We start from the raw sequence: 144179 nt of genomic DNA, 5'->3' as shown, positions 1-144179 counted from the left end.
GTTAACACTTGAACCAGTGGATTGCAAAGCAGACGGCCCTCCCCATTGTGGGTGGCCCCTACAATCCATCAAAGACCTGAGCAGAACACAAAAGCCAGGTAGGAGAGAAATCATTCTGGGTTTGGTGATAGGGTGCTCGCATGTGGCCGTTGTGAAGGATGCTCCAGGGGACACAAAGGCTCTGGTGTCTGGGAAGAGCTCATGGATGGATGATAGAGACCCAAAGGACCCTACGGAGGTCTTCGGGACTGATGATGGCATGGAGGCCAGAGGAGCCGGGGGAGCCCGTGGGGACACATGGAAGCTGGTGGGAGAAGCTTTCCCACGTCCCCCACGTGGCCAGTGGTTCCTGGCAGGTGCTCGTTTGTAAACTGGCCCCGGGCGGTCTTCGCGTGGAAGGTGATGGGAGCTGCCCTCCCTAGAGAGCTTCCTCAGGAGCCTGCAGGAGACAGGAGCACAGGCTGCTGCCAGGAGCACTGGGCACCTGTGGTCCAGGCCCCTCCACGGCTCCCCACGCTGACTTCACAAAGCTCTGCCTACCCCTGCCCCACAGCTTTAGCGACATCACAGCTGTGATCTCCCCTCTCAGATCAGCCCCAGGCCCTGGGGTGGCATCCTAGGTCCTGGTAGGAAGGATGACATGGGAGAGAAGGGGAAAGAGCTTCACTTTTCCAGCAGGAGAGTGTGGTCCTTAGCGTTCTCCAGTTCTTTCAAGAGACTTCTACAAGCTGGAAAGCAGGAGATGGGTTATGGTGGTGAGGGAGGGATTAACACTTGAATTAGTGGACTGCAAAGCAAAGGCACTCAATCTGGCCAGGAGGGCGTGACTACCTCCCACAGGCCCTCAAGTGGTGGGTGCATAACAGGCCAGCCTCTCCTGGCTGGGCTTTCCCCTGGGTAAAATGAGGTGGGAGCACTGGCCAGCAGATGAGGGCAGAATCCCACCCTCCTGGCTCCACAAAAGGACAGAGCCCTGTACAGCAAAGACTTCAGGAGGTGGCCAGATGCAGTGGCTCACACCTGTAATCCCAGCACTTTGGGAGGCCAGGGCAGGCAGATCACCTGAGGTCAGGAGTTCAAGGGCAGCCTGGCCAACATGGTGAAACCCCATCTCTACTAAAAATATGAAAAATTAGCTGGGTGTGGTGGTGGGCACTTATAATCCCAGCTACTCCAGAAGCTGATGAAGGAGAATCGCTTGAATCAGGGAGGTGGAGGTTGCAGTGAGCCAAGATTGCGCCGCTGCACTCCAGCCTGGGCGACAGAGCAAGACTCCATCTCCAAAAAAAAAAAAAAGACTCCAGGAGGCGTTGACCCTGGGAGTTTTTCTCCAGCCTCATAGCCCATCTTGCGTGCAAGTGACAACATGTAGCTTTCCTTTTGTGAGGGGACCCTGTGGGATTCACTCCCTTTTCCTATTTCCTCCTGGGTGAAGCCTTGTGTGTCAGGACAATGTGGGGTCAGGGACTGTCTGGGTGACCCTGGCGAGCCTCTCCTTATGGAGTTCTAGGAGCCATCAGGGCAAGGGGAGCACACCCAGGACGGCCGCCCCCAGGGGTGTTTGGATACAGACCAGGAGCAGGCTGCTTTGTGATGGTGAGGGGAGGTGATGAGACTCCCCCGAGAGGCTCCCTTGGGCGCTGGAAAGATGGGACATGGGGAACTGCCTCCTGCCTGGACCAGCTGATGCCCAGAGCCACTCCTTTGGGTCCTCATCCCTCCTTCCAGGCAGTGGGGACGTGGGTTTCCAGGGGAATCCAGGCCTTTAGGGAGAGTGGGAATCTGACTTTGATCTTGCCGCTCTGCATTTTTCCTGCACATTTGCTGATTAGTTTATGTCTGCCAGGGGCTCAGGGCCAGGGCTAAGTCCCAGGGTCTTAGGGTAGGAAAGATGATTCCTCAGATTTCCTGCAGGCATTTGAGCATGGTAGAAAGATCAGTGGAGCCTCCAGTGAAACTTGGCAGATTGAGCACTTCATTTATTTTCACTCTCCCAGGATCCTTCCCAAATTATCATAAATAAATAGAGAATTCTGAAACCTACAAGGAAAAATACAGCAAAAGAACAATGAATCGGCCGAGCACGATGGCTCAAGCCTGTAATCCCAACACTTTGGGAGGCTGAGACGGGCGGATCATGAGGTCAGGAGATCGAGACCATCCTGGCTAACACGGTGAAACCCCGTCTCTACTAAAAAATACAAAAAACTAGCCAGGCGAGGTGGCGGGCGCCTGTAGTCCCAGCTACTCGGGAGGCTGAGGCAGGAGAATGGCGTAAACCTGGGAGATGGAGCTTGCAGTGAGCTGAGATCCGGCCACTGCACTCCAGCCTGGGCGACAGAGCGAGACTCCGTCTCAAAACAAAACAAAACAAAACGAAAAAAAAAAAACAAAAAAAAACAATGAATCAGTTTCAAAGCCTAGGAGGAGAGGCCATAGGATAACTGAAAGCAACACCCTATGGGACTGGAGAGCAGACGGTTTGGTAGAAACAGCACCCAGTCCCACAGAAGGAACTTGAGGAGAAACGAGGTGACCGAGCCAGCAGAGCCGGGACCCAGACCCCAACCCCAGCCTGTGGGAGCTGCAGGTGTGTTCTGGGAACACACTGTTCTGTCCCTTCTATTTTTCTCATTTTATAAACTCTGGTTCTAGAAACAACTCACCTGCAGCCAGCTGGCTGGACCAGCATGTGGTAATGGGGCTGGACTATTTACAGCCCTACTTACAGGCTGTACCACGGCCACCTCCCAGCACGGTGCTCAGCTATGAGGTCAAAATAAGGTAGAGCCAGCTGGGTGAGGTGGGGCAGGGGGACGGAAGCTGTACACACAAGTGCTGGGGGCTCAGGGGCTCAATACTGTCCAGGGTCGGGGCTATAAAGATGGCCAGTGTGGCGCCTGTGTCACGGGGAGGAAGCCTGCAGGGAAAATGTCATTCTCATCACATCACACCAAGGGTATCTGCTATTAACATGGCTTATTGCTTTTTAAAAAAATTTTTTTTTTTTTTTGAGACAGAGTCTCGCTCTGTTGCCCAGGCTGGAGTGCAGTGGCGCGATCTGGGCTCACTGCAAGCTCCGCCTCCCGGGTTCACGCCATTCTCCTGCCTCAGCCTCCCGAGTAGCTGGGTCTACAGGTACCCGCCACCTTGCCCGGCTAGTTTTTTTGTATTTTTTTTAGTAGAGACAGGGTTTCACCGTATTAGCCAGGATGGTCTCTATCTGCTGACCTCGTGATCCACCCATCTCGGCCTCCCAAAGTGCTGGGATTACAGGCTTGAGCCACCGCACCCGGCCTTAAAAAAATTTTAGATTCAGTAGGTACACGTGCAGGGTTGTTACATGGATAAACTGTGTGGTACTGAGGTTTGGGCTTCTAGTGAACCTGTCACTTAAATAGTGAACACAGTATCTAACAGGTAGTTTTTCAGCCCTTCCCCTGCTCCCGCTCTCCCCACTTTTTGAGTTCTCAGTCACTTTTTTTTTTTTTTGAGACAGAGTCTCTCACCCAGGCTGGAGTGTAGTGGCGTAATCTCGGTGCCCTGCAACCTCGGCCTCCCGGGTTCAAGTGATTCTCTTGCCTCAGCCTCCTGAGTAGCTGGGATTACAGGTGCATGCCACCACACTCAGCTAATTTTTGTATTTTTAGAAGAGACGGGGTTTCACCATGTTGGCCAGGCTGGTATTGAACTCCAGACCTCAAGTGATCTGCCCGACTCGGCCTCCCAAAGAGCTAGGATTACAGGTGTGAGCCACCACACCCGGTCCGTGGTCCATGGTTTTAAATATATCAGTGACACCTATAAACTGATGATTCCCACATTTAAATTTCTAGCCAAAGCTCTTGGCCAATTTCTAGATTGTTCCCATGCTTCCGCAGCTTCTAGTGCCACTGGTATGTCTAAGGCCGTCTTACATTAAAGGTCAAAAGATTTCTGAAGCCCCCACACGACTCACACCCAACTCCTCCCCCAGTGTTTCCATCTCAGTCAAAGTAGCATCCTTCCCCCTCTTCCCCACCCACCCTGCAATTTACCCAGTTCCCTGGCCCCAGTTTCTCTCAGTGTCCACATGAGCAAGACCAGCTGGCTTTTATCTTCAAAATGTATCCCGAACCTGTGCAGTATTACCACCCGAGTCCAAGCAACCTGCAACCATACCTATCTGGATTCTTGTAACTGCTTCCTACCTGGCATCTCTGCTTCTACTCTTGCCCCTGCTCTCCCCCATAATCTTTACATGGGTTTTTAAAAATAGGTAAATCAGACCATGCCACTTCCCTTCCCAGAGCCCTGTGGTGGTTTCTCATCATTAGAATAAAGAGCTCTCCTGATCCAGGCCTTGCTTAGCTTTCTGACTTCCTCGTTTTATTTTATTTTTATTTATTTATTTGTTTTTCTGAGACAGAGTCTAGCTCTGTCATCGCCCAGGTTGGAGTGCAGTGGCGCAATATTGGCTCACTGCAAGCTCTGCCTCCCGGGTTCACGCCATTCTCCTGCTTCAGCCTCCAGAGTAGCTGGGACTACAGGCGCCTGCCACCATGCCCAGCTAATATTTTTGTATTTTTTAGTAGAGACCGGGATTCACCGGGTTAGCCAGGATGGTCTCGATCTCCTGACCTCGTGATCCTCCTGCCTTGGCTTCCCAAAGTGCTGGGATTACAGGCGTGAGCCCCTGCACCTGGCCCTGACTTCCTTTTCTAATGCTGGCGACAGTTAGAGGTGAGCACCCTGTGAAGACGTGGGCCCTCTATTAGGTGGAGGGGAGGGGAGGAAAGGGAGGCAGGGAGGGAGGGAAGAAAGGGAGAAAACACCAACTCAAAGAAGAATCACCATATAAACAACCTGTGCCCGTCAGGAACGTGCATCTTGCCTGCTATTATCTTATAGTTGAGACATGAAGTGGACTGACAAATTTGTGGGTTCTTGTTATGAGGAATTGACCTAGGTTGATATTCATTCTGCCAGAGCCACTGGAATTTGTAGCCGCTGAAAAGAGTCGTGCTATTTGGCAAAACCTGAATTGGGCATCACTTATCTTCATATGCTTAGCCAAAGCCCTAGAAAAACATTTTTGAGGCCAGGCACAGAAGGCTCACGCCTGTAATCCCAAGCACCCTGGGAGGGTGAGGCGGGTAGATCACGAGGTCAGGAGTTCGAGACCAGCCTGGCCAAGATGGTGAAACCCCATCTCCACTAAAAATAAAAAAAAATTAGCCAGGTGTGGTGGCAGGTGCTTATAATTCCAGCTACTCGGGAGGCTGAGGTAGAGAATTGCTTGAACCTGGGAGGCAGAGGTTGCAGTGAGCAGGTAGAGGAGACGCTAGAGCAATAATCCCTGGAAATAACAGGAATTTCAGGGACAAATCCAGATCCTCAAAAACTGTGAAATTGAGGGAGCCTGAGCAGATCTCCAAGGAACCAGGTACCATCTGTGTGCCAGGGTGACAGGATGGAAAACAGACCAGGTCTGTCTCTGACAGGTTGAGCAGGTGGAATGGGAAGGAGGAATGTAGAAGACCAGGAGGGTGAAGGGAACTGCAGGGGTGGGTGGTGGTGGGTGGGGCTGGACCTCAGTCTCCTCCTCCCACTGCCCACCCCACCCTTAGGAGCCCTTTGTGACGGGGAGGCCCCAGCTCTGTGATGTGGGCCTGGGCCCCAATAAATAGTCCCAGAGGGGACGCCCGGGGCTCAGTAGACTGAGGGCAGCTGTGCAGTTGACATGGCTATTCTCTTTCCTCTGAACAGTGTTCTTGACACAGAGCTGTGCTGGAGCCCCATTCCTGAGATGATCCATTTCATCCTCTTCGTTGCGTTTAGCCTGATGTTCCTGATCATCTTACGCCCCTACTTTACCCCCAGGGAGCCGTCCTCAGGGCCTCCCAGAGAGGAGAACAGCAAGAATGTAAGGAGCCCTCAGCCCACACCCAGCAGAGAATGATTCTGTTTTTCCTGCTCTCTTTTCCACTTTTCCAAATCAACCAGAGGCGCTCCTGTGATGGGAAATCTCATCATCCCTCTAGGGACGGCAGGGCAGGCAGGGGTTGGAGTGGGCATAGGATTTCCATCCCCAGCTCCCAGACCATCTGTGGGGGTGCACGGGAGGCATCACAGCAAAAACAAACCCCGGGACTCAGCGGCGAGGACCCGGTCGTGAGAGGGGTGAGGTCTTTGTGGGAGGACAGGCCCTGAGCCCGGGCTCATCAGCCGCCTTCCCGGGCAGGTGCCTCGGGTCCCAGCCTCTGTGTGTGGTGCTCTGGGGCTGTGCTGAGCCCCTGAGAGCTCCTGCCTGAGACTGGAGTCGCCTCTGGCCTCCTCGGAAGCAGAATCCTCCCTGCCAGCTCAGAGGCACCTGCAGACCCAAGTGTGTGTGTTTCACAAGCAGCGGAACAGGGACTGAGGACGCCCAGGGTGGGCCTCACATAGAAAACCCCTCCGTGCTTTTCAAAGAAAGAAACCAGAAAAGGTTATTATGCACTTCAGAAACGAGTGAAAGGAAAGAGAAGCACACAGGGCTCCGTGAGCTGAGTGGAGAAAGTGTGTCATTCACGAGCACTGTGGGTCCGCAGCTGTGGGGACAGGAGACTGAGACCTGGCCTGCACCCTCACTCTTTCTTGTCTCTCAGAATCGAGCTGAAGTGGGGGAATGGATAAGGATCAGAAATAGGTATATCACTTCGAAAGGTAAGGCTCTGAGGGTCCCCGAAGCCCCAGAGATCACAGCTTCCCCTGTTCCTAGGAACAAGCACCAAGTCTCCTAGGAAGTCATTTGCAGAGGCCTGATGGGGAAGCTCCTGCTAGGGCAATTGGAACCCGGGATCCATCTCCGATTCCCTGCCGGGATGAAGTCATGGGGTCCAGGGAGTGGGTATTGCCCAGGAGGGGACTGTGTGGCGAAGGGGACCAGTGACTGTGTGGACCTGCAGGAGGGGCTCCAGGTCCATATGGGCAGCTGTTTAACATGGCTGAGTCCTCTTTGAGACTCAAGAAGTACTTTGTAAATGACAAAGTGCTGCCCCTGGGCACCTGGCTATCACTTTGGGGTCACGTGGCCTTGGACAGGGATGCTGGGACTCCAGAGTCTAATCCCTGATCCTGGCATCTCTCCTACGGGTACACGAACTCAGCCTCCTATAAATCCCAGTTCCCTCCCTCACCACCATAACCCATCTCCTGCTTTCCAGATTACAGAATTCTCTTGAAAGAAGTGGAGAACCTTGAGGTCTACGCTTTCCTGCTGAAAAAGTGAGGCTCTTTCCCCTTCTCTCCCATGTCCTTCTTCCTACCAGGGCCTAGGATGCTGCCCCAGGGCCTGGGGCTGATCTGGGAGGGGAGATCACAGCCGTGATGTCACTAAAGCCCTGGGGCAGGGGTAGGCAGAGCTTTGTGAAATCAGCATGGGGAGCCCTGGAGGGGCCTGGACCATAGGTGTCCAGTGCTCCCAGCTGCAGTCTGTGCTCCTGTCTCCTGCAGGTGCCTGAAGGAGCTCCCTAGGGAGGGCAGCTCCCATCACCTTCCATGCCAAGACCACCTGGGGCCAGCGTACAAACAAGCACCTGCTAGGAACCACCGGCCATGTGGGGGGCATGGGAAAGCTTCTCCCACCAGCTTCCATGTGTCCCCACGGGCTCCCCCGGCTCCTCTGGCCTCCATGCCCTCATCAGTCCCAAAGACCTCCGTAGGATCCTTTGAGTCTCTGTCATCCCTGAGCTCCTCCAAGCCACCAGAGCCTTTGCATCCCCTGAAGCACCCTTCACACCGGCCATCTGCCAGCACCCTATCACCAAACCCGACCACCTCCGTAGAATCCTTGGGGTCTCTGTCATCCCTGAGCTCCTCCCAGCGACCACAGCCCTTGCGTCCCCTGGAGTGTCCTTCATACAAGCCACGTGGGCATTCCCCTCCCCGACGACGGAATCCTGGCTGGGTGTCCTGGACTGACTCCATGCAGGCTGATTCCAAAACTGATGTGACAATATGCCCAATGTGCAACACCCCTGAGTGCTCCTGTCTACACAGTTGGTGGGTGCCTTCTAGCCCTCGAGTGATCCAAGGCATTGGTCGCTGCAGTGATCCTGACCTGGGCCTCTCCGGGAGGCAGGAGTGTGCTAGAGCCTGGTGCCTCTGCACCTCCACACAGTACCCATTCGAGCACCCTAATCTTCCCACCCAGCCACTAAACGCTTCCTTCTAGGGAGACCCCACATGCAGGCAGCTGGAGGCAGGGGTCCCACTTTCCTCAGCTTGGATGTGTCAATGCTGCTGGACGCACAAGACACCAAAATCCATGGACACAGCACATCCAACATCCACAAACAATTGGGAATCTCTTGAGGACAACTTGGAGGCACATCCCCTCATCCAGGCACCCCACAGATGCTGGAAACGCGTGTTCTAATGGATTGGGAGAGGCGGAGATGGAGCCCGTAAATCTCCTTGGGAGGCTTGGCCCCCTCAGAGACCTCCCACTGCAAAGATCTCCCACAGAGACCTCATGTCTATTCTTCCTTCCTAGAAGATCTGAACTCACTTAGAAAACTGCCAGCACAGGAGGGATAACATCAGCTGTGCCCCTCACCGGACAACCCAGAAACTTTGGGTCATTGTCAACGTTGCAGGGAAGATGCTCAGGAATTGTTGCTCTTTTGCACTGCCATTCTCTCCTAACAGAACTGCAGATTCCATGTGTAGACCTGCAAACTTCTGTTCTCTACGGTTCCCTGACCCACAGTTCAGATAATCATAATTTTTTTTTTTTTTTTTTTAATGGATTCTCTGTTGCTCAGGCTGGAGTGCAGTGGCACCATCTCGGTTCACTTCCACCTCCCAGATTCAAGTCATTCTCCTGCCTCAGCTTCCCAAGTAGCTGGGATTACAGGCATGTGCCACCACACCCAGCTAATTTTTATAATTTTAGTCGAGAGAGGGTTTCACCATGTTGGTAGGCTTGTCTTGAACTCCTGACCTTAAGATATCCGCCTGCTTTAGCCTCTCAAAAGTGCTGGGATTATAGGCCTGAGCCACCGCACCCGGCTGAATCATAAATTTTAAACCTGAATAAAATGCTGCCAACCTCCAATGAGAGTAAAATATCTCCTTTGTCCAATTTTAGTTATTGTCTAGTCAAATGCTATCAATATCGTATTTTAAAATTTCATTGGCAACAAGGCCTGAACTAGAGATGGGTGACTTCCTTATTTTGGAAACATGATAAAGACCCATAGCAAATGGACTCTAGAAATAAACCACCAGAGGCATGTGGACTCACACTGGCCTCCAGGGGCTGTGTAACTGGCACATTATTTTGCACATAACTTGTGTCAGATTTGTGAGGTCTGGTTTTTAAAATGAAGCAACAATCTGAAAATATATGATTTTCAGTCATATAAATGAGTCAAATGTATGGCAGTATTTCTATTTTATACTATGGCAAAATAATCCTAATTTTAGTATTACTTTATTCCTTAAAATGTAATACCTTCAAATGATATTATCCATGTTTCCAAGATTTGACAAAGTCTTCATGTTTAGCCAACATGGCTTAAGCTGATGAACCACCTAGAAGGATTCTTTTTTTTTTTTTTTGGAGACAGAGTCTCACTCTGTCACCCAAACTGGAGTGCAGTGGCACGATCTCGGCTCACTGCAAACTCCGCCTCCTGGGTTCAAGCGATTCTCCTGCCTCAGCCTCCCAAGTACCTGGGATTACTGACCTTGTGATCCGCCTGCCTTGGCCTCCCAAAGTGCTGGGATTACAGGCATGAGCCACCATGCCCGGCCAAAGGATTCATTTTTTAAATAATCCTAAGAAATGCACATTTTTCCAAGACTCTTGGAGGTCAGGCTTCATTTTATATTCAGTAAAGGGTTAAAGGATGTGATACTTCAGATATTTGGAATCTTAGTAAATTTCTCACTGAATGTACGCTTGACATAGATACACAGCCCATTCAAACTACTGGGAAGAGGCGTCTTAATATCTGAGTTGAAGAAAGTGTCCATTTAGTCAACATGTGTATTAGAATAATGAAAGGCCTCACTACTTACATGCCCAGCACTTTCTGAGTGAGACTGTATATTTCTTGCTGCTCATAAGTAACACATTGTCTTTGGCTTGTTAAAGTCTGCTTTAATATCATCTGTTAAGCATATGTCACTAGTGAAGTCTCTTAGATTATCCCTCAGGGTGAAAGCATCACACTCCTTTCTTCAAAAGGAGCAAAGTCAACACGAGGGCCCTTGAAGCCAATTTGTTCCAAGAAGAACTTCCCTCCTATTCCTTACAATTACACACTTATACCTATTATATTTTCTACTTTACTCCCTTTAATGTCATTGAATCACAAAATGATGAAATAGTGAGTATCCTCTAGTACACTATTGGCTTGTATTCTTTTTACAGTGCAACAGATGTTTAATCATCGAACAATGGACCAACTAGGAAAGATTTCCATACAGAAAATGCATTACAGAGTAGTGTACCCTTTTTAAACTGACTTTTAAAACAGGGTTAAACTAAATGATCATGTCTTTTGACTTAAAGTTGTTTGGGGTAGCCACAATGTCTGAAAACAGACAACTGTCCATAATAGTTTATTGTTATGACATGTTTAATGTGCTGTCCCTCACTAGGTTGTGCAAAACTGCAATGCACAGTGTGCATTAAAGCAACGTTCCCATCATCCGCTGCACCTGCGTCCACCATATATTGCTGCAGATAATTTATGTGTCCAACTTCCAGGGTGTAAACTTATGCCTTTACCCCAGAAGAACTAAACAAGTGGGTTCAATCTATTACAAAAATACTGTCAATGTTTCCAGACTTCTTTTTTTTTTGGAGACAGGGCCTCATACCCAGGCTGGAGTGCAGTGGTGCGTCACAGCTCATTGTAGCCTTGACCTCTTGGGCTCAAACGATCCTCCTGCCTCAGTCTCCCAAGTAGCTGGGACCAACAGGTATGTGCCACCAGGTCTGACTAATTGCTAAATTTTTTTTTTTGGTGGAGATTGTGTTGCCCAGGTTAGTCTTGAACTCCTGGCCTCAAGAGATCCTTCCACCTCAGCCTCCCAGAGTGTGGGATTATAGGCATGAGCCACCATGTCTGGCCTTGGTTTTGAAACAGATTTTTATTTAAAACAGGTTTCACACTTCAATAAATTAGGCACTCCAGAACACAGTGTATAGGGTGGCAATTATATGTTGACTTCTTAATATCCCAAGAGATAAAGATCTTTTCCAAATAGGCAAAAAAAAAAGTAGTCATCGTGCAATATTAGCCTCTAAGAGTAATTTCCCTTTATAGATGACAATATTACTGACAGTTTCATGCACTTTTGCTTTATAAAGAACTCCACAGGAAGAAATTTCCCCAGTCTTTCCCAGTAGACACAGCTACATTTTCTGTCACACTCAAACCACTGGCACAGTACAGCATGTCCAGATTCAGACAATCAAGGGGTTTCACAATTGCTTCCCCAATGTATGCCATGAGGTTGGTCAGATTTGAAACCATTCTTGTAACAGGATCAATCTTTATAATTTGCCCCTGCCATATGGATGGTTTGCATTCCCCAAACAGGAGTGTCCTGGGTTACTCAGAGGTGTGCCATGGTGCCCTCCCTTGGCCATTTTATAATAACCAGAACAGCCCATTTCCTCATGGACACGCATCCCAAGCTCTCTACAGCCCAGTACCACAGCTATGCAAACGATATGGATGGAACTCACATTCAGAAAGCTGGAAAATAAGGCTGTGCCGGCTGGGCGTGGTGGCTCACGCCTGTAATCCCAGCACTTTGGGAGGCCGAGACGAGTGGATCACGAGGTCAGGAGATCGAGACCATCCTGGCTAACACGGTGAAACCCCGTCTCTACTAAAAATACAAAACACTAGCCGGGTGTAGTGGCAGGCGCCTGTAGTCCCAGCTACTTGGGAGGCTGAGGCAGGAGAATGGCGAGAACCCGGGAGGCGGAGCTTGCAGTGAGCCGAGATCGCGCCACCGCACTCCAGCCTGGGCAACTGAGCAAGACTCCATCTCAAAAAAAAAAAAAAAAAAGAAAAGAAGGCTGTGCCAGGCACAGTAGATGAGCAATGAGAAGATGCTAATGTCTTTTCCAGAAGCGTGAGTGATCCAGCTCTTTGGTTCTGAGCATTTCTGTGCTTTAGCGTTTCTCTCCCTCATTCACAGTAAAGACATCTGCAGCTCTTCCCTCTTCCTGAGATCAGAAACTGGAACGGCCACCACCTGCTCCCTGATGTTTTCATGATCTCTGCCATTTGTTACAATGACCACTTAGCCAGACATCTCAGTGCAGGGATCCCCATTAAACCGCAGAAGCAAGACCAGCCCACCACCCCTTCTTCTTATTCCTGCCATAATCTGATGCTAGTAACAGTTTGCCTACCTACTTCAATGGTAACAAATATTTGTACAAGTTTAACAAATGGTTAAACTTGGTTAAACAAATGGTTAACAATGGTAACAAATATTTGTACAAGAATGTACAAGTTTATTCTGTAGATTGTGGTCCCTGGAGTGAGAAATTCTCTCCACCTACCAGATCTGTGACTTAAGTCAGTCACTCAGTGTCTCCAAACTTAATTTCCTTGATGTAGAAAATGGGGATAGAAGTTAATAACATTGCAGGGAAAGGGGACATGAGTTATAATATAAAATTCTTTGCACGGTTCCTATTGGATAATTTTTCTATTATTATTGCTTGTATTTTTGTCACATTATAACCAACTTAGTTTTACTTATTAAAGTACACACAGGTTTTTTTTTTACAGAATTAATAATTTAATTTTATAGCACAAAAGTTAGTGTTAAAAGTATGTGTTAAAAATTGAGTCCCAGTGGGATGCAGTGGCTCCCGCCTTTGATCCCAGCACTTCGGGAGGCCGAGGCAGGCCTCACTTCACTTGAGATCACGAGGTCAGGAGTTTGAGACTAGCCTGGTCGACATGGTGAAACCCCATTTCTACTAAAAACACAAAAAATAGCTGGGCGTGGTGTCTCCCGCCTGTAGTCCCAGCTACTCAAGAGGCTGAAACAGGAAAATTGCTTGAACAGGGAGGCAGAGGTTGCAGTGAGCCGAGATGGCTCCACTGCACTCTAGCTGGGGCAACAGGGTGAGACTCTGTCTCAGGAAAAAAAAAAAAAATTGAGTCCCATCTGAGAAAATAAACTGAATATTTAAGTAAATTTCAAATCTTTTTTTGCCACATGATATTTAGGGGTTTCTACTAATTGACTTTGATGTTAAAGGGCTGTTTTTGTGATCCCAAAGCCATTGCCACTTTTACTTTGAACAAGCTGGACTCGTGGGGTACTTCAGAGCCACCTCTGTTTTCTCCACGCAGCCTGCTCCTTGCTGCTGGTTCCGAGTCCCTGAATGAAATCTGGGATCTTCATGGCTCACCTACTTACTTTCAGGGGAAAAAAAAAATCCTCCAGTCATCTCCAATAACAAGAAGAGGTCTGATTTCAGTCATTAAACTGTGCAGTGTGATGTCATAGCCAAATGGCCACACTGCATTAGACAGCCAAGCTTCCTCTCCCAGAACAGCCTGCCTGGGCGCAGGCCACCATGCCCGGCTAATTTTTGTATTTTTAGCAGAAACGGGGTTTCACCATGCTGGCCAGGCTGGTCTCGAACTCCTGACCTCGTGATCCGCCCACCTTGGCCTCCCAAAGTGCTGGGATTACAGGTGTGAGCCATTGTGCCCGGCTGTTTTTCTTTTTTAAAGACGGTTTTCTTTATTTTTGCAATATCATTACGCTATTGACAAGTACCAATTGCACACTGTATAACTACATCAAACCCATCCACCTAACAGCTCAATTCAATGTCTTCGACTGTTCAGAGCACTGAATGACATCTTAATAAAAAGCCAAAAGTTGTTTCCATAAAGATCCTCAAGGTGTTTGACTCTGAGCACATCTTGTCAGATGCCCATAAAGGAAGCTGACTCTCAATGGGTTCCAGGAATTAGGTGGTTACATCCAGAACAGCCCATCTGACAAGCCCATCTGACAAAACCAATTAACTATGCTCCTCAGTTTACCCTGGAGGATGGTGGGGGATGGCGCAATTAAGTTTGCTTCCAGGCTGCTTCAAGTTTCAACTTCCTTGGAGTCCCATTTACAATTTAAAACACGCAAAATTCACGCTTGTGCATGAAATTTGTGTTTCTTCAGAACATGCAGCTGAGATAACATTGATACTACGGCATGATGGGCTGTTCACAGAGAAATCCCCGCCCGGGGCACACTCAGGCCTGGCGCCTGGCCTGCGGCTCACCTGGCGGGGGAAAGGGTTTCTCTGGGTGGTCCAAGGTGGCACAGGTGACCCATGGCGAGGAGCCTCTGGGGGGCTCAGCGAACCCAGCGTCCACTCAATTGTCGTGCGCCTGGCAATTCACGCGGTGCCCGGTGGGTGCGCGGGAGCCACATCAAAGTTCCCCCCACCCCCAAGTTCCTGGGGCTTCCTGCTGATTTCGAGGTCTACAGGGTGGGTTTCGTGCAAATCACATCCTTCTTCAGCTGGAGGACCCCAGAAAGGCAGAGCTCCCTTACAGAGTGTGCTGGGCCCTGACGCAGACCTGCTCCCAAATGCCCTGGGGTCGGGGCTTAAGGCCTGGGGGTCGCAGGAGCCTGGTTTTCTCACTGTGATGCTCACAGCCGCTGCCTTTTCCCCGGACTCTTTAAGTCTGAGGCCGCCGTGTCTGTGGACACGGATGAGAATCCGAGCTTCCCGAGGGTGATCTCAGCTCCAAAGTCACTCCTGAGGAGTCTTCTGCATCCTACCCTTTGTCAGCGCTGGTCCTCATTTCACCTGCCCAGGGCCTTCAGGAGGGGCGACACTCTGGCTGCAGACAGCCCGGCGCTCGCCCACCTGCGCCCCCCCGTCCTCACTCGCCCCTCCTCACCGCCATTGCCTTCCTGGGCCCCCTCGCCCTCCTCTTGCTTCCCGCGCCTCCTGGGGGGCTCTGCGTTTTCGTCTGAAGCGCCCTCCCCTGGGACAACCGGCGGGTGCTTCGCAGGCTGCAGTCAGGGCTGACTTCACGGGGGCGAGGCGCTGGGCTGAGAGGTCCTCCTGGAAAACTTTTAAGTATGTTTGAAACGATTCGCGTATGTGAATCTAGTTTTTGAATTGTAAATTTTATGAAACTTAAATACAAATCACGTATTTCTTATGAAAATTTCGTGTCTGAATTAAGAAGTGCTATCAATATAAAATATCAGATTTCAAAAACTTAGTGCAAAAACAGAAGGTGAAATATTTCATTCATGTTTATGTTGATAACATGTTGAAATGACACTACTTTGGACATATTGAATTAAATATATTATTAAAATGTATTTCGCATATTTTTTACTTTTTTAAGTGGCTACTACAAACATTAAGTCACATGTGTTCTTGTATTACATTTCTACTGGACAGTGTGCTGCACAAGAAAATTTAAAAAGTAGGCCGGGTGCAGTGGCTCACGCCTATAATCCCAGCACTTCGGGAGGCCGAGGCAGGCGGATCTTGAGGTCAGGAGATCCAGACCATCCTAACACAGTGAAGCCCCGTCTCTACTAAAAATACAAAAGAATTGGCTGGGCGTGGTGGCAGGCGCCTGTAGTCCCAGCTACTAGGGAGGCTGAGGCAGGAGAACGGTGTGAACCTGGGAGGGGGAGCTTGCAGTGAGCAGACATCGAGCCACCGCACTCCAGCCTGGGCGTCAGAGGGAGACTCCATCTCAAAAAAAAAAAAAAAAAGAAAAAGAAAAAGAAAATTAAAAAGTATAAAAATTATCCAGTTCATTTTAAGAAACTAAAATTTTTAATTCTCAAGTTAGATAAGGTTAACAAAAATAAAATTATAAAACTATTTTTTTACTTAGGATCACATATAAAACAAAATATAGCTAACAGAATCAAATAGTATATATATTAATTTATCATTTTGTATTTAGGATCTTTATTTCTCTAACATTCTTGGTCTTATCAAAACACCTCAGTATACAAAATCAGAGAAAAATCATCATAATCTATATGCCAGTCATCACAATCAACATGGTATAATTTTAAAAAATAAACTATCTTGCCCTGTAGATGTATATATACAGCAGTCCCTCCATATCCACAAGGGATTAGTTCCAGGACCCTCCCCCCAAAATCCACAATGCTCAAGTCCCTTATATAAAATAGCACTGTACAGTCAGTCCCCAATTTATGATGGCTTCAATTGAGAATTTTTGACTTGCCAATGGTGTGAAAGCAATGGGCATTCAGAACGCTTCTCATCTTACAATGGGGTTACATCTGGATAAACCCATTGTAAATTCAACTCACCATATTGTCAATCTATATGATGGATGTATTTGGTTGTAACCCCATCATAAGTCAAGGAGCATCTGTATTTGTGTATAACCTATGCACATCCTCTGTATAATTTAAATCACCTCTAAATTACTTACACTACTATTTAATACAATGTAAATGCTGTGTACATAGTTGTTGGGGCCGAGCACGGTGGTTCACTCCTGTAATCCCAACACTTTGGGAGGCTGAGGCAGGAGGATCACTTGAGCCCAGGCGTTCTGGTCCCAGTTACTCAGGAGGCTGAAGTGGGAGGATCACTTGAGCTCAGGAGGTTGTGGCTGCAGTGAGCTATGATGGTGCCACTGCACTCAAACCTAGGCAACAAAGCAAGACTGTTTCAAAAAAAAAGTTGTTGTATTGATTTTTTATTTGTATTATTTTTTCTTGTTATTTGTTATTGCTTTTGTTTTTCAAATATTTTTGATCCACAGTTGGTTGAAACCACAGATGTAAAGCCCCAGGATACAAGGGGCCAACTGTATATAAAATCAAGTAAAACTTAGCTTAGGAATGTAATAATTTTTTTTATATTATGTGTATATATATACATGTGTATATTTATATCTATATATGTATATATTTGTGTGTGTATATGTATATATACACATATATTTTTTCTTTTTTTCAATAGGGATGAGGTCTCACTATGTTGCCCAGGCTGATACTGAACTCCTGAGCTCAAGCGATCCTCCTGCTTCAGACTCCCAAAATCCTGTGAAGAATTTTTCAACATTGAAAAACCTATTAACATGAGCTACCACATTAAAAAGAAAAAAAAATCATATAATTATCTCAGTCTATTCAGAAATTTGATAAGATTCAAAGCCTACTTATGATTTTTTCCCTCTTAGCTAATTAAGACTGGAAGAAACTTTTTCAACTAGTAAATTTCACATACCAAAACCTTACATCAAAATTTTACTTGATAAAGAAAATTGCAAAGATCCTTAATTAATTAATCCTTTAAGGTCAGGATTAATTAACACAAAAATACTCAGTAATCTCCTATGGTTTAACATAGAACTGCATTGTCCTGGTCAATGCCCCAAGGAAAGAAAAAGAAAGAAAACATGTAAGGATTGGAAGATGAGAAAAAATTGTCATAATTTTAAGATGATATCACCATCTACCCAGAAAGAAACTGCCGGCTGGGCACAATGGCTCATGCCTCTAATCCCAGCACTTCGGGAGGCAGAGGCGGGCGGATCACTCAAGGTCAGAAGTTTGAGATCAGCCTGGCCAACACAGTGAAACTCAAGTCTCTCACTACTAAAAATACAAAAATTAGCTGGGCATGGTTGCAGATGCCTGTAATCTCAGCTACTCAGGAGGCGAGGCAGGAGAATCGCTTGAACCTGGGAGGTGGAGTTTGCAGTGAGCTGAGATAATGCCACTGCAGTCCAGCCTGGGGGACAAAGTGAGACTCCCTCACAAAAAAAAAAAAAGGAAAAAAAGAAACCAGTTGGGCGTGGTGGCTCACACCTGTAACCCCAGCACTTTGGGAGGCCGAGGCGGGCAGATCACTTGATGTCAGAAGTTCAAAACCAGCCTGGCCAACATGGTGAAATCCTGTGTCTACTAAAAATATTGTAAAAATTAGCCGGGCATGGCGGCAGGCACCTGTAATCCCAGCTACTCTGGAGGCTGAGGCAGGGGAATCGCTTGAACCAGGAGGCGGAGGTTGCAGTGAGCCGAGATCACGCCATTGCATTTCAGCCTGGGCGACGAAGTGAGACTCTGTCTAAAAAAATTAATTAATTAAAATAGTCAAACTCACAGAAGCAGAGAGTACAATGGTGGTTTCCAGGGGCTGAGGGGAGGAGGAAGTGGGGAGTTGCTCTTCAATGGGTTGAAAGTTTCAGCTGTGCAAGATGAATGTGTTCTAGAGATCTGCTGCACAACATCATGCCTAGAGTTCATAATACTGCATTGTACACTTAATTTGTGAAGCGGGTAGATCCCATGTTAAATATTCTTACCACGAATTAAAAACAAAAAGAAACAGCCAATTAGAAATTCTTAATTTTAGTAATTTTTTATTTGAGATAAGTTATCTTCTGACGTTTTAAAGTAAAGAAATAGGCCGGGTCCAATGGCTCACACCTGTAATCCCAGCACTGTGGGAGGCCTGGGTGGGCAGACAGATTTGAGTTCAGGAGTTCAAGACCAGCCTGCGCAACATGGCAAAACCCCATCTCTACAAAAAATACAAAAATTAGCTGAGCGTGGTGGTGTGCGCCTGTGGTCCTAGCTACTTAGAAGGCTGAAGCAGGGCCGGGCGCGGTGGCTCAAGCCTGTAATCCCAGCACTTTGGGAGGCCGAGACGGGCGGATCACGAGGTCAGGAGATCGAGACCATCCTGGCTAACCCGGTGAAACCCCCTCTCTACTAAAAAATACAAAAAACTAGCCGGGCGAGGTGTCGGGCGCCTGTAGTCCCAGCTACTCGGGAGGCTGAGGCAGGAGAATGGCGTGAACCCAGGAGGCGGAGCTTGCAGTGAGCCGAGATCTGGCCACTGCACTCCAGCCTGGGCGACAGAGTGAGACTCCGTCTCAAAAAAAAAAAAGAAGGCTGAAGCAGGAGGATAACTTGAGCCCGGAAGGCAGGGGTTGCAGTGAGCCAAGATCATGCATGTCACTGCACTCCAGCCTGGGAGACAGAGCAAGACCCTATCTCAAACAACAAAAACAAAACAAAAAAACCCGTACACAATGTTGACTCTAGATTGGTGCAACTCACTGTATGCTGAAGTGAAAGTGTAAGAGGACGGATGGAGAAAAGGAAGCGTGGGTAAATGAGGAGGTGTGTGATAACGCAGTACAGCAAAGTGTTTACTCTAAAACCTAGGTGGTTATAAGGATGCTCATTCTGTAATTCTTTCAACTTTTCTGTTTTTCTGGACAAAATGTTAGAGGGAAACACCAAAAACAAAACTATTTGTTATATAAGTCTATGTCTGTAAGTAAATGCGAAGGAAACTGTCTATATGGATACCCAGAAAGGGAAGGGAAGGAATTAGGCAGGTAGGGGCTGGGGCGGGGGGTGGTAAGGAAGTTTGGAGAACAGCAACTTGGACTTTTGCTTTTCCGTGTTTCGTTTTTTTGCATTAAGAATATACTCATATAGTCATGTGATTTTTTTTTAAGTAAAAAGTTCAGCATGTGAGGGTCCCTACAAGCTCATGAGGCAGCATCACTCTTGTGCAGAAGAGGAAGCCTAGAATCAGACAGTTACAGGGGTCCACCAAGGTTACAGAGAGTCAGGAACGACAGGGAGGACAGGAACGAGAGCCCGGCCTGTGCTCCTCCAGGTAAGGAACTCATGATATTCTTCACTGAGAAGTAGATGAACTTTCAACTCTCTGCAGAGCAGAGGAGAGCTTCTGGACTAGTGTGGCCATTGGGCTTTTAGCTATGCAGAAATATTATGCCCTTGGCCCAGAGATGAGCAGGTAAAATTTGGGGCGCTAGACTTCCCAAGTGTTACCTCTGCAGCAAGCAGGCTCTGTCCATTTACAATGCTGTGTTATACAACAAATAGTATCATGTACCAGTTGGGTCATAATGTGAAAAAGAATGAGGCACAGCCTTAGAGAGTGAGAATTTCTGGTCCTAATAAAGGAGTAAAAAGACCATAAAGTTTGAGAATATTGGTTCAAGAAATGACTACGAAGAGCCACTTACCCTAGAAAAGTGAAGATTCATCCTGGACTCTCCAGTGGAAAAACAGCTTGCATACGGAATAAAATCATATCACTCATTCCTTCAAAACAGACTTAATGAGTGCTATGGTTTGAATATGGTTCCCTCCAAAGTTCATGTTGACACTTAATCCCCAATGTGATGGTACTGAGAGGTGGGGCCTTTAAGAGGTGATTGGATCATGAAGGCTCTATTCCCATGAATGAATGGATTCATGGATTCATCCTGGAAAACTAGCTGCTTTTTTTTTTTTTTTTTTTTTTTTTTTGAGACAGCCTTGTTCTGTTACCCAGGCTGGAGTGGGGTGGCACAATCTTGGGTCACTGCAACCTCCACAATTCTCGTGCCTCAGCCTCCCAGGTGGCTGGGATTACAAGCATGCATCAAGCCCAGCTAATTTTTGTATTTTTAGTAGAGACAGGGTTTCGCCATGTTGGCCAGGTTGGTGTTGAACTCCTGACCTCAAGTGATCCACCCACCTCAGCCTCCCAAAGTGTTGGGATGACAGGGGTGAGCCACTGAGCCCGGCCAGAACTGGTGGTTTTATAAGAAGAGGAAGAGAGACCTGAGCTAGCATGTGAGCATGCTCAGCTTCCCCACCATGTGATGCCCTGCATTGCCCTCAGAACTCTGCAGAGTCCCCACCAGCAAGAAGGTCCTCATCAGATGTGGCCTCTTAACCTTGGACTTCCTAATTGAAAGAAATAAATTCCTTTTCTTTATAAATTAGGTATATTTAGTTTCAGTTTCAGGTATTCTCTCATAAGCAATAGAAACCAGACTAAGGTCATGAGCACTCACTCTGTATCCATTCTGCAACACAGAAGTGGGAGTAATTGTCAGGTGGTTCCTTGTCTCAAGGAGCTCCCCCTATAGAGAGGAGCCAGACAGACAAACCAAGGACTATCATACAGCAAACTGATGTTCAGCCCCCTGGGTACGTCATTTAGGAGTACTTTCAGCGGCAAGTAGGAGAGTTACTGTGGCTAAAATAGGGTCATTTACCTTGACCATTCTCTCATGCTTGTCATCTGATGATGGCAGAAAGGCTGCCCTAACTCCAGGTATCACATGTACAGTCAAAGCACAAAGAAAGGAAAAAGGACATGGAGCATTAGCTTTATTTTCCTAACTATTGAGGAAAGCAAAAGACTTCCCAGAAGCTCCAACACATTTGGTTACAGCTCATTGGTTAGAACTATGTCACATGGCACCCCAGGCTGCCAGGGAAGTTGCAAACATGAATATCTCACCCAAGGCTAAACCGACTAACAAAATCAAGGTTCCATTAGCACAAAAGGTACTGGATATTGAGTATGCAGTTAACAGTGCATGGAAGAAATGCAAATTAGTCAGGTGCACTGACTCATGCCTGTAATCCCAGTGCTTTGGGGGCTGAGGTGGGAGAATCACTTGAGGTCAGGAGTTCAAGACCAACATGGTGAGACCCCATCTCTACTAAAAAAGTAGCCGGGTGTGGTGGCGGGTGCCTGTAATCCCAGCTACTCGGGAAGCTGAGTCAAGAGAATCACTGAAACCTGGGAGGTGGAGGTTGCAGTGAGCCGAGATAGTGCCACTGCACTCCAGCCTGGGCGACAGAGCAAGATTCCGTCTCTCTCTCTTTCTCTCTCTATATAATTTTTTTCTAATGTTCCGTCACCCACCCACCAGCCTGGGTGACAGAGCAAGACCCTGTTTCTAAAAAAGGAAATAAAAAGGTATCAATGGCCTCACTAAGATGGTGGCAATGACCACCTATTACTCCACAAATATATAATGACCTACAACATGTTGGGCACTAGGGATAAAAAGGTGAACAAAAATAAGACTGCTTCTGTCCTCATAGTCTTTATACCCTGGTCAGAAAGATAGACATTAATCAAATGATTAGGCACGCAAATAAATTTAGACAATGAATGTAATGGATGATGCACGGGTCTAAGAGGCAATGAGGCTTTATAAAAGGACAACTTGACCTAGCTTGGGGCAAGAAAGGATTCCCTAAAAAGTGATGCTTTGGACTGAGATCTGAAGGATGAGTAGGAGTTGCTAGGCAAGGTAGACTACAAATTCAAGAGCTGACCAGCATGGTGGCTCATGCCTGTAATCCCAGCACTTTGGAAGGCCAAGGCAGGGACTGCTGGAACCAAAGAGTTCAAGACCAGCCTAGGCTACGTAAGGATATACCATCTCTATAAAAAATAAAATGTTAGCCAGGTGTAGGGGCACACACGTGTCGTCCCAGCTACTTAGGAGGCTGAGGTGGGAGGATCACTTGGTCCCAAGCAGTTGAGGTTCCAATAAGCCATTGTGCCTCTGTACTCCAGGCTGGGGAACAAAGTGAGATCCTGTCTCTCCCCTGCCCCCCAAAAAGAGCATGGCATGCATGGAGTGTGCACAAAATGAAAAAATGAGAGGGAAGTATAAGATGAGGCTGGAAAGGTAAGTAGGGACTAGACCACAACTGAATTCAAGAACCTAATTGCAAGGACATATTCAAGGTAGTAGAAACGATGTATAAAGGAAAGAGATATACATGATTCTCAGATTTTTAGCTTCTGCAACTGGTATAAGAAATAAATGGAGGCTGGGCATGGTGGTTCACGCCTGTAATCCCAGCACTTTGGAGGACAAGGTGGGTGGATCACCTAAGGTCAGCAGTTTGAGACCAGCCTGGCCAATGTGGTGAAACCCCGTCTCTACTAAAAATACAAAAATTAGCTGGGCATGGTGGTGGGCGCTTGTAATACCAGCTACTCAGGAGGCTGAGGGAGGAGAATCACTTGAACCCAGGAGGCAGAGGTTGCAGTGAGCCAGGATCACATCATTATACTCCAGCCTGGGTGACAAGAGCAAAACTTCATTTCAAAAAAAAAAAAAGAACGAACGAACGAACGAACGAAAGAAAGAAAGAAAGAAATGGACCAGGCTGGGCACAGTGGCTCACACCTGTAATCCCAGTACTTTAGGAGGCTCAGGTGGGCGGATCACTTGAGGTCAGGAGTTCCAAACCAGCCTGGCCAACATGGTGAAACCCTGTCTCCACTAAAAATACAAAAATTAGCTGGGCGTGGTGGTGCACACCTGTAATCCCAGCTACTTGGGAGGCTGAGGCAGGAGAACCACTTGAACCCGGGAGCGGAGGACAGGGGTTTCAGTGAGTCGAGATCACACCACTGCACTCCAGCCTGGGTGACACAGTGAGACTTCATCTCAAAAAAAAAAAAAAAAAGGGCCAGATGTAGTGGCTCACACCTGTAATCCCAGCACTTTGGGAGGCTAAGGCGGGTAGATCATGAGGTCAGGAGATCAAGACCATCTTGGCTAACATGGTGAAACCCCGTCTCTACTAAAAAACCACAAAAAATTAGCCGAGGATGGTGGCAGGCGCCTAGTACCAGCTACTGGGGAAGCTGAGGCAGGAGAATGGCGTGAACCCGGGAGGTGGAGCTTGCAGTGAGCGGAGATCGTGACACTACACCTCTAGCCTGGGCGGCAGAGCTGAGACTCCATCTCAAAAAAAAAAAAAAAAAAAAAAAAAAGGGCCAGGCGCAGTGGCTCACACCTGTAATCCCAGCACTTTGGGAGGGCAAGGTGGGCAGATCATGAGGTCAAGGGATTTAGACCATCCTGGCCAAAATGGTGAAACCTTGTCTCTACTAAAAAAAACAAAAATTAACTGGGTGTGGTGGTGTGCACCTGTAGTCCCAGTTACTCAGGAGGCTGAGGCAGGAGAATCGCTTGAACCCGGGGGTTGCAATGAGCTGAGATCACACAACTGCACTCCAGCCTGGCTGACAAGAGGGAAACAGGAAGGAAGGGAAGGAGGGAAAGAGGGAGGGAGAGAGGGAGGGAGAGAGGGAGGGAGAGAGGGAGGGAGGGAGAGAGGGAGAAAGAAAGGAAAGAACCACTGGGCACAGTGGCTCACACCTGTAATCCCAGTACTTTGGAAGGGTGGACTGCTTGAGGCCGGAGTTCCAGACCAGCCTGGCCAACATGGTGAAATCCCATCTCCACTAACAATACAAAAATGAGCGGGGTGTGGTGGCACACGCCTGTAATACCAGCTATTTGGGAGGCTAGGCAGGAGAATCGCTTGAACCTGGGAGGCGGAGGTTGCAATGAGCTGAGATCGCGCCACTGCACTCCAGCTGGCGAAAAACAAGACTCATCTCAAAAAAAAAAAAAAAAAAGAAAGAAAGAAATGGAAAAACTTTAAACTATAGGAGACAGAATCCAAAAATACTATGTAGCTGGCTGGATGGCCAAGGGTAAGGAATAAATTTAAGAGTGATACATAAATTTCTGGTTTAAGCAATGAGTAGATGTATTATTTAGCCCTAGGGAATGCTGGAGACAGAGTGGGTATAGGAGTGTAGAAAGTTAATTAATTTAGGTTTAGGAACATAAACGTTGGTGTGTCTGTAGCCAGTACGTCTAGTATTCTTGAGGCAGATCCCAGTGAGAAAAAGATTTGGGTATCATTAGGATATACTCAATGACTGGAGCCATAGGAGTGATTAGATCTATCTATACATATCTATACTTCTATATTCCCATACTAATTGACTCCTTGCTTTGAGAAAAGAAATTAAACAATTTTTTTTTTAAGTAAAATAGAGACAAAGTCTCACTATGTTGCCCGGGCTTGTTTTAAACTCCTGAGCTCAAGTGATCTTCCTGCCTTGGCCTCCCAAAGTGCTGGGATTACAGACATAAGCCATTGTGCCTGGCCCATCTAAATTTTTTTTTTTTTTTTTTTGACACAAACCCACTTTATTCAGCATTGAGCCAGCCCACACGCTGGGGAGGTCAAACTCACAGACATCGCACCAAAGGCCGGGGACTCGGAAGGGCTGAAAGGCTTCATCTGGAAACAGGCACTGCTCACAAGCCCAGCTATACCCAAATCTCAACATCTGCCTGCATCTATGTCCCCGACTTTGCAATCCTGTCCCCGGTGCTGAGTTTCTGTCGACTAATTTATCTACACACAAGGATGCTGCAGGCAACTGAGCTACTGCTACGAGCTTTGCAAAATTCAACTACTAAAGGAAATGGGAAGAGAGAAAGAGCCAGAGAGAACAGCAAGATGAGACACCATGGAGGACCTGGAAAGGCTAAATAGGGTTAGGCACCTGCCAGCCCCCTCACCCAGGGAAACGGAGAAAGAGTTCCTTCTGCGGAGGCAGGTAGAGCACAGGGAGGGCTCCTGGGAGACACAGAAGCAGGGTGGGGGCCAGAAAGAGGGAGGTTGACAGAGCGACACTGATAAGGCTGGGCGGCACTGATAAGGCAGAGCGACACTGATAAGGCCCACCTCAAGAGGAGGGCCGCCTCCTAGGAGGCATCAAGGTGCAATCGTCTTCCTTTCTCTCTTCCCTGAAGACCTGAGTTCCAGCCTTCACAGAGCCTCATGTGCGTTCTTCTTTCTGGATGCTAACCCCAAATTCGACACTCAATGGTGCACCTCAGGTACCTGCCAAGGATCTGTGGGCCCGCATGGAAGGTGCAGGGTCTGGGTCCCTGGATGACAAGGTGAGGGGCAGATGGGTGACCAAGGAAGGGCATGGCCCAGAGCTGCCGGGACTCATGGAGGATGGGCTGTGGCCAGGACTTCAGGAAGGGTCGGGCACAGGTCGGAAGGGTCCTCAGGTCCAGCCTTTACCAGGAGGTGTTTGCAGCCCCCAAAACACTCACACCTCAGGGTGAAGGATAAAGGCACACTGTTGAAACACACAACTATATAGATGGACCCAAGGCCGGGTGCCTTCCACACTTCCCTGACAGCCACATGCTGACACTTCCTAGGGAGATGAGGATCCATCCTCCTGCCTCCAGCTCTGGGACTGCCGTGGGTTGGCGCCATCACTGCAGCAGCATGCTGAGGCCCAGGTTCCGGTGCTTCGTCTCCAGCTCCGACACCGCCTGCAGCAGTGACCTGAGCAGTGACCTGAGTGAGAAGGAGGGGCTTCTCAGCCTCCTGCAGGAAGTGCTCCTCCTCCTCCACAAAGAAGGCCCTCAGCTTCTTCTTGTTGGTCAGTGCCTTCTTCCTACGGTCCATCACCTGTCCCTTCCACACTACAGCTGCTGACTCCGCCTGGCCATGCAGATCCCAGGCGTCATTCAAGTCCTTTCTCATGATTTCCACAGACCCCTTGTTCTCCTTGCCACGCAGCACCTTCCTCCAGCGCGGCTCCCACTCGGGTGGCTAGGGGCCCACAGCCACGCGGCAGGCGGCACAGAGCGGGCCGGCGTCAGCGCGGCTGCAGCTCGGCCTCACTGGCCCGGCATCGCGCGCGGGCGCCGCGGCCGCCTCCTCTAGCGCCAGAAGGCGGCGGCTGAGCGGGAGCCGGCCGGGCTCCACGGCGCGCTGCCAGCAGTCGTCGGCGCACTCTGGGCACGCGAAGGGCCCATCCTCCTCAGCCCAGAAGCGCACCACGCACGCCCAACAGAAGCGGTGGCCGCAGTCGGCGCCCACCGGCTCCTGGTGCGCGCGCTGACACAGGGCCACAAGCGGCCTCAGCAGGGCCCGCAGGGAGCGCCAGGGCTGCGGGCGGCGGGGTCGGCAAGGGTGCCGGAGCGCCTGGGGAGGGCCGGAGACCAAGGCGACCGGACGGAGACCAGCACCAGGACGACGACGCCGACGCCAACGCCAACGCTGGGGACACTCATCTAAATCTTAAAATGGTAAAAAAAAAAAAAAAAAAAAAAGTGATTTTTAATACCACCTTTTTAATTTTATTTATTTTGGAGACACGGTCTCACTCTGTCGCCCAGGGTGGAGTGCAGTGGCATGATCATTGCTCACTGTAGCCTCGACCTCCCGGACGCAAGAAATGCTTCCCACCTCAGCCTCCTCAGTAGCTTGGACCACAGGTGTGTCCCACCACACCTAGGCAATTTTTTAATTTGTTGTAGAGACAGATTCTCGCTATGCTTCCCAGGCTGCTTTTGAATGCCTGGCCTCAATAAATTTTCCTGTCTTGGCTTCCCAAGACAGGAAACATCCTTTTATTATTCATTTATATTTAAGAGATGGGATCTTGCTCTGTTGCCCAAACTACAGTGCAATGGCAAAATCATAGCTCATTACAACCTCAAAATACTGGGCTAAGAGATCCTCCCACCTCAGCCTTCTAAGTAGCTAGAATTACAGGCATGAACCATGGCGGCCGGCTCAAAAGTATCCCTTTAAATAGGAAGCTTAATTAATACAATTTCCATAATACATTTTAAAATGTTTAATTCATGCCTAAGACTCCCTTTAAAAATATATCTACTATATAAATGAAATGCCCACGCTAGTCTCAAATTCCTGGGCTCAAGTGATCTTTCTGCCCTGGCCTCCCAAAGTGCTGGGATAACAGGCATGGGCCACCACACCTGGCTAATACTTTTTTTTTTTTTTAATTTACTTTTTCTTCACCAAAAGCAGGTACTTGAAATACCACTTCTTAAAAGCAGGACAATATATATATGTAAGTATTGTGTGCATATGTACATAGGTACAAAATTATGCTAGTAAGTAGCACAACTGAGATTTAAACCCCAATCTGACTCCCAAGTTTGTGCTATTAATCACTATTTTTTTCCTCCATGAAAAATATGTAGAGTAAGAATCAGATCTGTAAGGAATACTAATATTTAAAGTACAGACAAGAATACAAAAAGACCTCAGCAGAAACTGGGAAAGGTTAGCCAAATAAGAAAATAAATTTGCGTGGTTATCATATAACGCAAGTTAAGAAAAATATTTCCAGAGAAGAAATATCTAATTTTTGGAAAAAAGTTATAAACAAATACACTTTAAATAAGTTGGACTGTTTTTCATAGTGAATTTTTCAATTGCAACACAGGATTTTTTCTCATGCCTGTAATCCCAGCACTTTGGGAGGCTGAGGTGGGAGGACTGCTTGAGGCAAAGAGTTTGAGACCAGCCTCGGTAACACAAGGAGATCCTATCTCTACAAAAAATAAAAAATTAGCCAGGTGTGGTGGCGCGTGCCTGTAGTCCCAAGCTGTGGTTGGGAGGCTGAGGTGGGAGAACAACTTGAGCCTGGGAGATTGAGGCTGCAGTGAGCCGTAATCACACTATTGCACTTCAGCCTGGGTGACAGAGTAAGATCCTGTCTCAAAAAAAAAAGAACACAGGGTTTTTTTTTTTACTTGATAATTTGTCCTAAGAGGAACATACTACATTCATGGTATCAGTGATGGTTTTCAGTCTCCAACTTTTGAATATTTTTTTTCCAAACGTGTGTGTGTGTGTGTTTGTGTGTGTTTCTCTCTTTGTGAGAGACAGAGACTGTTTAATGATTCATTCATTCATTCATTTAGAGAGGGGGTTCTTGCTGTGTTGCCTGTGGCTTAATCGATCCTCCGGCTGCAACCTCCTGAGTAGCTGGGATTACAGGTGCACCACCAAAACCAGCTTTTTAGAATTTAGAAGGCATTTGTTTCCGGGGGAAGCCAAGTAAAACTTGACTTTTTACAAGTAAATGACAATTTAAAAATTAAAAAAAGAAACTATTCAGGTTCTCTGGTTAATCCATAAAAAACCATATAACTCATAATGAGATACTACTAGTACTTTCTACCTAAATAGCAGTCACCCAGCAGAACGGAGAATTCCATTCTCCAAATCACAGAAACAGATTACTATTATTATTATTATTACTACTATTATTATTTTTGAGACAGAGTCTTGCTTTGTTGCCCAGGTAGGCTGGAGTGCAGTGGAGTGATCTTTGATCACTGCAAGCTCTGCCTCCCAGGTTCACACCATTCTCTTGCCTCAGCCTCCTGAGTACCTGGGACTACAGATGCCCGCCACTATGCCTGGCTAATGTTTTGTATTTTTTGGTACAGACGGGGTTTCACTGTATTAGCCAGGATGCTCTCGATCTCCTGAGCTGGTGATCCGCCCGCCTCGGCCTCCCAGAGTGCTAGGATTACAGGCATGAGCCACCGCCCCCAGCCTGATTATTGTCCACTGAAAGGGGAATTCTCCTCTAGCCTTTGTAGCAAGGCAATTTCTTCCAAGATTAAAAAATAGCTTCTGCAAGACAACTGCTACTGAATGTTTTAAAGCAACAAAAAGAAAGGTAAATCAATTATCTCTACCGCTCTTTCACTATTTAGCATCTATCTGTTTATAGAGAACTTTATTTTATTTTATTTTATTTATTTTTTTTGAGACGGAGTCTTGCTCTGTCTCCCAGGCGGGAGTTCAGTGGCACGATCTTGGCTTACTGCAACCTCCGCCTCCCGGGTTCACGCCATTCTCCTGCCTCAGCCTCCCAGGTAGCTGGGACTACAGGTGCCCACCACCACGCCTGGCTAATTTTTGTATTTTTTAGTAGAGACGGGGTTTCACCGTGTTAGCCAGGATGGTCTTGATCTCCTGACCTCATGATCTGCCCGCCTCGGCCTCTCAAAGTGCTGGGATTACAGGTGTGAGCCACCGCCCTCAGCCTTTATTTTTTTAAGAGATAGGTTCGCTGGGAGCGGTGGCTCACACCTATAATCCCAGCCCTTTGGGAGGCTGAGGCGGGCGGATCACGAGGTCAGGAGATCGAGACCATCCTGGCTAACACGGTGAAACCCCGTCTCTACTAAAAATACAAAAAATTACCCGGGCGTGGTGGTGGGCGCCTGTAGTCCCAGCTACACAGGAAGCTGAGGCAGGAGAATGGCGTGAACCTGGGAGGCGGAGCTTGCAGTGAGCAGAGAAGGCGCCACTGCACTACAGCCTGGGCGACAGTGAAACTGTCTCAAAAAAAAAAAAAGGCAGGGTCTCACTTTGCACCCAGGCTGGAATGCAGTGTCATGTTCATAGCTCACTGCAACCTCTAACTCCTGGGCTCGAGCAATCCTCTTGCCTCAGCCTCCCAAGTAGACAGGAATACAGGAACATGCCACCACACCTGGCTAATTTTTTTTTTTTTGGAGACAGAGTCTTGCTCTGTTGCCCAGGATGGAGTACAATGGCGCCATCTTGGCTCACCGCAACCTCCATCTCCCAGGTTCAAGTGATTCTTGTGCCTCAGCCTCCCAAATAGCTGGGACTACAGGTGTGCACCACCACACCTGGCTAATTTTTTGTATTTTAGTGGACACCAGGTTTCACCACGTTGCACAGGGTGGTCTTGAACTCCTGAGCTCAGGCAATTCACCTGCCTTGGCCTCCCAAAATGCTAGGATTACAGGTGTGAGTCATTGCAGCCGGCCCTGGCTAATTTTTAACTTTTTATAGAGACGGTGTCTCATTATGCTGCCTCAAGTGATCCTCCCACATCAGCCTCCCAAAATGCTAGAATTATAGGCATGCCTGGCCTATACTGGACATTTAAACATCAAAGCTAATGCTATACAATTATTAAAATGTCACTGGGGAACACAGTAACTTTGAGTCTCTAGTTCCCACATAACAAATATCAACTACGATAACAAAACTAAAAATCCACAGACAACACATGTAACAAATAAGTGACAAAATGGTCTCATGATTTCTAAAACATGAGCAGAGGCCGGGCGCAGTGGGTCACGCCCGTAATCCCAGCACTGTGGGAGGGTGGATCACCTGAGGTTAAGAGTTCGAGACCAGCCTGACGAACATGGAGAAACCCTGTCTTTACTAAAAATACAAAAAAAAATTAGTTGGGCATGGTGGTGGTGCATGCCTGTCATCCCAGCTACTTGGAAGACTGAGGCAGGAGAATCACTTGAACCCAGGAGGCAGAGGTTGTGGTGAGCCAAGATCCTGCCATTGCACTCTAGTCTGGGCAACAAGAGCAAAACTCCTTCTCAAAAAAAAAAAAAAACAAACAAAAAAAGAAAACATGAGCAGGGAAGGATAAATTCTTTTTTTTTTTTTTTTTTGAGACGGAGTCTTGCTCTGTGGCCCAGGCTGGGGTGCAGTGGCCGGATCTCAGCTCACTGCAAGCTCCGCCTCCCGGGTTTACGCCATTCTCCTGCCTCAGCCTCCCGAGTAGCTGGGACTACAGGCGCCCGCCACCTTGCCTGGCTAGTTTTTTGTATTTTTTAGTAGAGACAGGGTTTCACCGTGTTAGCCAGGATGGTCTCGATCTCCTGACCTCGTGATCCGCCTGTCTCGGCCTCCCAAAGTGCTGGGATTACAGGCTTGAGCCACCGCGCCCGGCCGGAAGGATAAATTCTTGTATCTACGTGGGGGAATTTGCTAGTCCTAAGAACAGGCGATTCAGGGACCTAGTGTTTCAGGTCTGCCATCTTGAAAGCTTAATGAAAAGCTACCTGGAAGGCGTATTCTCAAACAAATTGTTGACAACAGCAGCTGAACCTGGGAGGATTTTTATATACTTGAGGGTGATTGTGAGGAGCCAGAGTTAAGGTCTGCGGGGACTGGAGCAAGCTGGGCCCTATATAAACTTTCTAAACTAACAGCCAATGCTCACTTTCTGGGACAAAGCCCCATACTGAGGAGAAACTGCTGGACAGAGGATCTAAACTAAGGATGCCAAGAATAACAGGATCAAAGGGAAAAAAAATACAGAGAAAAGTGAGGAAAGACACAGCTAGAGCTCAGAAAGTAGACCTTGTTTTAAAAACAGCTTTACTCAGATATAATTTACAGACTATACTTGTAAGCACTAACAAAAATAACAGAAGCAGCAGCTCTAGAGCTGTGATGCCAGAAGTATTCTCACCAATGCCTTCCCATCTACAGTTCAAAAAGTTTAACTTAATCTAAAAATGAGCAACAGAAAAGATCACACTCAAATCTTACAGAAAGTAATTAGGAAGGAAAAAAAGAGGAAACAGAATAAGCTGGGAGCAGTGGCACATGCCTGTAATCCCAGTTACTCAGGAGGCTGATGAGAGAGGATCCCTTAAGGCCAGGAGTTAGAGGCTGCAGTGTGCAATTACCGTGTCTGTGAATAGCCAAGGCACTCCAACACTGGCAACATAGCGGGACCCTGTCTCTTAAAAAAAAAAAATTTTGGCAGACACGGTGGTTCACGCCTGTAATGCCAGCACTTTGGGAGGCCAAGGCGGGTGGATCATTTGAGGTCAAGAGTTCTAGACCAGCCTGGCCAACATGGTGAAACCCCATCTCTACTAAAAATACAAAAATTAGCTGGGCGTGGTGCCGGTGCCTGTAATCCCAGCTACTCTGGAGGCTGAGGCAGGAGAATTGCTTGAACCTGGGAGGCAGAGGTCGCAGTGAGCTGACATCACACTACTGCACTCCAGCATGGGCCACAGAGATTGACTCCGTCTCACAAAAAAAAAAAAAAAAAAAAGCAGACTATCTCCACCAATAAAGTGATCTAGAAAAGCTCATCCACGAAACAAATAAAAGCATATCATTTTGAATGAACTCAAACAAACATATATGGCCGGGCACGGTGGCTCATGCCTATAATCCCAGTCCTTAGGGAAGCTGAGGCAGACGGATCACTTGAGGTCAGCAGTTCGAGACCAACCTGGCCAACATGGTGAAACCCCATCTCTACTAAATATACAAAAATTAGCCAGGTATGGTGGTGCATACCTGTAATCCCAGCTACTCTGGAGGCTGAGGCATAAGAATCACTTGAACCTAAGAGGAGGAGGCTGCAGTGAGCCGAGATCTTGCCAGTGCACTCCAGCCTGGGTGATAGAGTGAAACAGTGTCTCAAAAAAAAAAAAAAGAAAGAAAGAAAATAAAATATACATATATATCATATATTGGCTGGGCACAGTGGCTCTCGCCTGTAATCCCAGCACTTTGGGAGGCAGAGGCAAGTGGATCGCTTGAGCTCAGGATTGAGAGCAGCCTGGGCAACTTAGAGAGATCCCATCTCAACAAAAATAAAAACTTAGCCAGGCATGGTAGCACGTACCTGTGGTCTCAGGTACTCAGGAGGCTGAGGTGGAAGGATCACTTGAACCTGGGAGGTGAAGGCTGCAGTGAGCCAAGATCATGCCACTGCACTCCAGCCTGGGTGACAGAGACACCATCTCAGAAAAAATTATATATATAAAATATATATATTAAATATATAAATAATACAAAAAAGTTTTTAAAATTATTTATAATATAAAAAAAACAAAAACCATATTTTTTTTTTTTTTTTTTTTTTTTTTTTTAGAGAAAGGGTCATACTCAGCTGGGTGCGGTGGCTCACACCTGTAATCCCAGCACTTTGGGAGGCCGAGGCGGTTGGATCACGAGGTCAGGAGTTTGAGACCAGCCTGACCAATATGGTGAAACCCTGTTTCTACTAAAAATACAAAAAATAGCAGGGTGTAGTGGCACACGCCTGTATCCCAGCTACTCAGGAGGCTGAGGCAGGAGAATCGCTTGAACCCAGGAGGCAAAGGTTGCAGTGAGCCGAGATTGTACCACTACACTCAAGCCTGGGCAATAGAGGGAGACTCTCAAAAAAAAAAAAAGTCCTGGGTGACTCTATCTGTCACCCAGGATAGAGTACAGCGTCATGATCATAGCTCATTGTAACCTCTAGCTCCTGGACTCATGAAGTTCTCCCACCTCAGCCTCCCAAGTAGCTGGGACTACAGGCACACACCACCACCTCTGGCTAATTTTCAGTGCGGCAGGGCAGGAGTCTTGCTCATTGCTTGAGGCGTGAGGCTCTGGAAACCAACTCGGCTCTCTACGACCAGCCTCCTAGAGTCAGGGTTTGGGAGAGCCACCATACTGAAAGAAAGGTAGAAATAGCATGGTGAAGAGCCAAAATCAATTCGAAAGAAAAACAGTTGAGATAAAATAACAAAGCAAGAAATTAAAACCAAAGAGAGACCGCTTTGCAGGTAGAAGCTATCACAGAAGGGCCGAGGCTGGTGAACAAACCCTCGTCCCAGCACTTTGGGGGAGGCGAGTGGGTGGATCCATAGAGGTCAGAGTCCGGGACCATCCCCTGGCTAGCACATGGTGAAACCCGTCCTAAAAAGATAAAACTAGCTTGGTGAGGTGGGCAGGCCGATCCCAGCTACTCGGGGAGGCTGAGGAGCAGAAGAATGGTAAACCGGGGGGCTGAGGCCTGATGGCTTCAATCAGCCATTACCCACTCATGGGGCGTTGAAGCCCGAGACTCAAATCAAAAGAAACTATACAGAGAAAGAGTAAAATAGTAAGCACTATAGATTTCTCTAAATGGGAAGAGAATTACAGAACATGTAGAAATGATGCAATACCTGATCCAACTACAGACTCCTTATGGACCTTGTGAATAGCCACTGCACTCCCATGTGGGCAACACAGCACGATCCTGTCTCTTAAAAAAAAAAAAAAAAGAGAGAAATTTTGAAAACTGAATAAGGAAAAAGATGAAAAAGATTTGATGTGACAAAGGAGATTCGAAAAAGAGAGCCAACATATGCACAACAAGAGTCCTTGAAGAAAACCAAAGCAACTGGAAAACCAAACGCTAAAAATTGTAATTCAAGAAAATTTTGATAAAACTTTAAAAAAATACATATGAACTACAAATTGAAAGCGCACACTGAGTACCCAGAAAAACTGACAAAAAACACCACCAAAATATATTCTAGTAAAACTACTGATTTTTAAAGGAAATCACTTAGAAAAAAGATTTTAAGAAAATCACATATAAGGAAAAAAGATTAGACTGGCATCTCACTTTTTATAGCGATGCTTTGTTCCAAAAACAGTAAAGTAACATACCTAAGACAATGAAGAAAAGAAAATGTGAACCAAGAATTTTATATACAGCCAAAATAATTTTCAGGTATAAAGTCACATATAAGATATTATCAATAGGCAGTACTGTTTCCATAAGCCCTTTCTCAGGAATCTACCCAATAACAAGTCACAAACAACAAAAATGACTGGAGACACTGACATAAGGACTGACGGCACTGATTATTGGTGGATGTTAGCATCACAAAAAGAACTAGACATACATATCTCCTGCCAGAAGTACACCACCTATGAAGTAGTTCTGCCCTAAACAAACAAACAAACCTGAATATTCAGAAAATATAGAAGACAGAGGAACATGTTAAATTACATCATGGGGAAGCAATACTCTAGATTTATGACAATGTAGTTTCTTAAACAAAAAAAGCTATAAAAAATACACAAAGGAGTAATCCATATATTAAAAGCAACTTAATAATCACACAATGTAAAAATCTTATTTGGACCCAGATTCAAGAAAACAAACAATAAAAGAAAATAAATATTTCTAAGACAATTGATAATGTAAAATTAATATTTTGAAATATTAATTTTTTAGAAGTGATAACAGTATTGTTGGGTTTTTTTAAAAAAGCCTTTTCTTTTAGAGATACATATCCAAACATTTATGGATATAATAATATGGTACCTAGGGTTTGCATCAAAATAATTCTGAAAGAAGTGGTAGGTTAGCATATAGATAAAATAATTATTGAAGCTGGAGGATGAATACATAGGGGTTCCTTTCCTTACGTGATTCTATCAACTTTTGTACATGTTTGACATTTTCTATAAAAGGTTATTTCTTTTTTTTTTTTTTTTTTTTTGAGACAGAGTCTCACTCTGTCATCCAGGCTGGAGTGTAGTGGCATGATCTTAGCTCACCACAACCTCCAACCTGGATTCAAGCGATTCTCCTGCCTCAGCCCCCTGAGCAGCTGGGATTACAGGCACCCACCACCACACCGGCTAATTTTTATATTTTTAGTAAAGATGGGGTTTCACCATGCTGACCAGGCTGGTCTTGAATTCCTGACCTCAGGCGATCCACCTGCCTTGGTCTTCCAAAGTGCTGGATTACAGCCGTGAGCCACCGCACCCAGCCAAAAGATATTTTTTGAGAAAGAAAAAGACACATGGATTTAGTATTCTGATTTAGTAATTTAATAAAAATTTGCAGTTTTATAACACAACTCTAAAATATTACCCTCTCTTACCCACAGAAATTCATTTTGTTTCAACTTTTATATTTTCCAGATCACATTTTCAGTCTTAAAAAAAAAATGATAAAATCTGATCAAGGTCGGGTGTGATGGCTCACACCTGTAATCCCAGCACTCTGGCAGGCCACAAGGCAGGGGCGGGGTCGGGGGGAATTGCTTGAGCCCAGGAGTTCAAGACCAGCCTGGGCTACATGGTGAAATCTCATCTCTACAAAATACGCAAAAAATTAGCTGGGCATTGTAGCACGCGCCTGTAGTCCCAGCTACTCAAGAGGCTGGGGTGGGAGAATCACCTGAGCCCAGGAAGTCAAGAATGCAGTGAGCTATGACTGTCCCACTGCACTCCAGCCTGGGCATAACAGGGAGACCCTGTCTCAAGACAAACAAACAAAACTGATAAAATCTATCCTGACTTAATTACAGGTGTGAGCCACCACACCCAGCCTTACAACTGAATTTTGAGAATGACTATGAAATCTGGTCCACAAAGGACAATATAATTTTCGTTCAGTAATTCATCCCCATAATTTCAATTAGAGAAAGCATGAAAAAAAGACTTACCTGTTTTATGTGTGGATTCATGGCCATTTCAGTTACATTCTTTTTGGTCTCACAGAAAATAATAGCCCTCCCTTCAGACCCACTGTAGACTTGAAGGACATCTCCAATAACTGCTGGCCTCTGAGACCAATGACACTGGATGGCCAAATGCTTTGAAGAAAGAAAATATCACAGTATTTGTTTCATTAAAATTATTTTAAAATATTTCTCTTGTGTAGTTTTTCTATCCGGTCAAGAATTAGCCTCTCTGGGAGACTATAAGACGAAGGAGCCTCTCCTCAACAGCACTTAAAAACAAAAATATGAGAATAAATGGCCATCAATAAACTTGTTGAAGAATAAACAAACTGCAATATATTCAAACAGAATACCATTTCAGCAATTAAAAAAAGGAAACCAACTATTGATATGCATTTGGAACAAATATGAACCTTGTAAAAAATGCCAAAACCAAAGTCTTTTGAGGCAGAACGCTGTCACCAGGCTGGAGTGCGTGAAGTGGCGATCTCGACTCACTGCAAGCTCGCTTACTCAGGTTCATGTTTCTCCTGCCTCAAACCTCCGAGTATGGCTGGGACTACAGAGCGCACCGCGCCGACCGAATTTTTTTGTATTTTTGGCAGAAACGGGGTTTCGTGTTAGCCAGGATGGTCTCGATCTCTCCTGACCTGTGGTCACCGCTGAGCCTCCCCAAAGTTCTGGGATTACAGGCTTGAGCCTGGCGGCGACTTTCAGCCAGAAGTCTTAACAGAAAATGAGCATTACATAAATTCCATTTATATGAAGTTCTACACAAGGCAGGCAAAATCAATCAATTCTTGGAAGAAAAAAATCAATGCTGCTGTACCTTTTTTATGATTTAAAGGCTACAAGAATAAACACTGTTGGCCAGGCATGGTGGCTCATGCCTGTAATTCCAGCACTTCGGGAGGCCAAAGTGGTACGATCACTTAAGCCCAGGAGTTCAAGACTAGCCTGGGCAACACAGTGAGACCCCGTCTCTACAAAACACAAACAAACAAAAAATACGGCCGGGCACGGTGGCTCAAGCCTGTAATCCCAGCACTCTGAGAGGCCGAGATGGGTGGATCACGAGGTCAGGAGATCGAGACCATCCTGGCTAACACGGTTTACGGTGAAACCCCGTCTCTACTAAAAAAAATACAAAAAACTAGGCGGGCGCCTGTAGTCCCAGCTACTCAGGAGGCTGAGGCAGCGTAAACCTGGGAGGCGGAGCTTGCAGTGAGCTGAGATCCGGCCACTGCACTCCAGCCCGGGCGACAGAGCGAGTCTCCGTCTCAAAACAAACAAACAAACAAACAAACAAAAAATACACTATCACTGTAGAAACTATTGAAACCGGTAAGGCCCAGTGGTTTATGTCTGTAATCCCAGCACTTCAGGAGGCCAAGGATCAAGCAATCCTCCCATCTCAGCATTCCAAAGTGCTAGGATTACAGGCATGAGCCACTGGGGCTAGCCACCAGACCAGTATTCTAATAATGTTCCATTTCTTTTAGCTGGTATTCCAATCCATTTCGAAATCTCTGGTTATCTTTCATAGTTTAAGGGCCGTAAAACATAAGGATGGACAAAGATTTGGTCATTTTCCTCAAGAACTTTTCGGAAATATGTGGCATAATATAGGAAAAATGAACTAATTTTACATAGAAATGCATAATAAATGTCAATCAAATGATAAAGATAGCCACCGAAACTAGGTAACTGTACACTAGGGTTGTTAGGAAAGACATAAACTAGGCCTTGACGGGTGGACAGGATTTGGATGCAAAAGACAAGAATTTCAAAAGAAGCCTTTTTAAAAAATACCTGCTTGGTTTTCTGCTTACACTCTAGGTACCTTCAGTAGTCAAATTCACAGAGCGAAAGTAGAATGGTGGTTGCCGGGAGTGGAAGGAGAGAGGAATGAGAAGTGAGTGTTTAATGGGCACAGAGTTTCAGTCTGGGACAATGAAAAGTTCTGGAGATGGATGGCGGTGACAGCTGCAAAACGATGTAAATATACTTAATGTCACAGAGCTATATACTTAAAAATGGTTAAAATGATAAATGTTATGTATACTTTAGCACAATAAAAGAAAAGTGTTAGCTGGAATGGCAAGTTTACCTTAGTGATAAGGTCAGAGAGGTAGATTCTGCTTTCTAAGGCTATACAAAATAAGTCTCATTCTTTGAATGTCAGCCCCCGAATACTGCCACCTTAGCCTCTTCAGCTGATTTCTTTTTTCCAGGTCAAGTGTCTCCAGTAATAATTTTACCTGGGCATTTTTCAGCACCTTGTGATCCTCTGAGTGTTTCAGGATGTTTTTTTCTTTTCCTTTTTTTTTTTTTTTTTGGAGGGCATGCGGGTGGGAGGAGGAAAGACTACAACTCCTCTATAGGCTCCTTGAGAGCAGGGACTATTTCTTTACTTATTTAGTTTAACCTCCTTGGTGCTCAGCAAAGAGTATGGTACAAATTAGGTTCAATAAACACCTGCGGATTGAATGAAAATACTGACCGTAAAAGCTATTAATAATGCAACCCACACGATCTCCATCACTGACAAATCCTGGCAAGGCTCACTGTCACACTTTTCCTTAAGCCTCTATAGTTATTGACGTTTGTAAACCTAAGATCGCTTTCCCCAGGATTCTTGCACAGGGGACAGGGTGACAGAAGCAACACATATTCAAAGCAATCATTTTTTCTTAATCATCTTCTAAGAGGGCCAGTGAGAACGAAATGACAGGCGTCACTGCTTAAGGAGAGAAAGAACAGATTCCACGGTGATGCGAGCTTGAGTCTGCCCATCTCTGAGATTCAGGCGCCAATGGGAAGGGCTTAGGGGCCACGCCGGGGGGAGGCCCAAAGCCCAGGGCCATCTTTCTCCAGGTCGGGAGTGTGGAGGTGGAAACGGTCCCTGAGCGACCTCAGAGAGCCGAGGGTGGCGCGAAGGGAGGCCCTCGGATGCTCCGGCCCGGTTCTGACAGGCCATCATCCGGGACAGACAGTTCCCCTCCCCGCCCAAGCCGGCGCAGCCCAAAAGGAGGCGCGGCCCATGCTCAGCGCAACTTCTGCCTCTCCTTCTGGCTCTCGGGCTCCTCCAAGGGTGCTTCCAGCTCCATAATGTCCCCCCAGAGGAGTTTCCCAGGCATTACTGGCCACCACCGCCTCCCTCCGGGCACAGTGGCCACAACCACCTAAGGGCAGCGACAGCGCGAAAGGAAGCGGGGGCAGCACGGCCGCCCGGCCTTGGACGTGCGCCACTTCCGGGACACCCACCGCACGGGGGGAAAAAATAATCCCGGATACTCTCGATTTAAATCCTTCCATTGCGCCGCAACCTCTCAACCAATGTGTGTGAGAGATCTCAACTGTCCCACCCTTGTTATGAAGTGATTGGTTACTAGAGTAAAGCCCTGGCCAATCTTCACAAAGGAAGCACGCACGATTAGTATAAATAGTTCGGTTTAGCTTCCCCTCCCCCACTCTGAACTGGTCTCCTCGGCCGCGCAGAGCCTCTTGGGGGTTCCCAGTGTTCACTGCTAGGGCACTGCTGGGGCTGGGAAGCCCTTCGACGTGGGTAGACACGGTCCAGCGCGCGGTGGGCGGGTGCGGGGGCAGGCCCTCGCTGACGCCAGTGGGCACCGCCACGCGCCGCCTCGCTATTTGCCTCCGGAAGCTGAACCCCTCCGCCCCGCCCATTGCGGGGGAGATGTTAACGACCAGCGGCTTCGCGCGAGGCCACGGGCCTGGCGACGGTGGAGAGGGTGTTTGCGCAGTTAGCGGTGGGCCAGATGGGCCGGAGGTGTAGCCGGGAACGGACAGATGTCCGTCCCTGAAGTCTTAAGTTTTAATCGTGAAGTTGGTCCCTGGTTCATTGTGATCCTTTTCTCGCTGTCCGTTTGACATAAGAAGAAACCCGAGAAAGGAATGTATTTGTCTGAAGTCCCACAGGCTGTTAGTGGCACAGTCAGGACTAGAAAATTTAGCTCCTGAAGCCGAGATCAGTGCTTTCTCTGCCACATCAACCTGAAAACTTCTGAGTTTTGCAATGTTTTGGGGAAGATGCTCCCATGAAACAATGAACAGGAAAAACCTGAGGAAGCCTCACATTTTCTGCTAGCGAGAAAAGCCAAAATGTCTTCCACAGAATATCTATTTGCAGCGAATGAAAAAGGATTCAATTTTAGTGATGGGGATTAACTCCCCGTGAATCACAACCTTACACAAAACTGAAACCTTTGACAATACAAATGGTAACTTCCTTAGTGTGTTTGTATACCTTTGCTTACTATCACCGAGGCTAGCTAGTTGCCTTTTCACAGTCATTTCCTCATCTCTTCATGATCCTTGCGACCCAGCTACTCTACCCAATGGAGACATAGGGCTACTCATAAACCTCTTGATAACGTCTGGCACACCAGCCTTAAAACCTAAGCATCAAACTGTGTCCTAGCAAAATTACAAATTGTTACATGTCGTGGAGTTTGGGAATTGGTTCTGAACAGCTGGAACCAGAAATGTTAAATCTGTGATTTTTTCAAGCCTTCTGCATAACTACGACTTGGCCTGAAGGCAAGGGCTATATGTTTGCCTGTAACTTTGTGTATTCAATACTTACAAGCAGAAGGAGTGTTCAGCTATTGATGATGGAGAAACGTACCTCTCTTCCTAGGTTATTATGAGAATAGCTATGCATCTCTAGATCTGCGGTTTTCTACATCCTTTTGTCCTAATCCCTCAACCTACTGCCAATTCTACCATAGTAGGATCTTTATAGCCCTACAACAGGGTATAATGATGTGCATAAAAACACAGTGTAGGCCGGGCACCGTGGCTCACGCCTGTAATCCCAGCACTTTGGGAGGCCAAGGTGGGTGGATTAACTGAGGTCAGGAGTTCGAGACCAGCCTGACCAACATGGAGAAACCCCGTCTCTACTAAAAATACAAAATTAGCCGGCCATAGTGGCGCATGCCTGTAATCCCAGCTTGCCTGTAATCCCAAGAGTTTGTGTCTAATGAGATTTGGGGTTGGGGGAGGCATACTGTGCATGAATAATTAAAATGCACAATAATTCAAGATACAGTCTTATTAGAACATCTTTATTTTCCAAACATCTTACCAGAGTACTAATATACTTTCTTTTACAACACTTAAGAGTGGGTGCTTCAATTGCTACTACTGTTACAAGGTCCTATAAAGATTTCCGCCGGGCGCGGTGGCTCAAGCCTGTAATCCCAGCACTTTGGGAGGCCGAGACGGGCGGATCACGAGGTCAGGAGATCGAGACCATCCTGGCTAACACGGTGAAACCCCGTCTCTACTAAAAAATACAAAAAACTAGCCGGGCGAGGTGGCGGGCGCCTGTAGTCCCAGCTACTCGGGAGGCTGAGGCAGGAGAATGGCGTAAACCCGGGAGGCGGAGCTTGCAGTGAGCTGAGATCCGGCCACGGCACTCCAGCCTGGGCGACAGAGCGAGACTTCGTCTCAAAAAAAAAAAAAAAAAAAGATTTCCGTTGCCCTTTGCCTCAGCTTGTTTAAACTGACCATTAAGATATAAAAAAAAAAGGGCCGGGCGCGGTGGCTCACGCCTGTAATCCAGCACTTTGGGAGGCCAGGGCAGGCGGATCACCTGAGGTCGGGAGTTCCAAGACTAGCCTGACCAACATGGAGAAACCCCGTCTCTACTAAAAATAGAAAATTAGCCAGGCATGGTGGCACATGCCTGTAATCCCAGCTACTCTGGAGGCTGAGGCAGGAGAATCGCTTGAACCTTGGAGGTAGAGATTGCGGTAAGCCGAGATCAAGCCATTTGCACTCCAGCCTGGGCAACAAGAAATTCCGTGTCAAAAAAAAAAAAAAAACATACATACACACACACACACATATATGATGACTATTTCCAAACTTGCCTCTCTCTAATCTTTTTAGAACTACAGGGCTAGATTAGTTTTACTCTGTAGAGTTGAAGGTAAAATTCATCAAATAACCATTTTGCATCTGCACATCAATCTTATGTGACAAAAGGAATTGAACCTTTTACTTTATCCCCAGCAGCTTTGTCATGAACCATCATTTTAAAATGCTGTGACATGGAAATAGTTTAAGGGGCAGTTAAAAACTGATTTAAGACACACTGGGGTCACAAAATAAGTGTAGAGTGTGGAAAAGCAGAAAGAAAGTAAAGGCAAAGAGAATAAGAGGGAAGGAGGAGGGTATTTTTCCCATTGCCATGGGACCTAAACCAAGTCAGTTCTAAAATCTTGCTAGTAAAGTGAGGAGAGTAATGCTGGTAGCACAGGAAATTGGATCCGCTGATATAACAGCACCATGGAACTGAGGTACAGAGGTGCTTACATTAGCTTGAGGTTTTGACAGCATTGGAAAAGAGACATCTTTGAGCACATTTATCATATGTACATTTATGCATGTATCTAGCGCCTAAATTCAGACTTTTAAATGATTTTTTAAGTGCTTAACCTTTAGTCTCATTGTTTCTATAGTCAATTACTTTCTGGATGTTTTGAACCAAGTAGTAGGAGAGAGGGTTTCAGAGTCATATCAGTCTTCCCAGAAGAGGGCACCATTATCCAAGTAATGTTTGGAAGCTGCTTGTGCTAAAGAGGAAAAAATGTTGCTAAGGTTTCAAAGAGGAGAAAGTCCTGTAACACACCAGCAAAGTAATCATGAATTTCTCTTTGATGCCCCCATTCTTGTTTCATGACATTCGTGTCTCTCTTCCTCATCTGTTAAGCAATAGCCTGTTTTCCCAACACCCAAAAAGCCTTAGTAGCTGTAGATAGGTTGTCAAAATGCCATGGTTCCCAATCTTTTCCCTTCTACAGGTTCTTTCCATTGCTCTTCCTCATAGACTTGACATTTTGGTTTAGGGTGTGTGTGTGTGTGTGTGTGCGCGCACGCATGTGCATGTGTGCGCACTGCTACATGAAAAAAGATCTGGGGCCAGGCATGGTGGCTAACCCCTATAATCCCAGCACTTTGGGAGGCCAAGGTGGGCGGATCACCTGAGGACAGGGGTGACAGAGTGAGACTTCATCTCAAATAAATAAATTTAAAAAAATAAAAAATAAAGGAAACAAGAAAAAAGATTTGGGCCAAGTATGGTGGCTCACACCTGTATTCCCAGCACTTTGGGAGGCCGTGGCAGGTAGATCATCTGAGGACAGGGGCAGGAGTTCAAGACCAGCCTGGCCAACATGGTGAAACCCCATCTCTACTAAAAATACAAAAATTGGCCGGGTGCGGTGGCTCATGTCTGTAATCCCAGCACCTTGGAAGGCCAAGGCAACGGATCATGAGGTCAAGAGATCAGGACCATCCTGGCCAACATGGTGAAACCCCGTCTCTACTAAAAATACAAAAATTAGCTGGGCATGGTGGCATGCGCCTGTAGTCCCTGCTACTCGGGAGGCTGAGGCAGGAGAATCGCTTGAACAGGAGGTTGCAGTGAGCTGAGATTATGCCATTGCATTCCAGCTTGGGCAACACAGAGGGACTCTGTGTCAAAAAAAAAAAAAGGAAGATTTGAAATTTTGTAACATTTTGTCTGATAAATTGTATTTAGGGATAATTGATCCATGATCATTATTCTAATCTATGAATAAGGTACAAATGCAGTTTAACCGCCACACCAACATGGGATAGTGTGGCATTACTGAGCTGGTGTAATTTCCACTGTTTGTAGAGAAACGATCTTTTAGCTAGCAAGGAGTTAGAGTAAGGCAAAGGAAATGAGTACAATTTCTATTAGGATTTTTGAAATAATGAAAATACTTTGCAAAAAACCTAGCTATGCCAGGGATTCCTAGGAGTCTGAAATCTCAGATGAGAGAGAATGAATGTTGTATGAATGTCTGCAATAAGCCCATATTTTGCATATTTTATTCCTACTTATAAGCTATCAACTGAAAACTTGTTAAAGGCATAATACCTCCCCGTGGCATACCTGGATTTTGATGGCAGATACATCCTATAACCTTCCCAAAGGACTAAATCTGTAATGGAGGAATTCCAGACAACCTGACAAAAACAGGGGACCTGTATAGTGGGTCATGTATTTACCTACGAAGCAAGTTTTGTTACTATAAAATATATTAAAATACATGCATATATATGTATAATAATATTAGGTACCTCCTGCATTGGGCACTTCTTTTTTTTTGAGACGGAGTCTCGCTCTGTCACCCAGGCTGGAGTGCAGTGGCTGGATCTCAGCTCACTGCAAGCTCCGCCTCCCGGGTTTACGCCATTCTCCTGGCTCAGCCTCCCGAGTAGCCTGGACTACAGGCGCGCGCCACCTCGCCCAGCTAGTTTTTTGTATTTTTTAGTAGAGATGGGGTTTCACCTTGTTAGCCAGGATGGTCTTGATCTCCTGACCTCGTGATCCACCCGTCTCGGCCTCCCAAAGTGCTGGGATTACAGGCTTGAGCCACCGTGCCCGGCTGGGCACTTTTTTTTTAAGACCTGAAGCCATTCCACAGCCGTGCCCGCAGTGGGGTTGCTCAGGCCTACATTGGGCACTTTTGATAGATCATCCCCAAGCCTCACCACAATCCCGTAAGGGAGACATCATTACTATCTCCCTTTTACAGACGAGAAAACCAATTCAGAGGAATCTGGTGACTTGTTCCATCACACAGCTATGAAGGATTTGGAATTGGAATTCAAACTTGTGTCTGACTCCTAAGCTCAGATCATTAAGCTGCCTCAAGATAACAGTTTTCTCATTATAGAATAGACTGCATTAGGAAAGATAAATCAATAAAGTTGCCACAAAAAGCAGTTATTACTGGGGAGAAAAATGCAGGTCACCTATTTTAGAGAATAATCTCCCAAACAATTTAATCGCATATATTCCCATCTTTAATGTGTGTGTTATATGATAAGTTTCGTAGGAGAAAATTTTACTGGTTTCATAATGAGCTTGATTCATTTAATACATTCATTTAAAACAGGCAGAGTGTCATAATGCATCCAGTGGCAAAATTAGATGGACTTCATTAGTTGTACAACATGGCAAAACCCCATCTCCTAAAAAAACAAATAAAACACCTTACAGTTGGAAGCATCCTTCAAAATCATATAGTTCAGCCAGCCAGGGGCAGGAGTTCAAGACCAGCCTGGCCAACATGGTGAAACCCTATCTCTACTAAAAATACAAAAATTGGCCGGGTGCGGTGGCTCATGTCTGTAATCCCAGCACCTTGGAAGGCCGAGGCAACGGATCATGAGGTCAAGAGATCAGGACCATCCTGGCCAACATGGTGAAACCCCGTCTCTACTAAAAATACAAAAATTAGCTGGGCATGGTGGCATGCGCCTGTAGTCCCTGCTACTTAGTTTAGCCAGTTAAACTAAGTTCTGGAAATTGCTCTGCAACATATCAGTAAAGGGATCACCAAGCCTCTGCTCGAATGCCCTAAACAATGGGAAATTCATTCTTTTCCAAAGCTGCCTACTTCATCTTCAGACAGCTTTTGTCTAATAGAAAATTCTGCCAGGCACAGTGGCTCACACCTGTAATTCCAGCACTTTGGGAGGCCCAGGTGGGAGGATTGCTTGAGGACAGGAGTTCAAGACCAGCCTGGCCAACATAGTGAGATCCTGTCTCTACAAATAATAAAATTAGACAAGCCTGGTGGCTTACGCCTATAGTCCCAGCTACTCGGGGGGTAAAGTGGGAGGATCACTTAAGTCCAAGAGGTCAAGGCTGCAGTGTGCTGTAATTAGTCCACTGTACTCCAGCCTGAGTGACAGAGACCCTGTCTCAAAAAAATTTTTTTTCATTGTTAAAATATTTCTCTTAACCTCCATTCACTGGTGGTGATTCCATGCTGTAAGGCCCCCTAAAACAATACTCTCACCTCTACTTCCCCTACAAGTCTTTTCTATACCAGATTACCCACCTCTCTTGGTACTTGCAGCAGGGTTTACACTGTCATTGTGCCAACAATTAATCTTGTCAGAATGCAATGGTATGTCAGTCAATTGGGGTCCACTGAAAACCAGTAGTCAAGAGTGAGTGGTCTGACCACTGCAAAAGAGAGCAGTGAATGTCATTTGCTCTTCCACAGGGACTGCACAAAGTTCTCCAGTGCTGGGCATCTCTCTGGACTTCATTGTTGTCACTATGGTGAGAGTCAGAAAGAGACACTCTCCAATTATTCAATCATTCACGCCTGTAATTCCAGCACCTTGGAAGACGAGGCAGGCGAATCACGAGGTCAGGAGTTCGAAACTAGCCTGGCCAACATAGTGAAACCCCATCTCTACTAAAAATACAAAAAATTAGCTGGGCGTGGTGGTGCACACCTGTAATCCCAGCTACTCAGGAGGCTGAGACAGGAGAACTGCTTGAACCTGGGAGGAGGAGGTTGCATTAAACCGAGATTACGCCATTGCACTGCAGCCCTGGTGACAGTGCAAGATTCTATCTCAAAAAAAAAAAAAAAAGAAAAGAAAAGAAAGAGAAGAAAAAAAAAGAAAAAACATTCCCTCCACCATAAATCAGCACTATCATCTTCTCGACATGCTGAAACCAGTCTTGATTGCTCCATGTTCCCCAAACCCAAGAATTGACCATTCCACTACTTGGTCTGAAAAGGCTTAACAGAGAAAATTCTAGGTCTTACCATGAGTGGAAATGGACCAAAATGCAGATGAATTGCTAAATGTCTACCAGACTCCTTCCACCTTTCTCTAAACCTCTCATTCAGAACTTCTCTTTTACTCCCAAGCCATTCAGTAACCATTCTGCTTCCCTTCTATCTCCACATTCTATCTCCACCATCTGACTTCTCACTGCCATCTATAAAGAAGGCCTGCGCCAGGTGCGTTGGCTCATGCCTGTAATCCCAACACTTTAAGAGGCTGAGGCGGGTGGATCACGAGGTCAGGAGATCGAGACTATCCTGGCTAACATGGTGAAACCCTGTCTCTACTAAAAATACAAAAAATTAGCTGGGCATGGTGGCACGCGCCTGTAGTCTCAGCTACTGGGGAGGCTGAGGCAGGAGAATCACTTGAACCTGGGAGGCAGAAGTTGCAGTGAGCCGAGATTGTGTCACTGCATTCCAGCCTGGGCAACAAAGCAAGACTCCGTCTCAAAAAGAAGTCCTGAAATGTATAGGGAGGAACCAGAGGAATAGTAGTACAGTCAGATGCCTATTGCCACAGGAATTTTTGACATTGTCAGTCACATTGGGAACAATTTGTTCATGTCCAAGCTGGTCAAAGAGAAGACCCTGGGCAGCAATGATTAAAGGAATTCTTGTTGCAGAGTAGCCAACACATTTATGTAAATTCTTTCTTGGTAATGATAAAGAGTTAGGGTTGCATAGAAGCAGCAACAAATACTGCTGCCTTGCAGCAGACACTGTTTTCTTGCAACAGACACTGCTTCAACACACACTGTTTTCTGATTTTGTGTTGAAATCTGGTGAGATCCACTTAGCTTAGAACTCAATATTAGTGTAGGTTAAAAAAAAAAAAAACTCACTACAGGAAGTAAATTAACATTTTATATATTTGAGAATGTATAAAAATTCAAGTTAATTACAATTGGAAGGGGACCAATAATTCCACTTTTTAATTGAAAATAATCTATATACTCCCAATAAATGGATAGTAAAATAAGTTTCCAAAAGCCTTAAGATACCAAAAAAGGAAAAAAAGCCAGTAATTAGAACAAAATATGTAATGTGTTTAATAGCATAGATATGCTTGCCTTTAGACAATTATATACTCAATTCTTATGTGATTGAAAGATTATGTAGTAATGCTCTACCTTTTTACAAAGAAAAAAATAGGTTTCCAAAAGAAAATTAAACATTTATGACTGGAGTTAGCAGTAGTAAGGAATTGGATGTGAGTGGTTGACTGTTCTTTGTGCCTTCAACGTTTTGCAGAAAATTCTGTCTTCTTTTTAGTCCATTCAAAATGACTGAATTATTAGATCCCAGACTCTGTGTCCTAAAGATATTAAAAATAACAGAATTATTGGCTTCAAAGGGAACTTGAATTTCTAACCAAGGCATTATACTTTCATTTGATATTTTGAAGTAGTACATTTACTAATACGAAGGTACACTTATCAAATAAGTTAACTTTTCAAAATCCAAAGTGCTGTTTACATTTTAAAGGCTTCACAATAGCACCTCAATTATTTGACAGCTGCCTTCCAAGAAGTTTATATTTTCTGAACAACGTCTGTTCTCAGATCCAGTATCAAGTATATTCTAGTCAGAAACAGTAAGTTCCCTGAAAAACTTACATACATCTGAAGTGGCCAATATCTTCCTGTGAAATTTGTTACTTTTATGAGAAATTGTATGGAAGAGAAAAGCAAATTATTATATTTTTAATATACAACATTCTTTTCTAGGAGGTATAAGCTATATCAGTCCATTATCTAACACATATGTCTTGCTTCAGCTAACACAATACTGTTTGGTAGGGTGGGCGCAGTGGCTCATGACTGTAATCTCAGCACTTCAGGAGGCCAAAGCAGGCGGATCACTTGAGGCAAGGAGTTTGAGACTAGCCTGGCCGACATGGTGAAACCCTGTCTCTACTAAAAATACAAAAATTAGCTAGGCATGGTGGTGCACACCTGTAATCTCAGCTACTCGTGAGACTGAAGCATGAGAATCTCTTGAACCCATGATGCAGAAGTTGCACTGAGACAAGATCACACCCACTACACTCCAGCCTGGGCAACAGAGCGAGACTCCATTTCAAAAAAAAAAAAAAGAAAGAAAGAAATGATCTTGTACCCCCAATAAAGAAGTAATATGTTTTTAAAATGTAGATTTCTAGGAACATATCCTAAGAAAAAACTCAGAAATGCCCACAAACCTTTTTATGTAAAAATAACTCACTACAGGTTGATTTATTAATAACAAAAAATTGGGAATGATCTAAATGTCAAAGAAAGGAAAACAGGCTGGGCACAGTGGCTCATGCCTACAACCCTAGCACTTTGAGAGGCCAAGATAGGAGAACTGTTTGAGCCCAGGAGTTTGAGACCAGCCTGGACAACATAGTGAGACCTCATTCGTACAAAATAGTAAGAAGCAGCAGCATCTGGGTGTGGTAGTGCATGTCTGTGGTCCCAGCTACACAGGAGGCTGATTTGCTTGAGACCAGGAGGTCAAGGCTATAGTGAGCCCTGATTGAACCACTGTACTCTATCCTGGGCAACAGTGTGAGACCTTGTCTCTAAAAAAAGAAAAAAGAAAGGAAAATAATAGTATGTCTGTCTGTCTGTCTGTCTATCTATCTGTCTATCTATCTATCTATGGAGAGAGAGCCACGTAACAGAAAAAAAAAAAAAAAACCCACACACTAAGTAGCTGGGCATGGTGGCTCATGCCTGTAGTCCCAGCTACTCGGGAGGCTGAGGCAAGAAGAAAAAGGCTTGAGGCCAGGTGCAGTGGCTCATGCTTGTAATCCCAGCACTCTGGAGGCTGAGATGAGTGGATCACCTGAGGTCAGGAGTTCGAGACCAGCCTGGACAACATGGTAAAATCCTGTCTCTAATAAAAACACAAAAATTAGCTGGGCCTGGTGGTGCACGCCTGTAATCCCAGCTATTTGGGAGACTGAGGCATGAGAATTGTTTGAACCCAGGAGGCAGAGGTTGCAGTCAGCTGAGATCGTGCCACTGCACTCCAGCCTGGGTGACAGAGCAAACTACATCTCAAAAAACAAACAAACAAACACCAAAGCTTAAGCTATATTTATCAATAACAGGATAATATAAGTTACGTGAAAAAAGAAAGCCATGGCTCTGTATGATTTGTTATTAAAAATACTTTTATTAAGCCCTGGTACAGTGGCTTACGCCTACAATCCCAAAACTGGGAGGCCAAGGCAAGAGGATCGTTGAATCCAGGAGTTCGAGGCCAGCCTGGGCAACATAGCAATATATTGTCTCTACAAAAAAACTTTTTTACACTTGATCTTAGCCAAAAGGCCAAGAAGCGATCAAAAAAGCTTTTTTAATTAGCCTGATGGCCGGTGTGGTGGGTCATGCCTGTAATCCCAGTACTTTGGGAGACTGAAGTAGGAGAATCCCTTGAGCCCAGGAGTTTGAGACCAGACTGGCTAACATTGTGAAACCTCATCTCTATAAAAAATTAGCTGGGCATGGGAGCATGTGCCTATAGTCCAAGCTACTCCAGAGGCTGAGGTTGGGGGATGGCTTGAGCCCAGGAGGTCTAGGCTGCAGTGAGCTATGATTGTGTCATTGCAGTCCAGCTGGGTGACAGAGTGCAACCCCGTCTCAAAGAAAAAACAACAACAGAGCAACTTACAAATGCATAGGAAATAGTGTAGGGCCAGCCAGGCTCAGTGGCTTACACCTGTAATCCCAGCCCTTTGGGAGGCCGAAGCAGGTGGATCACTTGAGCCCAGGAGTTTGAGACCAACCAGCCTGAGCAACAAGGAGAAACCCCATCTCTTCAAAAAAAAAAAAAAAAAAAAATTAGTCAGGCATGGTGGCATGTGCCTGTAGTTTCAGGTACTCAGGAGACTTAGGTAGGAGGATCACTCGAGCCCAGGGAAGTTGAAGCTGCAGTGAGCTGTGACTATACTACTGCACTCCACCCTGGGCGACAGAGTGAATCACTGTCTCGAAGCAAAAAAAAAAAAATACTGGCAAAGATATGAACCAAATTTTAGAATGACCTTTGAAAAACTATTAAATAACATAGGGAAAATGTTCATGATATGATAGACTATTAATTTTAAAAAGCAACATGCAAAATACTAACTCAGTACAAGCCCAGTAGACAAAATCTATAGATCTATACATTTGGACTGAAGTGTTATAGAGAAATACACCAAATATAAAATGATTTTAAAAAAATATCTAGATGTTATGCCAAGCACAGTGGCTCATGCCTGTAATCCCAGCACTTTGGGAGGCCAAGGCGGGCAGATCACCTGAGGTCAGGAGTTCGAGACCAGCCTGGTCAACATGGTAGAACCCTGTCTCTACTGAAAATACAAAAATTAGTCAGGCGCGGTGGCGGGCACCTGTAATCCCAGCTACTTGGGAGACTGAGGCAGGAGAATTGCTTGAACCCGGGAGGCGGAAGTTGCAGTGAGCTGAAACCACACCATTGTACTCCAGCCTGGGCAACAAGAGCAAAACTCCATCTCAAAAAAAATATGTGTGTGTGTGTTAGAATAAGTATAGGTGTTTTAAAAAATATTTTTTACCCAGTAAGATTGTTAGCTATTTTAAAAGAAAAAGTGCTTTTCAGTACTTCTTAAGTGTTCTATCATGGCTATACTACTTTTATAATCCAAACAACGTTTAAACAAATTGGCATGGACAATATTAGTGGAGGACGGGCATGGGGGCTCATGCCTGTAATTGCAACACTTTGGGAGGCTCAGGAGGGCGGATCACTTGAGGTCAGGAGTTCAAGACCAGCCTGGCCAACATGGCAAAACCCCATCTCTACTAAAAAATACAAAAATCAGTTGGGCATGGTGGTGCATGGCTGTGATCCCAGCTGCCTGGGAGGCTAAAGTGGGAGAACTGCTTGACCCTGGGAGGAGGAGGCTTCAGTGAGCAGAGATTGCACCACTGCACTCCAGCCTGGATGACAGAGCAAAATTTTGTCTCAAAAAAAAAGAAAGAAAGAAAACATTAGGCCGGCGGTGGCTCACACCTGTAATCCCAGCACTTTGGGAGGCCAAAGTGGGTGGATCACCTGAGGTCGGGAGTTCAAGACCAGCCTGACCAACATGGAGAAACCTCGTCTCTACTAAAAATACAGAATTAGCTGGGTGTGGTGACACACGCCTGTAATCCCAGATACTCGGGAGAATGAGGCAGGAGAATCGCTTGAATCCAGGAGGTGGAGGTTGTGGTGAGCTGAGATCACGCCATTGCACTCCAGCCTGGGTGACAAGAACAAGAAAAAACTTCGTCTCAAAAAAAAAAAAGAAAAGAAAAGAAAATTTTAGAGAATAGTAGCCACATCCCTTTCTCAACCTGTGTAGAGCCAGGAATAGAAGTGAAAACTTCCAACCCTCAGTTCAGAAAGTGCTTGACTTATAGAAATTTCTATTTTTAGAAATAATTGAAGATTTATGAGTAGTGGGGACAGACATTTGGTTCACATTATAAATAAACTGTATCCTACTATATAAGAGATTTCATTGTAACTTTATACAATTTATTCAGTAAAGGTATAAAAGCTGGCAGAATTGTATCATTATAAAAGTGTGATATTAAGTAGTCTCTGACTAGATAACTCAAAATGTCCTTGACTTTCATAATTCCTGTAGAACAGTGGCTAATCAGACACTTTCTTTTTTTTTTTTTTTTGAGACAGAGTCTTGCTCTGTCGCCAGGCTGGAGTGCAGTGGCACAATCTCGGCTCACTACAACCTCCACCTCCCGGGTTCAAGTGATTCTCCTGCCTCAGCCTCCTGAGTAGCTGGGATTACAGGAGCCCACCACCACGCCCGGTTGTATTTTTAGTAGAGATGGGGTTTCACCATGTTGGCCAGGATGGTCTCGATCTCTTGACCTCGTGATCCGCCTGCCTTGGCCTCCCAAAGTGTTAGGATTACAGGCGTGAGCCACCGCGCCCGGCCTAAACCAGACACTTTCGTGTGGACTTACCGTGGAGAATCTATTCCACTATCTCCTGCCATGCTGTGATTTTCTGTCCCTTCCAAGTGACTGTGTTCATATTGGATATCCTGAGTCAAGACTGGCATATGTGAAGTGTTGAAAAGTTGGAACTTTTGTGGGAAATGTTTTCTCATTTCCTGATTCTGAGGACTCTGACTCCAGCTAGCTGGCTTCTTTCCTGTGTCACCAATAGAGTCTTGTATGACTTCAGCTTCGAAACTGGCTTTTCTTGCACTACAGTAATCAAAGATTCTTTCATCAGCAGGTGCTGAGGCCTGTACACATTTAGCAACACTGGGTTCTTCTTCGTAGTTAAAACCAAACCGGGCCCCTGAATTTAGGCCACAACTTTCAGCAGAAAGGTTAGGTTTTTGGCTTTCACCTGGGGTAGCATGCAGCCCAGTGGGTTTGCAGCATTCGTTTCTTTTAAGCACCTGAGGCTCAACCCTCTCCATTGTGCTGTTGTACTTGGTCAGAGATCTCTCAATTATTTTTTGTTTTCCTAAATGATTTCCCTGGCTTCCACCTGTGAAGGAATACTGAATGTGGCCAGGCAGCATTTGACATAAGTCATCATTCTCAGAAATGTCATCCTCCTCTAGATATAATGAACTACAGGCACCATCATCATCTTCCACTTCATTCTGATACAAGGCCTGGTCATCATTAGAAAGCCGTTCATTTTCTAGGCTCATAGTTTCTGCATCCTGGACAAATCCTTTTCTCAAAACTTCTTCTGAGTCTCTGTCTTGTCTTTCAGGTTGTCTTAAATTGTTCACGCCAACTGGGTAATCCAAAAGGCCAAGATTTTGAAATTGGTGTATTGTGTTATCCACTAATCTACAAGCAGAGGGTGTTCGGTCTAAAAAGGAGGCACCTCGTGATGGCAGGCTATGCGGAGTCTCTTTGATCTCCCCTAATTTGTCAAAGTGGGAATGACTTTTCCTCAAGACTTCAGAAATTACCTCATTTTCTCCACCATACACATCATATCTCAACATGGTATCCAAAAAGGGACAGCATTTACTGTCATTTTGCAACATACTATGTTGAGGGTGATTGAAAAGGTGACCTCTGAAGTCATCATTGATGGATTTGACAGTAGGGTCATTTATGTAAATGGATTCTGATTCCATTTTATCATTAGGTTGTTCAGTGTATGGCTCTTTGGCTTCACCATCAAAGATTCTTGAGGAATCCAAGGACCTAGGCCTTTGGAAAGGCTTTTCCTTTGGTCCAGTCTGGCTGGGTTTCAGATCACTGGTCTTCTGAATTTTGTGTCCTTTGGATATTGTGCTTCCTCGGTGAGACAAACCCTGGAAAGGATTACTGATTCGCTTTTTGTAAATCAAATGGGAACCTAGCACTGTTGTCATCTCACCAAGTGGTTTCTGACCTACCATTTCATTTGGGCTTTTAATTCTGGGGATAGGCTGTGTAGCAGGGAGCTTGGGGTGTTTCTCCAGTCTAATGCTTCCTGGCTGAAGCTCACTTCCCTGATTCCTGGCTTTGTGTCTATCCCTGCGAGAATGGCCCTGCCCTCGAGGTTTTGCAGACAGACCCTGCCTCTTCTTAACCCCCTCTTTTGAAGGATATTTATGCCCAATTGTCAGCACGTCAGTGGAAGTGCCCTGGCTATTATATTTTTTTTGTTCTTCATATTTTTGCATTAGGACGGTGTGTTTGATTAAATTGTCAACAGTCAAAATGGGGTTAATTCGTTTGATTATCTCATGTTCAACATCTCGAGGGATATTGTCCAAGTCATCTTCATCTCGGACAGGCCATTCTTCAGGTGGGAACTGAGCAGAGAAACTGCTGTGTTCTGTTTTGGGCTTCTCCTTTCTAGATATGCTGCGCCATAAGACACTAAAACCAAACTTCTTGCCTTTTTCTTTATCTCTTGTATATGGTAAAGGTTTGGTGCTCTCACAAATGTGGTGCTCCGCAGACACTGAAACTGCCCCATTCTGTACCCAAGGTACAGATTCCCCAAGACCTCTGTGACTCTTCCTAGTCACTTCTGTAGCAACTGGTAGTTCCTGAACATTCTGAGTGTGCATGTCCCGGAAACACTGGCAAGACTGACAGTGGGATATGGGGGCAGCATTCTCTTGGGCTGACTCTGCACAGCTCTCCATGCTCACCAGATACGTCATGGAAGCTGTCATCAGGCGACTTTCATCTGATGGCAGCACTCTCTTATTTTCCTGGGTGGTTGTATTTGTAATGAAGTAAGTCTGAGGAGTAACTATGAAGTATCCTTCTCCAGTGTGATAAATCTTCCTTTCTTTAATCAGCGTTCCCAGAGTGGTATAGAGAATATCTTCAGATGGAATTGCAATGCCTAAAACAGACAAACATTTTACAGACAGATTTTGAATAAGAAAAATTTTAATGAGTGAAATCAGTAACTCTGAAATGACTAAATATTGGTTTGATAAACCCAGAGGTGATTGTAACATGATTAATACATGTGATTAAAATGCCAGGGATGGGTGTGATGGCTCATGTCTATAATCCCAGAGCTTTGGGAGGTCAAGGCAGGAGGATCTCTTGAGCCCAGGAGTTCAAGACCAGGCTAGGCAACATAGCAAGACTTCGTCTCTACAAAAAAATTGTTAAACATTAGCTAGGTATGGAAGGATCATTTAAGCCCAGGAGTTCAAGGCTGCAGTGAGCTATGATTGTGCCACTGTACTCCAGCCTGGGCAACAAACCAAGACCCTGTCTCAAAAAAAAAAAAAAAAAAAAAAAAAAAAAAACAAAGAAGTATACATAATATTTATAACTTAAATAATAAGAATAGGCCAGGCATGGTGGCTCACGCCTATAATGGCTCAGCACTTTGGGAGGCTGAGGCAGGCAGATCACTTGAACTCAGGAGTTCAAGACCAGGCTGGGCAACATGGTGAAATCATGTCTCTACTAGAAATACAAAAATTAGCAGGGCATGGTGGTGGGTGTCTGTAGTACCAGATGCTCTGGAGGCTGAGGTGGGAAGATTGCTTGAGCCCTTGGAGGCAGAGGTTGCAATGAGCCGTAATTGCACCATTGCACTCCAACCTGGGCAACAGAGTGAGACCCTGTCTCAAAAATAAAAATTAAAATAACAGGAAAATAATTTAGCCCACACAAAGTCATATGGGTAGGTTAATGAGTAAATAGACAAAAGAAAATCTGAATTAACTCAAATAAAAACCCATTATAAATTTAAACTGTGACTGATGAAAGCATTCTTTTATTTAGTAGCTAGGATTACAGGCACCTGCCACTGTGCCTAATTTTTTTTTTTTTTTTTTTTTTTTAGTTTTTAGTAGAGATGGGGTTTCACCATATCGGCCAGGATGCTTTCAATCTCTTGACCTCGTGATCCTCCCACCTCAGCCTCCCAAAGTGCTGGGATTACAGACGTGAGCCACCATGCCCGGCCCGGATGCCATTCTTGAAAAGGGAGAAAATAAATAAAAGAATGAGTGGCGCGCACCTGTGGTCCCAGCTACTTGGCAGGCTGAGGCAGGTGGCTTCAACCCACGAGTTTGAGGCTGCAGTGATCTAAGAAGGTGCCTCTGCACTCTAACCTAGGCAACAGAGTGAGGCCTTGTCTCAAAATAAATAAAATAAAGAATGAGACATGTCAATATATGTTAGTATGGAAAGATCTCCAAGATATGTTTTTAATAAGGGAAACATGTTGAGGGAATGTATAGAATGATCCAATTTATGCCAGGCACGGTGGCTCATGCCTGTAAACCCAACACTTTGGGAGGCTGAGGCGGGTGGATCATGAGGTCAGGGGTTCGAGAACTGCCTAACCAACATGGTGAAACCCCGTCTCTATTAAAAATACAAAAATTAGCCAGGCGTGGTGGCGGGCGCCTGTAGTTGCAGCTACTGAGGAGGCTGAGGCAGGAGAATCGCTTGAACCTGGGGAGGTGGAGGTTGCAGTGAGCCGAGATCGTGCCACTGCACTCCAGCCTGGGCAACAGAGCAAGACTCTGTCTCAAAAAAAAAAAAAAAGATCCAATTTATGTTATGAAAAATTTGTTATATTATCATACATATATAAGAAATGATAATAGCAGTTATCTCTGGGAAGTGAAAATGAAAAAATGGGAGACAGGGGAAATAAACTTTTCTTTCTCATTTTGCACTCTTTTCCACAGAGTGTGATTTATTTATTTATTGCCATAAGCATTTATTTTTGGAGAAGTTTATCTGAAAAGTAAAAGAAATACCCTTATTAAATTTGTTGATGCAGGACTTCTTATGGCAGGGTTTTTTTTTTGTTTGTTTTTGTTTTTGGTTTTTTTTTTTGAGACGGAGTCTCGCTGTGTCGCCCAGGCTGGGGTGCAGTGGCGCGATCTTGGCTCATTGCAAGCTCCGCCTCCTGGGTTCACACCATTCTCCTGCCTCAGCCTCCGAGTAGCTGGGACTACAGGTGCCCGCCACCTCGCCCGGCTAGTTTTTTGTATTTTTAGTAGAGACGGGGTTTCACCATGTTAGTCAGGGATGGTCTCGATCTCCTGACCTCGTGATCCACCCGCCTCAGCCTCCCAAAGTGCTGGGATTACAGGCTTGAGCCACCGCGCCCAGCCGGCAGGGTTTTGATATAAAGTTCTACAGAAGAGGGGAAAAAAAGGATATCACCCAGTTTACTTAGATGTGTTTAAGACTAATTATAAATAGAAACCAAATACATACAGTGAAGTACAAATATAGAAAAACCTATTACTCTACCTGGGTAATGTTTCATCAAATGCTCCAAAAGTGATTCTTGTGTTACACCAATCTGAGCTGTATTCATATCAGATATAGCACAGCAAAGAACTTCACCCAAAGGTACAAACTGAGATTGAGTTATTGGATTCATTTGCACTGGAAAGACATCACCTAAATTGGAGATTTAAAAAAAGGGGGGGTGATAAATTTGATATAGTATAAAATATTTGGAATTAGTGAAACAAAAATAAAGACTAATAGATGGAATTGCAATTCTTTCATCAGTCTTCACTCAGAATCTGTTAACGTGACATGTACAATGATAAAAACTATGCAAAAAAAAGATTTACCTTATGGTCTCTACTTTTAAGAAATGTGTATTAACTGTCTCTACAAGTAAGAGATGGCAAGATTCCATTAGAAAGGCTCAAAGTATTATCAGAATTCAGGAGGTCATGTAATACTTATATACCAGTAGTTTACAATCTTTCAAAATATTTTTTCATATTAGCTATCTTTAGGCAGACACAGGATTATTTCTTTGCTTAAAATATATAAAGTTCGGCCGGACGCAGTGGCTCATGCCTAGCATCCCAGCCACTTTGGGAGGCCGAGGCAGGTGGATCACGAGGTCAGGAGATCGAGACCATCCTGGCTAACACGGTGAGACCCCGTCTCTCCTAAAAATACAAAAAATTACCGGGCGTGGTGGCGGGTGCCTGTAGTCCCAGCCACTCAGGAGGCTGAGGCAGGAGAATGGCATGAACCCAGGAGGCGGAGCTTGCAGTGAGCAGAGATCATGCCACTGCACCCCAGCCTGGGCGACAGAGTGAGACTTTGTCTCAAAAAAAAAAATAAATAAATAAATATAAGTTATAGAAAACTCAAGTAATGGTCCCAAGTCTAAAAGCAAGTAAAGTGACAGAAATAAGCCTTCTGACTCATGATCCAGTATTTTCACCATTCCACATTTTCTTGATTGGGATGATCCTGCCATTACTCAGGTCGAGTACTGGATTCTGCTGGACATCCATGGAAACCCCTCAATCAATTGGAAGTGAAAGACTTAGACTCAGGAAAGAGATTTAGGAATCAACTAATAGAGATGAGATCTGAAGCTACAGTGGAATAAATTATTTAACAGGAGAATAAAGAAAAGCACCAAGAAACACCTAAGAAACAATCTACATTTAAGACACAGTAGGGACCAGGCCTGTAACCCCAGCACTTTGGGAGGCTGAGGTGGGTGGATCACCCGAGGTCAGGAGTTCAAGACCAGTCTGGCCAACATGGTGAAAACCCATCTCTACTAAAAATATAAAAATTAGCCGGGCGTGATGGTGGGCGCCTGTAATCCCAGCTACTCAGGAGGCTGAGGCAGGAGAATCACTTAAACCCAGGAGGCAGAGGTTGCAGTGAGCCGAGATGGCACCACTGCACTCCAGCCTAGGTGACAGAGTGAGACTCCATCTCAAAAAAAAAACAAAAACAAAAAACACAGTAGGAATTAGGAACCCACAAAAGAGCACATACCTCTTGGCACATACCAAGAGTATAAGAAAAAAGGGCTTCAAAATAAATAGTGGTCAACAGTATCAAATGCTTAGAAGGAAATCCAAAGGGTTGAGGAAGGAGAAAAGCCATTGGATTTCTTGTTTGGAAGGTGCCACTGGTGACTTTTAAGAAAACAATTTCAGCCTGGCCACAGTGGCTCACACTTGTAATCCCAACACTTTAGAGAGATCACTCGAGGCTAGGAATTTGAGATCAGTCTGAGCAACATAGCAAAATCCAATCTCTACAAAGATAAAATTTTTTTAAATTAGCCAGGATGGTGGTGTACCTGTCCTAGCTGCTAGGGGCTTAAGGTGAGGGGATTACTTGAGCCCAGGAGTTAGAGACTGAAATGAGCTATGACTACACCATTGCACTGCTGCCTAGGTGAGAGTGAGACCCTGTCTCTAGGAAAACAAAACAAACAAAAAACAACAACAACAACAACAACAAAAAAAACAGAAAAAGAAAGAAAAAAAACTATTTCAGTAGAAAAGAAGACAGAAATTAAAGTTCCAATTGAAGGAAAGGAAGTTGGTGAGAAAAATGTAAAGTTAATGGGTATTCCTTGTAGAGCAGCATTTCTCAACTTTGACACTTTTGACATTTGGGTTGAGATATATAGGATGACCAATGGTCCCAGTAGGCCCAGGACTGAGGTGTTTCCTGGAACACAGGACATTCAGTGCTATAAGCCTATAGCCTGGAAAGTTTCCGGCAAACTGGGATAGGTTGCCACACTAGCCAGATAGTTTTGTGGTGGGAGGCTGCCCTGTGCAATGTAGGATATTTAATAGCATTATGGCCTCTACCCACTAGATGCCAGTAGCATTTCCCACAGTTGCAGCAACGAAAAATGTCTCCAGATACTTCCAAATATCCTCTCGATGGCTAAGTCATCCCAGTTGGAAACCGCTGCTCTAGACCATTTGTATGTGAAATCTGATGGCAAATAAGGAGAAATAATAGATCATAAACCAGAAAGGAGTAGGATCCAGTGAATATGACTGGATGTGTGTATGCTGTGGTTTTCTTAAAATAAGATCTGTGTCCCTTTGGATGCAAAAAGGAAGGGGTTAGTGGAGATAGTGGACATTATTCTGGGAGAGGGGAGATCAGTAAGATAGCAAGATCCCAAAGAAGGGGAAAAGGAAAGTGTATCAAGGGCATAGGTAGAGAGGCTAGCTTACAAATGAGGAAGATGCTACTCTATCTGAGACTTGAGAAGATAATAGAGGGTGGCAGCAGACCAGAAATATATTGAGGCAGAAAAGGAAAAAAAATATTAGCAGAGCAAAGTCATCAGACTTCTGTCAAGTTAGAAAGAAAACAGAAATGAGAGGAGGGAAAAATGGGAATGAGAGGATGGTGGGTGGAAAGGGGGTTTGAGGAGGAGCTATTCTCAAAGTACTACGAAATAAAAAATGAGTAAGAAGATTGTGAAGGAGCCCTGAGTTTCCAGGTGATTTATGCATAGTTTTTGGCAGAGGGGTGTCATTTTGTAATGGAAAAGGATGAGAGCTGGGGGAGGCAAGCCCATGCCTCTAAAACTTTAATGTGCATATGAGGATCACCAGGAGATCTTGCTAATGTGCACATTCTGATTCAGAGCCCCTGATCCTGCACTTCTAACAACCTCCCAGTGATATTCACACTGCAGGTCTGAGTACTACTCTTTGGATTGTTAGAGGGTTAGGGTGTTAATGACAGCAATGTTAAAGTTGCTAACCATTTAACAAACATGATCCTGGGGCTGAATGGGGAGTCAAGTATAGCCAGAAGGAAGCTAAAGAATTAAGAAAACTTGATTATGCTCTGCGGTTAAACTCTCCCAGTGACAGTAGAGAAAGCAATACATTGTACTGGTTGTTGAGGGGGGAAGGAAGGTAATGGACTGGCCAGGTATGAAGGGTTGAAGCCCAGAGCTGGTAAGTGGCCAATATTGTATTCTTATTGTATCTGCATGAAGATAAAGGACTTCAACAAGGAAATCATAAGCAATTTGCTGTTATATTTTCCATTGTTCCCTTGTTTACTTAAGCTTCTCTATCTGGCCTTGGAAGGTCACATCACAAGGTAGAATTGCTGTCTGCTTCTGCAGCCTGGGAAGGATGTCCTCTAGGTGTGGCTGCGGCTATCTCATTGGGTGATTCTCAGAGGCCTATACCACTCTGAAAAATGAAGATGAATGGCTAATCAATTAACTAGCATTTCAAAGAGTGGCGATAGATGATGCCCTGAAAATCTGTCCAAGCGGGGCATTAATTTACCTAAAACTCAAAATCCTCCTTGAAACTCAACTTCTGAACGGAGGGTAACAAGCCTCTATCCTCACTCCCTCTTTTTCTTTCTTTTTTCCTTCCTCATCTGAGTTTTACTTCCTTCACTTTCATCTCCCCACTCAACTAGACAAAATGTGAAATTAAAGGATAATTTTATTTCATTTTATTTATTTTTTTTGTTTTGTTTTGGTTTTTTTGGACGGAGTCTCGCTCTGTCGCCCAGGCTGGAGTGCAGTGGCTGGATCTCAGCTCACTGCAAGCTCCGCCTCCTGGGTTTACGCCATTCTCCTGCCTCAGCCTCCCGAGTAGCTGGGACTACAGGCGCCCGCCACCGGCTAGTTTTTTGTATTTTTTAGTAGAGACGGGGTTTCACCGTGTTAGCCAGGATGGTCTTGATCTCCTGACTTCGTGATCCGCCCGTCTCGGCCTCCCAAAGTGCTGGGATTACAGGCTTGAGCCACCGCGCCCGGCCTAAAGTACAATTTTAAATATTTTTATGCTTCTTTGATATAACTGTATGTGCTTAGTTACAATAAGTGGCTTTAAACTTTTATATCTCTCTTCCTTACCTCCCTAAAAATATCTTTTCCTGTGATCTTGAATTGATTACCCATCCCCACTGCACGCTGGAACTCAGAAAGTAATACTCCATAATGAAGTCTCAGACGCAAGAGGTTTTTTCTGGCTTTTTCCTATCCTCCTATCTTGTTTCTAAGGCCAGCCATAGAAACAAGAATCCTTCTTCCCCAAGGCAGGTCATAGAAACCAGAACCCCCTTTCTCCAAAGCCAGTCATAAAACCCAGAGGATTAGAGGCCCTTAATTTTAAAAGAGGGGGGAAAACTTTCCCTTCCTTGAAAGACAACAGCTAGACATAGAGGGCAAAGCCTGAGGCTTTCCTCAGCCACATAATACCTGTTTGAACCTCACCTCACCTTTCCTTAAAACCAGTCACTGTGAACTTAGAGATGGGGTAGGGGAGAACACTGAAAGAGAGAAAATCAGCATGTCGTCTGGTGCCCCTGCTGTGCCTGCCTGCATGCGGCTGCCCATTTCTGTGCACTGGGAAAAACAGTAGTGCCGTCTCCACTATACCTTTGGGCTAGAACTGAAGCAGCCCATTTTCTAGTTCAATCCTTAGGTCTGTTTCCTCTTTTCACAGGAAAACTCATAGTCAAAATAGATTTTCATGAGGCTGGGACAGAGATGCATAGGGATTCCTGTATATTTGTTTACAACCTCCTGTGAATCTATAACTACTTCAAAATAAGAGCAAAAACTTGATTTTTCAGAAAGCACTACTTTTAATTACCAAGGAGAAATGTATGAAACAACTTTTTTCTTACATTTTTCAAACCCCATCTTTTTAAAAGAACCCTAACACTGTTTGCCGAATCCAAAGATATTCTTAAAAAATTTATTCATAATTCCTACTATGATGTGGGGATGGCTATTTTAAAAGATGAACAACTAGGAAGACGAATTGCCTTTTTTTCCCCTTTAAAATTAATACAACTAAATGTAAACTTCACTTTAGAGGACATTGTTAATTGCTATTTGCCTCTGCTGTGGAGCTCCTCTAGACAAAGCCTAGAGAAAGTTTCTCAGTACATTTCCTTCACAGCCGTTGCTAAGATACATCCTTCAGGTGCACAAATCATCGAGTCCCCTTTGTGCAGGAAAGCAGAGTGCACCCTGACACGGGAACATTTATGACAGACATGGGGATCATTTTCAAGCTTCAGCCATGGTCTGTTTCAGTGACTTTTGCACTCCTTTGCTTTTTGGAATGCATAGCTCTTAGTTTTTCACCAAAAATTAACTTTCTATGCAGAAGATCCCACTTATAGATGTAACCAGATTCCACAATAAGAGAAGTCCAGCCCTCTGGGTCTGTCCCAAACTATGAGGGAGTAAACTGAAGAGCACTCTTCAGTCTAGGCCAGCTGTGGACCTTTGACCCTTGAGCTGAGCAGGGCTCAGAAGGCTAAGGAGAGACTTTGAGCCAGAGCATAAACAGTTGACAACAGCATTCTCTGTTTACACATTCTTGTACTCTTTGGTGCCTCAGAAATGAAAAAAGTGTTTAGGCTGAAAGACTGGTTTCACAAAAAATAACAACAAAGTAGAACCATAAAGATGAGGTTATTTGTGCCTGTTACACACTTTCTGAAAAGGAGTTTTGTTGTTAATTTACTGATTCCTTGCTGTACTACAAAAGGATTTAGTTGCTTTATAAAATATTTTTGTTGGCCAGGCATGATGGCTCATGCCTGTAATCCCAGCACTTTGGAAGGCTGAGGCGGGTGGATCCCTTGAGGTCGGGAGTTTGAGACTAGCCTGACCAACATGGAGAAACCTCGTCTCTACTAAAAATACAGAATTAGGTGGGCGTGGTGGCACATGCCTATAATCCCAGCTACTCAGGAGGCTTAGGCAGGAGAATCACTTGAACCCAAAAGGGGGAGGTTGCGGTGAGCCGAGATCACGCCACTGCACTCCAGCCTGGGCAACAAGAGTAAAACTCCATTTCAAAAAAAAAAAAAAGAATTTTTTTTTTTTTTAATGGGAAAAACCAGAAAAGAACCCCCCCCCCCCCCCCCCCCAAAAAAAAAAAAAAAAAAAGTCAAAGTAATGATGAAAGCAAAGTATGAGGAGTTTAAAAAGTTATTCTTTTTTTTTTTTTTTTTTTTTTTTTTGAGACGGAGTCTCGCTCTGTCGCCCAGGCTAGAGTGCAGTGGCCAGATCTCAGCTCACTGCAAGCTCCACCTCCCGGGTTCACGCCATTCTCCGGCCTCAGCCTCCCGAATAGCTGGGACTACAGGCGCCCGCCACCTCGCCCGGCTAGTTTTTTGTATTTCTTAATAGAGACGGGGTTTCACCGTGTTAGCCAGGATGGTCTCGATCTCCTGACCTCGTGATCCGCCCGTCTCGGCCTCCCAAAGTGCTGGGATTACAGGCTTGAGCCACCGCGCCCGGCCAAAGTTATTCTTTTACAAGTCCACTTGTTTGGGGAAAAAAAGTGCAAAGCAAATTAAATGTAGTATGTGGATGCGCAATTCACAAATGAAAATACTGAGCTCTTCACTATCAAAAGCTTTTCATCCAGTGAAGTCCAGAGCAGGCCCTTGTAGCAGAAAATGTTAGAATTAGCCTCCTGTGGGATGGACGTGGATTCATATAACTCCCGGCAATCAGTCTCTGCTCCCTGGTGCCTAATGACAGTGGCCTAGAAAGCCCCTGGCCAGTAGGAGCAGGCCCCTGGGAAAGTGTGACTTGCTCTTGGAGTTGGTGACAATAGCTCAACAATATTGTTCCAATGCAACCCAAGTCCTCATCAAAGTTCTGAGGAAAAACAGGTGGTTTCTTTATGTAAGGACACAAAGGCCCCTTCCATAAGCCTCAAGGAGAAGGCCTCTAGAATACCCTATCCTGGTTGTTTTCTATCAGAAAAACAAGGGGCTCAAAGAGCCACTTCCTCGCCAATTCAGGAAGTGGGAATACTCATACCCCAATGTAGAATATCAAGAGGTGCACCCATGACAAATAGAAACATGTCAAGATTGCCTTCCAGCCAGACCCAGCAGCGTAGCTGTAGTGGAGCCAATGAACCCTCCCAAGAACTATGGTGCTGGAAAAATCTTCAACCAGGGGCCTGTGGACTCCTAAAATCTTCCAGTTATAGATGATCACTGGGAAGCATTAATAAAATGAAAATAAGCCTATACTTTGCACTCTTTAAGACGGAGAGCTGGCGTCAGCACATGGGCCTACCCAGTGAAGTGATTTTCCCCCAGGTTGGGGGGTGTGAGGATCACAAGCCGAGGAATGTGGACCTTGACAAGACCTGCGCCCTGAGAGAAGGTCTGATACAGGGCAACAATGCCAGGCTTCAAATATCACATTCACTCCACATCTTGAAGGTAATTAAAAATTAGTTGAAGGTGAGGTTTGGTATCATAAGCATTTTAGTGGAAACCCAGCCAGACACAAAGAAAGCCTGTGACCCTGGGTCACCAAGTGACTAAAAAATCCATTTCCTGGCCAATTCAGGAGGTGTGAATACTCACACCACAATGAGAATCATTACAAAATCATTACAATCTGCCTGGCCCAATTCTGTGTTTGCCTTGTCCACTGAGAACACCCTTGAAGTGTTAACTGAACTGGAGTCCACTCGCCCGGCACAGTAAATCCAGGTATCTACATCAAGGCTTTTTATAGTTATAGAAGAGAAGGCATTTATTTGTAGGGTGCCAAGAGGAGGAGGACCAGGAAGCTATTGTTTAAATCTTGACCTCCCAATGTCTTGTAAGCAAAGGTTTTTATTTTTATTTTTTGTTAATTAATTACTTTTTGAGACAGAGTCTCACTCTGTCACCCAGGCTGGAGTGCAGTGGCACTATTTCAGCTCACTGTACCCTCTGCCTCCGGGTTCACACCATTCTCCTGCCTCAGCCTCCCGAGTAGCTGGGACTACAGGCACCCACCACAACGCTCGGCTAATTTTTTTGTATTTTTAGTAGAGACGGGGTTTCACTGTGTTAGCCAGGATGGTCTCGATCTCCTGACCTCATGATCTGCCGGCCTCAGCCTCCCAAAGTGCTGGGATTACAGGTGTGAGCCACCATGCCCGGCCTAAGCAAGGGTTTTTAAAGGCAGGGGTAAATTTTAGGAGAGTAGAAGTTACAGGCAAAATTATAAATTAATATATGGAGGTTATATATTGGTTTTGGCTTAAAAGGGAAGGATATCTTGAAGGGGCTTACAGATCGTAGGTACATTTAAAGATTTTCTAGTTTAATTGGTTAAGGAAGAGAAGCTTTGTTTAAAAATTTGGGGTCAGTAAAGAAAAATGTTAACTGGCTCAGGGGTATGACTCCCTCCAAGTCCATTAGAAAGAAACTTAGAACAAAGAACGCAGGTCAGAGTTTAGTACTTAATTTTTTCTTATCTCAGGTTTATGTGCCAGTGAATCTGTTGGGTGAGGGTCTTCAGTGGAGGGGTCCAAGTTTCTGAAAGACAACTCAGGCACATATGTTAAGATGTTATCTTTAGTTTTTATAGGGAAACCAAACACCTCTGGATTCTAACTTTTTTGGCTATTGTTTTAGGCTATTGCCTTTTTAGTAAGTTACTTACTTTTTAGTACTAGATAGCAAAAGAAAAAAGACAAGATGGTATCTTTTCCATGGTGGATTTAAGAAAAAAAAAAAGGATCTAGCTAGCTATCTGGAATTTTTCTTAAACTCAGGATTTAAAAAAAAAAAAAAAAGGCCAGGCACGGTGGCTCACGCCTGTAATCTCAGCACTTTGGGAGGCCAAGGCGGGCAGATCACCAGGTCAGGAGATCGAGAGCATCCTGGCTAAAAGGTGAAACCCGTCTCTACTAAAAATACAAAAAAATTAGCCGGGCATGGTGGCGGGCGCCTGTAGTCCCAGCGACTCGGGAGGCTAAGGCAGGAGAATGGCATGAACCCGGGAGGCGGAGCTTGCAGTGAGCAGAGATCGCACCACTGCACTCCAGCCTGGGCGACAGAGCGAGACTCATCTCAAAACAAACAAACAAACAATCCTCTTGTTTGGGCACAGGCCCCTAAAAAGAGGGTCCTTGCTCCGTCTCAGAAATAAAAGCATCCTTATCAAATCTGAATGTGGCGGGGCACGGTGGCTTATGCCTGCAACCCCAACATTTTGGCAGGCGAGGCTGGAGGATTGCTTGAGCCTAGGAGTTCAAGGCTGCAGTGATCTATGATGACAGCACTGCACTGAAGCCTGGGTGACAGAGCAAGACCCTATCTCTAAAAAAGAAAAAAAAAAAGTGTTTATTTTGGTATCTGGGCACTCCAGTAAAACCGCAGGGACAAAATTAAAGTTTTAATAAAAACTGTACTGTTAAGGGGGAAAAAATTAACAATTATGCTTATTTTACATTAATCTTATGCTTTTAAAAGACCAAAACCAATTCCAAGAGGGTCTGCTCTTGGAATTTAAATTCTAACATTTTAAATCGGGATGCTTGAATCTGATTTTAAGGCCCATGAGAGACTGTGCTACTAATCTGTAAGACAGAGGAAAGATTTTCTTTCAAAATTCAAAAAGCAGTCACATCCTAACATTTTCGTGTCATAATAAAACATGAATTTTTCATAGAATTAAATTCTAGAAAAAAATGAATTCAAGACTGGGCGTGGTGGCTCATGGCTGTAATCCCAACACTTTGGGAGGCCAAGGTGGGCGAATCACTTGAGGTCAGGAGTTTGAGACCAGCCTGGCCAACATGGTGAAACCTCGTCTCTACTAAAAATTACAAAAATTAGCTGGGCGTGGTGGTGGGTGCCTGTGATCCCAGCTGCACTGGAGGCTGAGGCAGGAGAATCACTTGAACCTGGGAGGTGGAGGTTGCAGTGAGCTGAGACTGTGCCATTGCACTACAGCCTGGGTGACAAAAGCGAAACTCCGTCTCAAAAAAAAAAAAAAAAACAACTAATCCTAGTATTATTTATTTTATATTTAGAAGACGAGTTTTTCTCTACTATAAGAACATTTAGTCCCTATACAAGTGTGCTTATGGACTCAGAGCTAGGCAGTCTGCCAGAAATTCATGCATTATTGACCTTCAAGTGGTTTAACGGAGCCGCTGTAACTCAACTAATTACCCAGCCACATGAAATCTGAGACCATCTTTTTGGGCGCCTGTATTGAATCACACTGTGGGAAAGGTATCTTCTATGCACATTAGGGATGACAACAGAGCACAAATAAAACAGCCTGCAGGTACACTCAAGTTTAATTTTAAAAAAGGATGTTTTGTTCAAAGTAATCCAAGAAGCTTCTGTGATTTTAAACTGCTCTTTTATCCAGTATGGAATTTCCACCAAATGTTTTTTAACATTAAAATTAATCCTGAACTTTGAAAAATTGAAGCATTTTGTAACAACATGCCCCTCATTAAAGATAAGATGCTGTGCAAATCTTTGATGGCTTTAAACAATTAGATCTATTGTGTTACAACTTCAAATAGGTTCAGAAAATCAAATGAAATGGAAACAAAAACAAGAAAGGTTCCAGGCCAGTAAACCAAGCCCCTCTCCATGTCTCCCTTTTATTTTAGTAAAGTAAAAGAATGCAAACACTTTCCTCCACATTTAGAAACAAAAGAGTACCAAGACAGAAGCTGGCTGCAGATAATCGGGTTATCTGTCATGGAAGCTGGAATTCTTTCTCAAGCATGGTGATGTTTATTTTTGACTTCTAGACAAATGGCTCCCTTCTGGGAAATACCCTCTGCTGGAAAGCTAAAGGCTTCCCTTGGGAGGATGAGCTGTTCAACAGCAGGAGTCCTTAGTAACTATGTCTTCTTTACTTATCACACTTCAACCTGTCAGAATTTAGTTAGTGGCCTCCTTTTCAAGTGATATATTCACTAATATTGACCATCAGTTGAGTCTCAGAAAACCTGGAACAGATCCCACAATTTGGTTGTCAGATTGTCAGATAGCACACTGATACACCAGGAAGACAGGTGGCCCCACCCGGGGATGCCCTTTGAGCTTCTAGCTTCCTTCCCCCATGGCCACCACCCTCACTGCGGATAGAGATACAAGGAGCCTCAGTCAGGAATGACCGACTCAAATCAGCTGAATGACTCAAACCAGCTGGCTTTTGAACAATACTAAAACAAATCCACATTTGGCCCAAAACTCTTAGGTTCTGAGGTACCCTTTCCTACCCTCTTTCCCTTCAAGGCCTCCACCCTGGATATGTTCATGACTTTATTCAGTCGTATTAGTTTTCAATGGCTGTCAAAATCAATTACAGCAAACTTAGTGGCTTAAAACAACACAAATTTATTATCTCACAGTCTAAGGTCAGCAGTTCTGGGTGTCAGAGCCAAAACCAAAGCGCTGGCCAGCCTAGGCTTTATCAGGAGACTGAGGATAGAATGTTTTCACTCTCATTTAGGTTTTCGGCAGAATTCAGTTCCTTATGGTTGTAGGACTGAGGACGGCAGTCAGTATTTCCTCCATGACTGTCAGATGGGAGCCTCTCTCAGTCATCTCTATTTCCTATCATGTTGCCCCCTTCATCTTCAAACACAGAATTAAACCTGCCCACACTTTCTCTGATGTGCACTTCCATTGCGCTGCTTCTGTTTCTTGCCAGAGAAAATTTATCTTAAAAGTGCTTTTAAGAGTACCCGTGTGGGCCGCGCGCGGTGGCTCAAGCTTGTAATCTCAGCACTTTGGGAGGCCAAGACGGGCAGATCACGAGGTCAGGAGATCGAGACCATCCTGGCTAACACAGTGAAACTCCGTCTCTACCAAAAAATACAAAAAACTAGCCAAGCGCGGTGGTGGGCACCTGTAGTCCCAGCTACTTGGGAGGCTGAGGCAGGAGAATGGTGTAAACCCAGGAGGCGGAGCTTGCAGTGATCCGAGATCGGACCGCTGCACTCCAGCCTGGGTGACACAGCAAGACTCCATCTCAAAAAAAAAAAACAAAAACAGAGTACCTGTGATTAGACAGGGTCCACCTAGATAATCTAGAATAATCTCCCTAATTTAATGTCCATAACCTAATTATACCTGAAAAGTCTCTTTCACCACATAAGGTAACATATTCACAGGTTCCAGGTATCAGGATGTGGGCATCTTTGGTGAACCATTCTACCTACCACACCAGTTACAAGGGTTGGGGGCAAGGAATAGCTATACAAATAGCAAGAGAGGCACAGGTTGTAAACTGCTGTAGTACCTATATGTCCCTAAAAATGGCCATGCAGGAGAACATCGTTTTTTTGACCTCCAGGAAACCTGGAATAGATTATGGTGCCTCTTCCCGAGATTCTGGAGGCCACAAAGGCAGTGACAGTGATTAACAGGTCTAGTCATGGTGATTAACAGAAAATACCACTGTACAAAACAGGGGTAAAAAGTCCAGCATTTAACAAGTTTAGGAAGTTAGGAGAGAGAGAAAAAAATAAATGAAAATTTAAAAGTCCAGCACAAAGGTGATTGTTTGAATAAAAAATTCAAGTTTCCCTAGATTTTTTTTAAAGCTGTCCTTTCTATTTTCATGATCCTCACATTACAAACAAGTCCTATACTGAGGGCCAAGCAATCTGATCAGGGTATTGGGGTTCTAATCCGGATTCTGCTATGTGGCCCTGAGTAAGTCGCCTCTCTTCTCTGGGTCTCAGTTCCCTTGCCCATACACGGGGGACTGAACTAGATCAGTCGTTCGCAAAAAGGGTTCTATGGAACATTCATTCCATGAAATGCTCTCTACAAGAAAAAGGGTCCCCAGGCCAAATGTTTGAGAAATGTTGCTTGGAGCCACAGTGGTACTGGGAAAGGCCTGTAACAAACAACTACCTAGTTTATTTAACCCAGTGTTCCCTGATCATATTTGATAACAAACTCCCTTTTCCTAAGTACTGTACTACTCTTCAGCTAAGTACTGTACCTTCAGTTGTTACTTCCCTCCATTCAGATTGGCCTCTCCCTGAATAGTCGGTACCTCCCCACATCCTGTCCCTTTGTCCCTGTCTCCTCCACCTACAGCACTCTTCCCCATACCTCGGTGTTTCAAAATCCTGCCTGTCATTTAAGACTAACTCAAATACTGAGTGACTCTATCATGAATAGTTTTCTGATCCCATCAGCTGGAAATATATTCTTCTTCATATGTACTGTTTAATAAACATTTAATGAGTGGCTACCATTGTTTAGCATCAGGCACTGAGAGCACATTGATATTATAACAGCACAGTCTCTCAATCATTCCTTATGCAGCATATATTTATTATCTACTATATACCAGTTACAAAAGTCACAAGAGCAAACAGGATACAGTCCTTGCACTCAATGGGCTTTGACTGTCATGGAAGAGCAGCTGTTGGTTAAGGCAATCTTAACCTAGCATGAGACTGTAATTGGTAGGACGAGGACTCAGTATTCCTGGGTCCCAGCCTGAATGCTATTCCCAGAAGTCTGTGGCTGCCTGGGCCAGGACCACCATGAGGAAGAAGAGCCAGACTGTTCCTCGTGGGGCCTTGGGCCACTAAGGCAGCACGGGATAAATAAAGGAACAGTGGAATTGGTCAGGTACACCTGGGCTCACATTCTTTACCTCCGCTTACTGTCAGTGTACCCTCTTTGAGTATTAATTAGTGACCTCAGCTCTTCAAGATGAATAATAGTTTCTGGCTACAAGGTTACTGTGGGAAAACAATCTGAAAATACCTGGAATAGATTTGATATGTGTCAGTTCTTCTACCGATATCAGCACTTTTTTTCTTCCCAAATTAACGATATTAACTTGATCAGACCCTGTTCTATGTCATTACCAGTACTTCAAGTTTCTCCTGTAGGGCACCAGGTAGGCACATGGATGGATTTCTTAGCCAATTCTGACTTTTCTTTTTTTGAGATGGAGTTTCGCTCTTGTTGCCCAGGCTGGAGTGCAAACTGCCTCCTGGGTTCAGGAGATTCTCCTGCCTCAGCCTCCTGAGTAGCTGGGATTATGCTAGAACAGGCTCCAAGACTGACCATAAACAAGATCTCTGCAGCACTGTGACATGCTCATGATGGCTATAATGCTCACGTTGGAGGTTGCTGGTTTACCGGAATGAGGGCAAGGAACACCTGGCCCACCCAGGGTGGAAAACCGCTCAAGGCGTTCCTAAACCACAAACAATGGCATGAGCAATTAAGGACATGTTCCTGCTGCAGATAACTAGCCAGAGCCTGTCCCTTTGTGCTTGTGAAGAATACTTTCAGTTAATCTATAAACTGCAGAAATGATGTTTATCTCGGGCTTACTGTCAATAACTAAGTGGGTCAAACTCTGTTCCAGGCTCTTGGCTCTGAAGGCTGTTAGCCCCGCCCCCCATCCCACTTTGCACTCTATTTCTGTGTCTGTGTCTTTATTCCTCTAGCACTGCTGGGTTGGGGTCTCCACCACCGAGCTGGTCTCGGCAAGCAGCACCCAAATGCGGGGCTCAAACCCCGGTTGAAGGGTCGCCGAAGGGATGGTTGGAGAACATGGAACTATGCTGGAGAACACCCGAGTACTCTTAAGCAATCCCCGTGGTGAATAAAAAGGGGAGCTTGGAAGCATCAGGGTAACAATTAGACAAGGGTCGAGAAGGCACAAGGCTTCTTTGAGTCTGCTTCAGCAGCTCCTCAGAAAAGGAGTGAAGGTTAGCACTAGCCACTTTATGCAGTTTTTTAGTGCGGTAGAGAAATATTGCCCTGGTTTCCCAACTGAGGAACTATGGATGTAGAGGTCTGGGGGAAGGTAGGCGGCGCACTCAAAAAGGCATATAAGGATAGTACTGAGGATATTCCTATAACTGTCCGGTGAGTGTGGGCTCTGATTCGCTCCACCTTGGAACCTTTTCACACTGACAATGAGGAGGAAGGAGATGAAGAAGCAGGGGAGTGTGATAACGTTGCCAAAGAGATAAAAGATCTGTCAACCACTTAAAGAGACCCAAGAAGGGGAAGCTTGTCCCTGCCCCTTGGCACCCCCTCAATACCTTGAAGATAGAGAATGGCCTGACCCTCCGGATCTTTCTTTTCCGGAGGACACTGGGCAAAAAGTAGTCGCCCCAGTGACTGTTCTAGCAGCGCCCCAAGCAACCATCCTCAGTTCTATTCAGACAGGAATTCAGCAAGCTAGAAGAGAGGATGATTTAGAGGCTTGGCAGTTCCCTGTTAGGATACATCCCCCAGATCAACAGGCGAATGTTATGGCTACATTTGAGCCTTCTCCTTTTAAATTACTCAAAGAGTTTAAACAGGCTATCAATCAGTATGAACCAGGTCTATGCCTGAAATGTAAAAAAAGAAAGCATTGGGCCGGGTGCCTGTGACTCACGCCTGTAAGCCCAGCACTTTGGGAGGCCGAGGTGGGCGGATCATGAGGTCAGGAGATCAAGGCCATCCTGGCTAACATGGTGAAACCCATCTATACTAAAAATACAAAAAAAATTAGCCGGGCATGGTGGCGGGCGCCTGTAGTCCCAGCTACTCGGGAGGCTGAGGCAGGAGAATGGCGTGAACCCAGGAGGCAGAGCTTGTAGTGAGCCAAGATCCCGCAGCTGCACTCCAGCCTGGGCGACAGAGCAAGACTCCACTTCAAAAAAAAAAGGAAAAGTGTCATTCTAAATTTGATAAAGACGGAAACCTGATTTCGTGAAACGCCATGAGGGGCCGTCCTGGGACCCGTTCTAAACCGGGGCATTCCCGGCTCAGGCCACTCCCTCACCCCTATACAATGCTTGTGCCCCGCCATAGCCAGTAAAGCGGCAGTAGACAGTGTAGCACCAGGGCTGTGAGTCTCCTGCCTGGAGAGCCGCCACATAAAGTACCAACAGGAGTCTGCGGACCCCTGCCAGCAGGAACCATAGGACTACTTCTGGGAAGATCTAGTTTAAATTTAAAAGGAGTGCAGGTTCATACAGGAATAATTGACTTGGATTGTAATGGGGAAATTCAGATCATTATATCCACTTCCCTTCCTTGGAAGGCAGAACCGGGAGAGCATATAGCACAGCTTCTGATTTTACTGTATGTGGGACTAAGAAAAAGTGAAACTAAAAGAACAAGGGGATTTTGCAGTACAAATAAACAAAGGAAAGCTGCCTACCAGGTAAATCAAATTACTGATAAACGTCCTACCTGTGAAATAACTATTCAGGGAAAGAAATGTAAAGGTTTGGTAGATACAGGAGCGGATATTTCAGTCATTTCTCTACAGCACTGGCCGTCCGCATGGCTAATTCAACCCACTCAATTTAACATAGTTGGAGTTGGTAAAGCCCCTGAAGTATATCAAAGTAGTGAAATTTTGCATTGTGAAGGGTCCAATGGACAACCTGGGACTATTCAACCAATTATAACTTCTGAACCTCTAAATTTATGGGGGAGACATTTATTACAACAATGGGGAACACAAGTTTTAATTCCTGAGCAATTATACAGCCCTCAAAGTCAATATATGATGCATGAAATGGGGTATGTCCCTGCTATGGGACTAGGAAAAAATTTGCAAAGTTTGAAGGAACCGCTTCAAGCAGAAAGACAAAGTTTTCATCAAGGCTTAGGATACCATTTTTGATGGCGGCCATTGTTAAGCCTCCAGAACCTATCCTGTTAAAATGGCTGACAGACACGCCAATATGGATAGAATAGTGGCCGCTGAGTAAAGAGAAACTAGAGGTTTTAAATGAATTAATCAAAGAACAGCTTCAAAAGGGACAATGCTCTCCCCTTGGAATTCCCCAGTTTTCATAATTAAGAAAAAATCAGGTAAATGGAGAATGTTAACTGACTTAAGGACCATTAATTCAGTTATACAACCTATGGGGCATTACAGCCAGGACTGCCTTCTCCTGCTACAATTCCAAAAAATTGGCCTTTTTTTGTTTGTTTTTTTTGTTTTGAGGCGGAGTCTCACTCTATCACCCAGGCTGGAGTGCAGTGGCACAATCTCGGCTCACTGCAAGCTCCACCTGCCAGGTTCATGTCATTCTCCTGCCTCAGCCTCCCGAGTAGCTGGGATTACAGGCGCCCGCCACCACGACCAGCTAATTTTTTGTGTTTTTAGTAGAGATGGGGTTTCACCGTGTTAGCCAGGATGGTCTCGATCTCCTGACCTCGTGATCCGCCCGTCTCGGCCTCCCAAAGTGCTGGGGTTACAGGCGTGAACCACTGCGCCCGGCCAAAAACTGGCCTTTAATAGTCATAGATTTAAGACTGTTTCTTTACTATCCCCTAAGCTGATCAGGACTGTGAATGGTTTGCATTTACGATTCCTGTGGTAAACAACCTGCAGCCTACTAAGCATTTTCACTGGAAAGTGTTGCTACAAGGCATGATAAACAGTCCAACAATTTGCCAGATGTGTGTAGGGCAAGCAATTGAACCTACTCATAAAAGATTTTCACAGTGTTACATTATTCATTATATGGATGATATTCTTTGTGCTGCCCCAACTCAGGAAATATTACTCCAATGTTATGATCACTTGCAAAATTTGGTTTCTTGTGCCGGTTTAATTATAGCTCCTGGCAAAATTCAGACTACTACTCCTTACTCCTACTTAAGGACCTTAGTAAATGACACTACAATAGTGCCACAAAAAGTAACCATATGTAAGGATCAATTAAAAACACTGAATGACTTTCAAAAATTACTAGGGGACATTAATTGGATACAGCCTACTCTAGGCATTCCTACTTATGCCATGAGTAATCTGTTTTCCATCCTTAGAGGAGATCCCAGTCTCACAAGTCCTCAGCAATTAACAAAAGAAGCTGAGGCAGGGCTGCAGCTAATCGAAAAGCAAGTCCATAAGGCCCAAATAAATAGAAGAGATCCAGAGAAGACTCTAGATTTGCTAATTTTTCCAACTCATCATTCACCTACTAGGGTTATTGTCCAAGAGCAAGATCTTGTAGAGTGGGTTTTCCTTCCACGTACTGATTCACGGACTTCGACTTCTTATTTGGATCAAATCACTACTATGATAGGAAATGGGAGAACTCTGATTGTTAAATTACATGGATATGATCCTGGAAAAATTATTGTCCCTCTCACGAAGGCAGAAATAAAGCATGCTTTTATAAATAGTCTTACTTGGCAAACCCATTTAGCTGACTTTGTGGGTATGCTAGATAACCATTTTCGTAACACAAAACTGCTTCGATTTTTTAAATTAACTAACTGGATTCTCCCTAAAATAACTAAATTCAAACCCTTTTTACATCATTCACATTAGAGCTCACACACCACTTCCAGAACCTTTGACTGCAGGGAATCAAATGGCTGATGGCCTAGTTGCTACTGCAATATCTAATGCTAGACACTTTCACAATTTAACCCATGTTAATGCCTCTGGTGTCAAACGAAGATATAGCATTACTTGGAAAGAAGCTAAAGCTATTATCCAGTGATGCCCAACTTGCCAATGGTGCACTCCTCATTTTTTTTTTTTTGAAACGGAGTCTCGCTCTGTCACCCAGGTTGGAGTGCAGTGGCGCAATCTCGGCTCACTGCAAGCTCTGCCTCCTGGGTTCACGCCATTCTCCTGCCTCAATCTCCTGAGTAGCTGGGACTACAGGTGCCCGCCACCGCCCCTGGCTAATTTTTTTGTATTTTTAGTAGAGGCAGGGTTTCACCGTGTTAGCCAGGATGGTCTCGATCTCCTGACCTCGTGATCCACCCGCCTCGGCCTCCCAAAGTGCTGGGATTACAGGCGTGAGCCACCTCGCCAGGCTAACTTTAAATATTTTGAGCCTGCCTAAAGGTCGATTGTTATTGGCAGCTGAAGAACATTTACAGAAGCCAGCTAGCTGCAAAGGCAGAAGTGGAACAACAGGTTTGGTGGAAAGACCCCATAACGAAAGGTTGGGAAACAGGTAAAATAATAACATGGGGCAGGTTATGCTTGTGTTTCTCCAAGACCGAATCAACAGCCAATCTGGGTGCTATCGAGACATCTAAAACCCTACTATGAGCCAGATACCCAGGAAGAGGTTTTGGGAGGATCTCGAAGAACCTGAGGAAGGCGGGACAACCAGTCACAATGAGTAATTTAATGATAGCTATGATAGCGGTGATCACCATTGCCATAAGTATTCCTTCAGCAAGTGCTGACACAGAGAACAATTCTACTTATTGGGCATATTTACCTTTTCCACCACTTCCATAGCCTGTAACTTGGCTGGATCCCCCAGTGGAGGTATATACTAATGATAGCTCTTGGTTGCCTGGTCCTACAGATGATAGAGGCCCATCTCACCCACATGAGGAAGGAACTGTTATGAATATTTCTTTATGATTTGAACATCAGCCTATCTGTTTGGAAAAGGCCACTAGTTGCCTACCCCCTTGCTATCAATCTTGGCTGGCAATAATGCCTGGACGTATCACTCTGTGGCACAGTTACACATGCTTTCTGGTCTCCGTATTTATCATAATGAATCTGCTCCTGTAAATTGAGGCATACTGCCCTCAAAAACCTATTTGTAAATAGGATTGGACCTGGTCAGAAAAAAATGAATGTATTTGTTTGGGAAGATTGCATTGCAGAACAGGCAGAGGTGCTGTACAACGATTCCTATGGAATCATTATTGATTGGTTCCCTAAGGGGATGTGTAGCATAAATTGCACCTCTCAGTCTGCGTGCCACGGCCACACTATGTTCAGCTGCTCTGAACAAAACGATCAGATAGTAGAAATGATAAGAAGTACGGCAAGAGTTCCTATTATCTGGAAACATAGCAGTATAGTGGCACCTCAACCTCAAATGATATGGCCTGCTGCAGGAGCTAAACATAAGGATTTGTGGAAACTATTAATGGCTCTTAATAAGATCAAGATTTAGGAAGGACAACATACTACGCAATCACAATATAATCCCAATTACATTTCAGAACCTGTTGAAAACAATACAATTTGGATACAAAGTTGTGTTCGCCCTCCTTTTCTGTTGGTAATAGGTGATCTAAAGTTTGACATCCCTAATTATCATGTAACTTGCCAGGAATGTAGATTGTTCTCTTGTGTGAACTCTGACACTAATCATTCTATCCTAGTAGTGAGAGCTCAAGGAGTATGGTTACCAGTGAGGCTTTCTCATCCTTGGGAAACCTCTCCCTCTGTACATATTATTACTGAAATTCTTCAGAAAATTCTGAGACGCTCTTGGTGTTTCATTGCTACTTTAATCTTAATTATTATGAGACTGATCACTGTCACTGCTATTGGTGCGGCAGCCGGAGTTGCGCTACATTCATCAGTGCGGACAGCAGATTTCGTAAATAAATGGCAAAAGAATTCTACTTTGCTGTGCAACTCTCAAACTAAAATAGACCAAAAGATAGTTAATCACATCAATGATCTCTGACAAACTGTAATGTGGCTAGGAGATCAAGTAGTTAGTTTGGAATATACAATGCAGTTAACATGTGACTGGAATACTTCTGACTTTTGTATCACTCCTTACCCTTATAATGAATCAGAGCATGAACAGAAAAGAATAAAAAAGCATCTAGACACTCTACAAACTCGTCTTTAGAGGTTGCAAAATTAAGAGAACAAATATTTAAAGCATCCCAGGCACACCTGACCTTAATGCCAGGAACTGGAGTGCTTGAAGGAGCTGCAGATAGATTGGCAGCCATAAATCTTTTGAAATGGATAAAAACACTTTGATGCTCTATGATTTCTATGATAGTTGTGCTATTAATCTGTGTTATTTGTCTTTGTGTAGTCTGCAGATGCAAATCCCAACTCCTGGGAAAAGTAGCTCACCATTATAAAGCTGCCTTTGTTTTTATTGCCCTGCAAAAACAAAAAGGGGGACATGCTAGGAACAGTCCCCAAGACTGGCCATAAACAAGATCTCTGCAGCACTGTGACATGCTCATGATGGCTATGACACTCACACTGGAGGTTGCTGGTTTACTGGAATGAGGGCAAGGAACACCTGGCCCACCCAGGGTGGAAAACCACTCAAGGCGTTCCTAAACCACAAACAATGGCATGAGTGATCTGCACCTTAAGGACATGTTCCTGCTGCAGATAACTAGCCAGAGCCTGTCCCTTTGTTCTCGTGAAGAATACTTTTAATCTATAAACTGCAGAAACAATGTTTATCTCGGGCTTACTGTCAATAACTATGTGGGTCAAACTCTGTTTGAGGCTCTCGGCTCTGAAGGCTGTTAGCCCCCTGATCCCACTTTGCACTCTATTTCTGTGTCTGTGTCTTTATTCCTCTAGCACTGCTGGATTGGGGTCTCCATGACCGAGCTGGTCTCGGCAGGATTACAGGCATGTGCCACCATGCCCAGCTAATTTTGTATTTTTAGTAGAGACAGGGTTTCTCCATGTTGGTCAGGCTGGTCTCGAACTCCTGACCTCAGGTGATCCGCCCACCTTGGCCTCCCGAAGAACTGGGATTACAGGCATGAGCCACCATGCCCAGCCAATCCTGACTTTTCGTTTCCCAACTCCCATAGCCTATTTGACCAGGAATCAGTCCCCATGACCTTCTCCCCATGACCTAGGAAGAAGCAACACACACTGCCAAAGCCTACTACTACCCCTACTTCATTTCTGAGAGGCATACCTCAGTGGCCCATCCTATTCAGTGATATTTTATTATGACCCCTTGTGGCAGATAACACTGGTTGGCCCATTTAACACACATGAGCAATCAAATTTTCCTTCACCTTCCTCTAGCGTGGAGGCAGGAAAGCATCATGTTCAATTCCCTAGCCTCATAACTTAACAGACATATGACAAAGATGTGGCCAACTTTTTTTTTTTTTTTTTTTGAGACAGAGTCTCACTTTGTTACCCAGGCTGGAGTGCAGTGGCGTCATCTTGGCTCACTGCAACCTCCACCTCCCAGGTTCAAGCAATTCTCCTGCCTAAGCCTTTGGAGTAGCTGGGATTACAGGCTGCTGCCACCACACCCGGCTAATTTTTTGAATTTTTCATAGAGATGGGGTTTCACCATGTTGCTCAGGCTGGTCTCAAACTCCTGACCTCAGGTGATCCACCTGCCTCAGCCTCCCAAAGTGCTGAGATTACAGGGTGAGCCACTGCGCCTGGCCCAATAAGACTTTTTTTTTCCCCCCGAGACGGAGTCTTGCTCTGTCGCCCAGGCTGGGGTGCGGTGGCATGATCTTGAGTCACTGCAACCTCTGCCTCCTGGGTTCAAGCGATTCTCCTGCCTCAGCCTCCCGAGTAGCTGGGATTATAGGTGCCTGCCACCATGCTGGCTAATTTTTGTATTTTTGGTAATGAGGGGGTTTCACCATGTTTGCCAGGCTGGTCTTGAACTCTGGACTTTGTGATATGCCCATCTCAACCTCCCAAAGTGCTGGGATTACAGGCGTGAGCCACCACACGTGGCCCCCAATGAAACTTTTTTAAAGCCCCTCCCTTCATCTATAATTCTTTCTTCCTGCTTGGATCTTGCAGAGGATGCAACCATTTTGTGACCATGAGGTGACAAGCATGATGTCAAAAGATCATCTACTAGGAAGATGAAGCAGAAATCAAGGGCCCAAGTCTCAGACAGCTTTGCTGAGCCAAGCTCACCCAGGCTACCTACTTCCAAGCTTCTTGTTGTGTGAGACAAATCTATCCCTCATTTGTTCAAGCCATTTTTTAGAAGACTTTCTACAATCTGCAACAAAACACCTCTCTAACCAAAATACCTAGCCAAGGACATTAAACATTTATTGCTTCCTCGTTTTTTCTGCTGTGAGCAAAACATTTGTCTTGCTAAGGGCTTGATTAGACCTTCTAGATTTGACAACACACTAAACACTTATTTTCAACACAATAACTCCCATGAGCTGGCCACACAGTCAATATTTACAGAAAAGATGTCAGGACTGCTGCTGCTTTACCTGCATCACATCAAGTCCGGGATGTAGAAGCTTTGAGATGAAATGCCGAAGCTTCAACTAGGATTGCTAGTTTTTAATTTGTACTGAAAAAATAGTGATAGGCACTCTTCCTAGATAAGGAAGGATTTCCTTACAGCATGTACAAATCACAAAGGGGAAAGATAAGAACTGTCACAGCTGTTCAAAGAATAGGTTGCTCTCAAAATGGGTATCTACAGTTATGGCTCTGAGAATGGGATGCCTTTCAATCACTTCTGAAAGAAAGTCTTGTGAAATGGAGACAATAAGCCAATATTACTGTTAACATCACTATAAGATTAGCTCAGGACTTAGAGGGGCAAATAATGACTAACATCATGTATATTTCAGACGTACGCAATCCCTGCCATTTGCTGAAGAAAGTTGCTGTGAGTCCCCAAAGAACCTGGATCCACCCAGGCCCCAGGTCTCTGTGGGCAGGGTCGGCGTGGAGGTGACGAAACCCAGCAGAGGCCTCCTAATCCCAGGCTTTGTGGTGACAGGAGCTGGGATAGGACTCCACTTTGCATCATGAGATAAAACATGGGTAGTGCTACCATTTAGCCCAGACTATACACATATACATATATGTTACCAAAAGCATCACAGAAACTGCAGCCTTGCCTGCTTCTCTCCTACTGATAAAGGAGGGGCCCAGGTGGCCCAGAATAATAAACAGGACCTGTGCCAGAATCCAGGAAGGCCTATCTACACCCTCAGGTGCTTCCCTGTCCCCACTTAACCACTCTGCCCCATCGCCCACCCTCTCTCCCAATCTCTGAACCGCTCGTGTCCCAATCAGGAAAGCATCACTGATTTTCTGCATCAATGGTCTCTTTCAGGTCTCCCAGACCGTCTGCTATGCTTCAGCTAGTTTTTTTTTTTTTTGGAGACAGAGTCTCACGCTCTGTCCTCCAGGCTGGAGTGCAGTGGCACGATCTTGGCTCACTGCAACTCCTGCCTCCCCGGTTCATGCCATTCTCCTGCCTCAGCCTTCCAAGTAGCTGGGTCTACAGGCTCCTGCCACCACGCCCGGCTAATTTTTTGTATTTTTAGTAGAGACAGGGTTTCACCTTGTTAGCCAGGATGGTCTTGATCTCCTGACCTTGTGATCTGCCCACCTCGGCCTCCCAAAGTGCTGGGATTACAGGCGTGAGCCACCGCGCCCGGTCTTGATCCAGCTGCTTTCAAGTTGATTACAGACTCTGTGGCCTCTGAAATATTAACTTTTAAAAGATAAAAGCCACTTCAGGGATACAATTCACATAAATGTAGTTTTACTAAGAAGCATTTCTAGGCTGTTAGAAATTTTAAAGAAACAAACTGTTCAACTTTAGGACTGGGAATTCCCTTTTCTTCAGCACAGAAGGAAGGTTTCAGGTTACATCTGGGTGGAGGGGACCGCTCCTCAGCAGGACTGCAGCAGATGTTCACAAGGCCATTGCCTTAGAAACCAAATGTAAAGTTTGCAACCCTTAAGAAATCTCAACTGAGGATGTAGGTCAGCAGCTCTGATCTCTACATGGGAGGGTAACCCGACTTCTGCTTCTAGGAGCCGGCCACCTTCTTCACACTAAGCCATCCATTACTGCACCATTGACCCATGGCATCCTGGAGGTTTTCTCAGAGTGTGACCAGGCAGAACAAGCGAGGTCCATTTGCACAGGTTATCTGGTTTTTCCAGGGGCCTTGCACACTGACACAACCACCTAACCCCATTCTAGACAAGAACTCGGACTCTCTTGGGTTTCAGTCTAGAAAAGGAGCTCCAACATCTCTTTTAAATACACTTGCTTCCTACCTCATTGCTTTTCTAGCCCCTTCTTCTTCCTTTTTAGGCACCTGAGACTGATGTTCTCCACTTACGAAACATTCCCTCTCCCAAGTGCCCCACAGCCAGTTCTCCTGCTCCTACCAGACTTTCTCACCTGAAGTTCTCTTCACCAACCCTCATGCCCAGGCCGCCTCCTCCCCTTCCCACCACCACCTCAGGCTCCAGCCTGGCAGCCCAGTTCACACTGCCTCAGCTCCACTTTAGCGGGCAAAGCCAATGCTCATGAGCCTGGAGCAGCATGGACTGCTGCGTCACCACTCTGCACCCATCCTGCTTCTAATGTGACCCAAAGGAGCAGTCAGTAGCAAGAGAAGCAGAATCTTTGTCTTTTAAGAGTTGGGTTTAGGATAAATGTCACTGCAAACTTGGGATCCTTAGCTAAGTTATTTTACAACTGTATAGTGAGAGGCTCCAGAAAGATTTACCTAACTCTGAGCGTGTATTTACATTTCAAGGGAAAATGAGGCCCAGGACCTTGGAGACATGCCTAGGCCATAAAAACTGGAGCCACCAGAGCTGACCTGCCTCCCGGAAAGATGTATATTCCAGAAGGTTAAAGGGAGAACCCGGGATCCTTCGATTCTGTCTCCGGGCAGCAAAGATGCTTCCTCCCTCCTTTTAGGAGAGGGGGGAAGCAGTTGCCTCTTTCTCCTTCATGTAAACAAAGAAATTCCATTTTTCTCTGTCCCTCACCTATGGAGTATCTGACCACTAGGGCTGGAGATTTTTCCATCTGGCTTTCATCATACCACCCTGGGGTAAGCCCTGGTCAGGGAGTGCCTATGCAGTTATAATTCTTTACTTAATATTATTTTATCTTACTCTGTAAATAACAAATGCCTCTGATGCAGAAGACATCATGTGTGCATTCAAAATAAAATAAGTAAAGATGACTATTAAAAGCCCAACAGTTACAGCAGCAAAGATGATAGGGTCCTATTTGTCATCTGGTTTACTGGAAGAGACCGACAAGAGGCCTGTAGCTGGTTAGGAGGATTGGAGCAATATCCATGGGAACCAGCACAGACCTACTGAAAGGACTGGAAAACGTGTTAGCTAGGGATCAGGAGGTAGGCTTAGAAAATGCTGCCAGAATGGCACCTTTGGATTTTGCTATCCTCCCCAGGTGGGAGGGGAAGGGACCTCGAAATTCTTAGAGATGGGCTTTAGGTGGGATGAGAGAAGTTTCTGTCGCTGTCTTCTTGCAGTGAGAGGGAGAGGTTCTTGAGCTCCCACAGCCAGAGCCGGTCTATGAGGGCTATAGGGCCATGCTACAGCAAGGAGAAGGGTGTCTGGCTTACTGTCTTGGAGACACTTTTCTGTTCCCCTCTAATCCTGAGTTCTCTTCCTACCCCAGCTGATCTTCCTGTCTCAGGAGGCACTGCACTAGTCCCCTACATGGGGAAACAGGAGGGTAGGGGAGAGATTTGAATGTTGATAGTGGTGTCAGGTACTAGCACCCTCCTGCCCACGTGGGAGATGGATGCTGAGGAATGTAGAGAAACCTCTGTGAGCAGCAGAAACAGTCCTGGAGACTTCTCTCCCAGGGTACAAACGGGGAGAAGGAGAAGGAGAGCTCTCATACGCCATGCTGTCGCCTGCATTCTGCCTCCCTTTTTGCATTTCCTCCAGCAGGGAGGAAATAGCTTCTCCCTGTAGCTTCAATTTTATCCCTGTAAATGCTGAATTTAACTGTTAGGGTTTGTGCAAAACTTTGAGTGGAAAAAAAGAAGAGTTTAAAAACAGGTTTGGGGCTGGGCGCGGTGTTTCACGCCTGTAATCCCAGCACTTTGGGAGGCCGAGGCGGGTGGATCACCTGAGGTTGGGAGTTCGAGACCAGCCTGACCAACATGGAGAAACCCCGTCTCTACTAAAAATACAAAATTAGCTGGGTGTGGTGGCATATGCCTATAATTCCAACTACCAGGGAGGCTGAGGCAGGAGAATTGCTTGAACCTGGGAGGTGGAGGTTGCGGTGAGCCGAGATTGTGCCATTGCACTCCAGCCTGGGCAACAAGAGTGAAACTCCATCTCAAAAACAAAAACAAAAACAAAAACAAAAAACCAGCTTTGGTTCCAGGTGCAGTGGCTCACACCTGTAATCCCAGCACGTGACCCCCGTCTTTAGCTGAACTAAGGAGGAAGTCCTAAAACATGAGGAGAGCACTCTGCCCTGCTCTCCCAACCTGCTACCCTGTGCCCTCTTCCTGACTGCTCTTCTGGGTGCAGTGAGCACTCTGAATTCAAACTGACTACTGAGTATACCATTTCTGACTGACAGCTCTGGTCACAGACAGTAGGGGATGGTCCCAGCTCACACATGATCCACACATAACAACTTGCACACCTCCAGATGTCGCAGGACAGGTGAATTGGTCAGGACTGCTTAAAACTGCCTCCAGGCAGTCCCTCTGAAAACAAGAACTGACCTGAATTATTTGGGCTGAATTGGGAGGGGTTCCCAAGTTTATCAGCTAATGGGAGATGAGAGGACATATTAAGAGTCTTTTTTTGATTTGTTTTTTCCTTTTTTTAGCCAGGTGCAGTGACTTATGCCTATAATCCTGCCATTTTGGGAGGCTGAGGTGGGTCACTTGAGCCTAGGAGCTCCAGACCAGCCTGGGTAATATAATGAGATCCCATCGCTACAGAAAATTAAAAAATTAGCCTGGCTTGATGGTATACGCCTGAGGTCCCAACTACTTGAGGCTGAGGCAGGAGGATCGCTTAAGCTGGGGAGGTTGAGGCTGCAGTGAACTGAGATCATGCCACTACACTCCAGCCTGGGTGACACAGCGAGACCCAGTCTCAAAAAATCAAGTCTTTCTGAGTTAAAAAATTTTTTTGGCCGGGCACCATGGCTCATGCCTATAATCTCAGCACTTTGGGAGGCCTAGGCAGGAGGATCACCTGAGGTTAGGAGTTCAAGACCAGTCTGACCAACATGGCGAAACCTCGTCTCTACTAAAAATACAAAAATTAGCTGGGTGTGGTGGTGCATGCCTGTAGTCCCAGCTACTCGGGAGGCTGAATTTTTTTTTTCGAGACAAGAGTCTTGCTCTGTCGCCCAGGCTGGAGTGCAGTGGTGTGATCACAGCTCACTGTAACCTCAAACTCCTATGTTCAAGAAATCCTCTCACCTCAGCATCCCAAGTAGCTGCACCTCGAGTACCTGGGACCACAGGCATGCACCACCATGCTTAGCTAATTTTAACATTTTTTGTAGAGATGGTCTGGCTATGTTGCCCAGGCTGGTCTCCTACTCCTGGTCTCAAGCAATCCTCCTCCCTAGGCATTAGGAGCCTTATCTACTGTGCATGCCTAGAAGGTAATGTCTTACTTGGTAGCCCTAACAATTGTAAACTCTTTGTTAGCAGGGGTGCCATGACCGTCTGGGGTCATGCATATGAAAGGTAAGCATTAATTTATCTCTGGTAAAAAACACTGGCTTGTATCTAGAGGCGGTTCAAGTCTTTGAGAAAACACCCCAGGGAGATCAAGTAGCCCCCAGACATGCACTCTGTGGGCAGCATACCTACAGTGAGTTATGCCATTGGAAAGGTGGCATGGGCCAGGTGGAGTGGCTCACACCTATAACCCCAGCACTTTAAGAGGCCAAGGTGGGCAGATCCCTTGAGTTCAGGAGTTCAAGATCAGCCTGGACAACATGGTGAAACCCTGTATCTACTAAAAATAACAAAAATTAGCCAGGTGTGGTGGCATGCACCTGTAGTCCCAGCTACTCGGGAGACTGACGCGGGAGAATCACCTGAGCCCAGAGAGGTCAAGGCTGCATGCAGTGAGCTGTGATCGCACCACTGGACTCCAGGCTGGGTGACAGAAAGAGACGTCTCAAAAAACAAAAAACAGGCTAGGCACAGTGGCTCATACCTGTAATCCCAGCACTTTAGGAGGCTAAGGTGGGTGGATCACCTGAGGTTAGGAGTTCAGGACTAGCCTGACCAACATGGTGAAACTCCTTCTCTATTAAAAATATGAAATTAGCCGAGCGTGGTGGCACATGCCTATAATCTCAGCTACTAGGGAGGATGAGACAGGGGAATCACTTGAACCTGGGAGGTAAAGGTTGCAGTGAGCTGAGATTGTGCCACAGCACTCCAGCCTGGGCAGCAAGAGTGAAACTCTTTCTCAAATTAAAAAAAGAAAAGAAAAGGGCTGGGCGCGGTGGCTCACACCTGTGATCCCGGCACTTTGGGAGGCTGAGGCAGGAGATCACCTGAGGTCAGGAGTTCGAGACCACCCTGACCAACATGGAGAAATCCCAGCTCTACTAAAAATACAAAATTAGCCAGGCATGGTGGCACATGCCTGTAATCCCAGATACTCAGGAGGCTGAGGCAGGAGAACCCGGGAGGCGGAGGTTGCAGTGAGCCGAGATCACGCCATTGCACTGCAGCCTGGCAACAAAAGTGAAACTCCATCTCAAAAAAACAAAAAAAAAAAAAAAAAAAAGAAAGAAAGGTAAGAAAGGTGGTATGAAATTTTTTCTATACTTTAATTGAATGAAATGACTTATGACCCTGACTCAGCCTGAAAAGCCTTGCCATTCAGGTCAGCTTCACATCACTGGCCAATTATACAGAAGACAGAATTTGCTACAGATTTCTTCCTTGCAGGCCATGACCAAGTCTGACCAAATTAATAATATGCCCAACTATATGTCTTGAGCCAGGTTAATTCAGAAACTTGAGAAAGTCACCAGGTTTTCTAAGGTAAACCTTTATGGTAAATGAGATTTGTTCAACTGACTAAAACCAGAAGCCTCGGAGGGTGAGCAAAGACAAACAGTGGGGTTGATCTCATTCTGTCCTTGCGAGTTCTGCAGGCAATAGCTGAATAAGTGCTGCTTAAGGTGAACCCAACGGACTGGGTCCTAGCACCTGCTGATCGCTTTAAAACAAAATGACAGGCCGGGCACGGTGGCTCAAGCCAGTAATCCCAGCACTTTGGGAGGCTCAGATGGGCGGATCACCTGAGGTCAGGAGTTTGAGATGAGCCTGGCTAACATGGTGAAACCCCACTTCTACTAAAAATACAAAAAATTAGCTGGGCATGGTGGCGCGTGCCTGTAATCCCAGCTACTCGGGAGGCTGAGGCAGGAGAATTGCTTGAACCCAGGAGGTGGAGGTTGCGGTGAGCCGAGATTGCACCATTGAACTCTAGCCTGGGCAACAAGAGTGGAACTCTGTCTCAAAAAAAAAAAAAGAAGTGTTTCCCAGTTACACAGGTAGTAAGAAATATACTCAGACAACTGCCAAGTAGGCAGATAAATAAGTCTGACTTCACTTTCAACGCAAATAAAATAAGCATGTGAACCTGACACCACCATCTCACATATCAATGCTGATTCTGATTCTGGATGACAGAGCGAGACTCTGTCTCAAAAAAAAAAAAAAAAAAAAAATTAGCCAGGCATGGTGGCATGTGCCTGTAGTCCCAGTTACTCAGGAGGCTGTGGCAGGAATATCTCTTGAGCCCAGGAGCTGAGGCTGCAGTGAGCTATGATTGTGAGACTGCACTACAGCCTGGATGATAGATTGAGACCCTGTCTTGGAGAAGAAAAAAAAAACGACACAAAAATCTTAAAGCAGTAAGAGAAAAACTTACACACATACAGGGGAATCACAATAAGATTAACAGCTAACTTCTCATCAGAAACAATGGAGTTCAGAAGACAGTGAGATGACATATTTATTTATTTTTGAGAGGGAGTCTCACTCTGTCACCCAGGCTGGAGTGCAGTGGCACAATCTCGGCTCACTGCAACCTCCAACTCCCAGGTTCAAGCGATTCTGCTGCCTCAGCCTCCCAAGTAGCTGGGATTACAGGTACTCGCCACCACACCTGGCTAATTTTTGTATTTTTAGTAGAAATGGGGTTTCACCATATTGGCCAGGCTGGTCTCAAACTCCCGAACTCAGATGATCCACCCGCCTGGGCCTCCCAAAGTGCTGTGATTACACGCATGAGCCACCATGCCTGGCTGTTTGTTTTTAAGACAGAGTCTCGCTCTGTTGCCTAGGCTGGAGTATAGTGGTGTAATCTCAGTTCACTACAACCTCCACCTCCGGGGTTCAAGCAATTCTTCTGCCTGAGCCTCCCAAGTAACTGGGATTACAGGTGCACACCACCATGCCCAGCTAACTTTTGTATTTAATAGAGACAGGGTTTCACCATGTTGGCTAGGCTGGTCTCAAACTCCTGACCTCAAATGATCCGCCCACCTTAGCCTCCCAAAGTGCTGGGATTACAGGCGTGAGCCACTGCGCCCAGCAAATAGATGTACATATTTTGGGGGGGCACATGTGGTAATCTGGTACATTTATACATTCATATAGTGCATAAAGACTACATCAGGGTAATTAGGGTATCCATCACCTTAAATATAAGTTTAATGATTTTTTTACTACCACAATCGGACAATAATTATATTAGAAAGTGAGGCCGGGTGTGGTGGCCCATGCCTGTAATCCTAGCACTTTCGGAGGCCGAGGTGGGCAAATCATGAGGTCAGGAGATCGAGACCATCCTAGCTAACAGGGTGAAACCCCGTCTCTACTAAAAAGTACAAAAAAAGACAAAAACAAAAATTAGCCAGGTGCAGTGGCGGGCACCTGTAGTCCCAGCTACTCGGGAGGCTAAGGCAGGAGAATAGTGTGAACCTGGGAGGCTGAGCTTGCAGTGAGCCAAGATCACACCACTGTACTCCAGCCTGGGTGACAGAGTGAGATTCTGTCTAAAAAAATAAATAAATAAAAATAAGAAAGTGAATTAAAACACAATTAAGTTTACTCTTGGCACATTCAACTTCCTAGAGTCTCCCTTTCTCTACTCTTTTTTCCTTTTTTTTTTTTAAAGATAGTCTCACTTTGCAGCCCAGGTTGGAGTGCAGTGACACAATCATAGCTCACTGGAACCTTGACCTCCCAGGCTCAAGAAATCCTCCCACCTCAGCCTCCTGAGTCTTTGGGACCAAAGTTGTACATACCACACCTGGCTAATTTATTGTTTGTGGAGACAGGCTTTCCCTATGTTGCCCAGGCTGGTCTCAAACTCCTGGGCTCAAGTGATCCTCCCACCTCAGCTTCCCAAAGAGTTGGAATTACAAGCATGAGCCATCGGACCTGGCCTCACTCTTGTTTTTTTGTGTGTTTGCTTTTTGTTGGTTTTGTTATTTTTGTTTTTTTCTTGAGACAGGGTCTCGCATTGTCACCCAGGCTGGAGCACAGTGGCTCGATCTCGGCTCACTGCAGCCTTGACCTCATGGGCTCGAGCAATCCTCCCACCTCAGCCTCCCAAGTAGCTGGGACTACAGCTGACCACCACCATGCCCAGCTAATTTTTGTATTTTTTGTAGAGACAGGATTTCACCACATTGCCCAAGCTAGTCTTGAACTCCTGAGCTCATGCAATCTACCTGCCTTGGCCTCCCAGTGCTGGGATTATAGGCATGAGCCACTGTGCCTGGCCAAATGTTTAAAAGTATATCTAAATCAACTTGTGCACCACCACAATGACCACCACAATCATATACATGCCACACTTTGGGAAATATTGCCCTAATCCATTGTGTGGGATGAAACTGTGTGAATGGAAGTAGAAGGCGCTGTCTTTGCAAAGTGCTCTGGTTTGATAACCAGGCTTCCTTCTGAAAAGGATGTCTTCAGCTGTTTTATGCATTTTGTGCTGCAGGCACATCAAGTAACCAGTAAGCTCTGTAGCACTTTAAGTTGGAAAGTGTTTAAGGTGGGAGGGAGGGGAGCTCTTTTTATTACCAAGGCTTTCAACCAGCAAATTTAACTATGGCCAACTGCAGGGCTAGAGAAAAAAGCTTCAGTTTTAAAACAAAAAACATGCCAGGTGCACTGGCTCATGTCTGTAATCCCAGCACTGTGGGAGGTCGAGGTGGGCAGATCATGAGGTCAGGAGATTGAGACCATCCTGGCTAACACGGTGAAACCCCGTCTCTACTAAAAATACAAAAAAATTAGCCGGGCGTGGTGGCCTGTAGTCCCAGCTTCTCAGGAGGCTAAGGCAAGATAATCGCTTGAACTCGGGAGGTGGAGGTTGTAGTGAGCCGAGCTCGCACCACTGGACTCCAGCCTGGGTGACAGAGTGAGACTCCATCTCAAAACAAAAACAAAAACAAAGAACACAGCTCTGGGCTTTCGGAAAAGCCCCATCCCCAAATGCTATTGCTTTCCAGGTACTGGCCATTTCACATGACCCACAATTACCATTTAAAGGGCACGCTGTGTCTTTCTTAAGAGTTGTGAAGAGTCAGATGAATGCAAAGTTTAGGAGAAGAGAATTCAGACAAATGCTGTGATCAAAAATAAACAAACAAACAAACACAAAAACTCCTCCTTGCAGGTAATTTTTCAACCTGTATTCCAACAGAAATCAAAATCTAGAACAGGGATGAAAGAACAATCAGGAGAGGAATGTGAGTAACATATCTCATCCCGTAAGCTTCCGCCCTCACTAGCTTTTTGTGTACCAGCGCTGGGCCCAATCAGATGGGAGAGGCCAGGTGCACAAGGCCGGGCAGGAGGTGCCCTGAGCTCCCTGGTCCTCTCCAGCATGATCCAGAGATGAGCCTCCTCTGGTTGAGGGCTCCTTTCACAGCTCCCAGAGACTGAAACTCCCTCTCTCAGATGTGCAGAAATCACAATTGTCCATTTTTCAAAGCATAATTTTCATTCTGTACATATTATTAGGAAATGGTAATTTACACATTAAATAATAGGAAGAGTTCAGGAATTACTGGCCTAAGAGAATCATTCAGTGATTCAATGCGTTGAGAACAGTACATCACAGCATGGAACACATCCACGCCACAGACTGTAGCTGAAGTCCAGAGACAGGAAGGAGCTGGCCAGTTAGGGGAGAAATTAGGACTGGAATCCAGGTCTCATGGACACACAGGGCCAATAATGCCCGGTTGAACCTGAAAAAGCAAAGCCTGGGCTACAAGAATGTAGTCCTAATTCAGAAGAAAGTTGTTCCTGTGTCTAATACCATGGTGATTTTTCAGCACATGAAATCAAGATGGCTAAAGGATATGCTCCAGGGTGACAGAATGAGGCCTCCAGGACAGCCTGAGATGCCAGACGTGGGTCCCATGTCTGGCTTGGCACCCTGTGAGTTCCACTGTAATAATTAACTGCTAATGTCAGATGCAGTGGCTCATGCCTATAATTCCAGTAGTTCGGGAGCCCGAGGCAACAGGATTGCTTGGGCCCAGGAGTTTGAGACCAGCCTGGGAAACATAGCAAGAACTCAACTCTACAAGAAAATTTTAAAAAAATTATCCAGGCAAAAAAAAAAAAAAAAAAAAAAAAAGAAGAAGAAAATTAGCCAGGCATGGTAGCACGAGCATGTAGTCCTAGCTACTTGGATGGCTGAGTCAGAAGAATCATTTGCGCCTAGGAACTTGAGGTTACAGTGAGCTATGATCACGCCACTATACTCCCGCCTGGGTGACAGAGTGAGACCATCTCAAAAAACAAAACAAACTGCTCACATTCACCGATAGCTCACTGTGTGCTGGGCCCTCTCCTAAGTGCTTTATATACATTGTTTCATTTAATCCTTGCAACCACACTATGAAATTGGTAGTATTATCATCTCTGTTTCACAGATAGGGAAGCAGAGGCATGGAAGGTTAAGCAAATTGCCTGCCATCTCATATCTGAAGGCCCTCCTCTCCCTTCTTAAATATCTAACCTGACCAGTGGCATTGCAGTTCCAAGCAGTGGCATGGAAAGCCCATGCAAAAGCTGGGTGGAAAGGTCAAAGGTCTTGCAGGCCACTGGGCTTAGGTGGCAGGCAGCAGTACAGCTGGGCTGTGCCTGACCTGGCTGAGGTCTGGGTGGAATTAGCATCTTCCAGTTATGATCCATTAGCAGGGACTAAGGGCCAGCCTCCATGCCTCTGCCCTGAAGGAGACATGGGAAGGAAAATGACAGATGTGTTTTCCAGGTGTGTCCTCAGGGCAACGGGACCTAGTGCCCCTCACTATGTCCCACCTGGCACCCAGGTCAGGGCTGGCCCAGCATGGTTCTTGATCAACAACTAAAGGAAAGGACATGATCTATTCCAGGCAAGATGGAGGCAGGAGAAGAGAAGATTTAAAAAGACTTCTATCAGCCAGGCACGTGCAGGCACGTACAGGTGGCTCATGCCTGTAATCCCAGCACTTTGAGAGGCCGAGGTGGGTGGATCACCTGAGGTCAGGAGTTTGAGACCAGCCTGACCAACATGGAGAAACCCCGTCTCTACTAAAAATACAAAATTACCCAGGCGTGGTGGCACATGCCTGTAATCACAGCTACTCGGGAGGCTGAGGCAGGAGAAATGCTGAAACCCGGGAGGTGGGGATTGTGGTGAGCCGAGATCATGCTATTGCACTCCAGCCTGGGCAACAAGAGCGAAACTCCGTCTCAAAACAACAAACAACAAAAAAACACTTCTACCTTCCGGTTGGGCGCAGTGGCTCACGCCTGTAATCCCAGCACTTTGGGAGGCCGAGGCAGGTGGGTCACTTAAGGTCAGGAATTCGAGACGAGCCCAGCCAACATTGTGAAATCCCATCTCTACTAAAAATACAAAAATTAGCTGGGCATGGTGGTGCACGCCTGTGATCCCAGCTACTCGGGAGGCTGAGGTAGGAGAATCGCTTGAACCTGGGAGGCAGAGGTTGCAGCAAGGTGAGATCGCACTCCAGCCTGGGCAACACAGTGATCTCGAGAGAAAAAAAAAAAACCTTCCTTCCAATCCCCAAATCCACCCTCCACCCAACAAAACACACTCCCCCACATCCCAAGCCACCATAATAACATGTGTCTGCTGATGCTCTTTAAACTTATACTGGGGTCATCTTTTGTTGCTGTTCAAAATATTATTTCCCCTCAGTTGATACAGATGTTCTAATTCTCCTCAAGGGTTTTGTTCCTTTTTGATCTTCAGTGCCACTGTGCCTCTGGAGAATTTAAATGAGTCTACTGAGATTCCCATTTTCTGGCTTTTTCAAGCCCCTCATTGCTTATTCCTTGCTATCTGGAAGGCATTTTGTTTTACAGAAGGTGTTCAAAGACTCAGGAACTTAAAGGTCAAAATGTACATTTGGAACAGAATTAGAAACAAAGATTTACTAGAGACATATACTGTCTCCATAGCTCAGGAGACCCGATATTGATTGTTAAGTTGTGAATTCTCCTGAAATTAATCTCTAGATTTAACATAATCCTTTTCTTTTTAACTGGAACCCTTCATGAATTTGTATGTCATCCTTGCACAGGGGCCACACTAATCTTCTCTATATCATTTGAATTTTAGTATATGTGCTGCCAAAGCAAGCACGAGCACAATCCTAATAAAAATCTAAGCAGAATTTTTTTAGAAATGGACAAGTTGATTCTAAAGTTTACATGGAAAAAGCAAAGGACAAATAATGACCAAATAAGAAGAAACAAACTTGAAGGACTCAGAATATCTGATTTCTAAACAGCTACAGTAATGAAAACACTGTAGTACTGGTGAAAACACAGGTGTATTGATCAAGAAAAAAGAGCAGTCTAGAAATACACCCACACACGTGGTCAATTGCTATTTGATAAAAAGCCAGGGTTATCCAATGGAGAAAGGACAGTCTTTTCAACAAGGGAGTTCCTGAATAATTGGACATCCATATGCAAAAAATAATAATCAACCTCTGGCCAGGTGTGGTAGCTCATGCCTGTAATCACAGCACTTTGGGGGGCTGGGGCAGGTGATCAACTGAGGTCAGGAGTTCAAGACCAGCCTGGCCAACATGGTGAAATCCCATCCCTACTAGAAATACAAAAAAAATTAGCCAGGTGTTGTGGCACATGACTGTACTCCCAGCTATTCAGGAGGCTGAGGCAGGAGAATCGCTTGAACCCAGGCAGCAGAGGTTGCAGTGAGCTGAGATCACACCACTGCACTCCAGCCTTGGTGACAGAGTGAGACTCTGTCTCAAATAATAATAATAAAAACCTCAATCTCATAACTTGTACCACATACAAAAATTAACATGAAATGCATCATAGATTTAAATGTTAAATCTCAAAGTAGAGGTGGGTGCAGTGGCTCACGCCTGTAATCCCAGCACTCTGGGAGGCGGAGGTGGGAGGATCACTTGAGCCCAGGAGTTCGAGACCAGCCTGGGCAATGTGGCGAAATCCCATCTCTACTAAAAATACAAAAATTGCGGCCGGGTGCAGTGGGTCACACCTATAATTCCAGCACTTTGGAAGGCCAGGCAGGTGGATCACCTGAGGTTAAGAGTTCAAGACCAGCCTGGCCAAGATGGTGAAGCCCCGTCTCTACTAAAAATACAAAAATTAGCCAGGCGTGGTGGCATGTGCCTGTAATCCCAGATACTCAGGAGGCTGAGACAGCAGAATTGCTTGAACCCGGGAGGTGGAGACTGCATTGAGCCAAGATCTCCCTATTGCACTCCAGCCTGGGCAATAAGAGCCAAACTCCGTCTCAAAAAAGATAAAAATAAAAATACAAAAATTAGCTAGGCGTTGCCGGGTGCAGTGGCTCAAGCCTGTAATCCCAGCACTTTGGGAGGCCGGGACAGGCAGATCACGAGGTCAGGAGATTGAGACCATCCGGGCTAACACAGTGAAACTCTGTCTCTACTAAAAATACAAAAAAATTGGCCAGGCATGGTGGCAGGCGCCTGTAGTCCCAGTTACTCAGGAGGCTGAGGCAGGAGAATGGCGTGAACCCAGGAGATGGAGGTTGCAGTGAGCCGAGATCGTACCACTGCACTCCAGCCTGGGCAACAGAGCAAGATTCCATCTCAAAAAAAAAAAAAAAAATAGCCAGGTGTTGTGGTGCACACCTGTAGTCCCAGCTACTTGGGGGTGCTGAGGCAGGAGGATCACCTGAGCCTTGGGAGGTTGAGACTGCAGTGAGCCGTGATCGCACCACTGCACTTCAGCTCGAGTGATAGAGCGAGACTCCATTTTGAAGAAAAAAAAATTAAAACATTTATTCTTCAAAAGACACTGGTGAGAAATTAAAAAGACAAGCTGGCCAGGCACTGTGGCTCACACCTATAATTCCAGCACTCTGGGAGGCCGAGGAGGGTGGATCAATTGAGGTCAGGAGTTCAAGACCAGCCTGGTCAACATGTCAAAACCCTGTCTCTACGAAAAATACAAAAATTAGCTGGGCATGGTGGTGTGTACCTGTAGTCTCAGCTACTTGGGAGGCTGAGGCAGGAGAATCGATTGAGAGCGAGATCGCACCGCTGCACTCCAGCCTGGGTGACAGAGTGAGACCCTGTCTCAAAAATAAATAAATAAATAAATATTAAAAAATAAAAAGACAAGCCATAGTCTTGGAAAAAACATTTGCAAAACACATATCTGACAAAGGACTTTTATCTAAAATATATAAAGAATTCCTACAATTTAATAAGAAAAAAAACTTTTTTCATGGGCAAAACATTTTGACAGACACTTATTAAAGAAGATACAGGCCAGGCATGGTGGCTCATGCCTATAAACCCAGCGCTGTGGGAGGCCGAGGCCAGTGGATCACCTGAGGTCAGGAGTTCAAGACCAACTTGGCCAACATGGTGAAATCCTCTCTCTCCTAAAAATACAAAAATTTGCTAGGCATAGTGGCAGGCACCTGTAATCCCAACTACTCAGGAGGCTGAGGCAGGAGGATCACTTGAACCCAGGAGGCAGAGGTTGCAGTGAGCTAAGATCACGCCATTGTACTCCAGCCTGGGCGACAAGGGTGACACTCTATCTCAAAAAAAAAAAAAGAAAAGAAAAGAAAAAAAGATCCAGACATGGCAAATAAACACACATGAAAAGATGCTCAACTAACTAGTCATTAGGGAAATATAAGTTAAAGTCACAATGAACTACCAGTATCCAACTATTAGTCCAGCCAAAAATAATAAAATAGGCCAGACGCAGTGGCTCACACCTGTAATCCCAGCACTTTGGGAGGATGAGGTGGTTGGATCATCTGAGGTCAGGAGTTCAAAACCAGCTTGGCCAACATGGAGAAACTCTGTTTCTACTAAAAATACAAAAAATTAGCTGGGCATGATGATGGTGCCCTGTAATCCCAACTACTTTGGAGGCTGAGGTAGGAAAATCTCTTGAACCCGGGAGGCAGAGGTTGTAATGAGCAGAGGTTGCTCCATTGCACTCCAGTCTGGGCAACAAGAGTGAAATTCCATCTCAAAAAAAAAATAATATAATAATAATAATAACATACTGATATCAAATGCTGAACTGGAGATCTCATACACTGATGGCACGATTGCAAAGTGGTACAATCATTTTGAAAAGCAGCCCTCCAATTCACACCTGGGTATTCACCCAAAAGAAATGAAAACATGTCCACAGACCTGTTGATAAATGTTATTATTGTTCTATTCATAATCACCAAAATCTCAGCCAGGTACAGTGGCTCACAGCTATAATCCCGGCACTTTGGGAGGCCAAGACGGGAGGATTGCCTGAGACCAGGAGTTCGGGACCAGCCTGGGGAACACAGTGAGACCCCATCACTACAAAAAAAAAAATAACTGGTATGGTGGCCCAGGCCTACAGTCCCAGCTATTCAGGAGGCTGAGGTGGGAGGATGGCTTGAGTCCGGGAGTTTGAGGTTGCAGTGAGCTGTGACTGCACCACTGCACTCCAGCATGGGTGATAGAGTGAGACTCTGTTTCAAAAACATTAAAATATAAAAATATAAAAGTAATTACCATTATGTAATACCAGTCAGCCATGTGTTGCCATACCCTACACCTCCCTTCCATCAAATGAATACAGTCACAGCTGATGGCTTTAGACTCGGGGAGTCAAAGGCTCATTTGGTTTAGAAAGAATTTCACAAGGGACCTCTTAATCCTTAATGAACTGCTAAAGAAATGGCATAGAGCCGGCCGGGCACAGTGGCTTACATCTGTAATCCCAGCACTTTGGGAGGCCAAGGCAGGTGGATCACGAGGTCAGGAGTTTAAGACCAGCCTGGCCAAGATGGTGAAACCCCATCTCTATTAAAAATACAAAAAATTAGCCAGGCGTGGTGATAGGCACCTGTAATCCCAGCTACTCGGGAGGCTGAGGCAGAGAATTGCTTGAACCTGGGAGGCAGAGGCTGCAGTGAGCAGAGATCGTGCCACTGGACTCCAGCCTGGGTGACAGCAAGACTCCACCTCAAAAAAAAAAAAAAAAAAAAAGTAAAAGAAATGGTACAGAGCCATGGAGAGGCACCTCGCATCAACAAGAAAAATGATCACTTTGCATACCTTTTCCTCAAAAGATAAATTAAAAGAAAAAACAGTCAATTATCATGGAATAAGCTTAATATTGCAAAGGATCTTGACAAGCAGTTTCTGTCTCTTCATCTATTAAAAGCTAGCTGTTCTAGAGATTTCTCTACATTGTAAAAGCTTAAAGTGACTTTCTACTAGCATAGAATGTAGCTAAACCTCCAGGGTGGCCTCTGAAAGCCCTCTGATCTATGAAATCTATGAACCTATGGGATGTCCAGACTCTGCCCCTTCTTGAAACCTCCACTGTGGGGTTGAAGGCTGGGGGAATAACATCTTCAAACAGGGCATTTCTGCATCCCAATGCCACAACTTTGGAGCAAGCCAAGCATGGTAGCTGCAATTTATAAGGGGAGGACTGCTCTGCCTCAGGTCACATGGTTAATACTCTTCAGGTGGCCCAGACTCCGTGTCTAGTGTTCTTTCCATGATCCTCCAACACACACACCTCCCTGGGTGCGGGATGTATTTTTTTTTTTTTGAGACGGAGTCTCGCTCTGTCACCCAAGCTGGAGTGCAGTGGCCGGATCTCGGCTCACTGCAAGCTCCGCCTCCCAGGTTTACGCCATTCTCCTGCCTCAGCCTCCCGAGTAGCTGGGACTACAGGCGCCCGTACCACACCCGGCTAGTTTTTTGTATTTTTTAGTAGAGACGGGGTTTCACCGTGTTAGCCAGGATGGTCTCAATCTCCTGACCTCGTGATCCGCCCGTCTCAGCCTCCCAAAGTGCTGGGATTACAGGCTTGAGCCACCGTGCCCAGCCAGGATGTGGGTAGTTTTTACTGTGATCTCTGTCCACTCCACAGCGGGGCTCTGAGACATGGCTCTCTGTCAGGTGGGCCCTGGGCTCATGGGACAAGATGATCAGCTCCTCCCACAGGAAGATATTCCGAAGGGACCCAGAGCTTCCCAAGAACGCCTCCAACATCTACCCACAAGGAGTTTGGCAAAAATGGTCTTCGCTGGTGGAAAGAGATCAGAGCATTCAGATTATTCTCCTGCCTCTTGGATGGAGACCATCAGCATACCAAGGTCTCCCGAAGCCTTTGTACTCATGAAACCTGTTTAAATGTGGTTTCCAAACACACTCAACTAGGAAACTCTCTTTCATGTAATCCCTACGTATATCCTACAGAACTAGTGTTTCTGCACCCTAGAACAATGCTATTAACTTCCTTGCACTTAGACGTTGATTTTTGAATGACTTAAGAAAACTTGTTTCCAAGAAAAAATAATACATGTAATATGCTAACATTTATGTAAAAACGGAGGCAGATATGTCTATCCATATTATTTGTAGATTTATAAACTATCTATGGAAGGATTGGAAAACTGGCCACTGAAGCTATTTCCAAAGAAAGTCAGTCAGTGGCTGGGATAGGGAAATAAGAGACTTTTTCCTGTATATCCTTTCATACTATGGGAATGTGTTACAGGAGCAACTCATCAAACGAAACTCCAATTAAAATAAAGGGTACTAAAAGTAACATATATTTAAAAATCAAAAACAGGTCACACGCAGTGGCTCATGCCTGTAAGCCCAGCACTTTGGGAGACCGAGGCAGGCAGATCATGAGGTCAGGAGTTCAACACCAGCCTGACCAACATGGTGAAACCGCGTCTCTACTAAAAATACAAAAATGAGCTGGGCATGGTGTCAGGCAACTGTAGTCCCAGCTACTCAGGAGGCTGAGGTAGGAGAATTGCTTGAACTCTGGTGGCAGAGGTTGCAGTGAGCTAGGATCGCACCACTGCACTCCAGCCTGGGCAACAGAGCGAGACTGTCTCAAAAAAAAAAAAAAAAAGAAAGAAAAAACATTTACAAGTGCATGTGTGCACGTACACACACACCCCACAGCCATATTCCACACCAGAGATAAAACAACAACTGTTGGAAGGGCACAACGGCTCATGCCTATAATCCCAGCACTCTGGGAGGCCGAGGCAGCAGATCACCAGAACTCAGGAGTTCAAGACAAGCCTGGGCAACATGGTGAAACCCTATCTCTACTAGAAATACAAAAAATTAGCCAGGCGTGGTGGCTCACAACTGTAATCCCAGCTACTTGGGAGGCTGAAGCATGAGAATCGCTTGAAGCAGGAAGGCAGAGGTTGTAGTGAGCCAAGATCACACTAGTGCACTCCAGCCTGGGTGACAGAATGAGACTCTGTCTCAAAAAAGAAACATAAAAAAATAAATCAATCAATCAATTAATTAATAAAACAAAATAACCACTGTTAATATTTGGTGCTTGGGCCAGGAGCAGTAGCTCATGCCTGTAATCCCAGCACTTGAGCCCAGCCTGGGCAACATGGTGAAACCTCATCTCTACCAAAAAAACACCCACAAAAATTAGCCAGACTCATAACCCAGTCTCGAAATAAATAAATAGATAAAAATTTAAAAATAAAGTGAAATAAAATAAATATTTGGTGCTTGTACTTAGTCCCAATCCTCTATTTTTGCTTTTGTTGCCTGTGCTTTTGGTGTCATATCCAAAAAATCATTGTCAAGATATATGTCATTAAGCTTTTCCCCATGTTCTCTTCTAAGAGTCTTCGTGTCCAGTCTTACATTTAACTTATTTTCAGTTGGTGGTTGTGGATGGTGTAAGAAAAGGGTACAATTTCATTCTTTTGCATGTGGAGATTGTTTACCCAGGACCATTTGTTGAAGAGACCCTCTATCCCCATTGTGTGTTCTCGGCACCCTCAGGGAAGATCAGTTGACTGTATATGTGTGGGTTTATTTCTGGTATCTCTATTCTGTTCCATTGCTGTATATATCTGTATTTATGCTGGTAACATATGTTTTAATTACTATGCCTTTGTAATACATTTTGTGTTTTGTTTTGTGTGTGTGTGTACGGTTTTTTTGTTTTGTTTTGCTTTGAGATGGAATCTCACTCTGTGTAGTGGCCCAATCTCGGCTTACTATAACCTCTGCTTCCTGGGTTCAAGTGAGTCTGCTGCCTCAGCCTCCAAAGTAGCTGGATTACAGGCTCCCACTACCACGCCTGGCTAATTTTTGTATTTTTAGTAGAAATGGGGTTTTGCCATGTTGGCCAGGCTGACCTCAAACTCCTGACCTTAGGTAATCCACCCGCCTTGGCCTGCCAAAGTGCTGGGATTATAGGCACGAGCCACCACACCCAGCCTGTAATGTATTTTGACATCAGGAAGTGTGATGCTTCAAGCTTTGTTTTTTACTGTTCTTTTTTTTCAGGCAGCCCCCAAGCCAGAGAGACTCCCAGCTGTGTTTTTCTTTCTCAAAGTCATTTCTGGCAGAGGCCAAAGCGGGAGGATTGCTTGAGCCCAGGAGTTCAAAAACAGCTTTGGTAAAGAGAGAGACACTGTCTCTACAAAAAAATTAAAAATTAGCCAGGTGTGGTGGCACGCACCTCTGGTCCCAGATGCTTGTGAGGCTGAGGTGGGAGGATCGCTTGAGCCCAGGAGATCAAGGCTGCAGTGAGCTGTGACTGCACTGTTGTACTCCAGCCTACGTGACATGGCAAGATCCTGTCTCAAATAATAATAATTGTTTTGGCTATTTTGGGATCCTTTGTGAGTCCATATGAATTTTAGAATGGTTTTTCCTATTTGTGTAAAAAAGCTGTTGGGATTTTGATAGGGATTGCATTGAATCTGTAGCTCACTTTCGGTATTATGAACATGTAAAAAATACTAAGTCTCGGCCGGGCGCAGTGGCTCAAGCCTGTAACCCCAGCACTTTGGGAGGCCGAGACGGGCAGATCACGAGGTCAGGAGATCGAGACCATCCTGGCTAACACGGTGAAACCCCGTTTCTACTAAAAAATACGAAAAAATAGCCGGGCGAGGTGGCGGGCGCCTGTAGTCCCAGCTACTCGGGAGGCTGAGGCAGGAGAATGGCGTGAACCCGGGAGGCGGAGCTTGCAGTGAGCCGAGATCGCGCCACTGCACTCCAGCCTGGGCGACAGAGCCAGACTCCATCTCAAAAAAAATAGATAAATAAAAAATAAAAAATATTAAGTCTCCCAATCCATGGATATGCGATGAAATTACTTCAACACAATAAAGGTCATATGTGAAAAGCCCACAGCTAACATCATACTCAACAGTGAAAAACTGAAGGCTTTTCCTCTAAGACTGGGAAGAAGACACAGATGCCCACTCTTGCCACCTTTTTTGTTTGTTTGTTTTTTGAGATGGAGTCTTGCTCTGTTGCCCAGGCTGGAGTGCAGTGGCGCGATTTTGGCTCACTGCAACCTCCGCCTCCCAGGTTCACATCATTCTCCTGCCTCAGCCTCCCAAGTAGCTGGGACTACCGGTGCCCGCCACCACACCTGGCTACTTTTTTGTATTTTTAGTAGAGACGGGGTTTCACTGTGTTAGCCAGGATGGTCTCAATCTCCTGACCTCGTGATCCGCCCGCCCTGGCCTCCCAAAGTACTGGGATTACAGGCGTGAGCCACTGCACCCGGCTCTTGCCACTTCTTTTCAACATATTACTGGAAGTCCTACCCAGAGCAATTAGGCAAGAAAAACAAATAAAAGACATCCAGCTCAGAAAAGAAGTAAAATCATCTCTGTTTGCAGATGACACAATCTTACATAGGAAATCCCAAAGACGCCACACACAAAAATTGTTAGAACTAATAAGTTCTGTAAAGTTACAGAACACACGATGAACATAAAATTGGTTGCATTTCTATACATTAACAATAAACTACCCACAAAGGAAATTAAGAAAACAATCCTAGCTCATGCCTGTAATCGCATCACTTTAGGAGGCCGAGGCGGGAGGATCGCTTGAGCCCAGTTCAACACTAGCCTAGGCAACATGGTGAAACACCATCTCTATTAAAAATACAAAAATTAGTCGGGTATAGTAGCGCCTGCCTGTAGTCCCAGCTACTGGAGAGGCTGAGATGGGAGCATCACTTAAGCCTGGGAGGTCGAGGCTGCAGGGAGCCATGATAACACCACTGCACTCCAGTCTGGGTGACAGAGCCAGACCGTATCTCAAAAAAGGAAAAAAGAAAAAAAAAAAAAAAGAAAGAAAGAAACAAAATGAAAACAATCCCATTGACATCACCACCAAAGGGAATAAAATACTTAGGAATAAACTTAACTAAGGAGGTAAAAGACAGGCATACTGAAAACTATAAACACTGATGAAAGAAATTAAAGAAGGCACAAATAGATGTAAAGACATGCTGGGGTTTGTACTGCGCACTTTTCAAATTGTTTGCATAGATGGTATCTTATTGGAGTCCGATGCCAAATCTGTGCAGTAGAAAGGGCAGGTGGAATACTTGCCAACACACGAGGCAACCAAGGCCCCAAGAGGACTGGATGAGAAGCTGGTCACTTAGCTGCTCAGGATCTAGGGGTCAGATCCTAGGTGTCCTGCATGGCTCTTGAGGTCTTTCTTAGATGTCAGATCTGCCACTGAACAAGCACCACGGGCACTCTGGTAGGCCCATGGGGGCTTACATCACCCTTCCAAGGCACCACCATTCCAGACAACCACTGATGAAAGATAATGCATACTTCAGGCTGGGAAGTATCTACCATGTATATCATGTAAACAGGATTATAAATATAATCACATACATGCACTTGATTGCATAATACTCTTCAGTGGCCTCAGGCTCAGATGCATGAGTAGAGTACTCAGGACCCATTCCACCTCAGCCCCTCTGCAGGCCCTTTGTGCCAATGTCCACCTCCCACTCCATGCTCCAGCTGCACCCAGAAGCTTGTGGTTCCCCATGTGGGTCATACAACTGGGACACATGCCCTCCCTCTCAACGTAAAATGTGCCTCTCACTACACTAACATCTACTTATTCTGCGTATCTTAGTTTAGGCATCACTTCCTCCAGGAAGTCTTCCTTGAATACACATACACATATGCATGGGATTCTTGATCTGCTATCCTTTTATTGCTCCCCATAACTGTGTATCACTTATTCATCCATCTGGTCACTAGACTATGAGCTCCTTGAGGTCAGGGCATGAGCCTTTTGCCCCTCTGTATGGACCAACTGGTCAGGCTGGGCACCGGGTAAATACTCAACGCATACCTAACAAATGACTGCGAGCGCAAGGGAAGCCCAGCATGGTGCAGTGCTTCAACAACTGTGTAGCTTCAGATGCTTGGTGAAGGGGGAATGACATTAGAGAATCAAGATGTCTGGGCAGTACTAAGAGGAAAGTATATCTCCCCGTTTGTGGAAAATATCTTAAGCACCTTCAGTGTGAGCTTCTGTCTGTTCTTCCTGGGGCCTCCTGACACAGATGACTGGGAGGCTGACCTAGGTGAGGCCAGGGCCAAGCTAGGTGGGAAGGCTTAGCCAGCCAACAGAGTCAAAGTGAGCAGGAAGCCGTTCACATCTAAAGAACTAGAGGCCCAGAGACATGAGAGGATAGGCTGGGGGGCTCCCAGCAACTTAGCAGCAGGGTTGGTTGCAAACTCAGGCATCAGAATCCCAGTACAGGCTCCTTCTCCAGCACCAGGCACCCCTTGGGACCTGGCTGAGGCACAGGACAACACACGGCTGTGGACGTGACCAGCACTAAGCAGGCAGGACAGGACAGAAGGGTAGGACAGAAGGACAGACAGAGGTCTTGAACATAAGTATATGCCAGGCAAGCAATGATTAGCACAGGCCTTAACAGAGACAGGTTTGTCTAGTGAACAAGAATCCAGAGACCCATTCTCTTCTCCCTCCATGCTGGAAACTGCCTTGTGTTTGTTGTTTTCCTGATGCTGACTCTGAACCAGGCACAGGCTGAAGGCTCTCAGGTACTTATCTTCAAAACAACCTGCAAAGGGCCTATTGTGTCCTCATTTGTACCCATGTAGACAATGGAGCTGAGAGGGGTTAAGTAACTAGCTCAAGGACATACAGCTCATAAATGGTAGTGCAAAAAATTGAACTCAAGGGTGGGGCACGGTGGCTCATGCCTGTAATCCCAGCACTTTGGGAGGCTGAGGTGGGCGGATCACGAGGTCAGGAGTTCGAGACCATCCTGGCTAATGCAGTGAAACCCCGTCTCTACTAAAAATACAAAAAATTAGCCTGGCGTGGTGGCATGCGCCTGTAATCCCAGCTACTCAGGAGGCTGAGGCAGGAGAATCGCTTGAACCCAGGAGGTGGAGGTTTCAGTGAGCCAAGATCGCACCACTGCACCCTAGCCTGGGCGACGAGCAAGACTCCATGCAAAGAAAAAAAAAATTGAACTCAAATTTTCTTCACTAACCACAGTGGTTCTGGGTCATCTGGAAACTTTGCTACAGTTTCAGTGACCCTCAAGTCTCCAGTTTTACGCCCCTGCACCGAAAATACCGTACTGGTGCTTTCTTAGCAGGAATGCTGTATGGGCCGGGCGCAGTGCCCGCTTTTCCGTAATTTCAGCACTGTGGAGGCCAAGACGGGCTACGGATCACGAGGTCAGGAGTCTCGAGAACAACCTGGCTAACATGGTGAAACCCCGCCTCTACTAAAAATACAAAACCAGCCGGGCGAGGTGGTGGGTTTCCGGTAAGTCCCAGCTACTTGGGAGGCTTATGCAGGAGAATGGCGAAAACCCGGGAGGCGGAGCTTGCAATGAGCTGAGATCCGCCACTGCACTCCAGCCTGGCTACATGCAGACCTCACTCCCAAAAAGGAATGCACAGAAGGGGAAGGATATTAAAAAGGCCCAATGCATGATAGAATGAGAAGGTAGGTGACTTATGTGTTAAAAAACAGGCCAGGCACGGTGACTCATGCCTGTAATCCCAGCACTTTAGGAGTTAAAAGGCAGGACCACTCACACGAGAACTAGGGAGGCCCAGAGAAGTGAGAGCCCAAGAGTTCAAGCACGCCTGGGCAAATACAGAGATACTCCATCTCTACAAAAAATAAAAATAAATTAGCCAAATGTGGTGGTGGGTGCCTGTAGTCCCAGCTGCTCAGGAGACTGACACAGGAGGATCACTTTAGCCCAGGAGTTCAAGGCTGCAGTGAGCTATGATTGCACCACTGCACTCCAGCCTGCATGACAGAATGAAACCCTGTATCTAAAAAATAATAATAAAGCCAGCCGGGCGCGGTGGCTCATGCCTGTAATCACAGCACTTTGGGAGGCCGAGGCGGGCAGATCACTTGAGGTCAGGAGTTCGAGACCAGCCTGGCCAACATGGTGAAACCCTGTCTCTACTAAAAATACAAAAATTACCCAGGCATGGCAGCGGGTGCCTGTAATCCAAGCTACTCAGGAGGCTGAGGCAGGAGAATTGCTTAAACCCAGGAGGTGGAGGCTACAGTGAGCTGAGATCGTGCCACTGCACTCCAGCCTGAACAACAGAGCAAGACTCCGTCTCAAAATAAATAAATAAATAAATAAATAAATAAATAAATAAATAATAAAGCCTGGCCGGGTATGGTGGCTCATGCCTACAAGCCCAGCACTTTGGGAGGCCAAGGCAGATGGATCACTTGAGGTTGTGAATTTGAGACCAGCCTGGCCAACATGGAGAAACCCCATCTCTACTAAAAATACAAAATTAGCCGGGTGTAGTGGCAGACACCTGTAATCACAGCTACTCGGGAGGCTAAGGCATGAGAATCACTAGAACCCTGGAGGCAGAGGTTGTAGTGAGCTGAGAGTGCACCACTGCACTCCAGCCTGGGTGACAGTGCGAGACTCTGTCTCAAAAAAAAAAAAGAAAAAAAGGAAAAAAAAATTCAGAATAATGGTTATCTCTGAGGATCGAAGCAGAGCTGACTGGGAAAGGAACTTTCTGGGGTAATGGTAATGTTCTAATCCTGCTAGGAATGTGGGTGACACACATGTATGCATTTGAAAATTTTATCATATAGTAAACTTAAGATGTGTGCATTTCCCTAAATATAAATTTTACCTACAAAATTCCATTAGGTATGAAGTGCTACAAGATGCCCTACCGCCATTCAAGGTAGGACTTCAGAAATCAGACAGAATAGGAATGAGACCACTCCCTTTCCTCACCATTTGTATACGCTCCACCACACCATTCCCTAAGTCACAGAACAAATAAGAACAGTGGTCCAGAGACTTGCCCAATTCTTGCAGCATCAGGCACCGAGTACCCGAGCACTGCTCTTCTCTCCCAATCCAGATCCCGGGATAGAGTCTGAAACCAGTCAACATCTAGCATTAGTGCAGATACTACACTCTACACTCCTAGAGTACCTGCAATTTTGCCTCAATATCTCTCTGTGATTGGAAGGCCATGCTCAGAGGGGTTTGGGGGATCAGGTAGGAGGAGCATGAGGAGAGGTGGAAGATCCTCCCATCACTTCCCTTCGGCCAACCCAACGTGCCTGATCTTCAGCACCTCCCAAAGCACAAAGAACTCCTGCCTAACTAAAGGCAGAACCTGTAGTACCCAGAGGAGTCACTGTGGGATGGAGAAGATTGTGTGAACCAGCTTGGTTCCCACATGGCCTCCCACTCAGCTATCCTCCCACTCAGCTATCCCCTCTTGAACTGGATGTGGGAAAAAGAGCCTGACTCTATTTCCCTCTAGCAGAGGCAAGTCTGAATGAAAGATGCATCAAAACACAGAAGTGGGCCGGTCATCCCAGCACTTTGGGAGGCCAAGGCGGATGAATCACCTGAGGTCAGGAGTTCCAGACCAGCCTGACCAACAAGGAGAAACCCCATCTCTACTAAAATTACAAAAAAACTTAGCTGGGCATGGTGGCACGCGCCTGTAGTCCCGGCTACTCGGGAGGCTGATACAGGAGAATCCCTTGAATTCAGGATTTGGAGGCGGAGGTTGCAGTGAGCTGAGATCGCACCACTGCACTCCAGCCTGGGCGACAGACTAAGACTCTGTCTCAAAAAACAAAAACAAAAACAAAAAACACAGAAGCAGCTGGGCGAGGTGGCTCATGCCTGTAATCCCAGCACTTTGAGAGGCAGAGGCAGGAGGATTGCTTGAGCCCAGGAGTCTGAGACCAACCTGGACAACATAGTGAGCAAGACCTGCCTCTACTGAAAAATAATTTTTTTTTAATTAGCTAGGCATGGTCGCGTGCACCTGTGGTCCCAGCTACACAAGAGGCTGAGGTAGGACGATCATTTGCACCCAGGAGGTCGAAGCTGCAGTGACCCATGATTGTACCATTACACTCCAGCCTGAGTGAGAGAGTAAGACTCTGCCTCAAAACAAAACAAAACACACAGAGGCACCTAGACCAGTACCTGGCTCATGAATGAATTCACGAAGCGAGTATTGAAAAAGAGCCACCAGCACTTGGTGCTTTTTTTTTTTTTTAAAGACAGTCTCACTCTTTTGCCCAGGTTGAAATGTAGTGGCACAATCTCCACTCACTGCAACCTCTGCCTCCTGGGTTCTCCTGCTTTCACCTCCCAAGTAGATGGGATTACAGGCACGTGCCACCATGCCGGGCTAATTTTTCTATTTTTAATAGAGACAGGGTTTCATCATGTTGGCCAGGCTGGTCTCAAACTCCTGACCTCAAGTGATCCGCCCACCTCAGCCACCCAAAGTGCTGGGATTACAGGCAAGAGCCACCAGGCATGGCCTGGGGCATTTATATTCAGTGAGAAAAGATGAAAGGCCCTGCTGGGGGTGACAGGTGGAGACACCCCAGCCACAAATTTCAGGAGAAGAGAACAAACTTGTCTGGCCAAGTGGCTGCCCACCATTAATCTGTCCTGTCCCATTAGGTGTATTCTCATAGTAGCAACAGATTCTTCCAAACAAATACAGGTGGCCCACCTCCCTGTAGTACCTCCTTCCCCAGTGGCTCAGCTGGTTAGGCAGCAGTCTCCCTCCAGCTTCCAGAACTCACTCTTTCATTTGTTAATGTCACTGGCTAATGAAAAACAGAAAAGAAAACATTTGAGCCAGGTGCAGTGACTCACACTGGTAATCCCAGCACTTTGAAAGGAAGGCCGAGGGGGGAGGATCCCTCGGACCCAGCAGTTAGAGACCAGCCTGGGAATCAGAGCAAGGCCTCGTCTCCACTTAAAAAAAAGAAAAGAAAAATACATTTGAGGACTGGAGCACAAAGGCAGAGTTAGCCCCTTGTTAATCAAGCTAAAGATCCAATGTCTGTCTTTTTAGAGAAATACTCTCTGCCTGGGAATTATTTTTCTTACCAGAGGAAAGGTAAAGGTAGAGAGAGTGAAGACTGAGAGAAAAGGCACAAAACTTGGAGAAAACATAAACTTCTGCATGACTTAAGTTCAGGTCTGCACCTGGGGCTCCAGTCACTCCTGTCTGCTTGGCCAGGGTGCTCCCTCCTTGTACCTGATGAGTCCCAGGTCCATAAATCTAGAAGGACCCAAGGCAGCACAGCTGGACTTAAAAAGCTGACCGTCATCCCTCTCTCCCTGCATTTTCTGCCTGAGTAGCCAGCAATGCTTCCTATACCCTAATGCTTTTATGCAGCAGAAAATCAGCCTTTAAAAAAACATCTAGCCAGGCCCGGTGGCTCATTCCTGTAATCTCAGCACTTTGGGAGGCCGCTGTGGGCGGATCACCTGAGTCAGGAGTTCAAGACCAGCATGGCCAACACGGTGAAACCCCATCTCTAATAAAAATACAAAAAAATTTAGCCAGGCATGGTGGCAGGCACCTGTAATCCCAGCTACCAGGATGCTAAGGCAGGAGAATCGCATGAACCCAGGAGGTGAAGGTTTCAGTAAGCCGAGATCACGCCATTGCACTCCAGCCTGGGCAACAAGGGTGAAACACAATCTCAAAAATAAACAAACAACCAACAAAACATCTAGAGCAAAGACAACAGATTGACTCTTTGTGTCCATTTCTAGCATTTTGCTCTTTCCCACAAAATAACAGTGAGAATGGAGCAACAACCTGCAATAGTCTACAGCAGCTCTTTCCCTGCCCTTCTGGAAGCCGGTGCTGCAAGAGGCAAGAGAGCAAGCCGACCTAAACTTTCAATTCCTTTTGGGGAAAGCAGCTTCTCCTGCCTTTGCCACCCTCCAGGACTCTAAGGTAGCCCAAGAGCTGCCTCTTCTCCTTAGATATGAACCTAGGGGCCCCAAGTTAGACCAGAAATCAGCAATTAGCAACACTATTCAAAGTAAAAGCATCCCCATGTGTATCCATCACTCAGCATCAAATAAGATTTCTCCATTTTGCTCCTCAAAGTGTCCAAATGGGTGGCTTTGTCCAAATCCCAGCTAAATGTTCAAATTCTTATCAGGACTAGTTAAAAACTTCAAAATCTGTCCTTCCCATGGTTAGGGCTTAAACAAAGAAATAAAAATATTATAAAGAACAAAAATCGCCAGACACGGTGGCTCACGTCTGTAATCCCAGCACTTTGGGAGGCTGAGGTGGGCAGATCACTTGAGGTCAGCAGTTTGAGACCAGCCTGGCCAACATGGTGAAATCCCATCTCTACTAAAAATACAAAAATTAGCCAGGTATGGTGGCAGGCACCTAAAGTCCCAGCTACTCCAGAGACTGAGGCAGGAGAAGCACTTGAACCCAGGAGGTAGAGGTTGCAGTGAGCCAAGATTGCACCATTGCACTCCAGTCTCAGCAACAGAGAGACTCTGTCAAAAAAAAAAAAAAAAATTAAAATTAAATTTAAAAACCTCAAAACCATTCCAGGAGACCCAAGTCAAGGGTGATGACCCAGGGCGATGTCCACTGTGTTGCACACCCCATAGAATACAGTGTCCACTGCATCCTGAGCTGTGTATGAGGCGGCGTTACCTACTGGGCAGAAGACAATGGGAGCAACAGGTGACGTGTGCTGCATATTTCAGACGGCAGCAGACAGCACCAACACAGACACCAGCATTTACCACAGCTCACTGGGGCATTAGTGGTGGCCCGTGACTTAGCACAAGCCCTCCTTATTTCACCTCCAGGCCTAGAACCCCTGCCCTGCATCCCAATCCCTCTCTACAATATACTCTATGCTCACCCTTTGAAAGGGAGGCCCTGAGAATGTAGCCACTAATTCAAACCAGAAAAACTGAGGACGCAGAACTAAAAAGAGTTTTTCATCAAGCCTGTCTGAAAGACCTCTTCGCTCATGAGTATTTTGGCTTGGTTACTCGGCTCACTGCTCTCAGAGCCAGAAACCTATTTTCTTCACTCCTGCAAGTAAAAGGAGAGGAAATGTGTACATGTGATTTTGCAGTGAGCTCTTTTTTGTGCTTAAGAAAAACGGGGGTGAAGTGGGGAGAAGAGGGAACAGACAGCATGGACGTAGGTGAGAAGCGAAGGTTTAAAGCACTGGCGGCTGGGATGTGGTAATACCATCTCTGAATGGATGATACACAGTTATAGGCAGCTCAGGTGCTTGCTTCTTACTGCCATGTTTCTTCTTTCTTCTTTCTTCCTCCTCCTCCTCCTCCTCCTCCTTCTTCCTCTTCCTCCTCTTCCTCTTCTTCTTCTTCCTCCTCTTCCTCTTCTTCCTCTTCCTCTTCTTCTTTTTTCTTTTTGAGATGGGGTTTCACTCGTCACCCAGGCTGGAGTGCAATGGCACTATCTCGGCTCGCTGCAACCTCCACCTCCTGGATTCAAGCGATTCTCCTGCCTCAGCCTCCCAAGTAGCTGGGATTACAGGCGCCTGCCACCACGCCCCGGCTAATTTTTGTATTTTTAGTAGAGGCGGGGTTTCATGACGTTAGCCAGGCTGGTCTTGAACTCCTGAGGGGTTTCAGCATGTTAGCCAGGCTGGTCTCTAACTCCTGAACGCAGGTGATCCACTCGCCTCGGCCTCTCAAAGTGCTGGGATTACACAGTGCCACCGCGCCTGGCCAAACAAATGTTTTTTATTTATGGCTCCTTCTCGGATGGAAGAGGATGATTTATGGACTAACACAGAGCAGTTCCTTGGTAAGAATGAAAATTAGGCGCTGAACAACCGGTGATTTGTCAACACACCATCAAACGGCCCTTACAGCCTCACATAAATGCAGACAAGAACCAGGATGTTACAAGGAGCTGACACACCTGCCTGGGTTTAGTGCCCAGAGTCAGAGACCACTCACAGGTGCAGTGGTTTAGTTTCTCGAATGAGAAGCTATTTTATAAAGGCAAAAAGCTGCCTTTATAACAAACTTAGCTGTTTGTTGTCTAACAAACAGCTAAGTCTGAAAAGACTGGGAAGGTGGAATCCTGTCTATTCAGCTAAAGGGATGAGACGCTACTTATTTTCCCCAAGAAGTTAACGACCCCAAAGCTGCTAGGTCCCGACGCAAGACCACCACACTGCAGGATGTGAAAACCAGAATGCTGTCCGCTGCGGATCTGTAGCTAAATAAATAATAAAGCCGCCAGATTTGGTAAACTCTGGCCATTCCCCTGGGGCACCCTTCCTAAGCGCCCCGGTGGAGCCTAGACAGTGGCCCCTAGGCCGAAGTGTCCCTATCCAGACCATCACTTTTCTAAGCAGAAAGTTCCTTCTGTGCACTCCACTGGCTTTAAGAGTTGTGGAACGGACGCAGCCCGGAGCCAGTCCTAGCAGCGACCAGGCACACCTTGGGGACTATAGCTGCAGTGTCCAAGCGGGAGGGAACGTCTCCGGGGCGTTTGGGCCCCCTGGACTGGCCGCCCAACCGCCGCCCCCGGGCTCTCAGAGCGGCGCCTAGCCTCTGTGGTAGAAGACCGGGCCGCGCTCGCCCCTGTAGAGCGGAGCTCGGAGCCCACAGCTGGCGCGGGACGCCCCTCCCCTCCGGGTCCCGCACTCACCCACCGCCCTGATGCGGAAGCCGCGCGGCGGCCGTAGCGCCCGGTGCCGCCAGGCATCGCGCAGCACCTGCAGGCAGGCGGGGGGCGCGCGCACCAGCAGCACCCCGCGCCGCAGCCAGCCCTGGAAAGCCAGCCGCGAGGCGGCGCGCGCCAGCCGCGCGTTCCAGAAGCAGCGCGCGTTGGCGCGACGGAAGGCGCGGAACACCGCGCGCCCGCCCGGCTCCTCCGCGGCCCCCGCAGTCTTCTGCGCCTCCAGCAGGCACAGTACTGGCGCCACCGAGCCAGGCGCCCGCAGCAGGGGCCGGGCCATGCTTTCGCGGGCGGCCGGGAGCCCACAACCCAGGGCCTCGTGGAGCGCGGCGGCTGGGACGCAGCTCCCTTGGTGGGAGGATCGGCCGACTGCGCGCGGCGCTGGCTGCAGGGGGAACGGAGCTCCAGGGGGCGGGGCCGACTGCGCCTGGCGGGCCGGGGGTGGGGCGGCCGCGCTTTGGCCGGCGGAGCGCTCTGGAGGGGATTCCAGAGCCCAGCGTTCGGCTTCGTTCTCCACACCCGAGCGCAAAACGGACCCCTGGCGACGCCCTCGACTTCCAGCCGCCTCGAGGTCCCGAGCTCCCCTTCCCCTAGGGGCGCGCTCTGGGGCTTTTCCAAGTCCTGGGGCTTCCCGCAGCTCCCGGAGAGCCTGACTGCGTCCATCCTCCATGCGAACTGCAGGGCCAGGAGTCCCCAGGGCGCGGGAGACTCGCCTTCGACCTGGCTTTGGGGCGGTTCCAAGTTAGCGGCCACGAGGAATCAGCGGGGGCCTGGGGGGTGTGGGGGGTGAACAGGAAACCTAGGTTTGAGTCTCAGTTCTGCGCCTAAGCTAGTTGTTTGTTTCCATTTTCGTATTTTGAGGCGGGGTCTTGCTGTGTTGCCCAGGCTGGAGTGCAGTGGCTATTCGCTGAGTTCTGGGCTCAAGAGATCCTCTGGCCTCAGCCTCCCAAGTTGGGACTACGGTCGCCGGCCACAGCGCCTGGCCTGCTCCTAACCTGTTCACGCAAGTTATTTCCCTTCTCTGGGCCTCAGAAATGTCCCAGCTACTATTTCACACCATAATAAACTGAGGACCCTTTCATCCATGACTTTTTTTTTTTTTTGAGGCGGAGTCTCACTCTGTCGCCCAGACTGGAGTGCAGTGGTGCGATCTCGGCTCACTGCAAGCTCTGCCTCCCGGGTTTACACCATTCTCCCTCCTCAGCCTCCTGAGTAGCTGGGACTACAGGAGCCTGCCACCACGCCCGGCTAATTTTTTGTATTGTTAGTAGAGATGGGGTTTCACCGTGTTAGCCAAGATGGTCTCGATCTCCTGACCTCGTGATCCGCCCACCTCGGCCTCCCAAAGTGCTGGGATTACAGGCGTGAGCCACTACGCCTGGCCTCATCCGTGACTTTCCGAAGTTCTAAGGAGAACTTCAGTTCTGACGTTCAAAGGGAGAGCTTGTGATGTGTGGCGGCAGAATGTGACCGGTGCCTCAAAGCAGTGAGGGCCAATTCAGACTGAGGACCCAGACTAAGGCCCAGCAGGAGGGCTCCTTGAAAAAAAAACACATTTGAAAATACAACATGCTAAAAGAAGAGGAGGGGGCCAGGCGCTGTGGCTCACGCCTGTAATCCCAGCACTTTGGGAGGCCGAGGTGGGTGGATCACAAGGTCAGGAGATCGAGACCAGCCCCACCTACAAGGTGAAACTCCGTCTCTACTAAAAATACAAAAATTACCGGGTGTGGTGGCGGGCTCCTGTAATCCCAGCTACTCAGGAGGCTGAGGCAGGAGAATTGCCTAAACCCAGGAGGCGGAGGTTGCAGTGAGCCGAGATTGTGCCACTGTACTCCAGCCTGGGCGACAGAGCAAGACTCTCGGAAAAAAAAAAAAAAAGAAGAAGAAGAAGAAGAGGAAGGGCATTGTACTTGATACCAGAACACAGTACTCTGAGGGAGCAGAGGTGCTTGGCAAAATCTAGGAGTCATTCCAGACTTCCCACTCCCTCGGCTCATCAGTCCTCAATAACAACTATAAAAATGGAGATAATTTATACCCTGCCCCCAGTAAGCATGTAATAAATGATAGATAATAACAATAGCTAACATTCGTTGAACACTATATGCTGGGGGCATTAATTCGATGACTCTGTGTCTACTTTTTTTTTTTTGAGACTGTGTCACCCATGCTGTGTCACCCATGCTGGAGTGCAGTGGCGAGGCTCACTGCAGCCTGGTCCTCTGGGCTCAAGTGTCCTCCCACCTCAGCCTCCAGAGTATCTGGGACCACAGTGTACATGCCACCTCACCTGGCTAGTATTTGCATTTTTGGTAGACAGGAGGTTTCACCTTGTTGCCCAGGCTGGTCTCGAACTGCTGGGTTCAAGCGATCCACCCACCTTGACCTCCTAAGGTGTTCAGAGTACAGGCATGAGCCACTGTACCTGCCAACTCTGTGTTTACTATTAATATTATTATCCCTGGTTGTTTTGTTTTGTTTTTATAGATGGGGGAATTGCAGCTAGTTGGATTAAGAAGTGTTTTCCAGTCACAGGTGGTAAGAAATGTGCTCAGACAACTGCCAAGTAAGGCTTCCCTATGACAAATAAGTCTGGCTTCACTTTCAATGCAAATAATCGTGTGAACCTGAGACCACCGTCTCACATCTGAATTCTGATTCTGAGGTGGATGGATGGAAGCAGCCCATAGGACAAATGCAGTGAACTCCTACGCCTGTATAGTCTCACGAGGGGTAAAGCTTCTCTTCTGGGTTCTATCATGGCTGTCATCTTGCTGGATCAAGGGTGGTCTTCCTGTGTCCCTGTGCAGAATTGTGACTTTGGGCTCAATATCTGTAGCATCTAGTACAGCGTCTTTCCCATCATAATAAGGTCGGTGACAATTTCCATTTACTCTCAGCTCACTTTGTGCCTAGAACTGTACTAAGGAATTTTACATATGTGAACTAATTTTATCCAAAAATTAGTCCTCCGAAAGGGATAATGTTATTAAACCACTACTTTCCCAAGAGAAACGAAAGCTTAGTGAGTTTAGGCAACTTGCCCGTGAAGACAAAACTACTAGAGGGTGAGGAGGTGATGCCAGTGTCTTCTTGCCCACACACCTGATGAGGACAAGGCCATACCCTGACTTATTGGACCGTGGCCTGGTGTGAGAAGTCCTGAGTGTGATTGTTTCTCCTAAGAATTTGAATTGGAAATACACAGAAAGAATAAAGCCTTGTGAACAGGGGCTACAGCTGCAAGGATGCTGCAAGGTAGAATCTAGCTATGAGGTTTCATGGCCTGAAATTATTAGGTAGACCTGTCTTAAGCATTGGAACCTTTTGTTCAGATGTATGAAATTCCTTTTTTTTTTTTTTTTTAGTTTTTTTTTTGAGACAAAGTCTCACTTCATCACCCAGGCTGGAGTGCAGTGGCACCATCTCTGCCCACTGTAACCTCAACGTCCTGGGTTCAAGCAATCCTCCCACCTCAACCTCCTGAGTAACTGGGACTACAGGTGTACACTACAACACCTAGCTAATTTTTTTGCGTTTTTTGTAGAGATGAGGTTTTGCCGTGTTGCTCAGGCTAGTCTCAAACTGCTGAGCTCAAGCAATCTGCCTGCCTCGGCCTCCCAAAGTGCTAGGATTACAGGCATGAGCCCCTATGCCCAGCTGAAATTCTTCTTATCATTTTACTTAAACTAGTTCAATTAACAGTCCAATTAACAAAAGAAGAGGGAGAGAATTTAGGGAGAAAAATTTTAAACTACAGCCAAATACTTAGCCATTTTTTCCCTAAAGGGTCAGCTACTTCCTGAATATCCCCAAGCTCCTACAAAATGGATCATGTCTTAAAAATTGAATAGGAAGGTGTGGGCCTCTAACCTGAATGGTTTTGTGTTACATGGCATAACTACAGAAACAGAAATTATTATTATTATTATTATTTTTTGAGATGGAGTCGATGGAGTCTCACTCTGTCGCCCAGAGTGGAGTGCAATGGTGCAATCTCGGCTCACTGCAACCTCCACCTCCCAGGTTCAAGCGATTCTCCTGTCTCAGCCTCTTGAGTAGCTGGGATTACAGGCGCCTGCCACTATGCCCAGCTAATTTTGGTATTTTTAGTAGAGACGGTGTTTCACCATGTTGGTCAGGCTGGTCTCGAACTCCCGACCTCAGGTGACCCGCCCGCCTCAGCCTCCAAAAGTGCTGGGATTACAGGTGTGAGCCACCGAGCCTGGCCGAGAAACAGAAATTCTTAAGGGCTTTCCATCTTTGTGATCTCTGCAGATCAGACAAAGAAGCATTTAAAAAGAGTTAGAATCATTCTTCACTTAAAGAGGCACATGAGTGGTCAAGTCATATTGGAACTAAAAAATTTCAAGATGGAATTATTTTTTATCTTATATTTGCAATGGTCTCTGTATACCTGAGAAATACAGAGTATTCTTTTTTGTTGTTTTTTCAGACAGAGTCTCGCTTTGTTGCCCAGGCTGGAGTGCAGTGGCACGATCTTGACTTACTGCAACCTCCGCCTCCCGTGTTTAAGCGATTCTACCTCAGCCTCCCGAGTAGCTGGGATTACAGGAGCCCGCCACTGTGCCCAGCTAATTTTTGTATTTTTAATAGAGACTGGATTTCACATGTTGCCCAGGTTGGTCTCGAACTTCTGACCTCAGGTAATCTGACCGCCTCTGCCTCCCAAAGTGCTGGGATTACAGGTGTGAGTCACTGCTCCTGGCTGAGTATTCTAAACACTATATAAAATCCAAACAGAGATTCTACTATGTAGTCATTAAAAAGTTCAAGGCCAGGACTGTGGCTGATGCCTGGAATTCCAGCACTTTGGGAGGCCAAGGCAGATGGATCACCTGAGGCCAGGAGTTCAAGACCAGCCTGACCAACATGGTGAAACTGCATCTCTACTAAAAATTTAAAAATTAGCATGGTGTGGTGGCAGGCACCTCTAGTCCCAACTACTCGGGAGCCTGAGGCAGGAGAATCACTTGAATCTGGGAGACAGAGGTTGTAGTGAGCCAAAATCACACCACTGCATTCCATCCTGGGTAACAGAGTGAGACTCTGTCTCAAAAAAAAAAAAAAAAAAATTTGAAAGCTGGATGCTGTGGTAGTCCCAGCTACGCAGGAGGCTGAGGCAGGAGGATGGCTTGAACCCTGGAGTTCCACAATGAAGTGAATTATGATCGCATCGGTGAAGAGCCACTGCACTCCTGCCGGGGCAACAAGACAAGACTCCCTCTCAAAAGAAATAAAAGTAAGGCCTGGTGCATGGCTCATGCCTATAATCCTAGCATTTTGGGAGGCTGAGGCAGGAGGAGCATTTGAGCTCAGGAGTTCAAGACCAGCCTGAATAATACAGCAAGACTCCATCTCTACTTATAAAATAAAAAATTTAAGTTTAAATTTTTTAAAAGTTATTTAAAAAAATGTGCAGGACATTAAGAGATTAGCTTTGGTCGTTTTGAGAATGACTGTCCATGTTGATTCTGACTGTCCAATTTATTCCCTCCAGAGTAATTTATAAAAATTTACTTCCCTCCTATTTCCACATGATCTCTCTCTTGCCCATCTTGTCAGGCCTGAAATCCCTGCCCAGACAGCTCCAGCCTAGGAAAGGAGATGTCTCCAAAGTCCATTTTTAAGGGTACATACAGCCGGGCACAGTGGCTCATGCCTATAATCCCAACACTTTGGGAGGCCAAGGTGGGTAGATCATGAGGTCAGGAGTTCAAGACCAGCCTGGCCAAGATGGTAAAACCCTGTCTCTAGTAAAAAATACAAAAATTAGCCAGGTGTGATGGCAGACACCTGTAATCCCAGCTACTCAGGAGGCTGAGGCAGAGAATTGCTTGAACCCGGGTGGCAGAGGTTGCAGTGAGCCAAGATCGCACCACTGCACTTCAGGCAGGGATCAGGCAAGACTCCATCTCAAAAAAAAAAAGGGTACATACATTGCCTCTCCCACTATCACATTGTTTGTGAAGATTTATTTAGCTCATCCAATTTGTTATCGATTCCAAAAGTACAGTGGGCTTTCATAAGACAGGTCACAGGATCTATAAAGAGTTTTGGGACAATAGGAAACACTTGGAGTCAACCTAAATGACCATGAACAGTAGACTGGATAAAGAAAATGTGGTACATATACAACATGGAATATTACACAGCCATCAGAAGGAACAAGATCATATCATTTGTAGCAACACGATGGAGCTGGAGGCCATTGTCGTATGCAGACTAACACAGGAACAGAAAACCAAATACTACATGTTCTGACTTATAAGTGGGAGCTAGACTGGGCGTGGTGGCTCACGCCTGTAATACCAGCACTTTGGGAGACTGAGGCCGGTGGATCCCTTGAGGTCAGGAGTTCGAGACCAGCCTGGCCAACATGGTGAAACCCCATATCTACTAAAAACACACATACACACAAATAGCTGGGCATGGTGGCAAACTCCTGTAATTTCAGCTACATAGGAGGCTGAGACAGGAGAATCCCTTGAACCCAGGAGGCATAGATTGCAGTGAGCCAAGATTGCACCACTCACTCCAGCCTGGGCGATAGAGCGAGACTCTGTCTCAAAATAAATAAATAAATAAAAATAAAATAAAAATAAGTCGGCAATAAACATTGAGTACACATGGACACTACAAGAAAAGGAACAGTAGGCACAGAGGCTGACTTGAGGTTGGAGGGAGGAGGAGTGAGAGGACTGTAAACCCACCCATCAGCTACTATGCTTATTACCTACACACCAAACCATGTGACATGCAATTTACCTGTATAATAAACCTGCACAGGTACCCTTGAACCTAATTTAAAAGGTTTTGTTTTGTTTTGTTTAAAGAAAAGGAGCGAGGCCAGGTGCGGTGGCACTGAGAGGGCAAGGCAGTGATTGCTTGATCCCAGGAGTTTGAGACCAGCCTGGCCAATGTGGCAAAATCCCATCTCTACTAAAATTACTAAAATTAGCCAAGCATGGTGGCACACGCCTGTAGTTCCAACTACTCTGGAGGCTGAGGTGGGAGAAACCTGAGCCCAGGAGGTCGAGGCTATAGTGAGCTGAGATTGCACCACTGCACTCCACACTGGGCCAAGGGAGTGAGACCCTGTCTCAAAAACAAAAAAAAAAACAAAAGGGCCAGGTGCAGTGGCTCATGCCTGTAATCCCAACACTTTGGGGGGCCTAGGTGGGTGAATCATGAGGTCAGGAGTTCGAGACCAGCCTGGCCAACATGGTGAAACCCCGTCTTTACTAAAAATACAAAAACTTAGGTGTAGTGGTGCATGCCTGTAATCCCAGCTACTTGGGAGGCTGAGGCAGGAGAATTGCTTGACCCCAGGAGGCGAAGGTTGCAATGAGTGGAGATTGCACCATTGCACTCCAGCCTGTGCAACAGAGCAAGACTCTGTCTGAAAAAAAAAAAAAGAAAAGAGGGGTTTTTGGCTTCAGAACCACTGAAGGGCTGGGCACAGTGGTTCATGCCTATAATCCCAGCACTTTGGGAGGCTCAAGCAGGAGGATTGCTTGAGCTCAGGAGTTCAAGACCAGGCTGGGCAATATAGCAAAACCTCATCTCTACAAAAGATACACAAAAAATTAGCTGGGTATAGTGGCTCACACCTGTAGTCTCAGCTATTTGGGAGGCCGATGTGGGAAAATTGCTTGAGCCCGGAAGGTTGAGGCTGCCGTGAGCCAAGATCATGCCAGTGCACTCCAGCCTGGGTGGCACAGTGAGACCCTGTCTAAAAAAAGAACCATTGGTCCTGGAGCAGTGGCTCACACCTGTAATCCCAACACTTTGGGAGGCCAAGTCGGGCAGATCACCTGAGGTCGGGAGTTTGAGATCAGCCTGACCAACATGGAAAAATCTAAAATTTCTATTTAGTCTCTACTAAATATTTTAGAATTCTATTTTAGTCTCTACTAAAAATACAACATTAGCAGGCGTGGTGGCTTATGTCTGTAATCCCAGCTACTTGAGAGGCTGAGGCAGCAGAATCACTTGAACCTGGGAGGCGGAGTTTGCAGTGAGCCAAGATAGTGCCACTCACTGCACTCCAGCCTGGGAAACAAGAGCAAAACTCCTCTCAAAAAAAAAAAAAAAAAGAAGAATTGAGGAAGATTATGATGGCTTATCCTAAAGAGGAGGGAATGGGAGGTGGCCAGTGCCTTACAATAACTGAGGGAGTGACCCCAAGAGCACCCCATGTGGAGGGAAACTTGCCTGTGCTTATGGAGACTACATTCCAAGATGTCTCTGAGGCAACGCAGTAAGGACCATTGCAGGGCCTTTCTGAGCCAACATAGAGCTTTGGAGCTTGGTGGTTGGTGGAGGTGGAGGAGTAGCCCTCCACATCCGTACCCCATGGCCTCAGGTACTAAGGTGACCATCATGAGCATCAGGGCACCTTTCCCTATTTTCTGGGGCTGGGAGTCAGATTTTATTTGGTTTAGAAAACTTAAGGGCCGGGCACAGTGGCTCACGCATGTAATCCCAGCACTTTGGGAGGCCAAGGCAGGCGGATCATGAGGTGAAGAGATCGAGACCATCCTAGCTGACACGGTGAAACCCTGTCTCTACTAAAAATACAAAAAATTAGCCGGGTGTGGTGGCGGGCACCTGTAGTCCCAGCTACTCAGGAGGCCGAGGCAGGAGAATGGTGTGAACCCAGGAGGCGGAGCTTGCAGTGAGCCGAGATTATGCCACTGCACTGCAGCCTGGGCGACAGAGCAAGACTGTGTCAAAATTCAACTTGAGGCCAGGTGCAGTGACTCATGCCTGTAATCCCAACACTTTCAGAAGCTGAGGCAGGAGGATCACTTGAGCCCAGAGGTTCAAGACCAGCCTAGGGAACATAGTAGACCCCCATCTCTACAAAACTATTTTTAAAAGTTAGCCAGGCATGGTGGTGTGTGTCTGTAGTCACAGCTACTCGGAGGCTGAAGTGGGAGAATCTCTTGAACCTGGGAAGTCGAGGCTGCAGTGAGCTGTGATCTCACCACTGCACTCCAGCCTGGGCCACAAAGTGAGACCCTCTCTCAAAAAAAAAAAAAAAAAAAAAAAAAAAGAAAGTAAAGAAAAAGAAAACTAAACCTGAAGGGAAACAAATTCATACCTGCTTTATTATAACCTCTACAGAAGATAAATTGGACCTCTTTACACTCATGTCTGCCTTGAACCTTCCTAAGTAAGGCAATCAGTGTTTTTCACACTCTGGACCCTAGCCTGCCGTTTTAGCTTCATTTCCACTTCCATCAATGCTCTCCTCCTAGTTCACACCAAGGACCTCATGCTCCTGCCGCACAGTACACACCTTCCAAGAGCACATGCTCCCACCATCTTTGCTCACATTTCTTCTGCCTAGAAGGCCTTTGCCCCTTTCCGCCAGGTATTATCCTACAAAACCCAGCTCATAAAATCTGTGACACATACAGAAAGATTTCATTTGCTGTCCCAGATGTTGTTAACCCTTTTAACTTTTAGCCCTGTTAGCTTGTCTGATAAGAGCTATAATATTTAGTTACCTGTCTCATCAGACAACCTGAGATTCCTTGAGGGCCCTGACCCTGAGCCCAGTGTCGGGCACAAGGATTTGTTCAACCTGAGTCAAATCAAATTTAATTAGTACTTGATACAAAATAATACTGCTTTTGCTGCTTTCTCACTAGCCTGGTGTTACCATACACAAGAGCATGTCTGGTTTAGAGGGCGAATGACTCGGTTATCCAGTAGTCAATGGCCAGCATAGAGCCTCAAGGAATAGGTCTCCTCCTATACCCAGACATCTAGATGTCAGTAGTTTCTCTGGAGTCTGTTTATAGCACATATGTACTCAGGATGATGTTGGATTCACAACCTCATTTTTTTTTCATACCAAAATTCATAGGCTAAAGTTCCCTTCCCTTAACTCAGACAGGCCTTGACACTTAAAGCTGATTTAGAAAGCATTTCCTATCCGGATTATCTTTATTAGGACCATTTCCTCTTCTGCAGCACCTTTCTGCCCCTTACCCAGGAAGCAAACAAACAAACCTGGAGACACTTCTTTCTAGTTCTCAAAAGGAAATGTGAGGCTTTGCTAAACAACTATGTTGACTCAAAGGAGGTGAGGGGCAGGGGATGTTAAAGAAAAAGAGAAAAGGCTGGGCACAGTAGCTCACGCCTGTAATCCCAGCACTTTGGGAGGCTGAGGTGGGTGGATGAGGTCAAGAGATCGAGACCATCCTGGCCAACATGGTGAAACTCCGTCTCTACTAAAAAATACAAAAATTAGCTGGGCGTGGTGCCACGTGCCTGTAGTCCCAGCTACTCAGGAGGCTGAGGCAGGGGAATCACTTGAACCCGGGAGGCGGAGCTTGCAGTGAGCCGAGATGGCACCACTGCACTCCAGCCTGGCGACAGAGTGAGACTCCGTTTCAAAAAAAAAAAAAGAGAGAAAAGGAGATGAGGGCAGGGAATATTAAAGAAAAAGCTATTTGTGACACTTGCTAAAGATGGTACCAGGAAGGCTTTATTCAGGCAGACCATGGTGATAGGTATGGGGACTACTGCAGTGGGGTCTGGCAGTGGGGGAGGGAGGGGACTCAACTCCCCTCTTGTCCAACAAGGAAAGTTACTAGGAGGAAACATCAGTGGTAAGCGGGATTCTTTTTTCTTTCTTTCTTTTTGAGACAGGGTCTCGCTCTGTCACCCAAGCTGGAGAGCAGTGGGTCTCTCTCGGCTCACTGTAACCTCCGCTTCCTGGGTTCAAGTGATTCTCCTGCCTCAGTCTCCTGAGTAGTTGGGATTACAGGTGCACATCAAGCTTGGCTAATTTTTGTGTTTTTTGATAGAGAAGGTATTTCTCCATGTTGGCCACGCTGGTCTTGAACTCATGACTTCAAGTGATCTACCTGCCTCGCCCTCCCAAAGTGCTGGGATTACAGGTGTGAGCCACTGCACCTGGACTGTAAGTGAAATCCTTGTTAGAACAACTCAACAAAATTCTTGCTGAAAGCAGGACAGGGTAAGAAGATAGTGAGGGTGGTCAGATATCGAGGGTAGGGGATTTTCACTAAATTGACAAGATTCTTGCTCAAACTGGATTCCACAAGGACAGAGAGGGAAGTCCAGTGTGAGGCCTAGTCAGAAGGGACTCAGAGGAGTTCGACTAAAGTTTTGATCAACGGAGACTTTTTTAGGGAAGAACATTAAATACCTTTTTAAAAAATTTCTTCCATTTGGCTAGGCGCAGTGGCTCACACCTGTAATCCCAGCAATTTGGGAGGCCGAGGTGGGTGGATCACCTGAAGTGAGGAGTTTGAGACCAGCCTGGCCAACATAGAGAAACCTCCTCCTACTAAAAATACAAACAAATTAGATGGGCATGGTGGTAGGCACCTGTAATCCCAGCTACTCGGGAGGCTGAGGCAGGAGAATCACTTGAACCCAGGAGGTAGAGGCTATAGTGAGCTGAGGTCATGCCACTGCACTCCAGCCTGGGTGACAGAGCAAGACTCTGTCTCAAAAAGGAAAGAAAAGAAAAGAAAAAATTCATTTGCTTTGTCTTTGTAATGGTCAATGTGGCAACAGGCCAAAAATATATATATATTTATTAGAGAAAAAAAGATTCTTAGTTGGAATGGTGAAAAGTTGACTACTAGAGATCCTTTTCTGGGAGGAGCAGGGGTAAGGCCTAGTTCGGTCACCCAGGCTGGAGTGCAGTGGTGCAATCTTGGCTCACAACAGTCTCGACCTCCCAGGCTAAAGTGATCCTCCCACCTCAGCCTCCCAAGTAGCTGGGACTACAGGAACGCCACCAGCATGACCGGCTGATTTTTGTTTGTGGGGTTTTTTGTTGTTGTTGTTGTTGTTGTTGTTTTTGTAGAAGCAGAGTCGGTAGAAATCTTTTTTCTTTTTTTCTTTTCTTTCTTTTTTTTTTTTGGAGACAGGGTCTCACTCTGTTGCCCAGGCTAGAGTGCAGTGGTATAATCTCGGCTCACTGCAACCCCTGCCTCCCAGGCTCAAGCCATCCTCCCACTGCAGCCTCCCTAGTAGCTGGGACCACAGGTGTGCACCGCCATGCCCGGCTAATTTTTGTATTTCTTGTAGAGACAGGAGGGTCTCACTTTGTTGCCCAGGCTGGTCACGAACTCCTGAGTTCAAGTCATCTGCCTGCCTCGGCCTCACAAAGTGCTGGGAGTACAGGCAGGAAAATCCCTTGATTCTGAGATGAGAAGCCAGTTCACACTTCCCAGTACTCTACCTTTCCCCACTTTCTTTTTTTTTTTTTTTTGAGATGGAGTCTCGCTGTATCGCCCAGGCTGGAGTGCAATAGTGCAATCTTGGCTCACTGCAACCTCCATCTCCTGGGTTCACGCCATTCTCCTGCCTCAGCCTCCTGAGTAGCTGGGACTACAGGTGTCCACCACCACGCCCAGCTAATTTTTTTTTTTTTTTTTTTTTTTGGTACTTTTAGTAGAGACAGGGTTTCACTGTGTTAGCCAGGATGGTCCCGATCTCCTGTCCTCGTGATCCACCCGCCTCGGCCTCCCAAAGTGCTGGGATTACAGGCGTGAGCCACTGCACCTGGCCAATTTTTTGTATTTTTAGTAGAGATGAGGTTTCACCATGTTAGCCAGGATGGTCTCCATCTCCTGACCTCGTGATCTGCCCACCTCGGCCTCCCAAAGTGCTGGGATCACAGGCATGAACCACCGCGGGCAGCCTGCCTCTCCCCTCTTTCTTAAAAGAACAAATAAATACCTATGAAGCATTTAAAACATTCCATAATGTTTGAGAAGGATTGATTGAGGATTGGAATAATGATCATTATGTTAACAGAAATTATTTCTGGGTGATGAGATTACAGCAATCTTCTTTCTTTCTTTGAGCTTTCTATACTTCCCAAAAATTCTACAATAAAGAAAGGCCTCAATAATTTTTGGTTTGAAAGAAGTTAAGGCCGCTGGCTCTCCTGCACTTGGGGCCATCAAAGCCAATAAGCTTTCTTTTTTTTTTTTTTTTTTGAGACGGAGTCTCGCTGTGTCGCCCAGGCTGGAGTGCAGTGGCCGGATCTCAGCTCATTGCAAGCTCCGCCTCCCAGGTTTTTACGCCATTCTCCTGCCTCAGCCTCCCGAGTAGCTGGGACTACAGGCGCCCACCACCTCGCCCGGCTAGTTTTTTGTATTTTTTAGTAGAGACGGGGTTTCACCATGTTAGCCAGGATGGTCTCGAACTCCTGACCTCGTGATCCGCCCGTCTCGGCCTCCCAAAGTGCTGGGATTACAGGCTTGAGCCACCGCGCCCGGCCTGCCAATAAGCTTTCTAACCAAGATGAGGAGACCCCACCATTCTATCACCCCATTAGACTTGTGGTCAAAGGGCAGGTCTCAAAGCCTAAAAATATTACTTCTTTGAAAGAATGCTAGAGCCCCAGTCTGTCAAGAAGGCTTGCAACCAAGCACCCTGGCACAGGAGCAAGTTAGCAAAATTCTTATAATTTGAAGTGGAAAATGAGACTAACCCTTCCGGCTACCAGAAAAAAAGAAGAAAGTATGAAAGCCTAAGGCAAGATGCCAAACCTAGTTTCAGGATTATAAAGGAGAAACCACTTATTTTTAGTTTTATTATAACAGAGGGTGTAAAGCTGGGCCTCATATCCCACTATTTACATGCAAATCCCATCAAAAATGAGCTGGCTGCACTCCAGGTGCCCAGATCTCAACAGAACTCTGTTTCCAGTGAAGCCCCTGCCCTCTAGCCCCAGCTTTCTCTTTTCTCTGCTTTCTTATGGGAGGAGAGAAAGGATGCCTTGGATCTCTTTCCTCTCACTCTGAAATTAATTCGAAAACAAACTGTTGGTTTCTCCCTTCTCACATTCCACCTATTACCAATTTTTTTTTTTTTTTTTTTTGAGACTGAGTTTACCTCTTGTTGCCCAGGCTGGAGTGCAATGGCATGATCTCGGCTCACTGCATCCTCTGCCTCCTGGGTTTAAGGGATTCTCCTGCCTCAGCCTCCCTATTAGCTGGGAATACAGGTGCCCGCAACCATGCCTGGCTAATTTTTTGTATTTTTAGTAGAGACGGGGTTTCACCATGTTGACCAGGCTGGTCTCGAACTCCTGACCTCAGATGATCCACCTACCTTGGCCTCCCAAAGTATTGGGATTACAGGCATGAGCCACGCACCCAGCCCTATTGCCATTTTTTTTTTTTTTTTTTTTTTTTTTTTTTAGCCAAAATCCCGCCCTGTGGTGCGATCTCAGCTCACTCCAACCTCCGCCTCCTGGGTTCAAGCGATTCTCCTGCTTCAGCCTCCCGAGTAGCTGGGACTACAGGTGCATGCCACCACGCCCAGCTAATTTTTTTGTATTTTTAGTAGAGACCGGGTTTCACCGTGTTAGCTAGGATGGTCTCGACCTTCTGACCTCATGATCCGCCCACCTTGGCTTCCCAAAGTGCTAGGATTACAGGCGTAAGCCGTGGCACCTGGCCTCAAGACCGAAAACTTGGCCGGGCGCGGTGGCTCAAGCCTGTAATCCCAGCACTTTGGGAGGCCGAGACGGGTGGATCACGAGGTCAGGAGATCGAGACCATCCTGGCTAACATGGTGAAACCCCGTCTCTACTAAAAAATAACAAAAAACTAGCCGGGCGATGTGGCGGACGCCTGTAGTCCCAGCTACTCGGGAGGCTGAGGCAGGAGAATGGCGTGAACCCGGGAGGCGGAGCTTGCAGTGAGCTGAGATCTGGCCACTGCACTCCAGCCTGGGCGACATGATACCCACTCTACTCTAGCTAAACCTCATAGAAAAAAACTGGCTCCGCCACTATCTCACCAGTAAAGGCCAATTGGAAGGCCTAGACTTCCACCCTTGCCAGGTTGTAAAGATGTATCTCCAATTGTCCTCATGCCCCATCCAACTTATGCAGTGGTGATGGAGAAGGCACAGTGGGGAGCACCCCACCCCGGTCAGTGTCAGAGGAGACCACATGGGGAGTTCGGACTTCTACTGGTACCAGCTAGGGATAGAAATTCAAGATCCCCGTGGGGAGAACCCTTTCCTGTCCCCACTGAGGTAGTGTCAGAGGCAGCCTAGTGGAGTGAGGACTTTGACCACAGCTCTGAAATAACAAGGCCACCCTCTGCAGTGTCAGTGGAGGCCACATGGAAAGCAGTAACAAGGAGCCCTTCTACTTCCCAGCCAAGGTGGTACCAGCAGAGGCCTAGTGGAGAGCCTGAACTTCTCTCCCCACCCAGAGGCACCAACAACCTCCCACTTGTCTCTCCTTTCACTGTCAAGGGCGCCTGATTGGAAAACCTGGACTTCCACCCTGATCTGGCAGTAAAAAGGTGGCAACTATTTTCTCCCACTAGAGTGGTGTCAGAGGTTTGAGTGGTATTAGCTAAAATACCAGATTTAAATAAAACCCAGAGTTTTACAATATCACAATGTCCAGGTTTCAATTACAGACCACTCGTTATACCAAGAACCAGGAAGATCTCAAAGTGAACAAGAACACACTCTGGCTGGGCGAAGTGGCTCATGCCTATAATCCCAGCACTTGGGGATGCTGAGGCGAGTGGAAAACTTGAGGCCAGGAATTCGAGACCAGCCTGGCCAACATGGTGAATCCTCACCACTACCAAAAAATACAAAAATTAGCATGGTAGAGTACACCTATAATCCCAGATACTTGGGAGGCTGAGACATGAGAATCACTTGAACCTGGGAGGTAGACATTGCAGTGAGCTGAGGTGGTGCCACTGCCTGGGCAATAGAGTGCGACTGTGTCTGAGAGAGGAAAGGAGAGGGGAGGGGAGGGGAGGGGAGGGGAGGAGAGACACAAACACAGGCATGACACAGATGTTAGAATGATCTGACAAGGACTTATGTCAGAGGTGTGTGAACCAGAGGAACTCCATCTTGAATAGGGGGTGAGTAAAATAAGGCTGAGATCTGGGCAGCTTTCCCAGGAGGTTAGGCATTCTAAGTCACAGGATAAGATAGGAGATTAGCGCAAGATACAGGTCACGAAGACCTTGCTGATAAAACAGGTTGGGGTAAAGAAGCCAGCCAAAACCTACCAAAACCAAGATGGCCGTGAGAGTGACCTCTGGTGTGTTCACTCCTCATTGTATGCTAATTATAATGCATTAGTAAGCTGAAAGACACTCCCACCAGCACCATGACAGTTTACAGATGCCATGGCAACGTCAGGAAGCTACCCTATATGGCCTAAAAGGGGGAAGAAAAAAAAATTTATTTAAATAAATAAATAAAAGGGAGAGGAACGCTCAGTTCTGGGAATTGCCCACCTCTTTCCCAGAAAACTCATGAATAACCCACCCCTTGTTTAGCACATAATTGAGAAATAGCTGTAAGTACCCTTAGTCCAGCAGCCGTGTGCTGCTCCGCCTGTAGAGTAGCCATTGTTTTTTCCTTTACTTTCCTAATAAATTTGCTTTCACTGCACTCAATGGATTGGCCTCGAATTATTTCCTGCATGATATCCAAGAACCCTGTCTTGGGGTCTGGATCAGGACCCCATTCCAGTAACACCTATAGCAGTCATCATAAAAATACTTCAGTGAGCAATTGAGAACATGACTGTGCCAGGCAAGTTGCCTGCAGTCCCAGCTACTGGGAAGGCTGAGGCAGTGGGATCACTTGAATCCTGGAGTTCAAGACCAGCCTGGGCAACACAGAGAGACCCCGTCTCTAAACTGTAACAACAAAAACACACTTGAGGCTAGGCGCGGTGGCTCATGCCTGTAATCCCAGCACTTTGGGAGGCTGAGGCGGGCGAATCATGAGGTCAGGAGAGCGAGACCAGCCTGGCCAACATCATGAAACCCCATCTCCACTAAAAATACCAAAAATTAGTTGGTTGTGGTGGCGGGCACCTGTAATTCCAGCTACTTGGGAGGCTGAGGCAGGAGAATCGCTTGAACCCGGGAGGCAGAGGTTGCAGTGAGCCAAGATCATGCCATTGCACTCCAGCCTGGGTGTCAGTGCAAGACTCCATCTCAAAAAATAAATAAATAAAATAAAAAAATAAAAACACACTTGAAACAAACAAACAAAAATTAGGCTGCTCTGTCTATGGAGAAGCCATTCTTTTGTTTCTTTACTTCTCTAGTAAACTTGCTTTCGCTTTATGGGCTCAGCCCAAATTATTTCTTGCGTGAGATCCAAGATCTGTCTCGTGGGGTCTGGATATGGACCTCTTTCTGGTAACATTTTCCTGGCCAACCATAACATGACGATACTGGAGAGACCCTTGACCCAAAGGAAAATCGTCCTCGCAGCACCAGTTGGCTGACTTTGCACTGACCCTGCTTATTCCTTTGAACCATTCGCTGACCACTTACTGCTGTTCAGAAGAAACAAGAGGGATGGATAGCACCTTTTGTTGGGTCTCAGAGTTCTGAATGGCCCTCACTATACCAAGGCTTTCTGACTGAGCTCCTCTCTATCTTGAATACAAGCAACTCTGTTGTTAGGCAGAAATATCATCACCCCTATTTAGCCTGAATAAGTTACAAAAAAAGGGATCTTCATTCCTCTGCAACCCTTAGGATTAAGTGTCCCCTTATAGGCTGCGCATGGTGGCTCACACTTGCAATTCCACCACTTTGGAAAGCCAACATGGTCAGATCCACTTGAGCTCAGGAGTTTGAGACTAGCCTGGGCAACATAGTAAGACCTTGTCTCTACTAAAAAGCAAAGTAAATTAGCCAGGAGTGTGGTGCAAGTCCAAGCTAATCAGGAGGCTGAGGTGGGAGAATCACTTGAGCCTAGAAGGTTGAAGCTTCAGTGAGCTATGATGGTGGCACTGCCCTCCAGCCTGGGCGATAGAGCGAGACCCTGTCTTAGGAAAAAAAAAAAAAAGAGTCTACTACTGTACAAGGGAGAGAGGAAATATGTCAGAGGCATTCAAACCAGAGTGACTCCATCTTAAATAGGGCTGGGTAAAATGAGTCTGAGACCCGCGTGGCCTCATTCCCAGGAGGTTAGGCATTCTAAGTCACAGGATAAGACAGGAGGTCCACAGGACTGGTTTCACAAGATACAGGTCACGAAGACCCTGCTGATAAAACGGGATGCTATAAAGAAGCCAGCTAGAACCCACCAAAACCAATATTTCAGGTGGGGCACAGTGGCTTATGCCTGTAATCCCAGCACTTTGGGAGGCCAAGGCAGGTGGATCACTTGAGGTCAGGAGTTTGAGACTAGCCTGGCTAACATGGTGAAACCCTGTTTCTACTAAAAATACAAAATTAGCAGGGTGTTGTGCTGGGTGCCTGTAATCCCAGCTACTCGGGAGGCTGAGGCATGAGAATCACACCACTGCACTCCAGCCTGGGTGACAGAATGGGACTAAACCCCAGAAAAAAAAAAAAAATCCAAGATGGCAAGGAAAGCCATCTCTGATCGTCCTCCTGCTCATTATATGCTAATTATAATATATTAGCATGCTAAAAGACATTCCCACTATCACCATGACAGCTTACAAATGACACGGCAATGTACCTATGTGGTCTGAAAGGGGGAGGAAACCTCACTTCCTGAAAATTCTTGCCCCTTTCCTGGAAGACTCATGAATAATTCACCTCTTGTTTAGTATATGATAGAGAAATAACCATAAAAATAGCCAACCAGCAGCCCTTGGGGCTTCTCTATCTATGGAGTAGCCATTCTTTTATTTCTTTGCTTCTCTAATAAACTTGCTTTCACTTAAAAAAAATCTCAACAAAGAAATAAAAAACCTTAGTCAGGCACGGTGGCTGGTGCCTGTTAATCCCAGCACTTTGGGAGGCCGAGATGAGTGGATCACTTGAGGCCAGGAGGTCGAGACCAGCCTGGCCAACTTGGTGAAACCCTCGTCTCTACCAAAAATGAAAAAAAAAAAAACTAGCTAGGCATGGTGGCACACACCTGTAGTCCCAGCTACTTGGGAGGCTGAGGCAGGAGAATTACTTGAACCTGGGAGTCAGAGGTTAAGCAGAGATCACCCCACTGCACTCCAGCCTGGGCAATAGAATGAAACTCTGTCTAAAAAACCAAACAAACAACAAAAACAAAAACAAACAAACAAACAAAAATCCCTGAGCAATGGAAGATACAAAAAAGAACCAAATTAAAAGATGAGAATTAAAAAAAAGAAGAAGAAATAAAAAAACTCAATGGATGACCCAGCAATTCCATTCCTAACTATACATCCAAGAGGAATGAAAACATATGTCCATATAAAAATATGTACATGAATGCTCATAGCAGCATTATTCATAATAGTCCACGAGTGGAAACAGTGCAAATGTCCCTCAATTGAAGAATGGATAAATGAGGTTTATCCACACAATTACTCAGTCATAAAAAATAAATGAAGAGCTGGGCACGGTGGCTCACGCCTGTAATCCCAGCACTTTGGGAGGCCAATGCAGGCGGATCACCTGAGGTCGGGAGTTTGAGACCAGCCTGACCAACATGGAGAAACCCTGTCTCTACTAAAAATACAAAATTAGCCGGGCGTGGTGGCGCATGCCTGTAATACCAGCTACTTGGGAGGCTGAGGCAGGAGAATCGCTTGAACCTGGGAGGCGGAGGTTGCAGTGAGCTGAGATTGTGCCATTGCACTCCAGCCTGGGCAACAAGAGTGAGACTCAGTCTCAAAAATAAAAATAAAAAATAAAAAATAAAAATAAATAAATGAAGAGCCGGGCGCAGTGGCTCACACCTGTAATCCCAGCACTTTGGGAGGCCGAGATGGGCAGATCACCTGAGGTCAGGAGTTTGAGACCATCCTCAACATGGAGAAACCCCATCTCTACTAAAAATACAAAATTAGCTGGGCGTGGTGGTGCATGCCTGTAATCCCAGCTACTCAGGAGGCTGAGGCAGGAGAATTGCTTGAACCTGGGAGGCGGAGGTTGCAGTGAGCCGAGATTGTGCCATTGCACTCCAGCCTGGGCAACAAGAGCGAGGCTTGGTCTCAGAAAATAAATAAATAAATAAATAAATGAAGTAAATGCTATAATATGGATGAATCTCGAAAACATCATACTTTCTTTTGAACCATTGTTTTATGAAAAAAGGGGAGAGAAAAGCTCACAGCAAGTGAAAGCAACTAGACAGAAAAGATCACACATTGCCTGATTCTAGTTATTTATTTATTTAGAGACAGGGTCTTGCTCTGTTATCCACACTGGAGTCTAGTGGCAAGATCTTAGCTCACTGCAACCTCTGCCTCCTGGGCTCAAGTGATTCTCCCACCTCAGCCTACTGAGTACCTGGGATTACAGGTGCACGCCACTCCGCCCAGTTAGTTTTTTGTATTTTTCTTAGAGAGAGGATTTCACGGTGTTGCTGATCTCGAACTCCTGGGCTTGGGCAATCTGCCCACCTAGGCCTCCCAAAGTGCTGAGGTTACAGGCATAGGACACCACTTCCAGCCAACAATAGTGACTTTAATGCTATGTGAATTTTATTTCAGTTTTTAAAATTGCGAGCAAACGACAACAAAACTGTCCTCACATTGCTGAGCACCAAGCATGTGGGAAGCGCTGAGGAGCTGAGGAGCTGAGGAGCTGGCCTGAGAGCACTTACTGAGGTGTCTGGGCCTCCAGGTGGGCAAAGATTGGCTATTCTTGGGGACTGACCGGCAACTTCACCCTGTCACAGAAATGTCTATAGCTATAGCCAGGTATGGTGTCTCATGTCTGTAGTCCCAACTACTCTGGAGGCTGAGGTGGAAGGATGCCTTGTACCCAGGAATTTGAGATCAGTCTTGGTAACATAGCAAGACCCCCATCTCAGAAATAATTTTAAAAAAAGGAACTCTATCCTCAACTAATTCCTCCTCAAAGGAACAAACAACAACAACAACAAAAAAAACAACTACCTAGACGGAGTCAAAGGATTACAAAAAACCTAGAGGGAAGTACATTTCATCTTTAGAATTTATCTAGTGTGCTCTTATTTTTTTTTTCCTCAGAATCTTGTTCTGTCACCCAGGTTGGAGTGCAGCGGCATGATCTTGGCTCACTGCAACCTCCACCTCCCGGGTTCAAGCATTTCTCCTGCCTCAGCCTCCCGAATAGCTGGGATTACAGGCACCCGCCACCATGCCCGGCTAATTTTTGTATTTTTACTAGAAACCGGGTTTCACCATCTTGGCCAGTCTGGTCTTGAACTTCTGACCGTGTGATCCACACGCCTTGGCCTCCCAAAGTGCTGGGATTACAGGCGTGAGCCGCTGTGCCTGGATAAAATCTGTTATTTCTTTTGCTCTATGGATACATCTCTCTTTACCTCTCAGGATTCAAAAAAATTGAGACAAAGCCCTTTAGGTCATGGGGTTTCTACCTATTGCTATAATACTCTCCTTCACTCCATTCCACCTCTAAAGCTCCACCTTAATTAAGAAGCTAGGTCAGAGATCATACAAATGGCGGGGATGGCTTGGTTTATCCCCAGCTCCACCTCCCGGACAGAAACTGAGTCTCTGTAAGAATATTATTTGGTTCTCCTGTGGCCTGACCTTGTTGTTTTATCAGACTGCTCTAATCTACAATCTAATAATATTCATTTTAAGACTCTGGCACTTGTGGAAAAGATGCATATTGTTTCAAGGTATGAGAAGTGAGGTGTCAACTCTTAACCTGCACCTTCACTTCCTAGTAGCTGTGGTTACCCTTTAATGGAAGTGGGAGTTTTCCCTCTATTTTGTTATTTTTATATTTTTAGTGGGTTTGGATAGAGAATAGTTGCAAAAAGAACTTTATTTCACATTTTTTCTCTTTTTGATACAGGATCTCGCTCTGTCTCCCAGGCTGGAGTACAGGGTCACAATCACAGCTCACTCCAGCCTTGACCTCCAGGTTCAAATGTTCCTCCCACCCCAGCCTCCCAAGTATCTGAGACTATGGGCACACATCACCATGCCCAGTTAATTTTTAAATTGTTATAGAGATGGGGTCTCACTATGGGACCCAGGCTGGTCTCACATTCCTGGCCTCAAGAGATCCTCTGGCCCCTATTTCACATTTTTTACATTGATATACAGTTTCCCAACCCAAATGACTAGCACATTCCCTTGCCAGGCCCAGAATGAAGACGTCTGCCCTCTTAGCTTTCATTCATCCACTCTTCACCCTCAAATGTTTTACCTAACTCAGTTGGTGGCCGGGCACAGTGGCTCATGCCTGTAATCCCAGGATTTTGGGAGGGCAAGGTGGGCAGATCACTTGAGGTCAGGAATTCAAGACCAGCCTGGCCAACATGGTGAAACCCCATCTCCACTAAAAATACAAAACATTAGCTGGTCATGATGGTGCCCACCTGTAGTCATAGCTACTCAGGAGGCTCAGGCACAAGAATCGCTTGAACCCAGGAAGTGGAGGGTGTAGTGAGCCGAGATCACGCCACTGAACTCCAGCCTGGGTGACACAGCAAGATTCCGTCTCAAAAAAATGCAAAAACAAACAAACAAACAAAAACCTCAATTGGTTGTGAAACAGCAGTGTAGATGCTCAAAAATAAATTTCTGATAGTAACCATGTTAAGGCACTAGGAATACAGTGTGAGCAAAAGAGGAGTGATGAAGTTATTGCAGAAGTGGCAACAAATCAGTTTCTTTCTTTTTTTTTTCCTTTTGAGACAGAGTCTTGCTCTGTCGCCCAGGCTGGAGTGCCGTGGTGCAATCTTGGCTTCCTGCAATCTCTGCCTCCCAAGTTCAAGCAGTTCTGCTGCCTCAGCGTCCTGAGTAGCTGGGATTACAAGCGTGCGCCACCACGCCCAGCTAATTTTTGTATTTTTAGTAGAGACGGGGTTTCACCATGTTGGTCAGGCTGGTCTCAAACTCCTGAACTCGTGATCCGCCCGCCTCGGCCTCCCAAAGTACTGAGATTACAGGTGTGAGCCAGCACGCCCCACCATCTTTTTTCTTTTTTTTTTTTTTAAAAAAGATGGAGTCTCACTGTGTTACCCGGGCTGGAATGCAGTGGTGCAATCATGACTCACTGCAGCCTCAAACTTCTGGGCTCAAGTGATCCTACCGCCTTGGCCTTCCAAAGCGCTGGGATTATAGGCATGAGCCACAACACCCGGCCAGCTACATCATTCTTTTTTTTTTTTTTTTTTTTTGATATGGAGTCTCACTCTGTTGCCCAGGCTGGAAAGCAGCAGCGCAATCTCGGCTCACTGCAACCTCCACTTTCCAGGTTCAAGCGATTCTCCTGTCTCAGCCTCCCAAGTAGCTGGGATTACCGGCATGCACCACCAAGCTCGGCTGTTTTTAGTATTTTTAGTTGAGACAGGGTTTCGCCATGTTGGCCAGGCTGGTCTTGAACTCCTGACCTCAAGTGATCTGCCCACCTCGGCCTCTCAGAGTGCTGGGATTACAGGTGTGAACCACTGTGCCCAGCCTTACATCATTCTTACACTGGATCTACCCTAAACGATTTTTCTAAAAATAAGACAGCCTATCAAAGAATAATTTTTAGTAAATTTCTCTGAATTCCACTTCGTTATGAAAAGGATCCAAAATATTTTGTCTTTATTTGGCACCTATCATGAGAACTAAGAAAAGCAATCTGAAATTTTAGCTTGTTTATGAGGTGGGGGAGGGTCTTCAGTTGGTATTACGTGGTTCAGCCAGGAAACATTCTTCTAAGTGTATGTGTGATCTGAGGTGAGTCACCACTGTTCTGGTTCATTGCCTCAGTGTTCACACCTGCAAAGTGGGCAGATGAGGAAAAGCCATATCATATAACATTCAAAGATGATTGAGTGAAGCATAATTTAGGGTAAGGATTGGTTTAAGAGAGGGATAAAATAATGCTAACTAAAGATGATACATTATACTATGAAACATGTTTTACAAGTTCAAAACTTTTTATATCCATCTTGTAATTATATCTTGTTGACAGAAAATTCCAAAGTTATGTCATAATAACTTTTTCTTATCCCAAACTTATTGGTTCTATCTTTCCTCTGTCATGCTCTCAATTAATATTTGAGTATATAACCATTTTCATTTGAGAGACTGCAATGTTTTGAAGGTAGTTAGCAAAGATATGAGAATCTTTGCCTTAGCCTGAAAGAATATGCTTATCTATGGAATTATGTGTATTAAGTAGGGATAATACACATTTGCTCAAAGCAATTTACAGGCCGGGCGCGGTGGCTCAAGCCTGTAATCCCAGCACTTTGGGAGGCCGAGACAGGCGGATCACGAGGTCCGTGATCGAGACCATCCTGGCTAACACAGTGAAACCCCGTCTCTACTAAAAATACAAAAAATTAGCCGGGCGTAGTGGCGGCGCCTGTAGTCCCAGCTACTCAGGAGGCTGAGGCAGGAGAATGGCGTAAAACCCGGGAGGCGGAGCTTGCAGTGAGCCGAGATCGCGCCACTGCACTCCAGCCTGGGGGCGACAGAGCGAGACTCCGCCTCAAAAAAAAAAAAAAAAAAAAAGCAATTTACATTAAAAAGTTAATATTAAAAAGTCCCTTTACATATGGAAAACATTTTAAACTGGGCAAGATTAGGGCTAAGAACAATACAAGACAGGAATGGCTCTGACCCTGAAGCTTATTAGTCTTTCAACTCTGCTATTTTAAGACATTTAATAAAGAGTTTTACCATCGGCCGGGCGCGGTGGCTCAAGCCTGTAATCCCAGCACTTTGGGAGGCCGAGACGGGCGGATCATGAGGTCAGGAGATCGAGACCATTCTGGCTAACCCAGTGAAACCCCGTCTCTACTAAAAATACAAAAACTTAGCCGGGCGAGGTGGCAGGCGCCTGTAGTCCCAGCTACTCAGGAGGCTGAGGCAGGAGAATGGCGTAAACCCGGGAGGCGGCGCTTGCAGTGAGCTGAGATCTGGCCACTGCACTCCAGCCTGGGTGACAGAGCGAGACTCCGTCTAAAAAAAAAAAAAAAAAAAGAGTTTTACCATCAATATAAACACCATTAAATCACAGCTGGCCTGAATCAACTTTATTTTATTTTTTTAAGCATAGAAAGAAATGAGAGACTGGATTATTCTTAAATTTTTTTATTGGAACGAAATCTGTTTTAGCCAGCCAGGTCAATTAATCAATCTACATTGACTAAACCCCATATGGTATACCTTTATTAGGTTCCTATCTCTTATTCTATTTTTTTTTTTTTTGAGATAGAGTCTTGCTCTGTCGCCAAGCCAGAGTGCATTGGTGTGAACTCGGCTCACTGCAATCTCCATCTCCTGGGTTCAAGTGATTCTCCTGCCTCAGCCTCCCCAGTAGCTGGGACTACAGACGCCCACCACACCTGGCTAATTTTTGTAGTTTTAGTAGAGACGGGGTTTCACCATGTTGGCCAGGATGGTCTCCATCTCCTGAACTTGTGATTCGCCCACCTCGGCTTCCCAAAGTGCTGGGATTAAAGGCATGAGCCGCCATGACCGGCCTTTTTTTTTTTTTTTTTTTTTTGATACAGTATCACTTTGTTGCCTAGGCAATAGTCCAGTAGTGCAATGTTGGCTCACTGCAACCTCTGCCTCCTGGGTTCAAGCGATTCTTCTGCCTCAGTTTCCTGAGTAGCTGGGATTACAGACATGTGCCACTACTCCTGGCTTTTTTTCTTGTATTTTTAGTAGAGATGGGGTTTCACCACATTGGCCAGGCTGGTCTCAAACTCCTGACCCGAAGTGATCCACCCGCCTCAGCCTCCCAAAGTGCTGGGATTACAGGCATAAGCCACCACACCAGGCCCCACATGGGAAGCCTCTTATTCTTATTTTATTTTATAGAGATGGGTTTTTGCCATGTTGCACAGGCTAGTCTCCAACTCCTGGGCTCCAGCAATCCACCTGCTTCAGCCTCCCAAAGTGCTGGGATTACAGGTGTGAGCCACCACACCCAGCCCCTCTTATTCTTATGCTGTGACACTTCAACTTCTTACTTTTTCCAGTTGTTATTTTGGATATAGGTATATTAACAAAGTAACTGTCATCTCTCTCTACAATCAAAACAGAAGTATATATGTGACTTCATAATCTTGGGCAACTGAATCTAATGAAGTAAAGACTTTAAAACTTTTGCTATCCAAGCACATAAACATTGGCTCCCAGGAAACAAGAGCTGGTTTGCTATTTATTAAAGAAAAATCTTTTTTTTTTTTTTTTTGACACGGAGTCTCACTCTGTCACCCAAGCTGAAGTGCAATGGCGTGATCTTGGCTCACCGCAGCCTCCACCTCCCGGGTTCAAGTGATTCTCCTGCCTCAGCCTCCTGAGAAGCTGGGACTACAGGCACGTGCCACCACGCCCAGCTAATTTTTTTTTTTTTGAGACGGAGTCTTGCTCTGTTGCCCAGGCTAGAGTGCAGTGGCGCGATCTTGGCTCACTGCAAGCTCTGCCTCCCAGGTTCATGCTATTATCCTGCCTTAGCCTCCTGAGTAGCTGGGACCACAGGCACCCGCCACCACGCCCGGCTAATTTTTTCTATTTTTTAGTAGAGACGGGGTTTCACTGTGTTAGCCAGGATGGTCTTGATCTCCTGACCTCGTGATCCACCCGCCTCGGCCTCCCAAAGTGCTGGGATTATAGGCGTGAGCCACCACGCCCAGTCAATAGCCGGCTAATTTTTTTTGTATTTTTAATAGAGACGGGATCTCACCGTGTTAGCCAGAATGGTCTTGATCTCCTGACCTCATGATCCCCTGGCCTCGGCCTTCCAAAGTGCTGGGATTACAGGCGTGAGCCACCACACCCAGCCTAAAGAAAAATCTTTAAGTAATAATTTATTTACAATAAATCCTTAATAAATTTAAAATAAGAGTAGTGCTGAAGCAACACTGAAAGCCTGGGAAAGCAAGAAGTTTGTGAATCATAGATTTTACCTCTGGGCCTCAGTTTCCCAAGGTGATCTTTATCTGCAGAATATTGGAGGTCCCAACTACTAAACATGACCAAACCTTATAACAGAAACAAATTAACTGTGGAGCTGAAGGCTTAGCTTTGGAATATCAGACTTCTCATTTTATTCCAAATTCTGATTTTTTTTTAAGAGACTAGGTCATATTGTGTTGTCCAGGCTGGAGTGCAGTGGCTATTTGCATGTGCAGTCATGGTGTGCTATAGCCTTGAACTTCCTAGACTCAGGTGATCCTCCTGCCTCAGCCTCCCAAGTAGCTGGGACTACAGGTGCATGCCACCATGCCTAACTGCAAATCCAGATTCTTACAGTGACAGTTGGTTGGATGGTTCTCTTCTAGAAATAGCAGCTCAAAGATTGCACATTCATCGCTGGATATATATATATATATATATATATATATATATATTTTGAGATGGAGTCTCACTCTGTTGCCCAGGTTGGAGTGCAATGGGACGATCTTGGCTCACTGTAACCTCCACCTCCCAGGTTCAAGCGATTCTTCTGCCTCAGCCTCCTGAGTAGCTGGGACTACAGGCACTTGCCACCACGCCCAGCTAATTTTTGTATTTTTAGTAGAGATGGTGTTTCACCATGTTGGTCAGGCTGGTCTTGAACTCTTGACCACATGATTCACCCGCCTTGGCCGCCCACAGTGCTGGGATTACAGGCGCGCATCACCACACCTGGCCTCCTGGAAACATTTCTAAAACCCAGGTGAATACGCCTCCTAGGTTTTCCAAGCTGGCAAAAACTCTGGGATAAGTAACAGATGGATTTGGGAAATTGCAAAAGTGTAGCCCAAAGCTAGTATAGTTTATGCCTTATAAAAGAATGGCTCAAAGTAGTTTTTCCTTTAATTAAATATTTATGTTATAGCCAGAAACAGTAAGTGGTCTTTGTGTGGCCAGGACTGGCTTACAATATATCTATTTAAGAAAGAAAATGAATGGCCATGAAATATTAATTCTTTCTGTGTTAACAATAGATTCTGCTCTTTCTCTGCCTGAAGCCAAACAAAAAGGCTAGAGATAACCAATGAGCTGCATTTGGAAACACACTTTAATAAAAAGACTGGGAGGGCAGGTTCAATTACGAAGTGGATCTGAGGTTTTAGTGAAGCCAGATGATGAGAAATATTAAGCCCTTTACCATTTATCTGGGGGCCACGAAAGTGAACTTTTTTACTTTAGTTGCATTTTCTCCTCTTTAGAATGGGGAAAATAACATGAGAGGACCAATTTTTCCATGAAGCTTAGATTACTAACTGCTATATCAATTTCCCAAACTCTTTTTTTTTTTTTTTTGAGACGGAGTCTCGCTCTGTCGCCCAAGCTGGAGTGCAGTGGCCAGATCTCAGCTCACTGCAAGCTCCGCCTCCCGGGTTTATGCCATTCTCCTGCCTCAGCCTCCCAAGTAGCTGGGACTATGGGCGCCCGCCACCTCGCCCAGCTAGTTTTTTTTGTATTTTTTAGTGGAGACGGGGTTTCACCGTGTTAGCCTATGTTGGGATGGTCTTGATCTCCTGACCTCGTGATCCGCCCGTCTCGGCCTCCCAAAGTGCTGGGATTACAGGCTTGAGCCACCGCACCCGGCCAATTTCCCAAACTCTTATATGACCCTTGCAAAAGATAATCTGTTGCAGCAAACTAATCTCAAGTATAATTTTGTTTTTAGTTTTTCTTCAGTCTGAAAATTTAGAAATGATCGTGAACCAGAGCATGCAAATTCCTCTTATTTAGTTTTGTTATATTTTATTATACAAATTTATTTTTTGCACAGTTGTGCAATAAGGAAGAAAAATTAAAGTGATGAGAAAAATCTGGCATTCTTTGATGTTGAGTCTAGGGCACATGCGTTCTAAAACTGCTGAATTGGAAAGCCATTTGCTCTCAAGACATTGTAAAACAATGCCAAGAGCTAAATATTTAAAAGGCAATTAGGATATCTAAACCTAGGCTTGGAAACATTTTTAAAGCTTAAATACCTAAGTAAAGAATAACTTTTAAAACAGCCACTTAGATAGAAGTATGAGTGAAAAAAAAATCCCAGGAGATTTAGGCCAGAAACTAGTTACCCCACAATAAGATTTTAGTTAGCCTTGGAAGGAAGTTTTCCTGATATATTCATGCACTTTGCATGAACAATTTTTTTTTCTCTTAACACACAATTCACAACAGTTTAGGATCTCCTATAGAAAACACACAATTTTTTTTTTTTTTTTTTTTTTTTAACACGGAGTCTTGCTCTGTCGCCAGGCTGGGGTGCAGTGGTGCGATCTTGGTTCACTGCAACCTCCACCTTCCAGGTTCAAGTGATTCCCCTGCCTCAGCCTCCTAAATAGCTGGGATTACAGGCATGTGCCACCACGCCCAGCTAATTAAATTTTTTTTTTTTTTAGTAGAGACAGGGTTTCACCATGTTGGCCAGGATGGTCTAGATCTCCTGACCTCGTAATCCACCCACCTTAGCCTCCCAAAGTGCTGGGATTACAGGCATGAGCCACCGTGCCCGGCCTTTTCTTTTTTTGAGACTAAGTCTCAGTCTGTCGCCCAGTCTATTGCCCAGGTTAGAGTGCAGTGGCATGATCTTGGCTCACTGCAACCTCTACCTCCTGGGTTCAAGCGATTCTTCTTCCTCAGCCTCCCAAATAACTGGGACTACAGGTGTGTGCCACCATGCCCAGCTAATTTTTGTATTTTTAGTAGAGACAAGGTTTCACCATATTGGCCAGGCTGGTCTCGAGCTCCTGACCTCGTGATACACCCACTTTGGCCTCCCAAAGTGCTGGGATTGCAGGCGTTAGCCATCATGCCTGGCCTTTTTAAATTTTTTTTATTTTTATTTCTGGAGACATGGTCTCGCTCTGTCAACCAGGCTGGAGTCGCAGTGGCACAATCTCAGCTCACTGAAATTTCCACCTCCCTAGTTCAAGCGATTCTCCTGCCTCAGCCTCTCGAATAACTGGGACTACAGGCTCACATCAGCATACCCTGGCTTATTTTTGTATTTTTAGTAGGGATGGGGTTTTACCATGTTGACCAGATTGGTCTCAAACACCTAACCTCAAGTGATCCTCCCACCTCAGCCTCCCAAAGTGCTGGGATTACAAGCGTGAGCCATTGAGCCTGGCCACGAACTCTTTAAAAGTATTAGTTTTGTTTACTCGTCTTGAGTTCACTTATAAGCAAGAGTACTGATGGATCAATGTCGAATGCCCAGGAAAGCAAGATGCTCATGGATCATAAGTTTTACCTCTGGGCCTCAGTTTCCTGAGTTGATCTTTATCTGCAGACTAGTGGAGGCCCTAGCCAACCAAGAGCTAAAGATGACCAAGTCTGAAAACAATAAATTAACTGTGGAGTGGAAGGTTTAGCTCTAGAATAGTAAGATTCTTATTTTATTCCAAATCCAGATTTACTCTGAATTTGATTTCACTCAAGGTGAAATTAAGTTGGCTCACACTAGCAAATATTAATTGAATATATTAAAATACTTAGTTTTTTTTATTAATAAAATCTCTTTCTGAGCTAATCCAAAACTGCCTAACAGTGTTTATCACACCAATGCATTTATAATTAGTTTCATTGTACTAAATATAGTGTGATATGAAATGCCACCATCACCAAGCTCTAGTCTTCACTCAAAATCTGTATGGATGAGCCTCTACTTTGGTTCTTGGCTTTTTTTTGTGTGTGTGAGGTGGAGTCTCACCCTGTCGCCGGGCTGGAGTGCAGTGGTGAGATCTCGGCTCACTGCAACCTCCGACTCCTGGGTTCAACCAATTCTCTGTAATCTCGAGTAGTTGGGATTACAGGCGCCCGCCACCATTTCAGGCTAATTTTTGTATTTTTAGTAGAGACAGGGTTTCACTCGTTTGGCAAGGCTGATCTTGAACTCCGGACCTCGTGATCCACCCACCTCGGCCTCCCAGTGCCGGGATCACAGGTGTGAACCACAGCGCCTGGCTACTTCCTGGCCTCTTGCCAAGTTGTCTGCTGAATTTGGGGCCCAGGCTTGAATCCTGCCTCCTCTGTGGTTAGAGCCTCGAC

General features: G+C 45.9%; 2 protein-coding genes, 1 non-coding gene and 2 pseudogenes across 5 annotated transcripts; 1 reads left to right on the top strand and 4 right to left on the bottom strand.

Moving 5' to 3' along the window:
* The first annotated feature begins 5659 nt into the window (after positions 1-5659).
* Positions 5660-8815, top strand: LOC101009114 (uncharacterized protein C5orf60-like). Its single transcript, XM_009214791.4, has 4 exons — positions 5660-5905; positions 6627-6684; positions 7185-7245; positions 7474-8815. Exons 1-4 carry the CDS (start codon positions 5723-5725, stop codon positions 8192-8194), a joined length of 1023 nt encoding a protein of 340 aa, XP_009213055.1. The 5' UTR covers positions 5660-5722; the 3' UTR covers positions 8195-8815.
* Positions 8816-24821: 16006 nt separating this feature from the next.
* LOC101009448 lies at positions 24822-26749 on the bottom strand (annotated as a pseudogene). Its single transcript, XR_004176843.1, has one exon. The product of XR_004176843.1 is annotated as an E3 ubiquitin-protein ligase RNF187 pseudogene (transcript).
* Positions 26750-48087: 21338 nt separating this feature from the next.
* On the bottom strand, positions 48088-113574 carry LOC101001912 (storkhead-box protein 1). Of its 2 annotated transcripts, none has more exons than XM_009214793.2 (4): positions 113177-113567; positions 57979-58131; positions 55386-55585; positions 48088-48551 (listed from the first exon to the last, which is right to left on the bottom strand). In XM_009214793.2, the coding sequence occupies exons 1-4, from the start codon at positions 113484-113486 to the stop codon at positions 48531-48533; spliced, it is 684 nt and encodes a 227-aa protein (XP_009213057.2). In that variant the 5' UTR covers positions 113487-113567; the 3' UTR covers positions 48088-48530. The 2 variants fall into 2 exon arrangements, with proteins under 2 accessions (XP_009213057.2, XP_003903912.2); XM_003903863.3 differs by having other exon boundaries at positions 48096-48551; positions 53227-55585; positions 113177-113574.
* Positions 50456-50568, bottom strand: LOC116269638 (annotated as a pseudogene).
* On the bottom strand, positions 94365-94471 carry LOC116269546. The gene has a single exon (XR_004177174.1). It is a non-coding gene; the product is annotated as a U6 spliceosomal RNA (small nuclear RNA).
* Positions 113575-144179: the final 30605 nt, after the last annotated feature.

Source organism: Papio anubis, chromosome 11 (assembly GCF_008728515.1).
Source record: "Papio anubis isolate 15944 chromosome 11, Panubis1.0, whole genome shotgun sequence".
Lineage (NCBI taxonomy): Eukaryota > Metazoa > Chordata > Mammalia > Primates > Cercopithecidae > Papio > Papio anubis.
Note: the sequence above shows the minus strand (reverse complement) of the source record. Positions and strands in the feature narration are given on the sequence as shown.

Excerpts from the sequence above, each read along its gene's own strand:
- LOC101009114 (XM_009214791.4), top strand. The coding sequence starts at position 5,723 with ATGGCTATTCTCTTTCCTCTGAACAGTGTTCTTGACACAGAGCTGTGC. Across the intron at positions 5,906-6,626 it reads GAGAGGAGAACAGCAAGAAT|AATCGAGCTGAAGTGGGGGA; the intron begins GTAAGGAGCCCT and ends CTTGTCTCTCAG. Across the intron at positions 6,685-7,184 it reads TAGGTATATCACTTCGAAAG|ATTACAGAATTCTCTTGAAA; the intron begins GTAAGGCTCTGA and ends CCTGCTTTCCAG.
- LOC101001912 (XM_003903863.3), bottom strand. The coding sequence starts at position 113,486 with ATGGCCCGGCCCCTGCTGCGGGCGCCTGGCTCGGTGGCGCCAGTACTG. Across the intron at positions 58,132-113,176 it reads CTTCCGCATCAGGGCGGTGG|GTGATGTCTTTCCAGTGCAA; the intron begins GTGAGTGCGGGA and ends TCTCCAATTTAG. Across the intron at positions 48,552-53,226 it reads AGTGGAATAGATTCTCCACG|GACACAGAGTCTGGGATCTA; the intron begins GTAAGTCCACAC and ends TAATATCTTTAG.